The sequence below is a fragment of the Achroia grisella genome, unplaced genomic scaffold (genome assembly GCF_030625045.1).
Source record: "Achroia grisella isolate CSIRO2021 unplaced genomic scaffold, CSIRO_AGI_Agris_v1 utg308, whole genome shotgun sequence".
Lineage (NCBI taxonomy): Eukaryota > Metazoa > Arthropoda > Insecta > Lepidoptera > Pyralidae > Achroia > Achroia grisella.
The window spans coordinates 2,204,722-2,306,386 of NW_026712791.1; the positions used below are offsets into that span (position 1 = coordinate 2,204,722).

The 101,665-nt window shown below is 34.1% G+C and overlaps 8 protein-coding genes across 9 annotated transcripts; 4 read left to right on the plus strand and 4 right to left on the minus strand.

Moving 5' to 3' along the window:
• Positions 1-5,766: 5,766 nt before the first annotated feature.
• Positions 5,767-24,723, minus strand: LOC131843464 (uncharacterized). Of its 2 annotated transcripts, none has more exons than XM_059192115.1 (5): positions 24,635-24,723; positions 24,206-24,308; positions 8,071-8,242; positions 7,521-7,668; positions 5,767-6,685 (listed from the first exon to the last, which is right to left on the minus strand). In XM_059192115.1, the coding sequence occupies exons 3-5, from the start codon at positions 8,178-8,180 to the stop codon at positions 6,089-6,091; spliced, it is 855 nt and encodes a 284-aa protein (XP_059048098.1). In that variant the 5' UTR covers positions 8,181-8,242; positions 24,206-24,308; positions 24,635-24,723; the 3' UTR covers positions 5,767-6,088. The 2 variants fall into 2 exon arrangements, with proteins under 2 accessions (XP_059048098.1, XP_059048097.1); XM_059192114.1 differs by having other exon boundaries at positions 24,206-24,353; positions 24,635-24,706.
• A 4,198-nt stretch (positions 24,724-28,921) lies between these two features.
• Positions 28,922-55,667, minus strand: LOC131843449 (histone-lysine N-methyltransferase, H3 lysine-79 specific). The gene is made up of 15 exons (XM_059192093.1): positions 55,463-55,667; positions 52,362-52,402; positions 51,122-51,260; positions 40,123-40,263; positions 39,825-40,010; positions 39,289-39,717; positions 38,692-38,855; positions 38,257-38,426; positions 37,439-37,596; positions 36,008-36,238; positions 35,180-35,386; positions 33,927-34,982; positions 33,139-33,343; positions 32,086-32,268; positions 28,922-31,874 (listed from the first exon to the last, which is right to left on the minus strand). The coding sequence occupies exons 1-15, from the start codon at positions 55,544-55,546 to the stop codon at positions 31,498-31,500; spliced, it is 3,771 nt and encodes a 1,256-aa protein (XP_059048076.1). The 5' UTR covers positions 55,547-55,667; the 3' UTR covers positions 28,922-31,497.
• Positions 55,668-56,409: 742 nt separating this feature from the next.
• On the plus strand, positions 56,410-63,054 carry LOC131843496 (uncharacterized). Its single transcript, XM_059192163.1, has 2 exons — positions 56,410-57,392; positions 58,302-63,054. The coding sequence occupies exons 1-2, from the start codon at positions 56,613-56,615 to the stop codon at positions 63,033-63,035; spliced, it is 5,514 nt and encodes a 1,837-aa protein (XP_059048146.1). The 5' UTR covers positions 56,410-56,612; the 3' UTR covers positions 63,036-63,054.
• Positions 63,055-64,850: 1,796 nt separating this feature from the next.
• On the plus strand, positions 64,851-66,932 carry LOC131843494 (ankyrin repeat domain-containing protein 49-like). Its single transcript, XM_059192160.1, has 3 exons — positions 64,851-65,037; positions 65,606-65,911; positions 66,670-66,932. The coding sequence occupies exons 1-3, from the start codon at positions 64,878-64,880 to the stop codon at positions 66,912-66,914; spliced, it is 711 nt and encodes a 236-aa protein (XP_059048143.1). The 5' UTR covers positions 64,851-64,877; the 3' UTR covers positions 66,915-66,932.
• A 1,716-nt stretch (positions 66,933-68,648) lies between these two features.
• Positions 68,649-72,833, minus strand: LOC131843399 (probable ATP-dependent RNA helicase Dbp73D). The gene is given in 8 exon segments (XM_059192031.1): positions 68,649-68,756; positions 68,759-68,944; positions 69,339-69,519; positions 70,460-71,111; positions 71,189-71,366; positions 71,465-71,743; positions 71,827-72,136; positions 72,671-72,833. Coding segments are annotated over 8 exon segments (1,839 nt in total). The 5' UTR covers positions 72,694-72,833; the 3' UTR covers positions 68,649-68,726.
• Positions 72,834-73,017: 184 nt separating this feature from the next.
• LOC131843398 (cullin-associated NEDD8-dissociated protein 1-like) lies at positions 73,018-88,860 on the plus strand. The gene is made up of 24 exons (XM_059192029.1): positions 73,018-73,234; positions 73,319-73,488; positions 74,768-74,981; positions 75,693-75,827; positions 76,213-76,370; positions 77,087-77,249; positions 77,827-78,000; positions 78,295-78,403; positions 78,754-78,887; positions 79,396-79,556; positions 79,762-79,967; positions 80,331-80,524; positions 81,294-81,422; positions 82,108-82,239; positions 82,609-82,780; positions 83,312-83,466; positions 83,920-84,080; positions 84,420-84,618; positions 84,997-85,116; positions 85,529-85,666; positions 86,108-86,296; positions 86,967-87,210; positions 87,523-87,669; positions 88,033-88,860. The coding sequence occupies exons 1-24, from the start codon at positions 73,193-73,195 to the stop codon at positions 88,161-88,163; spliced, it is 3,777 nt and encodes a 1,258-aa protein (XP_059048012.1). The 5' UTR covers positions 73,018-73,192; the 3' UTR covers positions 88,164-88,860.
• Positions 88,582-94,802, minus strand: LOC131843443 (uncharacterized). Its single transcript, XM_059192086.1, has 10 exons — positions 94,740-94,802; positions 93,493-93,645; positions 92,764-92,901; positions 91,889-92,049; positions 91,502-91,619; positions 91,286-91,392; positions 90,738-90,903; positions 90,216-90,316; positions 89,388-89,508; positions 88,582-88,932 (listed from the first exon to the last, which is right to left on the minus strand). Exons 1-10 carry the CDS (start codon positions 94,800-94,802, stop codon positions 88,870-88,872), a joined length of 1,191 nt encoding a protein of 396 aa, XP_059048069.1. The 3' UTR covers positions 88,582-88,869.
• A 300-nt stretch (positions 94,803-95,102) lies between these two features.
• On the plus strand, positions 95,103-100,739 carry LOC131843444 (uncharacterized). The gene is made up of 2 exons (XM_059192087.1): positions 95,103-95,177; positions 95,301-100,739. Exons 1-2 carry the CDS (start codon positions 95,103-95,105, stop codon positions 100,737-100,739), a joined length of 5,514 nt encoding a protein of 1,837 aa, XP_059048070.1.
• Positions 100,740-101,665: the final 926 nt, after the last annotated feature.

Genomic DNA, 101,665 nt, shown 5'->3' on the forward strand with positions numbered 1-101,665 from the left:
AAGAGTTACTATTAGTTATTAAGATTATTATAAACATGAGAAAATTGTACAATGTACCATCGCAATACAATTTAATTCTATATTATATAGTTTATTCTATATTTGAATTATAAAAGTCGAAGTTTATTTTGCGATAGACAGCTATATGAATTTATAAAACAACTATATATAATCGATATAAAGAAAGGCTCGACTTACAAACGACAGTAAAATAAAGAGGCAATAGAGGAGCGTTTAAAATCATATCGAAATCGTCTCGACAGTCACTATGAATACTTATAGAGCCCTAAATCGTACGAACTATAATAACAATGACAACCCTGGATAATCACTCTAGTCCCAAGCTAATCAGAGCGACTGTTATGGGTACTAGACAATTTATAGGAATAATTAAGCAGATCATTTTTGGAAATTAATACATAATATACATAGAAAGCACCCATATAAATGTACGCATAGTGCGAGGGACGAAATCGAAATAATTATAATGGTCGTGGTTATCGTGGACTTGTCGGCATATCTACCACTTTAGGTAGATATGCCGACAAATCCACGATGCTATATTATGGGCATATAAATACCTGTTCTATAATTATGGGAAAGTAGCAACCTACTGTAGTATTTAGTCGACACTGACTAAATACTTACTAATAAATAATTAATATTTAATTCACTGGGTATTTACTTAATATAGATTAAATACCGGAATGTTCACCCGTAACTAGCAACGACGAAGAAGCTGGGTCAATGCGTAAGCTACATTTTACTATAATTATATAAATTAGATTCTGGATGAGAACTTCTATACGTACAACCATTATGTATTCTATGGTAACAGTACAATAAAGTAGAGAAAAATTAAAACGAGTAGTGGCAAATTGCACTATGGTGAATACTTGAATAGTCAAATGCCGACTGTGCTGTTGCGAACGATTAACAAATCGCAGAACTGTAAATACCTTATATAAATATGCCATTAAAAGGAAATCTTAAAGATACGATATAATATATCAAAATGGATATGTGATATTATACGTCAAAGTGGACAGAATACCACATCTGCGGGAGGCTTAATCTTCTTATAAAATACTTTTCTGCATATAGTAAAACTGTAAAGTTACGCTATACATACTTATTATGATATTATTCATATATATATTGTGTAACAATAATATATTAGTAAATGTGTGCCTCGAATATTATGTTCACGTCACAGTTATGTTAACTGAGTCGTCGAGCAATACCTGCGTATATAAGTGTTGATTATTTATGAGTTAATGTTTACATTGTAAATGAATTTAGTATTTTAGCGGTGTACCTACAAATAAATATATTCAAATAAAATTTATTTTATTTGTCGATTATGTACCTACGTTACGTTACCTACTTGTAAAAGTTGTATTTTAAACAAATTAAAGCAATCATTTTTCACGGAAGTAAGTGCTTTTGTAAAAAGAAAAATATGAAAGGTACTTGAGACAGAAAACAATTAGTTGCGGTCCGTGCTGGTCTCGTAAGCAGATACAAGTGAACTAACATACCTGTCAACGGTAAAGGAATTTCAATTAGATATAACTATTCAATAGGTAGGTAGGTAATTTACATACACAAAACCTTAAAAATTCCAATAGAAATATTTTGATATTGCTGTAGGTAGAAATTATAATAAATTGGATAAGTAATCAAATATTTAATAAGTTATACAAATATTGTTGATATATACTTGAGGCATGCATGCATAGCTAATTATAAAAAATATAAAACATCAAAAAATATATTTTATACACACTATTATCATATATTAGGATAAATAAGTCTATGTATAATAGAAAATTAAATATAGTATAAAGAAGCTATAAAAATATAATTTCTAACTAGAGATAGTCGCTGGTTCTATACATCAAATAATCTGATGTAGGCAGCAGATTCGTGAAGTATTCGTGTAGGTACATACTTACATATTTTATTACACACATTTAAATTATAATTATTCATTACTCATATGTTATTATTCTTTTTAATTACAGATCACATTCCTTCAAGCTCCATAAAAATTGAACACAATCAGTGAGAAAATAATTAGACATCACAATCATGTTACATCGACTATGTCAATAGACGAAAATTATTAAAAAATAACTTTATATAAGTATCGTTTTGTGCCAGATTTGGACCTGTATAGCCACTATTATCCGCATACAAGTAAAAGGTTGTTTATTTTCCTGGTCTGGGCATCCCTTATAATTTTATAACATAACGCTGAAAAAAGTCATAACCGAGGAATCATAGGAAATGATCCTACTTCGCCACAATTGGTTAGCAAGTCTTGTTATACACTTATTTTATAGTCTCATTAACTTAGTATTAAAAGTACACATATGACTATTGGTATATACACATTTATCACATGTTTAATGTCTTTCTTTGTCAGTTGGTACTTTACTGTTCGACTAGGTTATATTTTTCTACATAGTAAAATAAAACTAATAATCTCATTATTGACAAAAATGTAGTCAGAGTACAAATAATTTCATATATAGTTATACAGTCTGCCCGGATAACCCTATGAAATCTGATCACTCCTTATGTATTTCCAAATTCATCAATTATTTGTAGATATATCTACTTTTCGTTCATATTTATGAATTCTATGAACGTCATATATAATGACGATAATATAGATATAGTTAGCAAGTGTTAACAATTTGACGCTTTTAGAATTTCAACATATAATAATTAATGAACAAATAACAAATATATTTTTGAATGGGGCAATAAGGTTCCTGCAAAAAACCTACCTTTAAAAATATACTTCTCGTTTTTTTCGGTTTCTAACATCGTAAAAAATCATAATAATATATATTATAATAAGCTTATGGAGTCATATACCTATATATTAAATAGGTACTGAGAGATAAATGTTCTTGTTAAGGGTTGTTAGCCTCATTACTCTCAAACTATTGAGGTTAGTTACTCTAGATCTATAGAACTACAAAAACAAGGTAAAATTATTTCAATAGACGCTGCTGCAGATTTCATTAAGCGGGCCGACCCTTACCTGTATAAGTATAACTTAGAATTCGGTACTATAAAAATTAGCACCATGTTTCTTTAAATATGCTGAAATTATTTTATAATGCAACCGTAACTGGATGAGATCGGCAGTTAAACAATTGTTATCTAGAAGCAAGTCACTGGTCGCCCCGTCTGTATGTTAATGTTTATGTAATGTTATCGTACACTCTGCAAAATACAAATTTGTTACATTTCCATCCCTATTAATAATAATAATAATATATAATTCCTACCATATTTTTTTATCAAAACACTTATTACACCTATTAAATATTATAGCCTTTTGTAGAACAAATTCATCACGCTTTTTTACTGAAAGATCTTTTAGATCCAATACATAATATGTATCAATGTTTACTCATTATATAAGTAGGTATTAAAATACTAATAATAAAAAAATATTATTAATTTACAGTGGTGCAAAAATACAAGTTATTACCAAAGCTAAACAAATCAGAGACTAGTCTCCGAAATAGAATATCACTGAACGCCTAAATACATGATCATACAATACGCAGTATACCTCTGTCAGTTAGAAGGTAACGTAACAGAGTACTGAACAGAAAGACGTAGACACTAAATAGATTCAAACGGCATAATTGTTATATCTAACGTTTCTTACTGCCGAATTCACTATTGTACGAGGATACTGGAGGTGTTTCTTATTCTGGTTCGCGATAACAAAATCAAATTATAATTTGTGGTTGTTGTAGCAAGTAGAGCAACTATTGCGTATGTAGGTATACATACGGTAAGTAATAGTTACTTTTGGTTAATGTCAATTTATATTCTAGTTTTGTTATTATTTTTTTCAACAAAAGATCATTCTAAGAACGACTGTGATAATGAAATAGACTTCCGTCTAAAAAATAAAACGTTAACAAATTTTTTATTAACTTAAGATCATATATCGTCTTCCAATAGGCACTCTAATATGTCATATTTTTTCCGGCCGATATCATAGTAGTCTGGTATTCCTAATGACATTAATATTTCACCACTAAAATAATTTTATTTTCTAACTACACTAATTTAATTTTCTCCACGTACCTAACTGTATCGCGAGGGAAGTAAGATACATGTGTGCAAATTTAATTTCATTTAGTCGCTGAAACGTAATATAGTAACATAACTATTACCTATAAAAGTATATACATTACCATTTCAAATATATATTTGAAACCGTTAAATAAACAAGTAATTACTGGCGTTATATAAAAATAAATCTACAATTATCTTTTTGTTATATACTTAATTACATTGAGCAATAAAACGTAATGGCAAATATTGTGAAAGCACTTAAAAGTAACCTTCCATCAGATAAAACACTGATCACCAAGTCTATTCAGGAAACAAATTCCGATTCAAATATTGTCTTGCGTCGTTTGGAATCTTAAAAACTCCTGAATTATAGGTACACCATACTTCGAGTTTAACAAATATTCGGCTTACTTGAAAAACTGCAAAATTGGATTGGATTTAAATCGATAACAAGTTTAAAATCCAGATGTTATTGTATTGCTCAAACTTGTTTAATTAATGAAATTATTTTCATTTTTCCTAAAAAAAGGATATTTATGCGTTTCAATTATTTATATTTTTCGTATTCGGACAAACGTACTGTCCAAAGGCAAATGGGACTCTATTATTGTAACCAACATAACTACGTACTCACATATATACCTCGATTAAATGAATAAATACACATAAGTCATTAAATCAAAATCATGTTAAAGTAGGCGAGTCACTTTTATGTTATTATAACAATACTTTCCGTATTAGTATACCTATTTTATATCAATAACATTAAATGTTAAAAACTAAAATTTTATCGTTTTTCCTAAAACTCGTGACATACGTCACTCATCATTTTGGTATGGAACAGTAAATATAGCGTGGGCTAATAAATAATACACTATTTTACCTAAAGCATTCATCTTGTTATTAATGACATTATAAACTAATACATCTCGACAATTATTCCAGTTGGAAGTTAGCTATGCAAACTTGTCTACTACTTGACAATCTATGGGTATAGTCATTGTTGAGATAGTAGATGACAAAAATGCTCTATCTAAAAAAATAAGAACTTTAGAGAGCATTAATTATAGTCATGTAAAATACAATATCCACGAAAGTCACTCGGCACTCATTTTTATATGGCGTGTAGGTCTAGTTCAGATATATAATATTTTTACTGTGGTGCAGAATTGGTCTGTAGTATTATGTTCGCCGAACTGCTAAACCACTACAGACTATAATAATAGAGATGCTATTGAACAAAATTTTCACTACAATGTACAAATTGGAATAGGCAAAAACTAACGAGACTGTATCGGCAATGTATGCCCAAAATAATAGAAATTGGAGGCCACCAAAATGTTTAGTAAATTATAAAGTTGCGCAGTTTGCCCAAACAGTGCAGAACAATAATAAATACTGGATAAAATTATAAAACCAAAACACACTATCGAAAAAAGAGGATATTATAGCCAGTACATTTAAAAGTGATGATTCGACATAGAATATTAATTCTTGGTCAACGGTACAATGACAATGACTCTACACATAAGATGAGACTCTACACACATGAAAACTTTTACATACCAGAGTATGTAAAGGGTTTCATTGACATATACAGTACAACAGCAAATTTATTGACCGTCAGTATTACTGAGGTTTCAGCAATAAATTTCATTATTACAAAATATTAGTAAATTTGAATTGTACAATATTTATATAATAAATCATACTCGAAAAATATACGTATCTAACACGTAGGTAACAAGTCAAAATAAGTTGGCAGAGAATCTTGTGGATTGTTGTAAATCTCAAATTGCCCACAAATCCAAAGAAGCCAACGAAACAAGAGACACGCCTACCTTCGTCTCGCAGATGTTGTTGGCATTGTATTCACCTTTAAGTTTAATTACAAACAAAAAAAATTGCAATTACAGGGCAAGTTTTCATTTACACTTCATTAGGTGGGATAGCAAAACAAATAATCTGTTCACTAAAACTGAATAAGATCATCAGACATCATATCTAATGGTTTATCACTACATTCTTCTTTTTTACCATCGCGAACATCTAGATACTTTGGCGAAACTTTACGTTTAGGCGGTATTGGTGTTTTATCTAATATACCAGTCGTAGCTAATAACTTCCCGTGTTCAGTAAAGGTTTTACTTATATCGTTGGTCTCAGCGCGTGTACTTGCAGTCAACAATTTCACACGCGCTGGAGGACTAGGCGCTGCTCTCGATAAAGCAGGTCGGTTATCAAAAATTGTTGGATTTATGTTCCCAGTAGACAGCGCTGAAGTTTTGCTTCTTTGTAATGCAAAATTGTTGTTTATGCTGTGTTCTTTAGATTCCGTATTCTGATTATGTTCACCAGTATAGAATGTTGCTTTCTTAGAAAACTCCACATTAAATTTTTTATGTGTTTGTACATCAGATTTGCTTCTTTCCAATGAAAAACCGCCACTTGCGTGGAGGTGACAGCTGAATGATGTAGTATTTACAGTGCATGCTGGTGTTGTAGAGAAAGGAATTGACGGTGCCCAAAGACAAGCACCTTCATTTCTTGGCACTAGGAGTAGCGGATCCTGTGTTTTGAAAACATAATAATGTTAAATAGTTGTAGTATAATACGATAAAAATTGCTAATTTTATATATGTATGGTAAAAGATAATATTTTTCTAAACATGAAATGAGTACAAAGTTATAATGAAGATAACTTTGTAATTATATTACTCCTGCATTGTACTATTGTATATAAGTGGGAGCGCTTAAAACTGATTTCATCATAAATTTATTTATTTATTTCCATAAACCCATTTTAATAAAAAAAATAATTAGGAATTAATTTGTGCTAAAATATATTAAATTGTAAACATACTTATTTTTTCAAAATTCACGTTTGTAAATTTATAATATATTTATAACATTTAAATATAGCTTATGTTGATTCTTTCTTATCTTCATTGTACAACAACATTACATTGTTATTACTTTTTATATCCCAAACCTCAGAAGACCGTTTGAAATAATTATGTAATATTTTTAAGCAATTTGTTTCATAGATAAAATATTTTCTCTATAAATATTTCTAAATCTGAGACAGCTTAAGAAAAAATATATATATGATCTAACTTCATGCTACTATTAACTATAGAATATATTAATAATATCTCTAATTATTTATTATAATAATTTAGTTGACGTAATTTACCGATAAAACTACCATGACAATGTATCGCGAAACAACTTATAGGCAATTTTAAATTGCAATTTCATACTCTATTTTATTATTTTAATTTAAAATTAAAACAAGTATTTTAAGCTATAATTAACATTTTATCCAAATAAATCCTAGAGTTTTCTACTTATCCTGTAAAGAGGCATTATATAGTAAATAGTTTGGACTCAAAGATACAAACCTTGCTTGTAATAGAGTATATTCTGGACTGAAGTTCATAAAGTCGTTTTCGCAAATACTCATATGTACATTTTTCAATTTTCGAGACCCACTGTGCGACATTCTCTTCCGCTCGGGCTGCAAAAATGTGTCGCTTTTCAGGTTCATCTCTGTAAAAAATTTAATGACCAGATGACATTTCAAAATAAATTATTTTATACTATAATTAAGCATTACATTTTTAGGCAGAAAAACTTAAGAAGTTAACATGGAGACTGTTTGAAAGACTTTCACATTTTAAGTCCATTTTACGGTGAAATATGTTTCTTTGCATATTGTGTTCAGATATATGAACAGACAGTCTATCCTTGCTGCTTTAGTCACTGAATGCTTCCTTACTATCTAAACCAAAGCCTATTAACATAGAGTAACTGAATTCTGGTGTCAATATATTTTTTTAAATAATAAAACACTTTCAAAACTTGAAATTCCCTTATTATTGTAATAACACAATATCCTTAGTAGAGTATGCAAATACTTGTTAGGACCTTATACATATAGAACATACTTACTGAAATGATATAGAAAATGAAAATGGTATGCTTTGATCACTGTCCTTCTGAATAGATGAATTTTCCAGTATAAGTATTCCAGCTGGATTTTTAGTGTCAAATTTCCCCATATCACTTATTTTAAAATAGAATAAATAATTATTGATGAGACGAAACCATCTTTCCTTGAATACTGAAAAATAATTTATATATAGACATACATACAGACTTAGAGACCATACAGACTTTCTATTCCACCTATTTTCAGACTATTTTCTGGAGATAAAAGATAATTATATAAGATATATTCAGAGATATTTTCACATTTATAATTGTATGTCCAACAAGACCTATTCCATACTTCATAATATGAACATAATATTTAGTTATTGTCTAAAATGTTAAGATTTTTTGTTTCATTTCCTCATTTCCTCAACTTATAATGTACTTTAGGTTCTTTATGGCCTCAACTGCTACTATATAATATGTAATGATATTGTCCATTCATGTGTTACAGTACATATATATATATATATATATATATATATATATATATATATAAACACCTCTTTGAGCACTTTGTTGATCACGCCACAACCTAAACACTTGCCGATTCCACCTTTTGCACTGAATAACTTGACTCCTATCGCGTATATCTCAGGCGGTATGGCAACGTCGCATTCTATTTTGCGATGTGGCCATATATATTCGCCGATAGTACGATATACTCGACACTTTTTTTACTAATAATTCGTGACTGAATGGCTCCGAACGGCTAAATTTTTGGTATACACAAAGACTTTTTGGCTCTGAATATATTTCAAAAATCAATTAATTATGTTGATCACTTTATATACTCGTCCTTACTGCGATACTTATTTTCATCCGAATATATATAGATACCGTAACGGTCTATCAATTATGAATTTATTAATTTACTAATGTAGATATTTTATATTCGCAATACATGCAAGCTCCAGCAACGGTGGAGGCAGGGTCCCCCCTGCACCGTACACCGCACCCCGCGCACACAAACAAATTAGATATTTTTTGAATACACAAAGACTTTTTGGCTCTGTATATATATTTCAAAAATCAATTAATTGTGTTGATCACTTTATGTACTGGTCCTTACTGCGATACTTATTTTAATCCGAATATATATAGATACCGTAACGGTCTATCAATTATGAATTTACTAATCTAGATATTTTATATTCGCAATGCTCCATACATGCAAGCTCCAGCAACGGTGGAGGCAGGGGGAGCACCGTACACCGCACCCCGCGCACACAAACAAATTAGAATAAATTAAATTCATAAGATTATTTATATATTTCGACTGCCTCGGTGGTCACACCGCTTTACATCCGATGGTCGCGGGTTCGATTTCTCGCACGGTGCAAACAATTGTACTCATCGGTCATCGATTGTTTTCATCGGTCTGGGTGTTTTCTATGTATATTATATATGTATTTACAAAATAAAAATATCTATTTATATCAGTTCAGTATCAGTCTGTGTTAATTGTCCAGGGCTATTTATTATATTTTTATAAACGGTTATCTTTTTCCATCGCACCGCTCGCTATCGACAGTGAATTCATAGAAATGTCACTCTAAAAACAAAAATAGTTTTGTGTTTTGTATTTCAAATACTAAATGCAAAATAGGTATTTTCAAAATACTTTTTCAAAATAAAGTACCTTTTGAATTTTTGTCCAAACCTCAGATATTTTATTTATTTTAGGTATATCAATCATTACATAGTAATATAAAAACAAAGTCGCTGTCGCATCTAACAGTACATAAACAAAGAAAGAAGACTTTGGCTCTGATATCGTAACGGCCTATCAATTATGAATTTATTATACCTAATCTAGATATTTTATATTCGCAATGCTACGTACATTGTAATATCCGCCTCCATTCATTGTAACGGTGGAGGGACTAAATAGTTGAATAAAACTGAATAAGCAGTTGCTCCACTCTATAGGTACTGCGTCGTCGTCGTATGCTGTTCATTTTTTCACTCGTTTTGGCGCCAAGAGAGGGTCACATAGTCGTGGTCAAGTTAAGAACTTATAATTTAATTTTGATAACAATAGATACAAGTAAAAAGTAGGTATTATATTAATGTACGTAAGTACTGTACTTAAAAATATTTATTCTTTATTGTACATTTGAAAAACTTAACACTTAAGGACTTGTACATATACACGTACATACTGCCATTTTCTCTTAAAGACATCCAGAGAAGCACTATTTATCAAATACGCGGGGTGCACCGACCTTTGACCTTATAACACCTGATTCGCGCGTAACGAATTACATTGCTACTTTTTGGTATTTTATAGTGGATATTTCACTATAAAATATTATTATTTCTTTAGATTATGACATAATAACATAGTTTACATGATTTTAATGGAAACATACGATAAAAAAAATTCCCGTAAAATGTAAAAGATAAAAAATGGTTATTGTTGGTTATCCTTAAGAGATAGACATATACCATCACGGACTTTTTTGTTGACCTTATTTTGATACATCTCAAAGCACTAGACAATACGCATTTTCATTAAACAGTATTGTATTTTTTTTATTTCTTTAACTTTAATGCACAAAAAAATTTGTACATGTGGCGGACTTAATATTTTGCCGCGTTATTTACCAGGCAACCATGAGTGGTGCAGCGAAAGATTATTGGCGGTGCACTAATATAAATAAGAAATGTCAAAAAAAGATTTATAAAGATAATAAAGATAAGCAAAATATACATTTCTATAAAAAATAACAATATACATACATAAATATATATGTAAATATAACCCATAAATGTATAAATAAATACATAATGATCCGATAATCAAATTATAAGTACAGTCTCAAATTGAAAGTAAGAAAAACAAAAAATATAGAGAGAACTATATGGATATAACAGAAAGATGTGAAAAAAGGAGAAGGACAGTAAAAAAGTTACAAATTTAAATAATGTTCCCGCAATTTCTGTTTAAATGAATTTATTACATTATTATATATATTAGGCATACGACTAGCCTTATGACTGTTACTTTTTTTTAATCTATACATCTATACATGTAAATAAAATTGGAGTGTCTGTTTGTAATATTGAAATAACCGTTTTTTACTACTTGCATATGAATATAAATACGGTACATACACCAAAATAACATATTTTACAAGTTTTGTCTGTCTGTCTTTTTGTTCCGGCTAATCTCTGAAATAGCTGGACCGATTTTGACGGGACTTTTTTTGGCAAGTAGCTGATGTAATAAGGAGTAACTTACGCTACTGTTATTTTAGAAAAATAAAATAAAATTTCACGCGGACGAAGTCGCTGGGGCCAACTAGTCTATAGATATACCGAGATTTAATATTTAAGTTGCTATTATGTTGTTGACAAAATTTTACTGTAATGTTACTATTACGTTATCCTACACAATTTGTATTATTTTGGATGAATAAATAAATAATTTTTGTCTGTCTGTCTGTCGGTCTGTTTGTTCCGGCTAATCTCTGAAATGGCTGGTCCGATTTTGACGGTACTTTTTTTGGCAGGTAGCTGATTTATAAGGAGTAACTTAGGCTACTTTTATTTTAGAAAAATAAAGTTAAATTCCACGCGGACGAAGTCGCGGGAACAGCTTGTTTTTAATAAAAACGGTTTATTTGATAGAAAAAACATCTTTTTTGTGGTACTTGAGAATGTTGAAGCCTGTTGTTTGTAATATTAAAATAACCGTTTTTTACTACTTGCATATGAATATAAATACGGTACATACACCAAAATAACATATTTTACAATTTTTGTCCGTCTGTCTGTTTGTTCCGGCTAATCTCTGAAATGGCTGGACTGATTTTGACGGGACTTTTTTTGGCAGGTATCTGATGTAATAAGGAGTAACTTAGGCTACTTTTATTTTAGAAAAATAAAGTTAAAAACCACGTGGACGAAGTCGCGGGAACAGCTAGTGTATAATATATTAGAGATACCTACGTGTTTTTTTATTGATGACTAGCTGTACACGCGATTTCGTCCGTGTTGAATTTAACTTTATTTTTCTAAAATATAAGAAGTTAAATTCCACGCGGACGAAGTCGCGTGTACAGCTAGTTGTCGGTAGTCTAGCGATTTAGCTAGCACACTGCTTTGATTCCTGCTTGGTGGTCGAGGGTTCGATTCCTCGCACGCTGCAAACATTTGTATTCATGAGTATGATTGTTTGTAACGGTCTGGGTGTTTTCTATGTATAGATAATATATATGTATTTACGAAAAAAAATCTTTGTATTTATATCAGTACCCATAACATAATCTTCAGCTAGCTTAACTTGGGTCTAGATGAAGCTGTGTGAATTGTCCTGAGATTACTATTATTACTATAATAAATCTTTTCAAATCAGCCGATGTTTATTTTTGCCATAATACGTGCTGTTACCATGTGATAATATTACGTACGTACTTATTAAACTATTAACTTATTATTAAATTGTTTGTAACGGTCTGGGTGTTTTCTATGTATAGATAATATATATGTATTTACGAAAAAAATCTTTGTATTTATATCAGTTGTCTAGTACCCATAACATAATCTTCAGCTAGCTTAACTTGGGTCTAGATGAAGCTGTGTGAATTGTCCTGAGATTACTATTATTATTAATTGGTACACAGGTAAACTACTAACTAGGCCATATTGGTGTTGTTTGTTATGGTGAAAAAACTAGTATATGTATAAGTTACACGTACAATTTCAAAGACTTATTTCTTGAAAACTACTGGCTATTCTGAAATAAAACTTTAGGGTTTGTATATGTAATGTTTGCATATAAAATATGATTAAAGGTTACCAGTGTATTAACACTTTTACTGAACAAACAGAGTTGTTTAATACTGAAAATATTGTGTGGAAGGCATCAATTACTTTCAGTGCATGTATAGCTTTTCTCTTTTCCTAATTATTATTATTATTAAGTTTAAAGTGGTTGAATTTTACGTAAGGAGTATTTATACATTATTTCTAATTTACCATTTATTTTAAGTTTTTTAAACTCTATTCGTGACCTATCTAATGAGTCCAAACACGATATTTCTGCTGTAAGTTTTCGAAGAGTATGTTCATCATCTGATAATACTGGTGCCAGCATGAAGTCAAGGTTAACAGATAACTAATTACTTTTATTTCGTCAAAATCTTTAGATTACGTATAATAAATTCATAATATCGCTACCTATTCAAATCAAAACAAGTATTAGGTACTTCATGTACTAGTATATAAATTCATCAACACACAAGTAAATGATTTTTAAATATATTCATAGCCAAAAAATCTTTGTGCATTTAAAAAATTTTGGCGATACGGATTCACTATTGCAGTAAATTGTTGAAAAAATATATATCGAGTATAGGTATCTACTACTATCGACGAATACATTTGGCAACAATGCATGGTCTCGGTCGGAACGGCAACATCGCATATTAGAATACAAAGATAGTGGTAGAACGCGGAACGGCAACATGTTGCCGTTCCGCCACGCTACCGTTATAGTGGTAGAAAGAGAGAGATAGTGGAATCAGCAATATCTACGGATCGTGGCTGGATCAACTAAGTGAGCAAGTATATATATATATATATATATATACATTTGTCTTTAATTCAAAGGAAATATAAATAATGAACGCATCACATTTAAAACAGTAATAAGTACGTACGTAATGTTATCACATGGTAACAGCACGTATTATGGCAAAAATAAACATCGGCTGATTTGAAAAGATTTATTATAGTAATAATAGTAATCTCAGGACAATTCACACAGCTTCATCTAGACCCAAGTTAAGCTAGCTGAAGATTATGTTATGGGTACTAGACAACTGATATAAATACAAAGATTTTTTTCGTAAATACATATATATTATCTATACATAGAAAACACCCAGACCGTTACAAACAATTTAATAATAAGTTAATAGTTTAATAAGTACGTACGTAATATTATCACATGGTAACAGCACGTATTATGGCAAAAATAAACATCGGCTGATTTGAAAAGATTTATTATAGTAATAATAGTAATCTCAGGACAATTCACACAGCTTCATCTAGACCCAAGTTAAGCTAGCTGAAGATTATGTTATGGGTACTGATATAAATACAAAGATTTTTTTTCGTAAATACATATATATTATCTATACATAGAAAACACCCAGACCGTTACAAACAATCATACTCATGAATACAAATGTTTGCAGCGTGCGAGGAATCGAACCCTCGACCACCAAGCAGGAATCAAAGCAGTGTGCTAGCTAAATCGCTAGACTACCGACAACTAGCTGTACACGCGACTTCGTCCGCGTGGAATTTAACTTCTTATATTTTAGAAAAATAAAGTTAAATTCAACACGGACGAAATCGCGTGTACAGCTAGTCATCAATAAAAAAACACGTAGGTATCTCTAATATATTATACACTAGCTGTTCCCGCGACTTCGTCCACGTGGTTTTTAACTTTATTTTTCTAAAATAAAAGTAGCCTAAGTTACTCCTTATTACATCAGATACCTGCCAAAAAAAGTCCCGTCAAAATCAGTCCAGCCATTTCAGAAATTAGCCGGAACAAACAGACAGACGGACAAAAATTGTAAAATATGTTATTTTGGTGTATGTACCGTATTTATATTCATATGCAAGTAGTAAAAAACGGTTATTTCAATATTACAAACAACAGGCTTCAACATTCTCAAGTACCACAAAAAAGATGTTTTTATTAAAAACAAGCTGTTACCGCGACTTCGTCCGCGTGGAATTTAACTTTAACTTTCAATCTTTACCTGTCAAAATCGGTCCAGCCATTTCAGAGATTAGCCGGAACAAACAGACAGACAGACAGACAGACTAAAATTCAGTAACAAGTAGTAGTAGTCAGTCCAAAAAATAACAAGTATTGAGGTTTGATCTGGAGTCACGTTACTCCAGACTGATTTCTATAAATATTTAGATTAGGTAGACTATTATTTTTGAAATACTAGCTAGACATTATTAAGTTACTGTAGCCATAATGTAGTAGCCCAAACGTGCCAATGAGGAAGCCCTTCGCAAATGCTGCACCCTGATTGGCCCGTTTGAATTGGATCAAGAACTGCTCGTATGCCAAAAAGGTGGATTTGTATAAAGTCGTGTATAAATCGCTTAATTATTATTATTACTCGTCGTGACAGTTGTGGCTCAAAACGGATCAACATTTATATATGGTCAGCTGGCATTAGATCAACAAAAGGCCTCCGGATCAACAAGTGAAAAAGGATCAACAAAAAACTACCTATACGGCACGTCTGAGCCACAAAGTGCCCAAGGGGATATTTATATATATATATATATATATATATAAACACCTCTTTGGGCACTTTGTTGATCACGCCACAACCTACACACTTGCTGATTCCACCTTTTGCACTGACTAACTTGACTCCTATCGCGTATATCTCAGGCGGTATGGCAACGTCGCATTCTATTTTGCGATGCGGCCATATATATTCGTCGATAGTACGATATACTCGACACTTTTTTTACTAATAATTCGTGACTGAATGGCTCCGAACGGCTAAATTTTTGGTATACACAAAGACTTTTTGGCTCTGAATATATTCCAAAAATCAATTAATTATGTTGATCACTTTATATACTCGTCCTTACTGCGATACTTACTTTCATCCGAATATATATAGATACCGTAACGGTCTATCAATTATGACTTTATTAATTTACTAATGTAGATATTTTATATTCGCAATGCTCCATACATGCAAGCTCCAGCAACGGTGGAGGCAGGGTCCCCCCTGCACCGTACACCGCACCCCGCGCACACAAACAAATTAGATATTTTTTGAATACACAAAGACTTTTTGGCTCTGTATATATATTTCAAAAATCAATTAATTGTGTTGATCACTTTATATACTGGTCCTTACTGCGATACTTATTTTGATCCGAATATATATAGATACCGTAACGGTCTATCAATTATGAATTTATTAATTTACTAATCTAGATATTTTATATTCGCAATGCTCCATACATGCAAGCTCCAGCAACGGTGGAGGCAGGGGGGAGCACCGTACATCGCACCCCGCGCACACAAACAAATTAGAATAAATTAAATTCATAAGATTATTTATGTATTTCGACTGCCTCGGTGGTCACACCGCTTTACATCCGATGGTCGCGGGTTCGATTTCTCGCACGGTGCAAACAATTGTACTCATCGGTCATCGATTGTTTTCATCGGTCTGGGTGTTTTATTTATATGTATATTATATATGTATTTACAAGATAAAAATATCTATTTATATCTGTTCAGTATCAGTCTGTGTTAATTGTCCAGCGCTATTTATTATATTTTTATAAACGGTTATCTTTTTCCATCGCACCGCTCGCTATCGACAGTGAATTCATAGAAATGTCACTCTAAAAACAAAAATAGTTTTGTATTTCAAATACTAAATGCAAAATAGGTATTTTCAAAATACTTTTTCAAAATAAAGTACCTTTTGAATTTTTGTCCAAACCTCAGATATTTTATTTATTTTACATAGGTATATCAATCATTACATAGTGTAGTATAAAACAAAGTCGATGTCGCATCTAACAGTACATAAATAAAGAAAGAAGACTTTTTGGCTCTGATACCGTAACGGTCTATCAATTATGAATTTATTATACCTAATCTAGATATTTTATATTCGCAATGCTACATACATTGTAATATCCGCCTCCATTCATTGTAACGGTGGAGGGACTAAATAGTTGAATAAAACCGAATAAGCAGTTGCTCCACTCTATAGGTATGCGTCGTCGTCGTATGCTGTTCATTTTTTCACTCGTTTTGGCGCCAAGAGAGGGTCACATAGTCGTGGTCAAGTTAAGAACTTATAATTTAATTTTGATGACAATAGATACAAGTAAAAAGTAGGTATTATATTAATGTACGTAAGTACTGTACTTAAAAATATTTATTCTTTATTGTACATTTGAAAAACTTAACACTTAAGGACTTGTACATATACACGTACATACTGCCATTTTCTCTTAAAGACATCCAGAGAAGCACTATTTATCAAATACGCGGGGTGCACCGACCTTTGACCTTATAACAGCTGATTCGCGCGTAACGAATTACATTGCTACTTACATTACTATTTTATAGTGGATATTTCACTATAAAATATTATTATTTCTTTAGATTATGACATAATAGCATAGTTTACATGATTTTAAGGGAAACATACGATAAAAAAAATTCCCGTAAAATGTAAAAGATAAAAAATGATTATTGTTGGTTATCCTTGAGAGATAGACATATACCATCACGGACTTTTTTGTTGACCTTATTTTGATACATCTCAAAGCACTAGACAATACGCATTTTCATTAAACAGTATTGTATTTTTTTTATTTATTTAACTTTAATGCACAAAAAAATTTGTACATGTGGCGGACTTAATATCTTGCCGCGTTATTTACCAGGCAACCATGAGTGGTGCAGCGAAAGATTATTGGCGGTGCACTAATATAAATAGGAAATGTCAAAAAAAGATATATAAATACAAAGCAAAATATACATTTCTATAAAAAAATAACAATATACATACATAAATATATAACCCATAAATGTATAAATAAATACATAATGACCCGATAATCAAATTATAAGTACAGTCTCAAATTGAAAGTAAGAAAAACAGAAAATATAGAGAGAACTATAGGGATATAACAGAAAGATGTTAAAAAAGGAGAAGGACAGTAAAAAAGTTACAAATTTAAATAATATTCCCGCAATTTCTGTTTAAATGAATTTATTACATTATTATATATATTAGGCATACGACTAGCCTTATGACTGTTACTTTTTTTTTAATCTATACATGTAAATAAAATTGGAGTGTCTGTTTGTAATATTGAAATAACCGTTTTTACTACTTGCATATGAATATAAATCCGGTACATACACCAAAATAACATATTTTACAAGTTTTGTCTGTCTGTCTGTCTGTTTGTTCCGGCTAATCTCTGAAATAGCTGGACCGATTTTGACGGGACTTTTTTTGGCAAGTAGCTGATGTAATAAGGAGTAACTTACGCTACTGTTATTTTAGAAAAATAAAATAAAATTTCACGCGGACGAAGTCGCTGGGGCCAGCTAGTCTATAGATATACCGAGTTTTAATATTTAAGTTGCTATTATGTTGTTGACAAAATTTTACTGTAATGTTACTATTACGTTATCCTACACAATTTGTATTATTTTGGATGAATAAATAAATAAATAAATAATAATCTATACATCTATACATATAAATAAAATTGGAGTGTCTGTTTGTAATATTGAAATAACCGTTTTTTACTACATGCATATGAATATATATAAGGTACATATACCAAAATAACAATTTTTATAATTTTAGTCTGTCTGTCTGTCGGTCTGTTTGTTCCGGCTAATCTCTGAAATGGCTGGACCGATTTTGACGGTACTTCTTTTTGGCAGGTAGCTGATTTATAAGGAGTAACTTAGGTTACTTTTATTTTAGAAAAATAAAGTTTAATTCCACGCGGACGAAGTCGCGGGAACAGCTTGTTTTTAATAAAAACATCTTTTTTGTGGTACTTGAGAATGTTGACGCCTGTTGTTTGTAATATTGAAATAACCGTTTTTTACTACTTGCATATGAATATAAATACGGTACATAATACACCAAAATAACATATTTTACAATTTTTGTCCGTCTGTCTGTTTGTTCCGGCTAATCTCTGAAATGGCTGGACCGATTTTGACGGGACTTTTTTTGGCAGGTAGCTGATGTAATAAGGCTACTACCTAGTAACTTAGGCTACTTTTATTTTAGAAAAATAAAGTTAAAAACCACGTGGACGAAGTCGCGGGAACAGCTACTGTATAATATATTAGAGATACCTACGTGTTTTTTTATTGATGACTAGCTGTACACGGGATTTCGTCCGTGTGGAATTTAACTTTATTTTTCTAAAATATAAGAAGTTAAATTCCACGCGGTACAGCTAGTTGTCGGTAGTCTAGCGATTTAGCTAGCACACTGCTTTGATTCCCGCTTGGTGGTCGAGGGTTCGATTCCTCGCACGCTGCAAACATTTGTATTCGTGAGTAGGATTGTTTGTAACGGTCTGGGTGTTTTCTATGTATAGATAATATATATGTATTTACGAAAAAAATCTTTGTATTTATATCAGTTGTCTAGTACCCATAACATAATCTTCAGCTAGCTTAACTTGGGTCTAGATGAAGCTGTGTGAATTGTCCTGAGATTACTATTATTATTAATTGGTACACAGGTAAACTACTAACTAGGCCATATTGGTGTTGTTTGTTATGGTGAAAAAACTAGTATATATATAAGTTACACGTACAATTTCAAAGACTTATTTCTTCAAAACTACTAGCTATTCTGAAATAAAACTTTAGGGTTTGTATATGTAATGTTTGCATATAAAATATGATTAAAGGTTACCAGTGTATTTACACTTTTACTGAACAAACAGAGTTGTTTAATAGTGAAAATATTGTGTGGAAGACATCAATTACTTTCAGTACATGTATAGCTTTTCTCTTTTCCTAATTATTATTATTATTAAGTTTAAAGTGGTTGAATTTTACGTAAGGGGTATTTATACATTATTTCTAATTTACCATTTATTTTAAGTTTTTTAAACTCTATTCATCGAGACCTATCTAATGAGTCCAAACACGATATTTCTGCTGTACATAAGTTTTCGAAGAGTATGTTCATCATCTGATAATACTGGTGCCAGCATGAAGTCAAGGTTAACAGATAACTAATTACTTTTATTTCGTCAAAATCTTTAGATTACGTATAATAAATTCATAATATCGCTACCTATTCAAATCAAAACAAGTATTAGGTACTTCATGTACTAGTATATAAATTCATCAACACACAAGTAAATGATTGTTAAATATATTCAGAGCCAAAAAATCTTTGTGCATTTAAAAAAATTGCCGATACGGATTCACTATTGCAGGAAATTGTTGAAAAAATATATATCGCGTATAGGTATCTACTACTATCGACGAATACATTTGGCAACAACGCGCAACATATGCGATGTTGCCGTTCCGGCCGAGACCATGCCGGAACGGCAACATCGCATATTAGAATACAAAGATAGTGATAGAAAGAGAGAGACAGTGGAATCAGCAATATCTACGGATCGTGGCTGGATCAACTAAGTGTGCAAGTTTATATAAATGTATATATATATATATACATTTGTCTTTAATTCAAAGGAAATATAAATAATGAACGCATCACATTTAAAACAGTATAAATAGTTAATAATTTAATAATAAGTTAATAGTTTAATAAGTACGTACGTAATATTATCACATGGTAACAGCACGTATTATGGCAAAAATAAACATCGGCTGATTTGAAAAGATTTATTATAGTAATAATAGTAATCTCAGGACAATTCACACAGCTTCATCTAGACCCAAGTTAAGCTAGCTGAAGATTATGTTATGGGTACTAGACAACTGATATAAATACAAAGATTTTTTTTCGTAAATACATATATATTATCTATACATAGAAAACACCCAGACCGTTACAAACAATCATACTCATGAATACAAATGTTTGCAGCGTGCGAGGAATCGAACCCTCGACCACCAAGCAGGAATCAAAGCAGTGTGCTAGCTAAATCGCTAGACTACCGACAACTAGCTGTACACGCGACTTCGTCCGCGTGGAATTTAACTTCTTATATTTTAGAAAAATAAAGTTAAATTCCACACGGACGAAATCCCGTGTACAGCTAGTCATCAATAAAAAAACACGTAGGTATCTCTAATATATTATACAGTAGCTGTTCCCGCGACTTCGTCCACGTGGTTTTTAACTTTATTTTTCTAAAATAAAAGTAGCCTAAGTTACTAGGTAGTAGCCTTATTACATCAGCTACCTGCCAAAAAAAGTCCCGTCAAAATCGGTCCAGCCATTTCAGAGATTAGCCGGAACAAACAGACAGACGGACAAAAATTGTAAAATATGTTATTTTGGTGTATTATGTACCGTATTTATATTCATATGCAAGTAGTAAAAAACGGTTATTTCAATATTACAAACAACAGGCTTCAACATTCTCAAGTACCACAAAAAAGATGTTTTTATTAAAAACAAGCTGTTCCCGCGACTTCGTCCGCGTGGAATTAAACTTTATTTTTCTAAAATAAAAGTAACCTAAGTTACTCCTTATAAATCAGCTACCTGCCAAAAAGAAGTACCGTCAAAATCGGTCCAGCCATTTCAGAGATTAGCCGGAACAAACAGACCGACAGACAGACAGACTAAAATTATAAAAATTGTTATTTTGGTATATGTACCTTATATATATTCATATGCATGTAGTAAAAAACGGTTATTTCAATATTACAAACAGACACTCCAATTTTATTTGTATGTATAGATGTATAGATTATTATTTATTTATTTATTTATTCATCCAAAATAATACAAATTGTGTAGGATAACGTAATAGTAACATTACAGTAAAATTTTGTCAACAACATAATAGCAACTTAAATATTAAATCTCGGTATATCTATAGACTAGCTGGCCCCAGCGACTTCGTCCGCGTGAAATTTTATTTTATTTTTCTAAAATAACAGTAGCGTAAGTTACTCCTTATTACATCAGCTACTTGCCAAAAAAAGTCCCGTCAAAATCGGTCCAGCTATTTCAGAGATTAGCCGGAACAAACAGACAGACAGACAGACAAAACTTGTAAAATATGTTATTTTGGTGTATGTACCGGATTTATATTCATATGCAAGTAGTAAAAACGGTTATTTCAATATTACAAACAGACACTCCAATTTTATTTACATGTATAGATGTATAGATTAAAAAAAAAGTAACAGTCATAAGGCTAGTCGTATGCCTAATATATATAATAATGTAATAAATTCATTTAAACAGAAATTGCGGCAACATTATTTAAATTTGTAACTTTTTTACTGTCCTTCTCCATTTTTCACATCTTTCTGTTATATCCCTATAGTTCTCTTTATATATTTTCTGTTTTTCTTACTTTCAATTTGAGACTGTACTTATAATTTGATTATCAGATCATTATGTATTTATTAGATATTAACTATTATATTATGCATAAAAAATATTTGTAATAATAAAGAAAATACATTTAAAATGTTTTACTTGTTGTGTTAGTTATTTATAAGATCTTACTATAATTGTTAGCTGCTTTACAATTTAGAAAGTACAATAGGTAATGTAAATTAAAATTAATTGAATACTTAACAACGTTTTGTTCGATTAAATTCATTTAATTATTAAAATAGTTAATTTAAAATTAGAATAAAGACAAAAAAAAAATAACAAAAAAAAATTTGAATAACAAATAAAAATTTAAAATTAACAAAAATCATTTTGAAATAATACTTAGGGTTCGCATACCCTTATCGGATACTACTACTACACGGAGTTTCGTCAAAATAAAATATCTAGGTTAGGTATAATAAATTCATAATTAATAGACCGTTACGGTATCTGTATATATTCCGATCAAAACAAGTACTATGAAATAAGAACGAGTATATAAATTGATTAACACAAGTAATTGATTTTTGAAATATATTCAGAGCCAAAAAGTCTTGTTTCTTTATTTATGTACTTGTTAGATGCGACAGCGACTTTGTTTTATACTATACTATGTAATGATTGATATACCTAAAATAAATAAAATATCTGAGGTTTGGACAAAAACTCAAAGGGTAATTTATTTTGAAAAAGTATTTTGAAAATACCTATTTTGCTTTTATTGTTATAGTACTTTAACTGTTATGTTTTAAGTAACAATGTTTAATTATAATTAATACTACTGCACCAACACTCCGATCGTGCAAAAAAATTTGCTGTTTCATTATTTTTTAGTTCAATTAGTGGTCTACCTAAGTCCTGGGCTAAGGGGGGGAGAGTCATGACGCCCCCATGACTCCCATGACCTCCATGACGCTCCCCCCTGGATCCGCCGTTGCGTCTTCTCTTTATTCGCTCAGTAACTTTGTTACAAAAGAAAAGATTCCCGTCCAAAAAATAATAAGTATTGAGGTTTGATCTGGAGTCACGTTACTCCAGACTGATTTCTATAAATATTTAGATTAGATAGACTATTACTCTTGAAATACTAGCTAGACATTATTAAGTTACTGTAGCCATAATGTAGTAGCCCAAACGTGCCAATGAGGAAGCCCTTGGCAAATGCTGCACCCTGATTGGCCCGTTTGAATTGGATCAAGAACTGCTCGTATGCCAAAAAGGTGGATTTGTATAAAATCGTGTATAAATCGCTTAATTATTATTATTACTCGTCGTGACAGTTGTGGCTCAAAACGGATCAACATTTATATATGGTCAGCTGGCATTAGATCAACAAAAGGCCTCCGGATCAACAAGTGAAAAAGGATCAACAAAAAACTACCTATACGGCACGTCTGAGCCACAAAGTGCCCAAGGGGATATTTATATATATATATATATATATATATATATATATATATATATATATATTGTATATAGTATAATATATAGTAATGTTACTTAAAATTTGAATGTCTACTTATTAATAGTCTGCTTCACACCAATCCCAAATAATGGGATAAAGGAAGGCAATGATGATTCTAATTAACTAGTTAATATGATAACAATTGTATAAACAAACATATCAATAATGTTTTAAATTTATTAGAATAAAATACAAATGTAGCTACCAGATGCTGGTATTGGGACTTTCAATAATTTGTTAAGTATTAAAGAAGCTTGCTTAGTATTTTCCTAATACACTTTATTCCAACATTTTTACAGTCATCTCACATTGAATTTGTACCAATCATCATATCATTGATATCAATGTATCCCTAGACACAATAACAAAGTAACCCTAGTTCAGGTCTCTATAATTCTTCTTTTGGGTAGAAATTTGCTGCATGCAAACATGTAGTGCAACAAATTAATTATATTTTCTAGTCTAGTTGTGTGTTTCTACTCAAGATTATATAAAACATACACACCTGATTGATGACGGTAACTGGCATTTGTTATCTTTTTATAATTCAATCTTCCTTCTATTGTACAAGGTTGATCACTCAGATGAGCGAGTTCGCGTATATTACACTTCATTTTGTAATGGTTAATTCACATTATCAAACAAATTATATACTAAAAATTTTACACATTTATGGGCACTATTTCCCAGTCAAGTCATTGTTAAAGCCCTTCAGAGCTTGCAATGTTAAGTTACAAGTACAAAATCTTAATGTTTGACTAGGGTTATGAGAGAAAGATAGTTCCATTTATATCAACACTTCATAAATTAAATAGACAAGAGTATAAAACATCTACAAAAGTTGTACAAATATGTAAAATTTTTTGGTACAGTTTGTAATTTTTTTGTGTAATCACTTATTTAATGTCGTTATTTCTAATTACTTAAAACGTACTTGACATTATTTATAGACAAGTATACAATTTTGGAAATTAATTATAATATAAATAAGAAAATATCAAATTGTGAATAATATATAGCCATTTTATAAATTTAATTATATTGCAATTATAGTATCAGTAAATTGACAGATAAATGTCAAATATTTCAAATAATGTTACCAGTTATAGCCGGTAGTGTTGTACTTGTGATGAATTCACCAGAAAATTAGATTAATTTGTTCCCCCTGAAAACCATCGTGATAAATACCACGAATTTGCCACGATGGATTAACTGACCAGACGTTGTGCTCATATTATCATTCTCTACTGATGCCACACCAGCGTAGATACCCCAACGATAAGGCAGACCGCATTATCATTTTTAAAAAATCTGCTAAAGTTTTATAAATAATTGGAAAAATAAGAGTATAATAGAAGTAGAGAATGTTGACTAGGGAGACATCATACAAGACAATAAAATACATACAGACAAATACACAACATATATATTTTTCTATGACAGTACATTATAGACGAAAACAAAATACAATTATACATACACGTCTGTGCCATTAGGATTCCTTAATTGTACACATTAAATATTGAATACAACTAAACATGTTTTTTTAATGGATTAACTACTTAATGGATGTACTTTATTTCTTTATTGTAATAACTATAGTTCAGCGAGTAAGTAGCACATCTGTATGGTAATACAAATATGCTACTTACTCGCTGAATTATAGTTGTAATACAGATGTAACAAAGTTTATATAAATATAAAGTCCTCCTTAAAAATAAAACAAAATCAGTATAGTTACCCTTTACTTTATCCTTTATTATTCTGATTAGGGCAATATTCATAATTTTTATGTACCATTTAATGTTTGTTCAGACTTCTTAATAATCATACAAACTACAGAGATTGTCGAACATGTCTTTAGCGTTTTCACAGTTGGTTAAAAGTTATGTTTTTATCAATAGATGTCATGATAACAACCAGCGCATGGGCGTCTTTTCTAATCGCCATCGTCTTCTGTTAGTACTGGCATTGTACACTGGACAACAATTGCTCGTTTCTTTTTATCTACTATTCTTGGTTACATTGCTGTATAGACACGTATTAAATAGTTTCATAGAGACCAGTGGGCTAATTATGTAAAGGATGTTGTTTTCTACCTGAAAGCCTCTCACAGATTGGTAGCAGTGTCGTTTGCAATAAAATGGCATCTGCGTCGAGTTTCCGTAATGTAGTGAAAAAACATTGTCACCCAGTACTGATGCGGCGGCAACGACGGAATTTAATAGAGAGGACTTAAAGGCAAGAACTGAATTTCTACTTTTACTGTCACCGTCAGAATTCAAGCAAATTTGCTTGTATGACATATGAAGTAGTTTAGGAGAAATTAAAATCATAACATAAACAATTAAACACAAATAGTAGGTACACTTTTACTACTAAAAAATATTAAAATCTATAAATTAATAAAGGGGGGCTGCTAATTTTCGGTTGGCCCCAAGTAGGAAGCGGCCTGGGGACTTCACTACCTGTAACCATTGTAGCGGGATACTGTACAGACTTCTTATTTTATATCATACGCCCAGCCATTTATACCGTTAGTGTAAGAGGATATTTCGTTCATTCCTCATTAAAAAAACAATATAGTCGAGACAGTTGTTTCCCGTAAATAAGTATATTCACTACGATAAAGCTAGAACAAATATAGGTAATAATGCAACGACAATATATGTACGGGTAAAGGAGTCAGAACTAGGCGATATAGAAAGAAAACAATTGTAATTACTCATTTATTTTTAACTTTTAGTACAAAATAAAACTAGTACACAGGGATACATCTCAAACCTAGCATTTGCAATGTTGAATAGTCCGATGCTTACGACAATAAGTCTTCTCATTTGTACTATTTTAGACACTATAACGTCACACAGATTTGCTCATATTCCCCATTAAAAATAAAACTACGTCATAACTGAATAATGCAATCACTCTTCGAGTCAATCTGGTCATAATAAATATGTATTATGCCAAGATCACTACCTTAATATTGGTAAGTCTGAACCCATTTACATATTCTTAAAGGCTTACTTAACATACACATAGATATACAATTTTGAGGTTTGGAGCGGCATTGATGAATTTTTCAGGCACAATCAAACCAGTGCATACCAATATTTAAAATACACAACACGACGACTCTATTCTAAGAGCATTTAATACAGCAAACGCGCTTTAATGACCAACACACTTTAAATAAGAGTAAGTCAAAATGTTGAGCCTACCTTATAAGAAATTGTGCCATAATTTGACTTCTGTTTTTAATACCCTTTAGTATAAATTCTCCAGATCAGAGGGTCGTTTATGTATTATAAATATTTATTACTTTGAATATCTCTTTCATTAACGTCTTCGGTCTCAAATTAATAATATTATTATTATTATTACCATTGCTCAAATTTTAGAATTACTAAATACACTATACACAGTCATATTAATATTTCAAATCAAATGCTTATTACTATAATAATTTTATGTGCAAAATGTAGCAAAATTAAATTTACTTGCTAAAAGTATTTGCAATCTCTGCCAATACTAACATCCTTAACAATTAAAGTATTTTAGTTTTCAATATAGATGTTTATTGTTCATTTAAATTAATTTGTGGAAACAAGTCTTAAACATTTCAAACAAAATAATATTTTGATTATATGTGGAAACAAGTCCTAAACATTTAAAACAAAATAATATTTTGATTATACGTTGTTCCAAGATTGATTTGATTGCAATGGTAAACAGAACATATACACAATAACACCAATGATGAAAAGTTGTTACTAAATTCAATTGAAATATATTTTGATCTGTCCGATTTACGTATAGGAAATTAAATCATATATTAAGGATAACTTATTAAGGATATATAAGTTGTATATATTTTGAACATCATATAGAGAGACAAAGAGATGTCTCTATAACTATGTACTTCTTTACAGAAATTATTACTTGTCTTGTAAACTAATAACAATTAATCCCCTAGTTTTTTTTATAATAATGTATAACAGCTATCTACAATGAATCATTACTAATATTTTTAAATTTAGAAAACTGATCTATGAATATGATTTTAAATCTTACACCTAAAAGGCGGATAATTTTCGTGAGCGATTATGGATAAAAAATATTTTATGTGCTTACATGCATCGTTTACAATGGTGTATTGATATACATAAAAGTCATGTTTTACCTTTAGTGAGCGAAAATCAATTTATTGTGGTTAATTACAGTTCGGCAATATAGTGTCATCGTCCGAGTACCATCCTACATCCTAATGGTGACACTACATACTTAAAAGTCGACAACGTCGATAAAAGTAACGTGTTAAAGTGACGAATTTACGCGTGGTCACAAGATATTATCTTTTGATATTTAAAATCCATAAACTGTTATGGTGGTATTATGTAAAAATAACGTAAATGTGAAAGTTCAATATATAATAGTTACTTAAAATTACTATATCTAATACTATTTTAACGATTGATATAAAAATATACTGATTTTCGCTTCACTAAATTATCACAGCGAATATTAATTACATTCCCCACACAAACTGTTTTATTGCCAACAGACGTAATATTCGTAGAAACAAAATAGCATGTTGGCTGCAGTTCCGTCATAAAGTACATTCACTTTTAAGATTTACAAATGATTGTAATGCCAGAAAACCTAGTTTTTGCTTAAATTCAGACATTTGTTACTTTCTAACATAATATTTTTTAGACTCTTACAGCTTCTTATTTAATAACTTCACCAGTTGTTTCGTAGAAATTAAACAGAATTCAAATTCCAATTACCATTCTAATAGTCAAATTGAAGAGCCTTTATTTAATTTGTATGACGTTTGACATTCCCTTAATCTACACAATTTGTATGAGTTGTTAACAGAACTTACCAATTTCTTTATATATTAGTGATAATTATTTACATATCGAAACCATATAACAGTATACAATTTCGCACATCCGTTACTTATAGTGTATGAAGTTCATTCTATTACAGTATACTGATGATACTGGTAAACAATCAACAATCGATAACTTGAAAGATGGCGGTTATACAGTTATGGAACAATACATTTTAAGGCCTTTTACTTTTTGTCGTCTAGAAATAATGCAGAATATGAACAGATTTCACATTCAATTTTTAAACAAATTAATATTGCAGTGCATACTATGGTATTTAATTCTAATGTTATTTTCTATTCCATCTCATTTAAATTTTTTAAAAAAGAAAAAACCAAAAGTTATGTTGTTAAGAAAACATTTACCTATATTATACAATATGGTTCAGAGTTTATTACATATGGTCCCAAAATTATCGCAGTTGTGTGAACCGCGCAATTGGTGTTATTTATACATGTACGTATATACGTAGATCATGAAAAACCCTGGAACTTACATGCTATTCCACTTCAAGATTGAGATAATGACTTTCATAATATATGAGCTGTATGAAATTTTTAAAGAAGAAACAAGTGTCAAGTTTAAAGGCAGTAAGAAAAGTATTATACCTCATAATTTATCCATAAAATGCAAAAGAGAGTCAAATATCTATACAAAAGTACACACTTTATGTAAGACTACATTCTGCATATTAAGTAACAGTGCACATTACAAATCCGTCTCTGTTGTCCGAATGTTTTTCATAAAACATTCAACACACATCATTACTGACACAAACAACAAACATGTGAAAAGTTAGGTTTTATATACAACATGCTTTTTGGCACTATTTAAGACTTTTGTCTGAAAACAATAAATCTATTGTATCAAAATATATATCCTTACTGACGTAAGCAAGAATATACATACTTTTTGCAATTTTTTATATAAAATATAATTCTTCTTATCTGGTAATTTTAGGATGCATAAGATAAATGTATGTATGAGTGCTATTGACAATCTTCTTCAAAATAGCTCGGGTCCTTATACCATCCTTTTAACCACCATCTTTTTAGTACAATACAGCAATAATGCATATGTGATATAATATAATTTTGCTAGGTATTATACAAATGTACCTATTTCATAATGTTTTCTCTCTTTGGTATTTAGAAGGAGTTAATATAACTCAGCTAGTTATGATATTAAATAGTAGTTATTTCATTTAAGTTCATATGTTGATCTTCAGTTTATTATTATATTTAACAACAATAATCAGTAACTAATATTGGCTGCAGTAAAAAGCATTAGATTCGATTAATAATAAAATTTATTTTTATGTCAAATATTAAAATTGATTTAAAAGGTTGGATATATAAAACCTAGAAAATATTCATGAAAAAATTATATTTCATATTTCAAAAATGAAAGCGATTGTATAATTATATAACTTAGTTTTGTATAAAATGATGTGTTCGTTAATAATAAAAAAAACTATAAAAAGTGCAACCTAGCCACAATTCAGCTGCAAAAACATTCTGTTTTACTGCAATCAATGAAGATTATAATTTTTCGGTGTTTTTATGTATTAGAATCATCTTGCCATTTCAAATTTTATATTACATACTCATATAACTACAATATATATTCAAGTAAACTTACTTTCTTTATTTTAATGAATTATAATATTTTATATATAAGATACATATTTATTATGTACTGACTAATCTTTATATTTTACTTATCAACTTTCTTTTTTAGAGTGACCACGAGCTATTTCATAACCATAAAATTTAAACTACTATTTAGTAATATCGCTTGCAAGGCAACTGTAAAACTAAAGATCTGTAATAGCCCCTTTAAGTTATACTAAATTACACTTCACTACAGTGGCTTCGTATAATATTTCCGTAGTTGACAGTAGTTCGTTATAAATATATGTTGTGTAAATCTCAAGACATCTTCAAAGAAATGACGACATTATTCAGACTGAGCTTCCCGTAACATTTAAAACAAAACTCATAAAACAACAAACATTCATCAAACGACCGGCGTAAGGAAGATCCGCTGCGTCATCACCGAGTCATGTATTTCAAAACTCTAATACCTAAATGAACACATGAAATACAATCCGTCGCAACGCGAACGTTTGTCGGAGCGCCCGAACGGAACGGCGACATAAAACTAATATTAAATAATTACAATTCTTAAACGTAAAATAAACTCAATAATATACATAATTACATTATATATTCGAAAAAAAAAATGTAACAAAAATCGGCACAATCAACATACGAGGAAGGCCCGACTAAGATCGCCGCTCTAGAATGACTCGACGACTGTCGAGCCGACTCTATTTACATAAAATACAATCGCTCATTCTCTCGCGTCGGCAGTGTTCCGATAAAAAAAATTACGCTAATGAGCGCGGTCAGCGCTCGTGTTGGCGCAGCAAAAGATTTAAATCGTTAGATGTACTTTGTCACCCAAACACTGTGGCACTGTCCATGAATGTGCATGTTCAGTGTTCTAACGAAACTCGTCACGCGCACACTTATGGATTCCACAGGAACGGGACTGAAAAAAACGTGTCATCTACTCGTACAACTATCGTCTCTCGTCTACGATCGCCTTACTTAATTCAAGTTTTTTTCTTTTGACGGAAGAATACAAACTAGTATGTATTACAAATCATCTCAGAATGCTTAGTCAACTCTCTGAATGCATACGATGTTACTTTAAAACTTGTCAAGGTAATCACTGCGATCGTAAACCGACGACGTGACGTCACCGCACAAACGGCGAGCGAGTCCGCAACGGGGAGCGAGCACACGTACGATTGAAACCTTCTGCGCAGCATGTACTAGGAGCAGCGCCGGTGCGCGAACCGGCAGACGTCGCAGCGCTAGCTGCGCGCGCGTCACATCGCCGGCCGCTCCCAGTCGACGGCGGCGGGCGGCGGCGCGCCGCTCCACGCGCCCCAGCGCTCGCGCCGGAAGAACCGCTTTTTAAAGTGGTGCGCGGCCAGCGGCGACGGCGACCGCCCGCCCGCGCCCGCGCCCTCCCCCGCGCACGGCCCCGCCCCCGCGCCCGCCCGCGCGCCGCCCGCGCCCGCCGCCGCCGCGCGCGCCGCCTCGCCGTGCCCGATGCCCGAGTCGGGCGACGTGTTGCACGCCTCGTCCGACCGCCGTCGCTTGTCTTCCATGGCGGTCGATGCGAACGATATAATCTGATCGAACCGAAATGCGATTCTGTCCTGCCATTTGCTCTCGTCGACCTCTTCGCCGCCTTCTCCTTCTGTGGATGAGGAGGTTTACAATATTAATAGGAAGTTTACATAGTAGAAACTTGTAGGAAAAGACACGGTCGGTAGGGTTTAAAGAATATTATAAAATTACCTGGTCAATAAAGTCTGTCAAGTATATCGATAACAGAGTGCATGATATCTTATCAAAAACATAAAAAATGTGACGTAACGTTAACATAAACTGTCACGGTTGCAACATACCTGGAGGGCGGCCACCGTCAGGCAATTCGTCGACGAGAGGCGTGGACGTGTTAGAATGCGGATCGAGCGGCGGAGTGCGACGTCGCATACTCTCTTCGGACTCACCACCACTGCCGGCACTCCCGTTGCGTCCACGCCAATAATCTGATGCGAGTACTCGCGCCTGTAGACATGCTGCTAAACCTGTTCGATAACACACTTTATGTATTAACTAGCTGTTCCCGCGACATCGGCCGCGTGGAATTTAACATTATTTTTCTAAAATAAAAGTAGTCTAAGTTACATCAGCTACCTGCTAAAAAAAAGTCTTGTCAAAATCTGTCTAGCCATTTCAGAGATTAACCGGAACAAACAGACCGACAGACAGACAAAAATGGTAAAAAATGTTATTTTGGTGTTTGTACCGTATTTATATTCATATGTTACATATTACTACATGAGTAAAAAACGGTTATTTCAATATTACCAACAGACACTCCAATTTTATTTATATGTTTAGATGTATATATAGATTACAATACTTGATTTCCACATTGGGCACTGTAAATATTTTATTTCTTAATCATTTTTACCTATAGGTTTGCTGGTGCTGTACAATTTAGTTCAAATTCCCATGAAAAATCTATGTACTTACTGGAACATCTTGTGCCAAGTTTAATATTTTGAAATGAATAAATTTTGTATATATCAGTCAAACACATTGACCGCCTAGAGAATAGACCGAATATGATCAGTATGTTCTCTGCTTTCACTGTCGATTGAAGAAAGAACATACTTAAATGTTATTATCGCGAATATCGCGAAAAAAATGTGAATGTCTATTTAATGTTCATTAAAACCTATCAGCTGTTTAATTTATCATGTTACAATACAATTATATAATAGGCCGATATTCTAAAAGTTGCGAATTCTATTGATCAAATTAATTTTCGAGGAAAAAACATAACTTAAATTGAGATTACACATATTATAAATAATTGTGAATTGTGTTTAACAGTCTCTACTATGTATATAGTTTATACTACTAGTCTCTACCTGTAATATAATATATACCTTCAAGTGGGGGTTGATGAGGCGTGCGGTCGGGTTCGTGATAGCGGGCGCTCATATTGACAGTTGCATTGATGATACTTTGGTTGGAGATCTCGAGCGTCCGTTCTATCTCCCCATTAACAAGGTCGCCAATAGTGCGAGCGCCAGGTGCTGCCAATCGCTCCTGTGACAAATGTCGTCGCAGCGCCAACTTCGCCGGTGACACCTGTTACAGTTGTTGATTTACCAACTCGCTTTATAAATTTAATATAGTGAATAATAATAATATGATAGTAAATTTTGTTTAACAAAATATTAGACATTTTTTACACAGTACAGTCGCTATTATAAACATTTTAAGTAACATTGTGGTTAATAATGAGATGTTCAGTGTGGTGGTAGCAAGGATTCTACAATACTTTGTTAATATTTATTATAAAATCGTAAAAAAATATTAAATTACGAATATACGGTGAAGTTGTGAAAAATATTAATATTACAGAAGAGCTGTTACACTGCCAACTATCTTAATTAGGAAGTGCGTCATTACAAACCATATCAATTTCAAACATAAAAAAAGAAAGTAAATTTTAAGACACTATGTTAACGAATCAATTTTGCTTTAAATTTAAAGTTGTTATAGTTAAATTATACTTTAATACTTTAACCTTATTATAAATTTATTAAACGTAACATGTTCGAAACTCAAACATCATATCTTGTAAAATTGATTTTACCCTTCAATCGAAACGGCTTATAAAGCCAGCTGGTCGGCAGCGGTCGACACTTCGTCACATGAATGTGCGTACCTGCGTGTAGTCGGGCTGATGCACGTGCGCGGGGTGGTGGCGCATGTCGGGGGGCAGCCGCGGCGGCTCGCGGCGCTCGTACGCGAAGCGGTCGCGGCGCGAGTCTCGGCTGGCGCGCGGCTGCGGGCCCGCCGCGCCACCGCCGCCCGACCGCGCCCCGTGGGCCCCGTGGGCGGCGTGGGTCGCGTGGGTCGCGTGGGTCGCGTGGGTCGCGTGGGTCGAGTGGGGCGAGTGGGTCGCGTGCGTCGGATGCGTCGCGTACGACCCATGCGCCGCGCCCGCAGCCCGCACGTAACCGTTGCTGTAGGCGTGGCTCGGCGCCGGCTGCCGCGTCGCCTTGCGGTGCTCCTGGTCCTCGTTGAGCACCGACGTGATGATGCTCTTGAGCCGGTCCTCGAAGTTGATCACCTTCGGCGATTCCTGCACCTTGGCGACGACGTTGAGCGGCTTCTGCGGCTTGACGGGCGAGTGGCGGCGCGCGAGCGGCGGCGGGTGCGCGGGCCGCGCGGCGTGCGGCTGCGCGCGGTGCACGGGCGCGGCCGGCCGCTGCGGCCGGTGCGCCTCCGAGTGCCGGTCGGGCTCCCGAGCGTATCCGTTTACGATCACGTTCGGCTTAGAGATCTTCCCGGCTTCGATCTGTCGACCGGTCTCTAGGATCTTTTGCGCCAGTATTTCCGGATTCTGCTCTTCGATCTTTCCCACGTCCGGCACGTCGGGCCACTCCTGGGACCTCGAACGATGTTCCCTGGATTTTCTCGGTTTCGAGTTGACCGTGTGAGGTTTAACGGTGGCCACCGGCACACAGGAGGGGATCACTTTTTGTTGCTCACCAGCTCTTTCCATTTGGCCGATTTCATTTTGAAGCAGGCCCACCTGTGCATGTAATCTTTTTCTATGTGCCAATGTGGCCGATATTTCTTTTAATATACAATCGTGTGCAATATTCTGAGTGATTTCTACGTCCGCAGGTATGTGACCTAATTGTCGATATTTCTCAGTTATTTCAAATGTTCTTTGTTTAACAAGCATAGCCTGTTCAGCTTCAATATTGTTTACCTAAAAAGTTATTTAAAATTTTATTACGGTTTTACTCATATACATACAATAATAAAATTGTGATATTGCATCAGTATATATAACGGTAGAGTATTGACGAAAAATACAGTATTTTATATGAACATATAGATTTCGAGTGATATTAGTAACCTTTGCCTTCTGTATACTTATAAAAATAATATATAAATACTAAATACCTGTGCCTGCAGTTTGCTTGCTTTACTTTGCAATTCTTTATGTCTTCCTACAATCTCCTTAGCTTTTGCCAACAAATCCACTGTGTTATTTGCATGTATACCTAATTCGCTCATGCGCGCTTTTAACAAGGCGACACTGTCGCTAATTAGTACGTTGATCTGTTTATCTAATTGTGACGCTCTTGATTTCAATTTTTGATTTCTTTCCTGTTAAAAAAAATTTAAGAAAAAATAAGTTATAGAATAAAAAATATTATTATGGTAAATATCTACTACTACATAATGTCTATAATTATAGAATATAGTTTATTGGATCGTCTTAGGATATTCTTTAGGATACTTAGTAACATGGAGAGACTTTAAAGATTTTTAATACTTTCAAGCATTCATTAACATTCCACTTTGCTGCATGAGTACTTTTAACTTTTTGTAATATTGACATATTAGAAAAAAAGAATTCGAATTGAAATTTAATAAAACTTCAAGAATTCATTCACTTGTGCTAATGTAATACAGTTTGTAATTAAAAAAGAAATACTCATGGACATCTATTTTAAAAACAGAGCAATCAAAGTAGATGTTATATTATTATGCATATGGGGTAGTAATTAATAGAAATACTTCAAATTTTTTTCTTAGTATATTATATCCATACATTTTATACACAGACAACACCAAGACGAATACAAACAGACCACATTTCTATATATATTTGGACTGCATCAAACAGACTGTTAATGTATTAATCACATTTACAATAAACTTTGATTGAACAATCTATACATTATTTTTTTATTATAATTCATCTTTAGATTATTATTTATTTACCTTCTCTTTATCTATTTGGTGTCGAATTTCAAGAGCGTATTCAGGTGAGTTCATACGATTAATGAAAGCAAGATATTGATCTCTGAACATGTCGAGCAGTAACTGTAAGCTGTACGGCGTGTGCGGTGAGCGTGGTATATCTAGTTCTGAGTGCAGCCGGTCTGCGGGCTGCAGTTGTACGCCCAGCGCAGATAGACGCTGTTCTACGCACCCAGGAGGCGGTACAGTCACCTGTTGTTACAAAAAATACATCTATGTAAATGTATGAAAAATGGAGCTTTCAAAGAAACTAGTATTATGTTAATTCATTACCAACAACATGACATATGACTAATTCATGTTTTCAATGAAAAACAAAGCAAATAGTTACTCATTGGCTGCAAACTTATTAACCACACACAAATTATTGCTTTCTTATAGTTTATAATAATGAAATATTAGGTTCAAATAGATATTTTTGATCAAGGTCTAAGTTACTTTATAAACAAAATATACTCCCTTATATATTATTTGTTAATAACAATGTATTAGATGATATAGGTATATATTAATATATCGAACATGGGTTAACTTGAGTTACACGCTAAATTTTGAGTCTGGGGGAAAGGGGATTGTTAGTAATGTGTATACTATATAGACTAATAACCGCATTGCTAGTCATGTACGATGTTAAGTTGCCCTCCACATGGTTCTCCCTGAAAACCATAGTAATAAATCCATGGCGAATTTACCACGATAGGCTAACTGATCTGACCTCATACTCATCATTCTACTGGTACCCCGCCAGCGTACACCGTTAACGCAGGCGCGTGCATAATTCCATAATAATTTGTACATATAAATAAAATTGGAGTGTCTGTTTTTAATATTGAAATAACCGTTTTTTACTATACGCATATGAATATAATCACGGAACATACGCCAAAATAACATTTTCTAAAATTTTTTTTCTGTCTGTCTGTTTGTTCCGGCTAATCTCTGCAATGGCCGGACCGATTTTGACGGGACCTTTTTTAGCAGGTAGCTGATGTAATAGGGAGTAACTTAGGCCACTATTATTTTAGAAAAATAAAGTTAAATTCCACGCGGACGAAGTCGCGGGAAAAACTAGTCCATAATTTTATTATGCACCGCTGGTCTAAATTGTTAAACTACAGATAAGTAACAAAAGACTATTTTGCATTAGAAGAAATTACTTCAAACATCAACACGCACATAAAAATCATCGTATAAAGGGCGCCATTACACTTGAAAGAATTACATTTCATGTAACATATAAACACTGTCATCAAATTACAGATGAGGGTAGTATACGTAATGCACTATCAGTGTATATACGATTTTGTCGTCCTAAACAAAGTTAATTATGACTGAAAGCCAATAATCAGTCATACCCTATTTCATTGTGCGTAAAAAACGTAGTACACTTACGGCGCCATTGCGTAATGTCGACGCAAGTGTTGTGGAGTGCAGTAAGTCGAGCCCGGCAATCAAAGGTGTTGGACCGCGACGACGTTTGGCTCGGGCGGCTCGTCTACGGGCGCCACCTACACTTGCACTACGTTTGCTCGTCGACCGTCTGCTGCGATCTACAAACAAAAATATTCTTTGAAATTCACTACCTTCAAGTCAGGTCTTCTACATGGAAGACAGAAAAACAATTGCCACGCAATTCTTTACTCTTACTAATATTTGTTATGTATTTCTATGATTTCTTCAGATATGCACATCTCGGTCTCAAAGACGGGTCTATCTCGTAGTGATAAGACATAATGACCCGCAAATCAGGAACAGGTCAAGTTGACAATTTTCACCTGATTCAAAATTTCTAGATGGTTAAGAAACTTGTGTTATGAAGCTTTCACTAAGCTTCTCATATCACAACTGTATAAACATTTAGATATTATGGATCGGGGCGAAATAAGTGACTAAAAAGCCTAGAGACCTAATATAAATCATAAGTTTTATTACTATGAGATAGACCGGTTTTTGTATAACATAGTTATAACCAGTTTCATCTAACACATATTTTAAGTCTAAGTATTAAGTCATCGTTGTTAGGCATAGGAAAGTGAAAAACTTGATTTTTGACGAACAGAAATCGTGATCAGCTCGACCTTTTGAAACTAATTTCAACAGTCGACATTTTAATTAACATGTCGTTACCTTGCCATGTACTCTTCAATTATATAAAAACTAAACGATACTGTACTGTAAACGGTTTACTTCCAATTGTAAAAGCAACAAACTTGAATCTGAAGAGGAGGCCCATGGTGCACCCCATTCTCGCGGCGCAGGTTCGGGTCCTGGTGGTGCATCGTCAGTACCACTTGACTCTTCGTCGGTTTCATCGCTGGAGCGGCGCGCCACACGTCGCTTCGCTACTGCTGCACGTGCTCTTGTTCTCCCATTCTCACCCCTATCAAAAAAAATATTACATTGCGAATTCAAACATTGTGAGGCATCATTACATCATAACTGTCTAAATAGTTATATTTACACAGTTTAGCTGTACGATAAATATGAGAGATTATTTAACAAAGTATGTATAATGCAATGATCTTATTGATTATGAGACAATAGGTATTTTTATTCCACGCATTTAGAACTACAAAATTGTGGATAAGTCAATGAAACATAATCAATGACGATTGTTTATGTATTATAGTGAGATGATTGTTTACCTGACGGGTCTCGCTCGAGTTACTTTTCTTCTGCGCTCAGGCAGCGAGCCGGTGCTGTGGTTACTATTGCCGTTGAGCAGGTCAGGCGTGGGTTGCCGCGTTGGCGGGGCACTCAAATGCCGTTTACTGCTTCCTTCGCCTTCCTCACAACCGTTGTGCGCGCCCTGATAAATTTAACACCAATTAATACTACATTTATACACCACAGTAAAATTTAGTATTGCATTTCATGTTTATAACAATGGCAAGCAAAGGTAAAAATATATTAGCTATACTAAAGCAGAGATGTAATATCAAAAAGATTTTATAAGGAATTTTATTATATCTTAAATGCTATGAATTTAAAAATAGAGAAATAGCCAAGCATACGTCTTGTCACTGATCAATAGATAATTATAGGTGTTATTTTGAATGAATATGAGTAACATTACTAGTTGATAAATAAATACATTTATATGTATATACTTATGTACATAATACAATTACTATGTAACATATACAAGAATATTTAACAACAATGAATATTTATGACAAAACATAATACCATATAATATATAAAATCTATATAATAGTAAGATGATGTGATTGGAAACAGACCCTTTTGCTGACCTTGAGTTTCGGGTTTTTCAGTCTTTGAAAGTATCTCTCCAATTTGGTCCTATCTATAATATGTAAATAATAAGATACGGGCTTCCCAGTCCATGAGACAGATCCTTTCAAGGGTGACATTTCACTGACGTGCATGATGGTCCCGATGTCGCTTAAGTTTCTGTCAGTTATTCTGAAGTTTAGAGGACAAAAACTTTTTGATGACACAATCTTTGCACCATCTTTCAAGTCAGCAAACCGTTCTTTCAACTGATGATCTACATGTGGACCGAATGCGAAGTTATTAACAAAAACGATAGTGGCAGCGTTGATTTTTTCTCTATGTTCATCCAACAAAAAATCGCCTTTTATTAATTTATATTCTCCGTATTTCTTGCCATACCATCTCATCCACATTCTAAAGTGAAAGTCCATACTCTGAAAATAAAATTGTAGAGCAATATAAAAATATGTATAGCAATAATAATTAATTATGTATTATAATAACGATCATATATCAAAATTTATGTGTAACATATATGTACCTCAGCGTATTTGCTAGGAACTTCTGCTTTTTCAACACCAAGGCAAACGCGGCACGGTGTGGCGGCTGCCATCTGCAATACAACTTGGCCTACTCCAGAGCCCAAGTCTACAAAAACATCTTCTGCTGTTATATCTATCTGATCAATCATTTGGCTTATTAACTCATATGACGTCTCTCCATATACCTGGAAAACATACAATACAACATGAAAAATAACCAATCCTAATTTCCTTAATTACATACACTTATAATCAAATGCTTATAATGTAGCAGTACTTAGACTGCATGGTTCTCACCTCTGGTGAAAATGGTTCATATTGATTGAGCTTATCAGGATCAGAGACAGCTTGATTGTATGTTTGTTGCAAGATATGCTTTAACAATCCTCTCGATGGATATTTGTTTAAACGTTGTGTCGGTAATGAAGTGCCTTTTTCCTGTAAAAAAACAATTATAAATTTAAAAATCACACAAATTTAAATTGTAGCGATGTTGTAACGCGGGAATCATTGTAATATATAAAGTTAATTAAGAATAGTATACAACAACAGCATTATTAAATATATCAAAATTGGTACCACTAATACGAATACACAATAACATTCGAGGAGTGTTTTACACAATAATATTTTGCTCAATAAAATAATACACGAGGTAAAATAAACAAATTTCTTTTTGTTTACTTTTGCCTATCAAGTACACTATATATAAATTGATTTATGAAAACGTGTTTGAATGTACACAAATTTGACCAAAACCGGCACAGAATAAAAATTATATTATCTCTATAATTTTTGTAGCCTTGACATTGCCGGCATGGTGAAATGACCGATCAATACAAGCGCTACGTCATTTAAGAGCAATGTTGATAGCCTTGAATGAGATCAACAAATCAAGGTTTGCAGTATAGATAGGAAGTTACAAATATACTATATACCTACTAGATCTAAACAATCAGACAGGTCGTTACCGCCACTATACATAGACAAGATTAAAAAACATGTGACCATATCACGCGTTGATCATATTGGTGCAAACAAACTCACTACACAACTAGAAGTAACGGTATATCGACTAGATTTATGGTTACTATAAAATAATAGTACTCACAGTAGAATTAGTACATATACAATAGCTGTTAATGCCTAGAAATATAGCAAAAATCGAAGGGTGGGTACGGTACGGTAAGGGTGGATGGGTAACTTATGTGAAGTGAGAAAATAAAGGAATGTCATCTATAATGTGTTTTTCATTGAGTATGAACTAATGATTTAGTAAATTATCTTTGATTATAACCGGTAAATACCGACAAAGTACGAGTTACATACGAGTAGCTTCTGGGAACCCTAAACAAGTAATTTAATAGATCTTTTCGGCTACAATACTTTTTCACCTTTTTCATTTTACGAATTCTTTTATCTTTTAATATAATTTAAGCCATTATACCAGTCCTAATCAACCTTCAAACTCCAACTCATATTGGTCGATCCACCACGAAATCTACTTATTAAAACGTATCCAAAGTAGAATATTATTGTAAATTACCATTTGGTAATTTACAATAATATAATTATACAATATCCAATGTTGGTTATTATATAATTATATCATATAAAGATATTAACAGTTTTTTAATAAAAGAATATGTTCAATGTGTGTGTTTGTGGTATATGCTACTAAACATTATATATAATGAAAAACAGAAGACGATTCATAATAATAGTAAATCATTCACTCAGTTAATTGATTTCAATATAATTTTAGAAAAAATAAATTGTTTCACCTTAGGATAGAGTATTAAAAATACGAAAATACGACATTATAGTTTGTAAAAAATAAAGTCGGAGGTCAGGTGCATGCGACGAACACGTGCAATGAACATCTGCTGCCGACGACTAGTTCTTTTAAACATTTTTATTCGGAATTTGAACCAATTATAGTTACACTTTATAACTAAATATTATCAAAAATGAAGTAGTTTTTCAAATTTTATTGTAAATATAATGCTCATTTTATCTATAACCAATGGAAAACTCACATAGAGCCATCTAATCCCTAGTTAAGTAATAGAGCTTGAATAATGGGCAGGTACCTACTAAGCAACTGATAAAAATACTTAATATATATATTTTCTGTAAATAAAATACATACGGACATATATATATATATATATATATATATGTATATATAATATAGTACTTTTCAATATATTTAACAACCAGACCAATACAATCACAGTTATGAATAATGTTGGCATCGTGCGACGAGTCGAACCCGCGACCATCGGAAGTAAAATTATAAAACCTTTACCGATTGGTTAATGTTTGTATAACTTGTATCTACGTTTAATTCGTTATGTAGAGATGTATAAGCTGCTATATTTAGCGGGAACTGGAAAATCAATAACGACCTCTATAAGGTGGCGGTGGCCGCCGTGGCCGGCTATTGCGACACACGTGACGTATACCTAGTCACTAGTGGCGTACCATCTCGTTTTAATAAACGTACAAACACAAACACAAAAACCACACTCTATACAATTTAAATTAATTGCCAATTCATAGATTATTTTTCCTTTATATACACTATGTGATATTCAATCACATAGTGTTTTAATTATCCATACTATTTGGCAAATAAGTAAAATAACTACATAGTATATAATAAACATCCCTGTTAAAACAGAATGTTATATTGCATATTTTTTTATGTCATTATCATAAATTATAATTAACATCATCTAAAAACTAAAACTATACAAAGAAAGAACAGCGTTATTATTTATAGGGCACAATTGTAATGGCTAAATATTATCTACTATTGTTGAAATTCTAACAATGATCTCTTTTTCAAACTGCCAGTATTGCTGATCGACCTCAATCCAATAAGACTACAACATATACAACCACATAATATTACGTTATATTTATATAACGATATCAACCATACATATATCACAAAATTAAAAACATTCACTTTTGAGTCGATTATATTACATATATTTAAGTAATTGAAATACAATAATGAATATAAATCATCAGTCTGTGTGTGTACACAGCACCCCAATTTCTCAGTAACATAATAATGCGTAGGTAACTGGGTTAGGGGAAGATGCGTGACAAATCGATATCAAACACGGAGTACATGCAGAGAGGAAAGCGTCACAGCGCTTAGTTACTCACGAAACCTAGTGAGTAACTAAGTGCTGTGACAGTTAATTCTAAAGTTTATTTATACGAGATTAATGCTTGTCAGTTATCATAAACATTCTATAAAAATTGTTTCGATAATAGTTACTTCAAGTAAGTATTGATGTAAATGTGATGAACTCTTTAGATTTCCCTCAAATTGAACAATATTCATACAACAACAACATATTGCCTTTGCAGTGTTTCCAATGTTACACTGCATTTAGATAAAGCACTAAACATTCGCAATTTATCCGTATGATTCTGAAAGATAAAATAAATTTAAAAAAAAGGTTCCTTTTATGTTGTTGTCTTCTCACATTTTAGTTAAGACACGTGGGAATTTACGGTGCGCCCAAGAAAGGCCATTGTAAAATTTATGGTGCTTCAAAAATAATAATATTTCAGGAAAATTCACACAGCGTCATCTAGTCACAAGCTAAGTAGAGCTTGTGTTATGGGTACTGGACAACAGATATAAATACATAGATACAATTCTTGTGCCTAAAGTTTATATATTGTCTAAAAATAAAATATATTAACAAGAATAAGCGATTTTATTATTTATCGTAGAATACTATAGTGGATAGAATGTTTCACTAATGAGCGTAAAAAGTTATGACGTTAGTTTAATCTGGATCCCTTAAATGTCAAAACGTTCTGGCTATGGAGTGTTACTCTAGAGTAATAATAATCCAACGTGCATTAGTTGCATACCACGGATGTTAGGTGTTGATGGATTAAAATAAACGAGCTGCTGTTTCTAGCAAGATGTTCAAACAAGTCTAGTGGCGGAGTCATATTTCACACATACGTCTCCAAGACAAGATGATTTACATGCATGACGATGCCAAAGGAGCAATGAAATAAACGGTTGGGATAGCTTCCGGGTAGGCGAGTTTTGATGCAATCTCATCATGCTGATCATCACGATCACACTAATATCATAATATAATCTCATTTATTAACACATTAATTCGGTATATTCTGTTATTGTCAGATGTACCTACGTCAACCAGGAGAAACTTGGGTAATACTCGTAATATTGTATCCAGGTATTATGGATTTTTTCTGACTCACATAGCATACGCTAATATAAAACACACGTTGCGTCACTGACTATAGATATGTAATCTAACCATGTTTTGTGAAAATTAGAAAGCGGCCCTTCACGATAATTTGCTGCAATACTGGTACCAACTAGCACTCACCTTCATTCATTGTAATACAATCGTGTGTTCTATGATACAAACACATTTTTAAAAGTACCAATAGTATTAATCTTCCGTAGTCTGAGTACAATATGTTACGAATCTAATTATTATTTCTCAAACTGAGAACCGGATAAGTGTTTGAGTAAAAAAAAGGATCTATGTTTGAGCACAGATCAACTCTGGCGCAGCCAAAAAAAAGGTCATTAACTCTACGTAAGACATTCGCGTTCCCTCTATATTACGGTCATCGCCCCCACATGCGGCCATAACGAACGACTATTAGTCTGCCGACTATTAGGTACCTAGTATCATACTGAAGTCAATTTCGGTAATCTTAGCATTGTTCTATTTTGCCCATATTTACATTTATGGTAGTAAAACAACACATTTTCAAAAACCATAAAGTCTAATATACCTACTACAAATACATGGTACAAGTATGAGTAGGACGAGAAGGAGTTCGTTCAAGGTTCCTACATAAACCTACCAGCTTCTAAGCCTATTCAGCGGAGGGAAAGGGGATTGTTAGTAATGTAGATTGATGATCTTATTGCTAGCAATGTACCATGTCAGGTCGACCTCCACGCGGTTCCCCCTGGAAACCATCGTGATAAATTCTTAGTGAATTTTTCACGATGGGCTAACTGGTCTGATCTCATGCTCATCTTATCATCCTCCACTGATGCCCCGCCAGTGTAAACCGTTAGCGCAGGCGGGTGCACCAATCCATTATCATTAAAAAAAAAAGCCTATTCAGCAGCATAATCATACCACAGGACACACATAATATGAAAAGATGTTATACACAATGATAATGACAATATGCCCTGGAATTATCTGATAGAAAACTGTAACATTAACATTAAACTGTAACTTAAACAACACCATAGAGATTGTAATATACACCGCCAATAGTAACCTTCATACGTTTGTTCTCGTTCTTTTATATTGTAACTCAATACTCGATATTTTATTGTATTGCTATATTTCAACCAGAGTGGCATATTTTATTAATTTACATGACGTGTATATTGCTCTTTTCAACGACGGTGCCTAAGAATATGCGATGCTTGAGTACTAAGTAAGACTTATATAACGCATTACGATTAGGCAAAGTATGTGCATACCAATTAGTATGACATACTCGTGATAAAACGTTCCATATATCTTTTTTGACTAAGCTAACGTGCGTCTATATATTTGATTTATTACCAAATCTATAGATGCACGTTCGCAAAATCAGTACCATTGATACATCAACAAAGATACTGATGAAAAAATATTGAAGAAGACAAAAATAGATGTTTATTTTTTAAATAGTTTCATGCCAAAACGACGCCAATGTAATCAGAACTGTGAGTATTACAGGTAGGACACCTGTAATAGTCACCTGGATATGATATATTATCATCATAAAAAATAATATTTGATGAGATGCAAATGCAAACAACGTATTTATAAATAGATCCACACGCGGCGTCTGTGGAGTGTGGCGGACATCGATCGTTGCGTCCTCGCCGCCATCTTGGCCCTCATGTCTCCCTCCTGCAGTTTGCGCCCCACGCTCCGCTATTGCCCCTCACTGCCCCACATTCTCCGTATCGTTTCGTATTCGCACATGTTACTTTACTTCAGCAGACTAATGTTAGACGCTGAATTGTTCATTGTAATATTATTTAATCAAACTAGTCTCTTCAACAAACGCCTGACGGAAAGTATTACCGAGAAAACTATATTAAAAGGGAATGAGTGAGCAGTTACTTTGAAGACAGATTTAGACTAGACATTTATGGCTCAGTATAGAGCGCAAAGAGCAAATGTAGGTACATTGTAATTGTACATATACATTATAAGTGCGATTTTTCGTGGGTTAGTCGATCGATTGCCTTCCTATCCTTTTGGTATATCAGAAAAGGAGGACCTAAGAAAATGTGAGTGAAAATGGAAAATTTTTTGGTATGTCAATTAAACACAGGTCGTACAGTAAAACATTAATTCATATTAAAATGTTCACTCAGCAGGGTCCTTAATGAAAACACTACATGCCAAGTGCCAATTGTGTAAAAATATCTTCAAGGAGAAAACGTCTTTCCGTGTTTTAGTAGGTTAATATTACTGAACATGTTTATTCGTAAAAAATTTTTTTTATTGGTATTGAATCACGCTTGAAATATTTTTTTAATACTAAAAAGGTATGTGTTTATTATTATTTATTATTAAATCAAAGCTAAATCTGGTACCGATACATTTTTAGTTCTCTACTTTAAAATCCAATATAGCAATCCACATAATTCGTATTTTGAATGCTATGCGGGAGCAATATAATTTAGGAAGCAGTATATTGGCAGTGTATGTCAACTTCGGTTATTACGAGATATTACGGAATATAAAAAGATTTTTGATTTTAAAGAATAAACGGGGCCAAATTCTATAAAAGCTTTTTAGAATTCCGACAACGATAAAATGGAACAAATCATATTTTACATTACCAATTGTGAAAAAACCCAATTTTAAAAACATTTTTTTATTTTTATCGTCACAGGGTTTACGTATTACGGTAATAAGATAAGACCAGGTTATAATATAATATAAAAAATAAGAGGAGATTAATCATATTTCTATTCATATTATATTGCCTCATAAAGTGGAATTAATTGTATTTATACAAGTAATTATAAATATATCATTAATAAAAACTCAGCGGCAATACGACTTCTAAGACAACCTAACTAATAAAATTTTGTATAAAATGGAAGTGTTGTCACTGTATACGGACGTAATTTAATTAAATGTATATGAAATACAAAACAACGACTGAAAGTGGTTATTGTCACCTAACCTACATTTCAAATGCATTACGATTTATTGGCCTCATTATTTACACGACCTGTGCAACCCACCGGAACGGCGGAATTCATTAATAACCTGCAACAAACAACTAATCGAACTGTTTTACCTGTGTTCATTGTAATATTTTTCTGACTCTCTCAACTCGAGAGAGAGAACTCTCAAATAACATTCTAAGCATAAGAAGATAAGTATAGTAATAATCGTTAGAAACTCTCGATACTGGCATTACCTAATAATATGAATATAATTATACCTACGTGGGTATTTATTGTACTTAGGTAACTCTAACTAGTTACCTAAGTACAATAAATACCCACGTACGTTTTGGGCTTTAAGAATATAAGTGATCTTAAATTCTATTTGTTTTGACCTCGGTAACAAACTACAGCGTCCCTATATGAATTGTCATTTTTTATGTTTGAATAATGGGTAATTAAAATACGGTAATTCAGAGCAGGGGCTAGAGTTGGCGCTATGTTCATCTAAATAAAAATACCACAATAGTTAACCCCGTATAAGAAAAGAAAATTGGTCGCAAATGTTAAAAAAATACAGCAGCATATAGAACCTCCTCTTAGTTTTAAAGCAAACAATTTATTTATTTCCCGGTATGTATAAGTGTTTATAAACCGAAATATGAATATAGTGAGTAGAGATGAGTTCGGTAGAAGGGCGTTGGGTGGTAGTAGGAGTCATCGGATCGCTCTGGAATAAACTTCTGTGTGAAGGTCAGGGCGCGAGTGACGCATGGTATTCACGGTCGATTGCCTAATTATGTCACGTTCCTGTTTTCATAATAGTAGAAGGGATGCAGCCAATGTTGTATGGTAATAATACTTTTTAAATGTATAATGGTTTTTTTAAATGCGACGGGATGTAATATGACGGAAAATCTACTGCATGGCTATTTGACGAATCTATGCAAATAAATGAAATAGAATTGTCTGTTTGTAATTTCAAATAAACAGTTTTACACTAATTACATATGAAACGGTACTGATATAAAAAAAATCATACATATTTGTCTGTCCGTCTGATTGACTAGCTAATCTCTGAAATGTCTGAACCGATTTTGACAGGACGTTCACTCGCCGATAACTAATCTTATAAGACAGAACGACGGAGTCATGGGTAACCAGCTTGTCTTAAGTAAATATCTTATTTACTACATACACCTCTTTTTTTATTTTTTTTTAATATTACATAAACGTACTTAAAAATGGTTATTTTTTGCAACATCAAAACAACTAACTGCAACTGAAATCTATTGTATTGTGAAATATGGATCCGACCTATTTGGCCAATAGTTCCATGTTAATAATAAGATTCAGATTTCGGCGCCGAAATTAACGTCAGTTACTGACCTTGTATCAATACGGCATAATGCCAATTAACAGTTATTCATTATCGCCGTCATGAAATTTTTTTACAAAAAATATGGCATTATATCGCAAAAATCCATCTAAGAAATCCAATCTAAAGAAAAAAAATCACATCACATTAGTTATATTTTAGAAACAGCTAAAAAGCTTTTATATGTTAAATATTAGTAACATCTATCTTCTTCTATTACATAATCTAACGAGACTGAACTAGAATAGTGCCATTATATTTAAATAGTTCCTATGGCCATCTTCCAACTCCGTCATGAGACCAGCAATATTGCAATTGTATCGGAATTACAAAAGTATCCAAAATTTTGTTAGGCATCCCAACCATATTAAAAAAAAAAGAATTGGTACGAAATACATATATATTAAGGAAGTGAAATAAAAACTTATAAAAACATCCAACTGACTTATTTGTTTTGCTCATGATCATTTATTTTATTCTACTGCAGAGTCAATGAACTCACAATACTCGTCTTGTCCATTAATAAACGTATTAAGCAATCACGCGACTCTGACGTAGATTTATAAATAAGGTATCGAAGTAGTTTTCGATATTTGGAAGCAGTTGTATCTAAATATATTATTATGATTATAGTGACTTATGAAGTAAAAACCAGTAAACCGCGAGTCACATTCGTGGACTCTTATGGTTCCGTTTTTAGTTTTTATTATAATGAAAATAAAATTGTAAACTGACAATGTTCTCAGGCGTTCGAACGGGTTGGACTCCTAAGAACTTTAACTAATAATTTGGTTGTAGTACCTATGTAAATGGTTGTCAGATTAAGGATTACATACCTTAAAAAAACTAAATTATACAAAAAATATATCTAATGTTTATATATATGTAGTAGATCTTAGCATGTTGGTACGTCAAAATCTGGTACGGAATGTATAAACTTTATAAATATTTATTTATTTATTTGCTTTGAAGATTACATTGTTCTTAGGAATATGTACACAATTCCATATTCAGCTCCATTTTGAGCACGCAAATTTAATACAATGTGAATATTTAATTACAAATTTAACAAATAATAATAATTAATATTAATCATAATGATTCCCTATATATAATAAAATGACAAAAGGAAATGTATGTTTTAATATTGAGTCAGTTAATTAAATTATTCATAATAATAATAATTAAGAACCGTAAAAAAAAAAATATTTTGCACACGAATATAGGAAAGAAGTAGTCTTTGACCCGAGTATCTTGTTTTATATTTATTTATTTATTTATTTATTTATAAACTCTTTATTGCACCAATCGAATTAATACATAAGAATTAGACAGAAAAGAGATATGGAAGTACAAAAGGCGGTCTTATCGCTAGAAGCAATCTCTTCCAGACAACCTTTAGGTAGAGAAAATATAACAAAAGTGGTAAGTGGCGCATGAATAGAATGGAAGAATATATATATAAAGGTAATAATAGGGATAGGATAATAATACCAATAAATATTAGAAAATAACACACATTATATATACTATATATAAAATATATACATACATATATAAATATATAAATACAAGTACAAAACAACAATGTCATATGCAAAGAAACAAGACACATAGCAAGAAGGAATACAGGGAGATTTAAGTGGGAAGGTAATGGGATTTAACCGAGCTCTTAAAAATGGGTAGTGATTGTGCGCTACGAATGGAGTAAGGTATAGAATTCCAAAGGCGAACAGCATGGACTGAGAAGGATTTACTGTAGAATGAGGAACTATGTGAAGGAGTTTTAAGGAGGAGATTTGATGCACTACGCAACCCATGGTTTTGTGCCTCTCCGAGAAATGAAAATCTTTCTTTAAGATAGTTAGGAGTAACAGGATTAAAAAGAATGTGAAGTAAAGAGAGAGTATATGCCAGTCACGGCGAAGGCGAACAGGGAGCCACTTGAGCTGTGAACGATAATGTGAAACGTGGTCATATTTGCGTAGTCCAAATATATATGAGATTCTTTTATTATAAACCATGATTATTTTCATAAATTCGGTTTGTTAACCAAATTGGTTAATCGTGGCAAATAAAAATAAATGAAACAGTATGATGACGAAAACAATAAACTATCTATTTCCGAGTTTGCCATGGTCTAACTTAGTAGTTCTTTGTTAGTCAGGCTATTAGATCAAAATTAGATTTAAACCTTCACTAACTAGACTTACTTTATCCAGACAATTAACAGACCTTAAATAAAACAAACAATCGGCTACTCTTCTTGTACAGATAAAAAAATCAACTCATAATAGAGTACTAGAAATGTCAAACATTTTTAAATTAAATGTAATACCATTACATTCAATACAACAAGCTGAAAATCCATCTGATGGTAAGTAGTAACCGTTGCCTATATATATGGCGGAGTTAACACCATACGCTATTTTCTACCAGACAACCATAGGTAGTGCAGAGAATAATTGTTATGAGATTTAGGTGTTTATACCTCTTATCGTGTAATTTCACGGCCCTTCAACCGAAACACAGCAAGTTGCTTGCCAGAATCATACGCACGCAGACGACTTCATAGTCTACCTCGTTTAACACATTTTGAATGCGAGTCGTTAACGAATCTTACTTTTATAAGATTCGACCTTAGTAAGATTAAAATAATAAAACAGTGAAAGAAATAAAAGAGTATTTACCAGAGCCACAACAGAATCGATGACGCGGTTGAAACGGTCGCAAAGAGCTCTCATGCTTTCGTAGGAGTGGGTGTCGTAGTCGCACAGGATGTTGTTTTCGAGTGCAGCCTTCATCTCTGGTAAGTCGTCGCACACCCACCTGGATAATATTACATACTGTATAACAAACATCTTAAAATATGCGTGTGTATTTATATACATATTACTATTATTATGGTACATGGTGTATTATATTATAGTGTGTTTATAATATGAAGTAAAATGGAACTCTTATGGTAATATTTTGTTCCTGTGTCGGCCTATTTTACATCACGATTACAGAACCAAATAATGCTATCCATTTCTTTGAAATATGTTTAGATGTTAGTAGTCTAATTACAATGGGAATGAAAATAAAATAATAAAAACATGTTCTAAATTATTATTATTTCTTATTGGATTGATGTTAATCTGACAGCATATTGCAGGTTTATAGAGATCTTTAGGCAGTGTGGTAACAACGTAATAGAATGTTTAAAATCACAGACAGTAGACACAGTAAATAATAATACTGTTACTTTATACCTATAAGGAAAAAAATTAAGGATCGTAGGTTGCATTGTATTATTTTCTGCTACTAGTTTAAACTGCATACAACGAAAATAAAAAGAGGGCAGTTTCAAGGCTATCAATAAGATGCTCGGTCGATATGAGGTCGCAATGTTAGAACTGGCGAAACCCACCACACAGAGAATTTGCTAACCTGCCAAACTGGTTCCTGTTTTATTTCCGACGTGTGGGAACAATAATAATAATTAAATGTTATAATGCAGAGCTCTATTGTATAATAATATTAATAGTTATAATACCATAAATAGCAACAAAATTCCATTACCATACCAGTAATGGAATTGGAATTGGATTAGAATAAATATTTATTTGGAATATTTTTGTTAATACGACAATTAGAAACTAGTATGTGTTTGTGCAATAAAACAATCAAACAAAACTTTTCCATTCTCACGAAGACACCAGCTATAACATATGTATGTACCTGGCTTTATAAGAACAGTCAAAGTAACAACTTTCTCATTCTGTTATTTTATATTTACATGTTTCCCTTCTAAGTCGTATGTCCTTCGAAGTTCTTAAAATGGATGCAAACTACTGACTGACTTAATTAAAAAGACAAAAACATTTACTAATATACAAATGATGATTTATCAAAGTATTTAATTGATCTTAATATTGAGTAACTCACCGTATGGTTTCCACTATCTCCAAGGCCCCATCGTGTTTGTCCTGAAACAACAAACATAAACATAGAACAAAATTCAACTAAATAATGGTATATATAATACAAGTGTCTCAGAATCATGTTGATGTTAATAGCTAAATGTATGCATACTAGCTGTCTATCCATGCGAAACTGTTATGTTGTCATCTGACCCCTAAGAATTATTTTTCTATACTGCAGTCATAAATACTTTTGTACACCAACACTCCACAAGAAATACAATGGTAAAAACACAAAATATGTATTGTTTTTTGTTTAAATTTTCTTATGTAAGACATGCACAGGCAAGTAACAAAGGATAGGCAAAGTAATGTAAGATAGTTTACTAAGAAAGATGTGATGTACATATTTCTACTGTTTTTGTACTGACTATTAACTGGCATTTTGCAAATAGTAAATATTACGTAAAGTAAACACCAAAATAATTATTTATGAATATAGGTCATTTTATTATACCTATCTATATCATCAGTATTCATGTATATCATTACAGATTATGTTTTATGGTATTTGGAAAGTGGATGTAGGACTATTTAAATGAACTTTATAAAGTTTGGCACAAAATTTGGCAAATAATGGCACTGTTATTTAAGAAATAAATCAATTTTTCTCAACTGAAGTAACTAGCCGAATTGGATGGTAGGAATAGTGATAAAAAATATGATGAGCACAAGAGTCTGACAGGTCGTATTAGCCCACATCCCAGTACAGGTAATTATGCCTAATTTGTACCTGCTAAAAAACTTCTATAATATATAGGCATTATGAAAGCAAGTAGATGTCAGCTGCGGTTCCTAGGATGGGTAGAGGAACAGGTACCTCCCTAACCTTTCAACTTTATTTGTTGCAAAAACAGACCTCATGCACTATAATTTTAAAGTTTATTTCAATTGTTATTTATGAAAATTATTTTAACAGGTTGCACAAAATGTAGACAGCACTATTTAGTTATTCTTGCTTTTAATGATATACTTTTTGTAAAAAATTACCTTATGCATTACAGCTATCAGTTTTATTTAGCAAATTACATTAACAAATGTTTTCATCCTGTGCTCAATAGATGGCTTTGTAGAAAAACAAATGACACAATTAAGTTAAACCATAGTTCAATAATTTATATTTTGTAGAATTCCATGCATTAAACAGCAGACAACCTGTTAAAATAAATTTCCTAAATAACAACAGAATCTGAGGTTATATTAGCAGAACTATTTAGTTAAAAAATATCACTAATTACAGCTGACTTTCATTAGGCCCTATAGTACAATTATCTTAACTATTATAGAAGTTTTTGGTTTGAAATTATTATTTAACCATTTGTTCATTTTCATTATATATAGCATTAGCCTCTAACATATGTTTCCTATGGACATCAATGATACTAAATTATAGAAAATAAGTCACATTACAAACAAATATAATTATATAAAACTCCTTTACATTTTTAAAAGTAACAGTTAGTTACTAATTAAATTCTAAATGTCATCTTTATAACTCACTTGAAAGTGTATGCACCATAGAATGTGTGCACATTAACTATGACTACAAAGTTAGTACTAGTACAGAGGTTATCCTATGTGCTCACAAAATTGCAAGGGTTGTCACAAAATCACACTTTAATTAAACTATCTTTAACAAAATACTAAAAAGGAGGATAACCTACAAAATAATGAACTACCAAACAAATATAATGTAAAAAATACTAGGTCACACAATAAATTTCTTCAGCTACAAAAAGCTCTGAGGTCTCAAAAAATAAAATTAGTTAAGTACTTTAATTAGTGTAGTGTACTAAGCTAAGAAGCATATTGCCATCAACTTTTAATATGGTAACAATTCAATAAGAAACTCAATAGACATCTTTAATTATAGGTAATTTTTCATTAATATATAATAATTTTGAAGTAACTCTTAATACCTCCATTACCTATAAATTATTTTAAGGTTTATCACACCACCTTACTACTGATTGCAGATACAATAGAAACTTTGTATTCATTAGTATGATTGTTAGTATTGCTCTGGATGACTTCCATGTACCTATATTATATTGTGTTAAATATAAAAAAATAATAGCTTAGTTTAGGACTTCATGGTGTTGTGTGAAGGGTCCTGGTTATTATAATTACCATTACAATAAAATATTTATTTAATTATTATTTGAATATCACTAAAACTGTCTTGTATTGTTTGCTTTTAATTACAATTCTTCTTTTTATTTCATATTTATTTATTTCCCAGCCTAAGAAAAATATTGATGTTTAGTGTAAAAGACCTAAAAATAAATAAAGTTAGTCAAATAAACTGAAACAAGTTTATTTGGACACACAAGATTTTTTTTTTGTAAAATAAACAACAATTACTTCTTTTTAAAATTATATATATCAAGAAATAAATGAAAAGAACAAGAAAGTTGGTTAACAAGAATACTTGTCAAAAATGTATAATCAAGCAACTTTTAAGGTTTATGTATAATACAATAAAAATAGGGAATGTTTTTAATTGTATTAAAAATATATGAATTTATCATTATACTTATTTCTACAATTAATGTTATTTTCTTATTTATAACACAATTATTAATCATATATTTCCATTTACATTCTTCATTGTGTAGACAAAACTTTTAATAAAATAAACTACAATGAATGACGAGTGAAAACTACGCAACAGTGTGTACATATCTAAAAAAAGCCGACACCTTGACAAAACACGAGGTCAATACACTCTTTATTGTAACCCATGTGATATGAAGAATAGCCTAATAATAATGTTATTCATAAACATTGCATAAAATTTTACAATGCTATAAAACAATTTTATTTATAAGGAATAATAACATGAAGTTTAACAAAAACAAACTTCATGTGAACATACCTTTTAAGAATCGTTGTGGACAGGACATTTGAGATTAGATATTTTAGACTTGTCTAACATGGATAGACAACCAGGCATTTCTTGACAACAGTGATATAAATGAGAGACAATTACATTCTGTCATGATCATTGATAAAGAACAACAACTAAGAAAGTAGGTGTAAGAAGAAAACAAACGACTTCCTTACCGAGCCATGACCCGAAGTAAGGGGCCATGTATAAACAACAGGTTCGGCGCCTGCTGGAGAATGCAGGCGTAAATCCAATGCCATGATAAGAAAACCACTGCATTAAAGCACAAGCTTTTCACTTAAACACTAAAATTATCACTATAAACATTAGGTATTAACATATTTTCACTGCACTTTCACACACACACACAATACGAACAACCGGGCGCCATGTTGAAATTATTTCCAAATTCCCATCATGGCCGCCTAAACGTGTGTTTTTTTTAATTGTACCTTAAGCAGAGACAAATAATTTTGCCATTATTATTTCCAATAAAAATATTAGTAACATTTGTCCAAAAAGTGAAGTTAATTTTCACGAAATAAGAGATGAATCGTAAAATAAGATTTCTGGCGTAAGGCTCTACTTTTTTTACAAACTGTTCACCCTTAAAAATTAATAGTCTTTGTTAAATTGGAATTATTAGCAACTGCGTCATTAAAACAAGACTAACTACCTTTTTCATATAACAAATTACCTTCGTATATTGTCATACTTCATAAAATATAGCGTGAAATAAATAATCAGATCAAAAAAAAATCATAAGAATATTTCTTTTACTATGTTCTTCTCCAATACTATTGGCTGGTATTCGCATCCTACCACACCAATACATAACAATGTACGTGGCTTGTGAGCTAATATACAAGATTTTTTAACTCTATTTAAAAACTATAGGTACTTACAATTGACAATATTACAATAAAATTATAGAAAAACTCGTTTGTGAGCAAGAAAGTTTATTTGCGTTGGCAATTCTGCTCCACAGAGTACTACATTTTATGATTACCTGTGGTACCAGATGACAGAAGCAATTTAAAAAATATTTAAATATTTAACGTTATTTCGTTCACTTAAAATTTACAAACTATTATTTTTAACTGGATATTCTCTTTGATAGGAACTTTATTCTTTGATCAATAATATCCTACTATTATCATTAACTATAAATTACAGATATTGCAAGTATTTTGTTATTAACAAACTACATCTATGGAAATTGTGCATGTTCAAGTGGAAAACTATAGTTGCTTTTTGAATTAATATACAAATATAATTATAATATTATTTTCAACGATAGTTAAAAGTTGAAAAAGTATTCCTATCATGGTCTCTTTAATGACGTCGCTGTGTAAAAACTACAAGACTCAAAATTTAAAGCAGTTAAAAGCTCTCTTTAGCTATCCTAAGTTGTTGTTAATTGAAAATGATTCAATTGTTCGGACTATAGACTTGCAAAGTAAAGAGACTGAACAATATGACATCGAAATGTATACTTCTGTTTATAACAACGAAATAGTAGACAGAACTCTACAAAAAAAATATCTCTGGATCATTCTTAGATCTGGAGAAATTAACGTACTAAATCTGAATACTGGTTCTGTTCTCAAACTTATTATTGACAACTTAACTTCCATGCCTCTGTATTTTAAAACAGATAGCTTTGAAAATATATATTTGATTAGCAAGAATGGAGACTGCTTTTTATCTCCCTATACATCAATTGAACTAGAAGATATGTTTGCACAAAAAACAGAACAAGTTACTGTAACCTTGAAGAAAGCCTCTGTGAGTAATTCTACATTGAAAATAAATGATTTTACTTCGAATGCAGCTTTCAATGGACTTCATATGAAAATTAAAAATGATAATATTGTTTTGAGATGTCCTGTAACTGGGCTGCATGAAATCATATCATCAAATGTGATGATGAAATATATTGTAGAATGGGAAAATGTTACAGTTCTGTCAAATGAGGTACACCTATGGGTGGTGGATTTAATGGATGGCAAAATTCTTCATAAGTTTGATGATGTTATGGAAAAATATTACCCTATAGGGTCGCATAACAACATTCTGTATTATATTACATGGGATGAGAACAAGGTAATATACATTTTTCTTAAGTAGGTTTCCAAACTAAAAATGTAAACTCAGTGTGCATAAAAATTTTTAAGCATTGTTTTTTTATCATTGATTGATGATAGTAGAAAATGAATGAAAAATTAAAATAGAACTAGTAATAAGTCTAACATATGTAGAGGTTTATTTGGACACTCTAAAATAATTTCAATTTTATTAAATTATTATACTTAATTTTTAACTAAAAAAATTAAGCTTGATATATTTTTGATTTAAACTTCACTCCCCATTTTGATATTTTTGAAGTAAATACAAACATAGTTTAAATTTTAACGAATAGAGATAAACTCACTTGCAATAAGTGGTATTGTAACAATTGGATTATAATGATGTAAATAACATAATGTTGCTACCTGTGTCCAGAAATAAGGTGTTATAATTATGTACTAATTTCAAGCTGTATATTATTTTTCATCATTTAAATAATTATATTTCTAATGAAATAAATTGATGCATGGAATAATGGTTCCAATAAATTACTTTTGGGTGATAGTGTTATTTTATGTTTTAATCTACTTACATAATTAACATATTACTTTGATGGCCTCTGTTGACTAGGTCTGTGGTCCACATCACTTTACTTCCAAAGGTTGTGTTCAATTACTTGTACAGTACAAACATTCATATCAATGATTATGGCTGTTTGTATCGGTTTGGGTGTTTTCTATGTATGTTGTGTATGTATTTAGAAATAAATATATCTAAGTATTTATATCAGTTGTCTGGTACCCATGATACAAACTCTTTTTACCTTGGTACTAAATGGTGCTGTATGAATTGCTCAGGGATACTATTATTATTGAGTACCTACTAATTATACTATACACTAATATAGCATTAATATAAATATGTAGTCAACTCTTAAAATTCCAGGTTGATGTTTGCTGTGGATGGAATCCCACTATGTCTTTGGAAAAATCTGAAAATAGTTGCTGTTTAAATAATTCATTTTATAATGTGTCATCACAAGAAGCTCTTAAACTACAAACTAAGTCTTTAATTGAAACACTAATATCTCAACCTGAGCACAATCAGGTATTTGAACAAGTGCAACAATTGTTTGAAAAAATTAATGACCTTCCCTTTTTAGCGGAAGCTGCATCAAAAATTTGTCAACATAACATAATTTATAAGTCAGTTTTATATCCTCTTCAAAACCGTATATATACATCGGGCAATTGCGATCTAATTATTTTTATGGCCGATTTAATTGTAAAAATTGATTTATTAGAGTACCTACAATTTCGAAACAGTAATGATTATGAACAAGTAAATTTTTTTGATAAAAGTTTTAAACAGCTTTGTATACTGTTTCTAACTAAATCTGATTTGGACTTGGCTACAATTTGTTGGTTGAAGTACTCTGAAATAAAGATTACACTTAATCAAGAGGACATTGCAGATATTTTGTACTCTATTCCATACAATATTAAAATGGGTGCTCTTATCATATGGCTAAAAAACTTCGTACCTACACTCTTAGATGAAAACCCTTTCTTTATTGATTTAATTGTTAAGTGGACAATTAATCGAGTATTTGAATTAGAGCAGTCTGGATATTGGCCAAAAATAGGAATTAAATTCATTGAGGAAATAACAAGTGTTTTAGAGTTATCACTTAAAACAGTGTCAATTAGACCTATATCTATGGATGATATAGATACACTGAAAGGTCGAATCTCATACATCCTTGAATTAAAAGAGAAATACAAAATAAACATGTTATTGAGTGAACTTAGTTCTCTAAATCCTAATGAAGTCGCCCTTATTATGTTGCATCGTTGCTATACTGAAGATTTAGAGATCTTTCTGCAGGATTATTTGCCATGTTATGCTACAAGACATCTTTTTGATATGGATGATACACTTCAAACATTCATAGAAAATGAAGCAACTTCTGGTGGAGGGAGTGTTGATGGTTGTCGTTTAAAAATTCTGCTCAATTCTTTTCGTTTAACTACAACTAAATTAGAATGCCTCTTACAAGTCCTAAGGTTACTGGATGTACCATGGAATGCCATAATTATTGATTTAGCCATCACTGCAGCTGCATCAGCTACAAAAGATTTTACGGTGACTGATACAGATCGTTCATTAGCATATGAAATACAGAAAGAACTTAACTATGCTAATGTTAAAGTCATTTTAAAAAAATATAATTTTCCATTAACATGTACTGATTATGTATTGGTTCTTCATAAAATAATGAATTCACAAATAGTTAATTTGCATGATCTAAAGGTTGTTACAACAAATTTGACGACATGTAAGAATTACGGTCATATATCGTATATTTCAAGATGTCTTCAAGATTGTGACGCTAGAATGGCATTGGACTATTTTAAAAAATTATCAACTTCTGACAAAAAAATCTTGTTAAAATCTGTCATGTCTAAATATGAACAAATAATTAATAAGAAAATGAATACAATTATCGAAAAGAATTATTTGGACTTTCTTAAGGGAACTCAAATGTTGAATTTCAGTCAAATAAAAAATATTGAAACATTGTATTACCTAAAAAAAATATATAAAATATCTTTAAATTTGAATAAATTATATGTTGAGAATTGTTGCATTAAAGAAACAAATTCATGGTTTATTAAATATGGAGAAACCACCACTTCAGGACAATGTGGTTGCTTAACGCAATTAATATATACTAATCAATCACACTATTCCATGCTGATGGGACAATTACGCAAAATTTCCACACCAAACCACTCAGCACGAAAGTTTGTTGAGAGTCTTCTTAATACATTCTTTAAATGCAATGATAATAATTTGTTCTTTGCAACTTTTGTTTCGCTATTATCTGATTTTAAGGATGGCGACAATTCTTTACTCTTACTTGATGCAAATGAAATATTGATAGAATTATTAATCAACTGTGCTGAAGAAAATTTGCACTGTATTGCTGAAAAATATTCCATTATAAATGCATTAATAAATGCCAATATTATTCAAAGAAATCTATCTATTGTCTGGAAGTTCCATTATATATTTTTACCTATGTCATCAGTTGCCGGTGTTAATGATTTAATAAACTTTTATAAGTTACTAACTCCTAAACATACTGATATAATATCTCATTCTTCTGAAAGGTGTGATTTTATACCATTTACTATGATGTCGAGTATTATGGTAAATGCAGTACATTCGGGTCAACCGTTATGTAATTATTACTTTGAAAAAAGGGACAAGATAGCACAAAAAAATTTAATTAAAATTTTGAGTTCTAAAAACTATGATGAAGTTCTATTAACAGCTTTATTGGTTATTTTGAGCAAGTACAAAGAAATAAAAAATCAAAGAATGTGGATTTTAGAAATCTTGCAAGGACAAAATGAGTCTTTGTCTCCTGCTGTTACGAATTATCTTATGATGCCTTTAATACGACGTGCATTTCTATTTGATTCTAGTTTGAGTGGAAACTCAATATCCTGTTCACCTCAATACATGTTAAAAAGTAAATTTAATATCAACTTGGCTGAATTTGCTCTTCCTGATAGTAATGAAGAAACGTGGGATGTTAAGGTTATATTATTTCATGTGCTAAGAGAAAATCCAGATACTTGTTATAGCAGGCTTTTTGATTTGTGCCGAACATTGAATTTATCTGTAGATGATGGATTATCTTTACAATTGATAGCTCTTCTCACAACTTGGGAATTAAAGTATAAGGTAATTAACGATGATTTAGATTGTCCCCATTTACATTTTGACAACAATCAAAAGGAAATAACTACTAAATGTTCAGTGATATGGGAAAATATTGATCATAAAGACTTTTTAAGAGATATTTTAAATGATTTTTGGAAAAATGGTGAAGTTACTATACATGGCAGATTGATTTCTATAAATCCTTATTATTACGAAATATACATTTGTATATACTACTTGATATTTGGTTCATCAATGGAATTACGAAATAAACGAGAATACTTTTTACTTAACTTTCTAAAAGGTTATAGAAGATCAAGTGCACCCAAACAATATGAATTTGAATTATTTTCTGTAAAAGGTATATTTCCGCAAATCGGTTACTATCGCCTACCATTTCATTTATTTCTGCGTGACGATATGTGGTCTAATTTAAAATCCGAAATTACGCTTGAAACATATGAACGGTGGATACCTAATGTCGGATTGTTGTCGCTTGATCCTGACTTTCAAATTGCGAAAGATATGATATGCAGCAATGCTTTGAAACAAACCATGACTACAAGAAAATCTGATGATGTCACTAATATCCATACAAAAGAGAGTGAACCATGGCGGCTTTCTAGTCGACAAGAACCATTACTTCGTGCTGCACATCGATGTGTAAGTCATATTGCTAATATGGAATGGGCTGGTGCCTGTCTTTTTTATGTTCTTCAGGGCTGTGCTCGTGGTGCCGACCAGGTAGCGGCAGCTCAATTATGTTATCAATTTGCTGAAAAATGGGCAGCATTACAGCCAGGTGTTAGGGCAGTTCGACAAATGGAACGCTTGCATTCTACTTTATCAACCCGTCATGCTTTACATAAAATAGAATGGAATTGTGATGAATTTGTTCGTCTTTCGACAGAACCCGCTCAACTCATTCGTGCTATGTATTTGCATCCTAATTTTGTTGAAAAAATGAGCCGACATGATGTTAATCGAGCAGCAAATGAAATCGCAGATAAAAATGCTATTAATATTAGTTCAATTAGAATTCAAATTTTAGAAAATATTCTCGAGAAGTCGAATAATGAAAATAAACATAAACTATTTTTAGGCTTGAATACTAAAGAATTAATGACTGCAAAATATATATTAAAAGCCACTTGCCCAAAAATGGGGGCCATCTATTTATCTCGAATTGCATTTGATGATGAAAGTGATTTTAATAAATGTAAAAAACTTCGAGCACTACAATGTTTAATGAGTGTAATAGACACTGACGCTGCTGTAAAAGTAACAAATAGAGACCGCGATTCTTTGTGGTCATCGCTTTTAGAATTAATAAGCATAGTCAATTTAGAGAATATTGATATGCCTTGGGTTATCGCCACATTTATGCAAGACAAAATAAGTGCATTGGATCAATTATTACAATCGTCAGGGATTAATGTTGAGGCTTTAAAAATAGCATCAGATATCGCTCGTCGATTTGGCAACAAACAGACTATTCGTAATATTGTACCATTTATGTTACGTGCTGGTTTATATGAAGAAATGATACCTTTATTACTTAAAGTATCGTCACCACTTAACGATATATTGTGTACTGCTTGGCGTGCAGTCATATTATCTCCATTTCAACGTGCTGATTATCCGATTACAGAAAATCAAAAGAGAAAATGTCTAAATGCTATAAATTTATTACCGGTTTGTCCAGTGATTAAAGACGAAGATTTGAAAGAAATTTGGAAAAATTGTATAAGATGCAAGTGTTTTGGCATAGGTTGTCTTGTTTTACCATACATGACTTTCGAGATGAGACAAACGTTACCGGAATTGAAAAAAATCGATAAAAGAAATCTCATAGTCAGTCTCAAAAACCTACATGCTGAAACATTTCTTGTGTCTGGTGCTATGTTTGTTATTGAAAGTATGGGATCTAAAGTTTGCCGATAGTTTAATTAGAAGTTCATTCATCATTCATAATTTAAGTGTTACGCTCTTGTCGGTGGAGCAATTAGAACTACATAGTTATAAATATTATGTAGATATAATAAGTCGCAATATTACTGAATGTATAAAATCGAACATTTAATAAATCTGTGTTGGTTACTAACAGTATTGAATTATATTATTTTCCAAATACAATCGTACTATTATACTGTACTACTTCTTCCTGCTAATATAATAAAGGCGAAAGTTTGTTTGTATGGATGAATATACAGATTGTGAGTTGAAAGGGGATGTTGTCTGATGTAATGTGGACTGATGATTTTATTGCTAGTAATGTATCATGCCAGGTTGACCTCTACGCGCTCGTCCTCCATCCTCCTGGGAACTATCGTGATAATTTTTTGGTTAATTTGTCACGATGGGCTAATTGATCTGACCTCATGCTCATCTTATCCTCCACTGGTGCCCTGCCAGCGTAAACCGTCAGTGTAGGCGGGTGCATTACTCCATTATCATCTATAATATATATATAGCCCAACAACCCACGACGGCCAAACATACGTCTTATTAGTAAATGTGAAAGTTCTTGTATGTGTGTCCCCAACACAGGTAAGAACGATCCCCACACATGAAACCTGGATCGTGGTTCCTTTGGCAGGTAACAGGTAACAAAGGTATAAAAATTCCATTTTTCCACATATTGTTCGTAACAGTATATACTTAACGTTATTTTATTAAAGCTGAAGTTTATATATATTATTCAGATAACTATTAAACTGCGTTTCCTTTATTACCAGACAGTTTTGTTGGTTCTATCATGCTACCATACGCATAGAATGCGTATATTGGGTAACAACGGTGTATATAAATTAATATTAAATTCGTTAATTTATTCACATATTGCTCGTAACAGTATTATAACTTGCGCTGCTCATTGCCAGACACTTAGTATGTATGTAATAATACATGAAGCAGAAACTTGTTCGAACCATTGCGTAGTGCAACCACACCTTAGTTTATATAGTGAAGGAGTGCAGGATGCTAATATTATAGTTATTTGAGTAAGAAAATAAATCTGACATAGATATCAGAGCAGAGACCAGCACCAGTCCTTACAAGAATCATCCGATCAGATATAATTAAAATACGTGACTACATTAATATTTCCTGTACATCGTCAAATTACTAATATACATTGAGTAAGCACTCATTGTTAGTGTGAAAGACATAAAACTGTAAAAAGTATGTATATGCGTATTATATTATATTTTTTAAACTACGATGGTGGCAAACAAGCATATGGCTCATCTGATGGTAAACGGTTAATGCAGTCTATGGACACCGGAGAAATCAGGGGTGCGTGTTACCGTCTCATAAGAAACCTTAAACTCTCTTAACAAACCCAATGCTGTAATCTTTCGAAAAAACCTCGGCAGGTAGTTCATTCCACAATGTAAGTATACACAGGAGGAAGCTCCTCTGAAATCTTACGATAGACACTAAACAATTCTCTGTCGATAGCGAGCTTCGCGATGGTATGATGAAAGGTAGACTTAGGCATTATATATACAATTGAATTACTAATATGATTAAATTTACATGAAATGCAATCCAAAAAGTATAATGCAACACTAAATATTTATTTTAATTGCACATGGTAATGTTGACAAGACATTAGATGTCACTTTGAGAAGCGCGATTGACGTTTCTTTGTTTACGTTTTTGGTCTCGAATGAATATAGGAATATCTTTCAAATCTTTAAAAATATTGTAAACTATAAAAGTATAATAAACTATAAATACAGTAATTTAGTTTATATTAGAATTAACAGAATCTATTGGAAAATGTCTGATTTTGATGAAAATGATTTCGATAGTTTAAGAGATATTCATGATATTCACGATGAAATTGAGAAATACAAAAGGAACCCTGAAACTTCTGGAATGTTTGTTTCTGGCTGGGATGATGCCGATCAAGACGTTGATTTGGTCAAGGATCCGAAAGGTAATTTTACCATTATTTGCCCCATCACGGGCAATGCAACCTCTATTCGGTCCCGCTGGAACCTATCGTGACTTTATCACGGTGCTAATTTCCTAATGTTATCTTCATCCAGTAACAGAGACAGGACTGTCTTTTTAGACACTAAAATAGCGGTTATATGTTATGAAAGTCAGAATCAATTTTTTCCTATTTACCTGCTATGGAGGAACATGAGGTAGTTATTGTTCTCTATGCATTTGAGAAATAATGTTAGTTCTGTAATGACAGTTTCCTATTTTAATATTTCAATTCCTATTTTACATATAATACATGTTTTGTATGTGTGTTACATCTTCATTAAAAGTATTGTAGTCCTGAATATCATTATTTATATTGCTGAAAATTAAACCTTTGGATGATAAAGCAATATACTGAACTATATAACCATCATAAAGTACTTATATCATATCATACTACTGATAATAAATAAAAAAAAGTAATTGCATAAAAAGGGTAATTATATTTCTTTCTAGTAAACAGTGGTTTTATTTTGTTCATAAAATTACAATTTTGTTATTTTGTTTTGTAGCCAATCCAGTAGACCATGTATTATGGGCCGCCGAAAATGGTGAACATGACACTCTGACAGACATATTAACATCTCAACCAGGACTAGTGTTTGTGCAAGATTCTGATGGTTATTCCCCCCTTCATCGGGCTGCTTATGGTAACCATTTAGCTTGCATATGTTACTTACTCAGTGCAGGAGCTAGAGTGACTTCTACAACTGAACATGGATGGACTCCTTTACATTCTGCATGTAATTGGAATAATTATAAAGCTGCTGCAAGGCTACTGGCTGCTGGGGCAGATCCTACTGCTCTGTCTGAAGGAGGTAATATTCCCTATTACTAAATTTGAATATTCATTTTTATTTGTAATGTTAAAAATAGACTAGATGACCACAAAGGTACAAGCAAATTGTATATGAATTAAGAAAGGTGTTAATTTTCACATGGAGCCTGATTTTATTTACTTTCTTAGAAAGGGTAATAGAAGATATCTTAATTTACGGTTTGCCTAAAAAACTGTGTGTATAGATATCGCAGTCTTACCAATTTCAGCTGTTAAGTACCTTTCTTTATAAGCTTTGTTTCTGTTGTAGAGTGTGATTAAGCAGTGAATAACTGAGTGGGCAGTTACCAGTGGCAAGGCATGTGCCATTATTTATTAAAAATCGGTAATAATCATATATGCATGTATAATTCCTAAAGAATCTAATGATATATAACAAAAGAAGTATCGAATTAATATAAATGTTTAAAAAGAATGAGCTGCCAGCCATGAATGTCACTCAGTAATAACATGTCTGTAGTAAGTCATAAGGATTAAAAAAGATATGGTGAAGCATGGCACAGAAAAGTTTGGGAAACATTTTACTTGTGTATTACTGTAGTATTTGATTAACTGATATTTGATAAATAAATTTACCTTATCTCATTTTAATAACTCCTTCTGCATGCGTTGCATTTTACCTGTTTTTTTTTTTTAATAAAGAAGTTTATCTGATTTTAAATTTACTGGAGATATATACATAAACATTCCAAATGGTCGTAAAAAGTACAATATCAGAATTAATCAATTTGTTTTTAGGCCAGACACCACTGCACTTAGCAGCAGCGATTAGTCATTGCAAATCAACATTACTAATTTTGATGCTTCGTGATGATATAGTTGATGTAGCTAAGACACGAAATAAGTCTAATGAAAGACCAGAACAGTTGGCGTTAGGTCATGGAATATATGCACCATTATTTGAAATGGCATTACCAGCAGCATCATACATCCGGTCCCCAGCTTTTACATATAATCCTTATGTTAGAGAACAAATAAAATAAAAAAATTTGTTAAACAAATTAGTAATTTTATTTATTGCTTGGACTTTGTCCGCGTGGAATTTTGCATCATTACTTTACTTTTCTAATATAAAAGTAGTCTAAATTACTCCTTATTACATCAGTTACCAGCCAATAAGTCTCGTAAAAATAGATCCAGCCAGTTCAGAGATTAGCCGGAACAAACAGACAGAAAATTACAAAATATTTGACAAAAATTGTAAAAAATATTATTTTGGTGTATGTACCGTATGTATATCCATACGCATGTAGTATAAAACGGTTATTTCAATAGTACAAACAGACATTGTAATTTTATTTATATGTATAAAAGGACATGATTTTTTTATACATTATACAATATTAATAGGTACGTAGGTATCGATTGATCATTACATTAACAAAGGGGTGTGTAATCATCGTTGTGTTACTTTTAAAACTGCAGCAATGGTCTACAAAATATCTCCTACTACCACATCTATCAAAAATCATGGCGGTGTCATGGAACAACAAAATTAGCAAAGATATTTTTTATGTTTCTTTCCTTAGAGCAGTAAGTTGTGCTTTTGAAGAAAATTTTAGTTGTTACTACATGATGTGTGGCGGTGACTCCGCAATCTCAGGACACTATCATCTCTAAGAGTATTGGGATTCTCGGTGTCGATAATAGCTCTAGCACAGTTGAGTTCCATACTCCTCCAGGAGAAAAGGCGGACCTAGATATGGACACCAGCTCATTCCTTTTGACTCGGATCAGAGACGTTTCATGAGAATTGTCGTTGATCTTGATTTCTCTCGCCTCAACTTAAGTGGTTCGATACACTTAGGTTGAGGCGAGATTTCACTTCGCTTTGTGTGTTCTACCATATATACAACAGACTATATTCTGAGGAATTTTTGGACATGATGCCTACGGCTACCTTTTACCATGGCCATCAACAGGGAATTCATCCCAACACGCTAGAACCTAATTGGTCTTGGACAGTGCAGTTTCAGAGGAGCTTCCTTTTGCGTACACTTAAATTGTGGAATGAACTTCCTGCCCAGGGTTTCTTATGGGACTATAGCATGGGGTTTAAAAGGAATATTAAGGTTTCTTAAGGGTCAGCAATGTGACACGCCTGGAGTCTCACGTGTCCATAGGCTACGGTAACCATTTACCATTGGATGGGCCGTATGCTTGCTTGCCACCATCGTAGTATAAATATGTATATATATATATATATATATATACCGAAAGCATTTCATATTACTTACTGCAATAGCACGAACATGCAAAAAAAATAGTGATATACTATTTTGAATAAATAAAAGCAGGCTGTAATATATGACTATTTTTTATTGTCAATATTTAGGGTTAATTATGATATAATAATCATTTGAACCGGAAAGGAATTACTTAATTTTATTAATAAAATTAAAGTAATTCGTTTACGAGGTCGTTGCTGCTCAACCCAACCTCGGAGCCGCATGTGACTTTCGTTTTCGACCGAGAGGAAATAATCTACGAAAAGTCTCTGGCTACACTTCTGCAAGTTTATAACAGACCGTTTTCATATCAGCAATTATGAATCATCATCATGTTTAAATAAAAACTATGATTGCTAGTAATTCTCATGTTATTGTCAGATGAGATGTGTTCAATCTGAGTATAAGTTTTAGTCATGTTTTCTCTCCGCTCCTCTCTCTCCCAAAGAAAATTGGCTGAATGTGTATCTATATTAAATTTAAGTAATGTTTTTCCCGCCTGGTATGAAGAAATAGTCAATATCATAGTATTTTATAAACGTGACCTTAAAATAACGTTTATAATTATTAATTTTTTGTTCCATCGTGTTTTCTTTTTTTTGTGCTTTACTTTTAAAACCTCTTTTTAAGTCAATAGATTTCTGAATTTTTGAATTGCTTTCAGTGTAAATATGCTCTTTTGTCTGCTTGATAGCATATTGATAACTATCAGATAAATTATCAAATATTTCAGGAGAAATTTCCATTTGAGGCAGTTTTGATTTTCCACTAGATCTGATAAGGTCCTAAAAAAGAAAGGTGAATTATGAGCGACTGGATTTTGTATAAATTCTCACATAAACTGTTGGCTTAGAAACATGCCCATATTTAATTGAGAACCTATATTTAAATCAATAAGATTTTAATGTGATTTGGTAAGTAGATGCTTTTCCGCAGTCTACGTTTTTATTATCCTATTTAGCTGATTCCGTTGCCGAACCATGACCTCTGGTATCTTTTAGACGAGGTTGTAAATCACTACGCTACAACGTTCTCATTCTCAAAGCAGTAATTAATCCATTATTGTTAAATTTTGGGTAAAACAGAACTACATTTTAAACCATAAAAATAATTTTTAACATTCAATGATCCACAAATTTAAGAAATTATAGTAATGTAAAACATGAATATAAAAATTACCATAAATATGTTCATTTGATTCTGTAACAAGATTGTAATAGCATGACCTGTGCGACCTGCTCGTCCTGTTCGACCCACTCTATGGATATATGTTTTTATGTTTCTTGGTGGATCATATGAAATAACGTATATACAGTTTGGTATATCAATGCCTCTGGCTAATGCATCAGTACCAATCAGTCTGAAATAGAATAATGTTAATTACTACTTGTTTATTACAGCTTTTATTAATTTCCATAATTAGCCATAGTAAAAGTAGAAGCGAGTCAAGTTTCAGGGACTATTTTAATACCAATATCATTGATAATGATATGGTATAATATGGCAAGATCAGTTAACCCATTCTGACGAATCCACAAGGAATTAACCATGTTGGTTTCTAGGGTTAAACTGCGTAGAAATCGATCTGACATTAGTATGCTGTTGAACTTGGAATTATTTAAATATATGGACTGTCAACGCAATGATCAGTAATATTCGGCTACAGGCAGGAGTGTATAACTGTATAGTCTTAGTAATTGTAATTATTAAATTATGTTTATTTTCAAAGATTACATCTTTCAAATATTACTTTGTTTTGCTGCAAATATACCCAACAGTCATGTTATCTTGTGCGCCGTTTTTGAGAAGCTATTGGGCCTAATCCCAGTGTTAGGCCCAATAGCTTCTCGAAAACGGTGTCTGTTGGTGATATTTTAAAAGAAAGCAAAACTGAACTTGGTAGTATCATCTTTTCTATCACTTGAGATCAGAGCAAGTGCAGAGATATTAAGACTAATGTCAGCTTATTTTTATCTAAGGTATTTATGCAATTTACCTTGCTATTATATATATATATATATATATATTATATAGCTTTTAAATATGGTCCAGCATATCTATATATATTATTATTTATTAACTATATTATCTATCTATACAATATATATATATAATTTAGAGATAGACATGTCAATGGACTATGTATTCAGTTGCTTGAATGTCTTGCCTGTTTAACTTACTTGGTAATAATTGATTTTCAGTTGAATGAAATTCTAGGCACATGAATATCACTATATATACTGGAATATTTAAGGAAATAAGTAGTAGCAGTTACCTCAGATAATAATAAATATACATACACATTAATTTCAGATTGGGTGAACTTCTTTAAAACATTTTCTCTTGTTGATCTATCTAATGCTGAGGATAACTCTGCAACTTTTAAATTACCATTACCCCAAAGATTCAATAATACAGTTAATCTGTGTGCAGTTTGTGCTGCATTTGTGAAACATAAAACTTTGTTCCACTTTTGCTCCACCAAGAAATGATACAGAACTAATGGTTTATTTTCAGCTGTGCAAGTTATATATTTTTCTGTTAGTTCTGCTGGGGTTGTATATTTCCTAATATGATTCTCATCTTCAAAATTAACAGATGCAGCAGAGAATAGTTTGGGCTGGAAAAGGCCCCATTGGTCTAGTTTCTCAGGGTCTTGAGACAAAGTCGCAGAAAACATCAATTTATGTGGTGAAGCTTTTTGTTCAGTGATACTATTCCAACTCAGTGGTGGTACTTTGCCAGTCATTAATTCATTTTCTAATTTAATATGTCTTTCTAAATGATAAAGCCAGTCATTTTGTATATTATCCATAATTCTGTCAGCCTCATCAATAACTAATAATTTTAAGCATTTCAAAGAAAACCCTTTAGTATTTTGGATGTGTTCTACTAATCTTCCAGCGGTGCATACTATTATATCTACTTCACTGACCCACCCTACTGATTCAGCTGAAAAATAAGATTTATTTATTTTATATTTATATAGATTATCATAGTTAATAGAAGTACACAAAATTATTACATACTATATCGAACTATTTGTTGTTGTTCTTGATGCAGTGGTGTAGAAGCACTCAGTAAAGCAACTTTTAAACCAGTCTTTGTACAATACTTCTTAAATACTTTGGCAACTTGAGTTGCTAGTTCTTGCACAGGTAGAACAATTAATGCTTTTACATAATTACCAATGCTATTCATTAGAATCTGTAAGTAATACATTTTGTTATAAATAATAATCTATATTAACGATGCACTGAAACTATTGCACTATATTTTTCTGTTTGTGGTGGTAAAATATTTACCTGTATCACAGGTAAAACAAATGACAGTGTTTTACCACTTCCAGTTGGTGCTGAAACACAAACATCATGTGGCCAGAGAGCTGTTTGTTTGTGTTGATTAAGAATAAATGGAATTACATGTTCTTGCACTGGGAACAGATGAAACACTCCTTCACTAAGTAATGTGGATTTCAGAATATTATGTAACCACTCCTGTTTCTCCACAGGACATGATAAATTTTGCAGGTCAGTAGGTACACTATGTGGATGGGACAGCCAATAGGGTAACACCCTTTGTACCTACACAATATAACATTAATAATATCTTATAATTAATAATGAAATAATATTTTTATTACAAATTCTTAAGACATAATAAATACCTTTATTTTTTTCTCAAACTCCTTTATACCTAATACTTTAAATTCATGTAAATTTTGCTTTTGTATATTTGGAGATTTTATTGTACCCGTTGCAGCTACTTCTTGTTTATGATATTCTTGAATATCCTTTACTTCATTTTTGTGTGTTACCTTTTCGTCATCAATTGCCTTTACTTCTTTAAGTATTATATTATTTGATTGCTTGTGATCTACACATGTTTTCCTTCTTTCTTCAATCTTTTGTTTTAATTTTTCTAAATTTTTTGATTCTTGATCTACCCAGTCTACTTCTTCATTATTATCTCTATATCTACACAAAAACTTTACATTTTCAAAAACAAAATATTATAAGAATTCTTTTAGTTACCCAGTGGAACTACGTACATATATTTTATATATTAATCAAGTATATAATAACATGGAATGCATTTGTTACTTTTAAATAAAAATTTAATAACAGACTTACAAAGTAAATATTAGTTGGTAATGAAATGACTAACGAAAATAAACAGAAGCCCTATGTTATGGGTATTGTCCGATTTGAACAGTACACCGGTTGGTATTGGGTTTCGTTTGATACACGAAATATACTTCAACTACTACTACTTTAAACTCTCCTATGTAATTACCAAGAATGACAATTATATGTTTACGCCTGTTACGCGGTTCACCGAGAAGAGCGGATTCTAAATAAATCATTATATTCAATAATGCATACCCTGATGATTTTACTTATCAAACTACACAAAATTTCCCCTTGTATTGGAAACTACTTGGCCCCAGAAAAGCTGCGGATCAGTGGTCGTAACGAGATTATAAGTTTAAGGCATAAAATAACACAAACCTGTTAATAACGAATAGATCCATTATAAATAGTAACACTGAAACGTAGAATTGCAATTATATTACTACTATTGATTCAGGAGAGAACTTTAAACTTTTTCGATTTATAAAAATTAAATAAAGGCTGTTTCTATAATAAGTTTTTAGGTTACTTCAGGTTATTTACAAATTAAACAACATGACCATAATGACAGTACAGCACAGATCAACAGTCACAGTGCAGTTTAGATTTTATCTTGATCTGTCCTCGTATGTTTTAAGGTTGGCACCCCCGGTAATGGCAAGTCATTGCTGTCAAGTGTCAGTCTTGTAATTTTGGCCAAATGACATGGAATGGAATTGAAAGAAAAATAATTTCGCTTACCAGGGTCTCGCTGGAACAACTCTTATTTTACACCTAAATATTCGTATAATATTTCAAATGGTTCTTCATAAAAGATTTTCTCTTAAAATTGTTTAGTTCTTATTTTATTTGAATCACTTATTCCGTGTTTATATTGTCAAAGACTGAAAATATCTCAAAATGGCTAGTGTATCCTATCAAATTGCAAATCTTTTGGAGAAGGTAAGCCGGCAATAATAAGTGAAAATAATGTCTTAAATAGCTAATTTGAGTTGACATCATAATTTAATTGATTAATTATTTCAGATGACTTCCAATGATAAAGATTTCAGGTTCATGGCAACTAACGATTTAATGACAGAGTTGCAAAAAGACAGCATAAAACTTGATGATGATTCAGAAAAAAAAGTGGTTAAGATGCTTCTTCGATTACTGGAAGATAAGAATGGCGAGGTACAAAATTTAGCTGTGAAATGGTATGTATGCCCAAAAAATATATGGGTTAACCTAAAAGTTAATTTAAGTAATATATTTTTGAAAGATTTTTTTTGTATAGTTGGTAAACTGTGAAAATTAGAAATAACACATTTTTCAATACATATTTCGTGTATACTCTCTTTATATTACAACTTAACATGTCACTATTGTTAGGTTGCCAACCACAAATTAAAAAACTAGTATTTGAAGTTGATAAAACAGGGACTATTCAGTTTAAAAATAGGATGCAGTAATAGAGTTGTAATATGTAGTGAAAATAGGTGAAGGAATGTTTTAGGTTTTTTTATTATAAATTGGAACCATATTTAATTTATAAATTAAAAACACAGTATGCAGTTTATATATTATTCAGAATATCCCAGGACACTACAAAAAGTAAGACATTTCCTTGGAGAACAGGCCATTTGCTAATTCTACATTATAGAAAACTATTTGACTAGATGGTGCACAAGCTATCTATTGGGAGCAGACTTTAAAATATCTAATTTTAGGCAATATTGAAATAATTACATATTATCTCTCCGATACAAAATCAATATCACACTGTTGCCAGGTTTTTGTGATTATTAAATATTGTCAGAAATTAATATTTATTACTGATTTTGTAGTTTATACTCTATTGAAGTGTGGGTGTTTATTTAAATCATATTAACAAAATAATTATAAAGTATATGTATTAATAAATATAGGTATGTTGTATCAATACAGTTTTTTAATTGTCATATATTTCACCAAAATAGAAAATAAATGATCTTCATATTGTGCCATATTTCATAAAACATCCACTTAGTTAAAAAATTTTGTTAGCAGTTTCATGGAAACCACAAAAAGGTTTCTTTTTTCGGTTATTTAACTTGCAAGTTAGTAATGGAAACACTAGTGTAGGTATGTGAATTTTAAAATAATGTGGCAGCTTTTAAAAGTTTAAAACTAATGGTCTAAAATAGAAAATTACAATTCAACAAGTTTTTACAGCCTAAACACAGAAGTTAGACAACAGAGTCTCAATTGACAATATGATAATTGTCAATTTAGACTTCAATATAATAAATTTTAATGGACTATCTACAGTTAAAAAATGTGAGATAATATACATTCTCAAACAATTCTTATTATTGGAAATAGATGGTTTCCAGAATACAATTATGCAGATGTTTACAATTTGTGGTAGTCAATTCTCAGAGAACCGTCATTGTTCTTCTGTGTCATATGATGTTCTGTATTCTCATATAAAAAATAGCAATATTTTTATTTCAGCCTAGGACCCCTTGTAAATAAGGTAAAAGAGTTTCAAGTTGAGAGCATTGTAGAGACTCTTTGTGCCAACATGCTCTCAGACACTGAACAGTTGCGGGACATAAGTAGCATTGGCTTGAAGACTGTTATATCAGAACTTCCATTGGGTTCCAGTACTCTTGCAGCAAATGTATGTAAGAAAATTACTGGGAGACTGAGCAGTGCTATTGAAAAGGTGTGTTTAGACTTTGGCGTAAATACTAATAAATATCTTAAAATTGTATTATAGTCAGTGAGATGTTTCTGTATGTGTTTTGTTACTATACATATCACGTATTACTAAAAAATTTTGCAAATATTGCTGGCTAACCCAGATTAAAAATGTCTGTTTTTCTGACCACCTTGATTTGATGATGTGAAGGCTTAGTAATGAAATATTTATGATCACAGACCCCTATTAAAACAATAGAAAGATTTATATACATATAGAAATATTTTTCTTCATTAAGAAGTGTTGTCTCACTCAATAAAAAAGACAGACAAAGAAGATTTTTTATTTCCATAATAATAATATATATAAAATAGTAGTTCTAATCAATAATTTTAAAATATTTTGAACATATGGTTAAATTGAGTGTTAATTATATTATAATTAAGTTTTAATTAAAATTGTCGATATTTTTTTATTGTTAGTGATTTATAATCCCTAATATATTGAGATATTTACGACCTCAGCAGTTTATTATTACTTTCCAAGGTGCAAACATTTGTACTCATGACTATCATTTTTGTATTGGCCTGAGTGTTTTCTATGTATACTATTTACAAAATAATATTTACAAAAAATGTATGTAGGTATTTATATTAGTTGTTTAGCACCCAAAGCACACTCCTGGACCTGTGTTATTATTATTTTTAAAATGTTCTAAATAATATTTAATTTCAGCAAGAAGATGTTTCTGTTCAGCTGGAGGCATTGGATATTTTAGCTGATTTGCTTAGTAGATTTGGTGGTCTCTTGATATCCTTTCACACAATGCTATTAAATTCCTTGCTTCCGCAGCTTGCATCACCACGCCAGGTACAACAATGCATATTAAACAGCTCGATTTTGTTGTTATTGAATAACTTGTTATAGTAAATATAACTAAATAAATATTTCTTAGTTATACATAGTATTATTGTTTTACTAATTTTACTGATATACAAGTATAATTAATGTCTGTATACAATATGAAATACTACACTTAATTTAAATTATCACATACCTTGTCTTATACTGAATTAACTAAAAAAATACAGACTTTGAAGAATCCACTCTAGAGTATTTAAAAGTATAAGAGTGTGAATTTTTAAAATTATGTATTAACTCAAAAGTATTGAACTAGGTGTGCCATATTATAGATTTTAATATTGCACAGTGTGAGAATTTTTTCTTCTTATTATCATTTAAAAAATAATTGCAGGCAGTTCGTAAACGCACCATAGTTGCATTATCACATTTGGTTATGTCCTGTAATACATCTCTGTATAACAAACTTATTGATCATCTATTGGAAGGACTGGGTTCATCAACATCATCAAGTGTCAGTCGCACACACATACAATGCATTGCTTCTGTATGGTAAGATATTAACTACATACTTTTATTTCTGATATACTTTTTATATTTTCATATATATTACTTTTTTTCCTCAGTTCAAAAACTTCTAAGATGGTTACGATAGTTGTATAATAGAGTCCAATGAAAGTCAGCTGCTGTTCCGAAGGTGGGTGCACTGCAAAGGTCATGAGCAGCGCCTTTACAACGTTGCTATTGCACTGCAAACATTCAATCATTTCCTCTTGGTTCAAATTGCATCAAATGTATATGAAAGAATATAATAGTTGAACCTAGATATATACCTAGATATCCCTTCCACAGTAACCTATATAGGTTACAGTGGAAGGGAATTAAAACCAAAAACAACTTAATACCCCCTTATTAGTTATCTTGGAAGTTATTGAGCGGGAGGAAATAGGTCACATGGTGTAATTATAATAAGTAGTCATTATCTGTCACTTCAAGATGGCTTACATCAATTCTTGTAATACAATCTATTATCATTTCAAATTTCATTAACGTCATCATTCAGCCATTTAGTTCCGCAAAGGTAACAAAAAGATGGACAGAGACATTATTTTATTTATCATATTCATGTGAAAATATCGATATCCTTACAATACAGATGATAAATGAAGCGAAGTAACTCCCTATGCGTAGTAAACGCTGAGAAAAGAATTCGTTTAGTTGTTGATTGTGGTGTTAAAAATGTCCTATTAAAAATATTCTGTTTTTAGTCGTCAAGCTGGACATAGATTTGGTGAGCAGTTATGGCGTGTCGCGCCTCAAGTTCTAGAACATTCCACAGATGCTGATGAGGAATTGCGTGAACATTGCTTGCAAGCATTGGAAGCATTTGTGCTGAAGTGTCCTAAAGAAGTTCAACCACATATTCCAACGGCAAGTTTTAATATTAATAAAAATAGATTTCCCATATAGGTTCCAGCGCAGTAAATGTTAATTAAACACTAATTATATCACGCACAACGGCCCAGGTGAGAGGCTAATTACGGAAAATGGAGTCCAACTTATATTACAAACACTAATTATATTATTGTGTTAACTGTTTTTTGTGGTAGAGTACTATGATGATAGTATAATAATTAATTGATATGAGAATATTTAATAAAGTCCAATTGATGGTACATACTATTTTTTATGTAATTAGAATCGCAATCAAGTTCATGGCCCACGTGATGGTATGTGGTAACCTCGTCTATATACATGTACAGAACTATTGTGTGACAGACTTATGTGTAATGACATGTAGTCATTGAATAGGACTAAGAAGTCATGCCTCACCCTGTAATTTCACTGTTTAATCAGCACCCTACAACTGATAAACAGCTTACAAAACAAGCTGCTTGCGGCTGAAACATCCACTCGTTGCTATGAGTTTTTACAGTGTATCTCTGGTAAAATGTATGATTTCCTGACAGACTATTTAATTAATAATTGTGGTTTATAAATTGAACAGATAATTGACCTCTGCTTAAAAATGATAACTTACGATCCTAACTACAATTATGAAGATGAAGAGGAGGATGGTGGCGGAGAAGATGAAGAAATGGAGGATGAATCTTTTGCTCCTGATGCTGATCCCGATTCTGATTCAGAAGAATATTCTGATGATGATGATATGTCATGGAAGGTGAGAATAATATTTTTTCACCAAACTTAAAGTATATATAACTGTTTTTAGAATTCTAAACTTAGTTAATTCAAAATGAGGTTTCACAGGTTGTGTCACAGGTTGTGTGTGTGTGTTGTGTTGTTGTCAGCCCGTAGTTGAACTGCAAAATGATAAAATCATGTATTCACATTTTTTACGACAAATATTGAAACATTTTATATTCTTACGTGCAATATAGCACCTCATTTTACTCTAGTTTCTATTAAATTTATATTAATGAATTTTACACTTGATGGAATAATTCATTAACAGGTGAGGCGTGCAGCCGCTAAATGCCTGGAGTCTGTTATTGCAACACGTCATGAACTTTTAGCTGAAATGTACGTGACTGTTTCGCCAGCTTTGATTGCCAGGTTTAAAGGTAGGTAATTAATCTAATAATAATAATTATAATATATTTCTATCTCTATAAACTTGATATTATAAACTTAGAAAATATTAGAATAAAAAATAATAATATTATCTTTGTGGTCACTACACTCCTACGACAATCTACCACGATGAAACAGTCCATACCGCCGCTATCTTCCGTCATGAAGGTAGACAGAATCTTGGTCGGTTTAGCGGCGCATATTAAGAAGTTGGGGCCAGTCGGTGCAGTGTCAGGATTGTTTCCATTGACCCGCTTTTTGCGCCTCTTTGTAGATTATTTATAATATGTTTTGTATAAAGAAAATATAAATTGTATAAAAAATGGTATTTTTTTCAAAGAACGAGAGGAAAATGTCAAGTGTGATATCCTAAGTGCGTACACGGCTTTGCTGAGAGCTACACGTCCGCCTCCCGCACTTCAAATGTCGATCGCTCCCAATGATAACTCTCCGCAAGCTCTGCTTCTACAAAGGGTATTTTAATATAGTTATATTTGCTTGTAAATTTTATTTTCACAGCCTTACTTCTGATGGTCGCAGGTTTGATTCCTCGCAAGTACAGACCTTTGTATTTCTACTGCTGAGTATGATTGTTTGTATTAGATGGGTATTTCTTATCAATGTATGCAAAAAAAAAATGTATTTATATCAGTCGTCTAGTACCCAAAACACAAGCTTTGCTTAGCTTGGGATTTAATTTCGTTGTATGACTTGTCCAGGTATAAAAAAAAGAAAAAGAATAATAATAGAATAATCTTGTTATAACTGCATATCTCTATGACTAATGGTCTACGTAAATTGTCTACTGCACAAAATAAACATGGCATGTTCCATGTCCCTCTATATGTGGAGCAGCCATAGTGCTTACAAAGAAGTCTCTATATCGAATATATAGTCGCAGTCTCAATATTGTTTTGCCTATAGTTATTATTATTATAATTAGGCAGAGGTTAAAAGTATACATGTGTAATGAACACTTCAGGTGGCGGGCGTGGTGCGCGGCGCACTGCGCGTGATCCGCGGCCGCAGCGTGCGCGCGCGCGGCTGTGCGCTGGCGCTGCTGCGCGAGCTGCTGGCCGCCGCGCCCGGCTGCCTCGCCGACCAAGCTGCGCGCGTCGTGCGAGCTCTCACACCCGCGCTCACGTCAGTACACCTCTCATTACCTGCATACACACTAATACACATACGCCCTTACACGCGCGAATAGGCTACGCATATGACGACGTTCTCGCGGCTTTGCATGTAACGAAGCTCTCGCGTCAATGACGAAATAAACTATAAATTAAAAATCAATTAGTATCAAATATATAATAACTAAATAAAATTGATGATATATATGTTTATACAGCGACAAGAGCACTGCGTCGTCGATGAAGATCGAGACGCTGGTGTTCGTGGTGTGCTTGGTGCGCGGACACAGCCCGGCGGCGATGCGCGCCCACGTGGCGGCGCTGCTGCCCGCGGTGCTGGCCTGCGTGCACGACCCCTTCTACAAGGTCACCGCCGAGGCGCTGCGCGTGCTTCAAACCCTCGTCAAGGTCATGCGCCCGCTCGGTCAGTACTATAACATTTCCTTTTTCTTTTCTTAAAAAAATGCTATAACCGGCCCGGGGAACGACCTAATTAATAATTAATTCCTAATATTTGCCTCGATCCCACTTTTCTTCGTCACATCACCCTAGCCTTGCGCCCTGGCAATGAGCTTATACTTGACGCCCATACCCGGCTATTTTGTTTAGTGTCTATAGGTACAAAATCTACTTAGTTTTCACCAGTAAATACCTAATAACAATAGTTTCCCCTTAATAGAATTTCGCCTCGAGTACTTAAACCTAACCATATAGCTGTTTGTTTTGACACATAGTATATGTAACAGGACCAATGAACCAAAAATATTCTAAAGCAATTATTGTGCAGATAATGTGGAAAATATAGAGGGCAAGGAAGCGGTGTTTGTGGAACCACCTCCCGAGGAGTTGCAGCAGTTCATCCCTGCGATGTATGAATGTACACTGGTGCGCTTGCGAGCCACCGACATGGATCAGGAAGTAAAAGAGCGTGCCATTGCTGCCTGCGGACAACTTATATGTCATTTTGGAGATTATTTGCAAGTACGTAGTATCTGTGAATTTCTTTACATATAAATAATAATCACCATGTCTAATTTCATAGAAATTATATAATTTTCTAAAGTAACCTCATATATTGTTTATAATTGAAATGTTTGTTTATAATTATAATACCTTTATATGGTAATTATTATTGTTGAAATCATATTACCATATATACATACATATGTATAATAGGTACACTAATAATATTTACGATGATATAACCTGAGTATACTTTAGTTAATTAACTTTTTTGTCTTAAACAATAGGAAAAACTTTATTAAAGACATGGATCCAAATAGGAAGAATGTGCTAACCAAAACATTTATTACTAAAATAGCTTATTCCATTATATTGACGATTCGAAAATATTCAGATAAAGAACATTACAAAATTTTGGTTTAATCATTAAAAATATGAAAAATATTATTTTAATTCAATTTTAACAAATTGAATTTGAAATTGAATTTTAGATGAAATATTTCAGTTAGTACCTGTTTACTTGAATTTACTGTCAACATTTAGATAGGACATATGAATGGAAGCGAAAAACATATTACGCCGACCCCAAATAAATGGGATAAGGAAGAAGGAGAAGATGATGATTTAGATAGGACACCTCCATCATATCCAGCTGTGTCGTAACAATAACAATTAACGTAACGACAAATCTTTTATATTCTTATTAATAGACATAAACGATTTATTCGTATCTTCAGCGCACGCTTACAAGTAAACAAAAAAGCAATATTTGATATTTTGTTTGCAGAATGAACTTCCTGTGTGTCTACCCATATTTTTAGAACGGCTGCGTAACGAAATTACACGTCTTACAACTGTTAAAGCATTGACTAAAGTCGCTTCGTCCCCTCTACGCATCGATTTGAGACCTATTTTGGTAAGTTATTGCAGGTACCAACATTACCTAGTTAGACTTCTTAAAATGTTTCTGGGTACCTCTATCTCAACTATTTCAGATACCCAGCATCTTCCTTTCTATTTCGTATATAAATTTGGAATTATACAGTACGGGGAATGTTGCTTTAAGCACCGTCAGTACCATTTTCGTCTATTGATTACGTGACCGACCACGGACGTCCGAAATCGACTCGAGTGCGGAACACTCAAACAGGCAGACCAACATACTTTGCAATATTAAGTATAAATTAATTGTAGCTACATCTGTTAATTATAAAATTATTTATGCCGTCAGTTGATCATATTCTCTAATTTGAAAAATGTAGCACAGTGTTCAAATTTGGATGTCTATTTTCATACACAGAAATACCCAATATCACAATAAATTTGCTTTATTATAAATAATAATTTATATTACATATTATTTTTATTACAATCCATACTTAATTTTGTAAATGTGGGCTGGTCTGTCTCTTTTGATATGTTTTCATTACTAAAAGGCTAAACACATTAATATTAAATTTAATGATAGATTGCATCGCAAAAGACAAATGTAAGTTATTATTACCTTAAAATTTCTGGAAGGGTATAAAATAGAGGATTAAAATTTGTTCACACCGTGAGCCGCTGGTAACAGTTAGGATAATTTTATTTGTTAATTTCAGTCTGACGCAGTGCCTATCTTAGGATCGTTTTTGAGAAAGAATCAAAGAGCTCTAAAGTTGTCTACCTTAGTATTACTGGATACTCTGGTGCAAAACTATAGCAACGCCATCAGTATCGAGCTTCTGAGCAAGGTACGTATTATTTAAGTTGCCAGTGTCATTTCTTTTTTGTGATGATTTATTTTGGATTGTTCATTCGACTGAAATTTACTTCGTAATGAAAGAGAACTTTCTCAATTGCTGTGATTTTTATATATTTAATTTTACCAACTACGTTGAATAAGGAACTCTATTTGGCAGTAAAAATATTCAGATTAAAAACATGAATAGTTGGATAATGGATAGTCAGTCAGCTATTCCGTTTTGACGCTATTATCATAAAACCAATAAATACAGAGACTAAAGCCATCTGAGTGGATACATTATTGTGGCCGCAACAGAGCAAGTTAGTCAGTTGTGTGTAGTCGCGTTCTGAACGGTCCCGGTCGTGACCGGTGGCAGGTGTTGACGGAGGTGCCGGCGCTGGTGAGCGAGGCGGACCTGCACTGCGCGCAGACCGCGCTCACGCTGGTGCGCGGCGCCTGCCTGCGCTGCCCGCACGCGCTCACGCCGGACGCGCGCCACGCGCTCACTCCCAACATACTCGCGCTCGCCAAGTCGCCGCTGCTCCAGGGTACGTATCTACTGCAGCGCGCACCACGCGTTCGCTCCCAATTCTCTCATACGTTTGTATCTATATTTTACGTTAACTTTTACTTTTTAAAAAACATTTATTCCCGTTTAAGATTTGTAAATTATCAAGAAATCTGTAGTTAGATTTTAGTACCATGGTCAGATGTCTCCCATTTTGCAGTGATCCTTATTCATCGCAAAAGCGCGCGAAGTTACGCAGGATTGTGCGAACGGACGATGCGCGCGCAGTCCTTTTCGTTCTCTTTGTCGACCTTTCCATGCACGCCCTTTTCTATGTCAGCAAATTCCTGAAAGAGGGAATGTGAAAAGAAACTAGTATCCCGAGTTGGTTTTCGTGCCGACGTAAAAATTCAAAGGTTAAAAGCGTGTCTAACTCCATTTGCTCAAAATTCGTCACTAAGTGAATATAGACATGTTGAAATTTTTGAGTTTACATCTGGTGAGGTAAGATCTGAAATGAATGTGATCGTTTAATAGTGTGTGTGTGTGTGTGTGTGTGTGTGGTGTTCAGGCGGAGCACTGGCGGCGATGCTGGGCGTGCTGAGCGCGCTGGTGGCGGCGGACGTGGCGGGGTGCTCGCGGCGCGAGCTGCTGGCGCTGCTGGTGGCGCCCGTGCACCGCGTGCACGACCACAACGTGCACGCCACCGCGCACCACACCAAGCAGGTACCCACACCTGCCAACATCTGACACACCACACTGCCCCCAAATACTATATTTGGAGTCTTAAAAAATAATAAAGAAAGACTACTATATTTGGAGTCTTAAAAAATAATAAAGAAAGACTGGTCGCGATGTTGTTACCTCACACTCCGTAATGTTAAATTTAATAAGAAAAAAATCTAATTTTTCTTCGATGAGGACATTAAGATTTCTTGCAAAATTGCCAATACCGTTTGCCGTCTAGCGAAAGTAGGGAAGATATGATTAGAATTTTTTAAAGAGATGCAGATATTTTTGCCTGAAAGGGATATGAAAAAATCAACCATTTTTCTTACTATTTTAAGCATGAGTAAAAACTCATGGCACTGAAACGGTTCAAAAAGTTTGTGTTGTAATCAGAATGTGACGGTTAAAATAGTGAGTGGTGTAATCGGAATGTGTGTGCGTGTGTGGCAGGCGTTCCACTCGCTGGCGAAGTGCGTGGCGGCGGTGGTGGTGGAGGGCGGCGCGGACGCGCTGGAGGTGGTGCGCGAGTTCCTGCGGGACGCCGCGCGCCCGCCCTCCGACCCGCACCACATGTTCGCGCTGCTCGCGCTCGCGGAGATCGGACGACACCTGTTAGTTCTCACCCTTTCTACTGCCCTTTAACACCCAGTACTACATATGTATTGCGAAACTTTTTTTGCTGGTCAATATTATAATATTACAGGCCATAAAATACAGGCTAATTATTTTTGCTCTTTATTTGGTATATTTCTGCACTAAATATGACGACAATAAACCCATCGTAGCTACACTAAATAACAATTAAAAATAATCAACTTAAATTAATGATATCAGCCAGAACAATAACTTTGCTGGATCCCAAGCTGGCTCTGCCAATATTTTATGGAATACAACCATGTCTAACCTATTTAACTTAAATATAATTACTGTGTTAATCGACATATTTTCAGAGACTTGAGTTCGATTCCGAAACTGAAGGAGGTGCTTTTGGATTCGTTTACACCATCCTCGGAGGAAGTGAAGTCAGCGGCGAGCTACGCACTCGGCTCGGTCGCCGTCGGTAACCTACCAGAGTTTCTGCCGTTCATACTAGGTGAAATAGAAGCGCAACCCAAACGCCAGTATCTGTTATTACACTCCTTACGTGAGGTTAGTTATACAATGTTTGAACTAAATGTTTACAATGTTTCTTACTTGTTTAACATACAGTTACAATTACAGTTCAGGGTAATTTATTAAATGCTACTAATTTTTATTCTTTCATTTAGTCAATGATGATTTTTATCATATGTGTACGTAAAATGCTATAGTATTACAAAAAAAGATGTCCAATAATGTAAGGAATTAAAGTAGAATGTTTAATTGCTGGTTAATTTTTTTTTATTATTTATAAACCATTTGAATCTTGTGTCTTAACTGTAATATTTAACTCTATGAACAATCAAGTCTTAGCGCATTTCTAAATACAACCCTTAAATATAAAACAAACTTATTTGGTGATACATCCCAAATTTTTTTTGTCAATAGATTATTACCTCAGAATCATGTACACCGGAAGGTGTAGAAGCCTTAAGACCTTTTATACGAGAAATTTGGGTGCAACTATCTAAACATTGCCAATGTGCAGAAGAAGGGTCTCGTAACGTGGTAAGTGCCTATGATTTGTACTAAATTCTTAATTGTTATGGCCTAACACATGACTAATAGAAAAATCGGAAAAGTTCAATACTTTTTTGTAATTACTTATCATTAGGATACCGATAGGAAGGTTAGTTGCAGACCGATAATTAGTTGACAGAAAGAAAAATGTGGTGCTATGAATTATGTATTTAGTTTTAATTAACTACTCAGTACTGACTGTGTAGTGTTTTGATTTTCATCAATCATCATTCAATTCAGGCATGTGTATAAGAACATTGGCGTATTCTTATGCATATTCCTGAATTGATTCAGCACAGGATTTATTCTTTGTTTTTAGGTTTTTATTTTAGATTATATGCATGTTTTTTTTAATTAAAACATAAGGCACGTGATGCAATGAATTTTGCTTATATTTCAGGTAGCAGAATGTTTAGGTAAATTATGTTTACTAGAACCCCAAGAACTATTGCCTCAATTGAAGGAATTCTTGAAGTCACCGGAACCACTTACTAGAACGACAGCAGTTACTGCGGTTAAATTCACCATTTCTGATCAGGTTAGTGTCATTATAATATGTATAGTGTTTATTTATTACAAAATAAAAAAATATAAGGAATACTTTTATCAGTTTATATCTAATTAAACTTAAAATGTACCTCACATGCACTAATTGAATTAAATACTCTAATAGAAACAATATTAGATATACAACCAAGTGGTTGAGTTACTAAATAAGAGTAAATCAGACGTAGTAATTAGAGCAGACCAGTCTCTACAAGCTGCACTCTTTCACCAGTATGACAGATGAGACAGCCATCACTGCACTCGACCTGACTGACTTGATTAGATATTTGTGACAAGATAGCTAGCAGTTTTTACCGAAGGTTTAAATATATCCCATGTCATACAAAATGGAAGGGTGCCGCGTGGTGACAGATCCATTACAAGTATATATATATATATATATATATATGGATGTGTTGGTGGGGTGCGTCAGCCGCAAGCGATCGACCCGCTGCTGCGCGCGTGCATGCCGGAGCTGCTGGTGCCGCTGCGGGACGGCGAGCTGGGCGTGCGGCGCGTCGCGCTGGTCGCCTTCAACTCCGCCGCGCACAACAAGCCCTCGCTCGTGCGCGACCTGCTGCCCGACGTGCTGCCCACCATCTATCTCGAGACCAAAGTCAAGGTACCACTACTACACACACACTCCACTTTGCGAACTTACACAAAATAACTTTTGTAGATTTAAGTAGTTTTGTTAAAATAACTTAGCGAATGTGTTGTCCGTCTCTATAGTATCCTAATATCATAGCCAATATTCTATGTAGTAGATAACAAACGAATAAACTGTATAGATTACGTGGCAGTACTAAGAAGGAAAATGGCTAAATAAAAAAAAATTGCAGAGGTGGATTCAATTGTAATTGCAGGCACGCACAATGTATATGAAGAATGTGTGCCTGCTCCTGACACAATATTATATTTTTCAAATAATTTCAATTGCACACTTATTACCGTCGGTTGATAACGATGCCGGTGTTCCATGCTTTGTATATACTTTATGTGAACGAAGGACTGTATATATATGGGGCTGGTAGATATAATATTATGTACAAAATTATAACAGTTAGCAGAACAAGAATAACAATGACATATATATTTTTCTATATAAAATAATAGACAAAATACATAAATAATATACAGAGAGTTGCGTCGTGCACAGTTTATATATTTAGATATATACATATATGATGACAGAACCACTGTCAATATAATATTGTCTCCTGACTACACACAGAATAGACACGTATCAATTATGTTAAAAAGCACATAAATAATAAGTATCTGTTTTGTAGAAAGAGCTAATCCGTGAAGTGGAGATGGGTCCGTTCAAACATTCTGTAGACGACGGGCTGGACCTTCGCAAGGCAGCTTTTGAGTGCATGTACACACTGCTGGGCACGTGTCTAGACCGCCTGGACGTGTTCGAGTTCCTGAGGCACGTGGAGGATGGCCTGCGTGACCATTACGACATCAAGATGCTCACTTACCTCATGTGTGCTAGGCTCGCACAGCTCTGCCCTGCAGTCGTTTTGCAAAGTTAGTCTTACTATTTTATAATATATCGTCAATAGGTACTATGGTCAGATGCATATATAGTTATGCAATATGAATATAACACCGTAGTTCTCTGGAATGGCTATTTATGGGTGTCACGGCATTTTTAGTTGGCTCATGTCTATTAGAAAGTTTATAATATTTATTAATTGGCTTATTGTTTCAATTTCAATATATGAAAGCTTCTTCATCTGTGCCATACTGTTAGTCAATTGTTCTATATATTTTTTTAAGTTAGGCGATATTTGGTAATCTTCTAGACTAGTATTTATAACTTTAGTTTCAATTTACCAGGGCTCGAGAGCTTAGTGGAGCCATTAAGAGTAACATGTACTATGAAAGTGAAGGCCAATTCTGTGAAGCAAGAGTATGAAAAACAGGATGAATTGAAGCGCTCCGCTCTGCGCGCTGCTGCAGCATTGCTACAAATACCAGAGGCTGGTGAGTACTTTTATATTAATAGTTTTTTATGAAAAGGACTGGGAAACTAAAGACTGAAATGTGTTATCATTGGAATTCTTTGGTATATTGTATTATATACATGTATTATACTTATAGACCTTCCTCTTGAATCACTCTATCTAGTAAAAAAAACCGCTTCAAAATCCGTTACGATGTTTTAAAGGTTTAAGCATACATAGGGATAGACAGCGACAGCGACTTTATTTTATACTATGTAATGATGATGATGACAATTCTATGGAGTGCCCTAGGAATGTCTTAATGCAGATTTACATATTTATATCTACGAATGTCATTTATATTTCACATGATTATAGCTGATGTTATGTTGTATTATTTCAGAGAAAAACCCTCATCTGATGGAGTTCGTGACGCAAATCAAAACGATCCCGGACTTGCAGCCAATTTTCGAGTCGATCCTGAAGGACTCGAGCGGCGGCGGCGTGGACTCGAACCTGATGGACCAGAGCTAGCCGCGCCGCGCCACTGTGCCCGCGCCGCTCTCGCTGCACTCGCTCCGCATCTAGTGTCCGTCTCGCTCGTGCACGCACGCAAGTTCATTCGTTGTTTCCCTTTGTTTTCACGTTAAGTTGAGAACCCCTGTTCTTCCTTTTCATTATTGTATAAAAGTTTAAAGTCGAACATCATTTGTATAATTTCAATCGTGATCTCGTCCAAATAATATTTACGCCATTTGTTCAACAGTTTTTTATTATAAAATTACATAGTTACAAGAAAGCTCTACTAAGTCCCTGACGTAACAGTAACGAATAATAATCGGGGTGCCTCACTAAGAGATTTAATATTAAGTATAGTAGGGTTTTAGGAATCATTAGGTCGTCGCTGTACAAATGTTGTGACTGACCGTTACTAGCTTTGCATTACTATCTATTTTCGCTGCCGAGTTCATCATAAATTTATGATCTGTATTAATAGAATTAAAGTATTCTGAAGAAATATAGATAATACTCATAATGATTAACTACTCATTCTTTTTCCCAATGTATGTGTTCAAATTAGAAAAGAATGGCAAACGCTCATACTCTCGGCAACCAAAATTCGAGAGATCTGTTGATAGTTATACATAATTATCGTAATGTATGTATTGTGATATGCTATATGGAAAATTGCAAAAGAATGGATAAATACACTAGTAAAGTGAAACAAGAATAGTATCAGTTATTTTCCTTTCCTCTTGGCCGCGGGCGTGGCGCTTGATGCTCTCGAACTTGGGGCGTCGGTCTGTGGACAGAACATTATAAAGAATGATTCTTAATCTTCGTCTATTTCTGTATGTATACTGAAATTGAAATTGGACGTTATACTTAAAAGAAGTAAGTACTGTTTTTTTATTATTCTGTAAATTATTTTTGGCCATAAGTTCCTTTAACTCTGCCTAGAGAATAGTACGAAGTCTTGCAGCTAGAGTATGATACTGGTGCTCTTAGACTGAGAAGTACATGTTCGCTACTTTAATATTTTACGAACTCGCTCATGTTAAAACAACAGTAATGTTATATATATATATATATATATATATATATATATAATATTTAGTATTTTGAGATATTCATCACTAAATTATTTACACCCAGAAGTTGGTGGATACAAAATAATAATATTGATAATTTCTCTTCACTTAAAGAATAGGACAAAAGTAAAAAACAATTTAATTTTGACAAAATAAATAATGTTACCGGTTTGAGAGGTTTAGCAGGTGAGGCTCGCGCTAGTGTGGCCGCGCTCGCGTTGCGTGACATGGGTCTCGTCGTTGATGTCGACATCGCGCTCACCGGACGCTCTGGGCTCAGCTCTTTGCTACGATAGACAAAAACTACAATTTTCCTAAGGCTCGAGAGAAAATCAGAGTAGTCTGCACAAATTTATTCTCGGACAGTGCCGTTTCGGAGGAGCTTCCTCCTGCGTACGCTTTGATTGTGGAATGAAATGCCTGCCTAGGTTACCACGAGATATTACTACATGTGACACGTGACCTATGTAAGCCTGAAACACCAGGGTTTCAGGCTTACATAGGTCACGTACATACATTACATAGGCTTACATAACCATTTACCATTAGATGGTACGCTTATTTGCCATTATCGTAGTATAATAAAAAGAAACAATGAAGCGAATCCGTAAATCAAAGTCTCAATAAATACATTTGTTTATGCAAATATGTTACATTTTATAGGCGTTTGTCAACATTTGTCAGTATAATATTTTTTACGACTAATTTACAGAAAATGTAGCTAATCATGTCGGTACAGTTTACCATTAACACGAGACAAAACTACTAATACAATGGTACCTTAGATCGTCGAACTAGAATAGAACGTTTTTAAAAGTCACTGCACTATATTGTCATTATAATTACTTTGATGTAAATATATATATATATATATATATAGCAATTTGCGTTAGACTGTCTGTCCTTGTTACTCCAAGTATTATGAAAAAATTCAAAACACAAATGAATGTGGCAAAATATTAAATAACATTGTTGGTGTTGACTTGCTTGTTACCTGTTCCCCCGTGACAGCTGCCCCTTTCTGCTAAACATATCGGAAAGTCGTCCGCGCAAGTCTCGTTTGCTGCCCGCTGCGCTCATATCAGAGTCTGAACCCTGTAATAGTTTAATTAATAAAATATTCGCTATTCCGCTTGATAACTCCACATTATAGCACACATTTATATTCTAAATACACATATATGTAATTTATAGAATTTTAGTCCTTTACTACAATAATAATATCTTAGAACAATTCACACAACTATATCTAGTCCCAAGATAAGCAAATTGTATTGTGGTTATTAGATATATACTTTTTTGTTCTATTTACTCAGACCGATACAAACATTATGAATTTTGTATTCATAATGTTTGTTTGCTTCGTGCAAGGAATCGAACTAACCATTAGAGGTAAGGCGGTGTACTAAATTGTATAAATTACCACTGAGCCTGTCATAATGGCTCTAACATTGAAATATTTTTTAACGATACTTTTTTATAGTTTCTTTTTAAACTCAATACTATTTGTAATTACCTGGGAAACGGTGCCAATAGGTCTAAAGTCAACGATCTCTGGATGATCCACTTGGTCGTCTATAGATCGCGATTTGGTAAGTTTCTTTAATTTGCCGAAAAGACTCTTCTTTTTCTTTTTGTCTCCTGGTAGGACATCGCTCTGTGCTGATCCACCGGACAAACGACTGGAAAATAATATCTTTCTGTAGGGATGCTCCAGAAGAATTGAATTGAAGGGGGGTGGTTTCTTAGTAATGTGGACTAATGATCCCATTGCTAGTTATGTACCAGGTCAGGTTGACCTCCACTTGTATCCTCCTGGAAATCATTATGATATATTCCTTGTGAATTTGCCACGATGGTCTAATTGACCCTCATGCTTATCTTATAATCTTCTATTGGTGCCATCCGTTTGTGAAGACTGGAGCATACTTCCATTATCATTTATTAAAAAATGTAAAAATGAATTGACAATACAATGTTACATGACAAAAACAGTTAAACACTAATTAGGTTTATAAAATTTTATTTGAAAGGAATTTTAACTGTTCTTAAGAAGTTGTTTACCTATCGAGACTGGTATCACGTTGCATTGTAAATAAACGACCATCATCGCCATCTAAAGATTGCATTGATGAGACACTGCTCTCATCTACGGATTTCCAAATTAAGCTCTGGAACATACAGACAATTATTATTATAGTTTATTATCTGTGATCACGTAAGATATTTATTTTCCCACATAGTTTATTGTATCTCGTAGTATAAAAAAGGTATACATACCTGTTCCTTCGTAGTTTGTTCGAGTGAAATGGAACGCTTCTTGAGCGAGGGAGCTCGGGAAGGCGTACGCGACGCTGGCGTCACAGACAGTGTGTCACGTGGCTCTGTCGACATAGCACTGAAAGAAAAACCAGTTCTTTTCTGTACCTACACTCACAGCAAATTGAATTGTGACTAATAAGGACTCTGATACTTTTAAACAATTCTGCAATTTGAAGTAATTTTATTAGTCTGTAACACTTGAAAGAAGTTTTCTGTCGGTTACACATATATGTATATGTATATTTTGAGTACTACACACTTTTTAAACACTGTAAAATCGGCCTTATTTTATGGGAAAAATTGTCTTTTAGAAAACAGAAATGTTAATAAAAAACGTCAAATTACCGTCTGGCACTGGCTTGTTGCCTGCGTTGACGTTCGGCAATGCGGGAAGCTCGTAGCTCGTCGGTGAGGCGCCGCAAGCGTGCTGCAGTCGCCGCTGCTTCAACTGCGCTGTTGGCTTCTGCGCTCTCCGGCGTCGCTGACCGAGATCGGGACTTTGATGACTGCACAATATAAAAGTGTGTGTGTGTAAATATACCTAATATTATAAATGTATGAGTATGGCAGTCTGTTTGTTATGATATCTGATATCTTTTTAGAAAAACGGTTGAATATGATCTTAATTAAATTTGGCGTGAAGATAAAGTTTTCAATGAAACTCACGAGGACGGTTATAGTCTACTTTTTATCTAAAAATAATCTGGAAGCGGGGAAATAGGAAATAAAAGTTAATGCAGACGAGTCGCGGGTTACAGATACTAGGTAAGTATAATATAAACCTGAAGAGAATGAATGTGAAATCTAAAATTAGAAATCGAATTTCGGGAATTATTTTTAATATTTTATTATCGAATCCATGAGGAATATTATAGTCTATTTAACATTACATTAGAGCCAGATTCTTTGGTTAAATATAAAAATGGCAATATTCAAAATGTAAATTTTTTTTACAAGACAAGCATTTAAAGATTTTCTTTATATTTATTTAAATTATTTTTTCCTTTAAAGTTTTATATTTACACAGAAGTATTATATATAATTTTAAAAGTATTTAGATAATGATTAAGACGGCGTTGTTAATATAATTGACTTATATAAAAGGAGGCAAAACTAGCTTCTAATTTTGAAAAATGAGATTTTTCTATTCAATCGAGGATTTTTTTTAATTAGTCTGCAGGTAAAATTACTTATTGAAATCTCAACGCTAAGCTACTTACTCTGTTTCGCCTCGGTGGTGTGGGTGTCATGAGAGACTTTTCAGGTTTTATACCGGATTCGGTACGGAACAGGTCTGGACTTTGCTTCATTAAATCCTCTATTGTCTCCAATAGCTGTGTTATTATTCTATCATCATCCTGTACAACATATAAGATTATATTAAAACACCTACATAATATTTATACGTAAAAAACAAACGCAAGTACTAGAGTAAGTAGGTAAGTCACAAATATACGTACTCCGTCGCTGTTTGAGAGCCTTTTTTGTCTAATATAATAATAATATATGTATTAGAGTATATATGTATATGTATTATATGTTGGGTAAATAATTATTTTATAATTATTAATTCCCTTTATTTTATGTTAGATTTTTGATATAGGTTTTTTATTATAACGATTTCAATCCAATCCATTATATATATATATATATATAGTATAAAACAAAGTAGCTGTCGCTGTCTGTCCCTATGTATGCTTAAATCTTTAAAACTACGCAACGAAGGATTGTGAGGCAAACAAAATTTTGTCTACTGACTAGGGCACTCATCGTTACCCCATTTTACATTTTACTGTTGTTATTTAGTATATAAGATAATAGATCAACATTACAATCTACATTTTTATCTGTTAATATATATATCGTCTAACGTCTATAATTTTTAAAAACATAATAAATATTTAGTCTATAATTTGTTTGTAGAGTAGACCGCTAGAGTTGTAGTTTACCTGTTGGGCGCGCTTGAGGGAGGTGACGAGCAGCTTGTTCTGGTCACGATCGCGATCGTGGCGCTCCTTATCACGCCGTAATTTTTCATTGGCCGTGCGTAGCTTCGCGTGCGCGTCCCGTAACTCCAGCAGGTCACACTGCAACTCTGTCACCTGATGATTGACATAACGCATTTTTTTATGATCAAGCAGCGTATTCGTGTTTAGGTCTATTCGACAGTAATGCGAAATTATACCACTAATATATAAGTATATTTTGTCACTATTAACCTAGGCTAGTCGGATATTTAAGTGTAGAAATATATAGTAAGATATCACAAACTTCTAAATTGGTTTACAATTAAAGCAAGAGAATGAAATGATATAAATATGGAGAATCACAATCAGTTCAAAAATGTTCAAAAAAAGAGAGAACCAAACGTTTTTGTGTTTACTTATTGTTCCGGACCACCGCTTAAAGATTATATATAGTCATAGTTTGTAGAAATAAGTTCGATTAGATATAGCAAATTTATAAATAGTACAATTGTTACATAGTAACACCTTAAGATTAATAGATTTGATAGGGATAAGTTTATAGAAATTTAAGTTCTTTATGTTATTATTTACAAAAATGCTTGACAAATAAATGATTATAATGGTTGTGGTTTCAATCCCCTAAAAATAAATAGGTCGGCAAATAGAAACGGAATAGAATGTAGTACATAGGCATAAACTATAAAAAGTATCTTTTATAGTATCATTATGTAATCATTTGTAGATATGTAATAATGATTGTAATGTGCGTTGCGCGGCAGCATTCGTTCGACTGACGCGCAACCTCGCTCTACCGCGCTATATATATATGAGGGGGAAGGGGAGCGAGGTCATATAAAAGGCGCGATCCGCGAAATCGCGAATTATTCCTAAACCGCACGTCGCGCAGCGCACACATCATAATAGAAATGTAAATTAAAGATGGTATTGACGTTTGATGCACAAATTGTAAACACAAAATGTAAGATTGATAAAATATAATAAAAATTATATAAAGGGGTGAGGAGAATAGGGCGGCCAAGGGTCCGCTGGCTAGTAGCCAAAAATCGTATATAAGTAGCGTCCAAAAGCGCTACAAATCATAGCGAATTCAACCTCTGAATAGCGACATTGATCTTCAGATAGCGAAATCGACCTGAAAAGGAATCAACCACTGAAGAAATTCTCCTCGCCTCTGCATTCTGAACCACAAGAACCGTTTTCTCATTTACTGCCCGTCCATCATCGCCGTCGTCAAGAATAGTCGTCACAACCCTCTTCACGCATCGTGTCATCGCATCGTGTCACCGTCGCATCATCATCGTTTAAACGTCCTTCTCAGGACGAATCATCGTGGTGCCCATAAAGAGGCACCTGGTCCTTCACCCGCAACGCGCCCGCGGCGTTGATTGAGGCCCTTCAGGTAGGGAGTGCTTTGAAAAGGGCACTCTCTCACCTCGAGGAGGATAGATTAACGTCCGGGCGTACCAGCGACTCGGTGCCTGCCGACGCGCCTTCCGACTCCCGGGGGCAGCGGCCAGCACATCTGCTGGTCCTTCGAGCCGGATCAAGAAGAATAGAAGACAAAATAGAAGATGCCCGTCACACGAAGCAGAACTGGCAAGATGCAAGAGGAGAAGACAGAAGAGCATCAAACAGATGCAGAACAGGTCCCAGACCCACCGCGGAGGGAAAACCCGTTCCCTATTCGACATAGCATACCGCCGAGGTCGCCATAAGGGACACAAGACGTCGAAGAAACCGTCGTTCAACAAACAACGGCGCGATCACAGCTCTCCGATAGAGAAAAGGAGAGACAGAAACAAATCGCTATCGCCCGAGAAGAGGTCATTCGCTATCGATTACAGTTGGCGGAGGTCAAGCTAGCCCGACTGGAAGCCTTCGGAGAAGAAGACGAAGAACCGTCGGAACCAGCATCGCAAGACGGCCACAATAGGGTCGTCGAGTGGCTCGAGCAGCAGTCCGAGCCACCACCGCCTCCACCAGAAGCACCACCGAATCCACCGAAGAGGCCCACACCGGCAAGAATAGAGGAGCCGCTTCGGGGTACCATAGAAACTCACCAACGATTGGCACCCACAGACACCATTCAAGTTGGTGATCTCGCAACTGCAGTAACCGAAATCGTCAGGGCGACTACAGCGTCGCTAGCGGCCGTCGCGCCGCACCCACAAGCGTCAACGTCGGGTCCCCTAGCAGCACAGTATAGAGGGGAACTCACACCGTTCTACGGGGCGCATACCGATTGGCTGGCCTTCAAGGCAGCCTATGAAGAATCTGCGGGGTATCTAACGCCGTCGCAGAACATAGAAAGGCTCCGGAGAGCCTTACGAGGGGAGGCTAGGTCAGCAATGAAGAGCCTCCTAATAGCAAACACGCCGGCCGAAGAGATCATGCACGAGTTGGAGCTCACCTTCGGTCGACCGAACAACATAGCAGAAGTCGAAATAACAAAGCTGCGGAGTCTTCCACCACCGAAGGACACACCGGGGGAGTTCTGCAGATTCGCCACAGCCGTCAAGAATAGCATCGTGTCATTGAAGACGTTGAAGAAGATCAACTTCCTATACAACCCGGAAGTGGCGAAGTTATTAATAGAAAAACTACCGCCGAACATTCGACATAGGTGGTATGTTTACTGCCAGCAGCAAGCCCACGAAGACGTACCGGATTTAGTACAGTACTACAACTTCGTGAAGATAGAAGCTGAAATTTATAGCGTAAGCGCCGAACCCATGAAGATAGCAAGCATGGACGACAAACCGAAGCCGTCGGAAAGTCGTCGTGTTCAAATCCGTCCGCAGCGAACACATACAGCGAGCAAGACGGACAGCCCACCCCGCCACAAGCCAACGTGTCCCGTGTGCAAATCAAATTCGCACACGGCGGCGCAACAGTGTGAAAAATTCAAGAAAGAAAATAGCTACGGGCGTTGGGAAATAGCGAAGGCGCAACGTCTGTGTTTCCGATGCCTACAATATCGAACACAGACACATAACTGCAAGACGAAGACTTGCGGAATAGATGACTGCCCACGTATGCATCACAAATTGTTGCACTACAGGGCAGCGAGCGAGACACAGAAGACAGAGACAGCAACAGTATCGACAGGCGTCTCGCTCACACGTTCACCGCGCAGTTATCTCAAAATACTGCCGGTGAAAATAGTCGGACCGCGGGCCAGCATCGACACTTTCGCCCTCCTCGACGATGGATCTACCGTCACCCTCATAGATGAGGAAATAGCCACAAGAGTCGGCGCGGAGGGGCCGACAGAACCACTGAAAATAGAAGCACTGGCCGGCGCAACGGTTCGAACAAATAGCTCGAGACGCGTAACTCTAACGTTATGCGGATCAGAAGAGGAGTATGAGATCTCCGCCAGGACAATGAAGGGACTCAAACTCGCCAAACAACAAATAGAAGAAAGGGATATCCGACGATGTCAACACCTGGCTGGCATCAAGAAGATACTGTGTTACCACGACGCCACACCAACGATCCTCATCGGCCAAGACAATTGGGAACTGTTGCTGGCCATAGAAGTTCGCCGAGGATCTTCGTCACAACCAGTCGCATCGAAAACTCCGCTCGGGTGGGTGCTGCATGGAGCGTCCACTCGCAGTCTCGGCCATCAAGTCCACCATGTATATCATATACGTGAGGGGGCCGAGGATAGAATAGAAGAGGAATTAAGAAGATATTTCTCTATAGAATCACTAGGCGTGCTGCCAAGAAAGACGCGCGCCGACCCTCAAGAGCGAGCACTACAGATACTACAGAAGAAGACTCGCGCTCTGCCAGATGGGGGATATAGTACATCGCTACTGTGGAAAACAGATAAAGTCGAGTTGCCGAACAACTACGATGCGGCGCTCAACAGGCTGTACAGCACAGAGAAGAAAATAGATAGGAATCCACAGCTGAAAGAAGAATACGAGCGACAAATAGCGCTCCTAATAGAAAAAGGCTACGCAGAAGAAGCCGCCACCACCCCATCGGACGCCCGCACCTGGTATCTTCCGCACTTTCCCGTGCTTCATCCAGCTAAGCCGGGGAAAGTTCGTCCAGTCTTCGATGCAGCCGCTCGCGCCAGGGGGACGTCACTCAACGATCATCTGCTGACCGGTCCGGACTTACTTCAATCGTTACCAGGGGTGTTAATGCGATTCAGACAACATCCAATAGCCGTCGCCGCAGATATAGAAGAAATGTTTCTACGAATAGAAATCAACGAAGAAGATAGAGATGTCCTGCGGTTCCTGTGGCGACAACACCGGCGGGAGGGACCACCCCGCGAATATAGAATGAAGGCAGTGATCTTCGGCGCCGCCTGCTCACCGTGCATCGCTTTGTACATCAAGAACCACAACGCAGAACAACACAAGGAACAATATCCAAGAGCAGCCGACGCAATCATCCATAACCACTATATGGATGATTACCTTCAAAGTTTCCAAACGGAGGAAGAAGCTATGAAAATCACCCATGAAGTTGACACCGTACATAGGAAAGCAAAATTCCATTTAAGGAAGTGGACATCGAACAGCCCACAACTACAAGAAAAATACAACAGCACAAGAATAGAAGATAGGACCGTCTCCATAGATAGAGCCGACAAAGAAGAGAAAATATTAGGCCTCACATGGAGGCCCGCCACGGACACATTGGGCTTCAACTTAAATATGGCCCGAATTCCGCAAGAGATAGTCAACGGAAGTCGCACACCGACAAAAAGAGAAGCCCTCCGGACGGTCATGTCTCTCTTCGACCCACTAGGATTAGCATCACCCGTCACCGTGCAAGCGAAAGGCATTTTACAAGAAACATGGCGAATCGGCATCGGTTGGGACGAGAAATTGCCTGAGAAGTTAGCCGAAGACTGGACGAAGTGGACACAGCACTTAATCAATTTACGCCATATCAACGTGCCACGATGTCATCCGGAGCTGAGCAGCGCGTCATCCAGGGAACTGCACACATTCGTAGACGCAAGCGAGAACGCCTACGCCGCCTCCGTGTATTGGAGAGTGCAAGACAAGGACGGCAACATTCACGTGACACTCGCCATAGCCAAGGCGCGAGTTTCACCTCTGAAGATAGTATCTATACCAAGACTCGAGTTGCAAGCCGCTGTCCTGGGTTGCCGGTTAGCACGTACGGCTACAGAAGAATACCAGATTAAACCGGACCGTCGATACTTCTGGAGCGATTCAAGAACAGTATTAGCGTGGTTAAGGGCTGGTCCACGCACATTCAAACCATTCGTGGCGCATAGAGTCGCGGAAATAGAAGAAGAAACGAAAGCGAACGAATGGAAATGGGTACCTACGCGTCACAACGTGGCCGATGACGCAACTCGAGGAGTGCCCACGGATTTCGACACGGAACACCGATGGTTCACCGGACCCCAGTTCCTATACAAGCCGCAGGAAGAATGGCCCGGGCAAGATGAGCCTGGTGGCATAACAACAGACACCGGAGAAGAACGCACGCACATGGTATACACAGGCGATAGCAACACAACAGACAGCGGCGTACTCCCGGACATCACACGCTTCACGTCATGGCTGCGACTACTACGAGCCACAGCACGCGTGTTGCAGTTCATCGACCGGTTACGCGAAGCGGTCGAAAATAGAAAAAACACCGCCTCACAAAACGCGGTACATTATAGGCGCACAGCGCGCAATATAGAGAAGGACCCGGCGTGGAATAAGAAGACAGCTCGCAAAATAGTACGGACAGCGCCGAGGTTCGACAATAGTGAAGAAAGAAATTTCATCAAATTAACTGCGGAATATATACAGCGCGCGGAACAATTGTGGATACGGGCCGCGCAACAAGAATCGTTCAAGAACGAAATAGAAACACTCCGCGGTAAAGGGACAGTCGATAACAATAGCCGACTGAAACCACTAGCGGTGATCGAAGAAGACGGTTACATCAAGTTGAAATCAAGAATAGCAGCAGTCGTCGATGTTACAGACAGCATGAAGAAACCAATAGTCCTGGATGGGAATCATCGATATACCCAGTTGTACCTGGACTGGGTGCATAGAACGCATCACCACGCCGGAGTCGAGTTGGTGATGAACGAAGCTCGACAGCATTATTGGATACTTCGAGCGAGACCGACAATTCGCAGCATCGTCAAGCGATGTCAACTGTGCCGACTACGACGCGCAACAACATCGATCCCGCCCACCGGAGACCATCCGGTCAGCCGACTCGCCCATCACCAGAGGCCGTTCACATACACAGGCGTGGACTTCTTCGGGCCTCTTAGTGTCACCGTGGGGCGACAACACCACAAACGCTACGTCGCGTTGTTCACATGCTTGACAACGCGAGCAGTACATTTAGAGTTAACCACCTCATTGTCCACAGACTCCGCAATATCCGCACTTAGGCGGATGATGGCCCGACGAGGGAAGCCAACCGAGATCTGGTCCGACAATGGGACCAACTTCCACGGCGCAGACGCAGAGCTACGTCGCGCCGCCATAGAAGCAAGTCGCGAAGACGCGGCTAATCATCGTATACGCTGGCGGTTCATCAGCCCCAGCGCACCATTCATGGGCGGAGCGTGGGAACGTCTCGTCCGCTCCGTGAAAACAGCATTAGCCGCCACACTGCATGAGCGGCACCCTTCGGAAGAAACATTAGTCACACTGCTGTGTGAGGCGGAATATACCGTGAATAGCCGTCCGCTCACACATGTGTCAACTGAACCGGACGACGAGGAAGCTCTCACGCCTAACCACTTTCTACTGGGAGGATCGGGCAAAGTGCAAACTCCGGGAAGCTTTGAAGACACCGATATCGATAGCCGGAGTCACTGGAAGAGAGCGCAGCGGCTAGCAGACCACTTCTGGAGCCGATGGCTCCGGGAGTACCTACCGGAACTTCAACACCGGCGGGAGCCCCGCGGCACGGGGCAACCTCTGCGCATCGGAGACTTAGTCCTGATCGTCGACTCCAATCTCCCGCGCAACACATGGCCGCGCGGGAGAGTAATAGCAGTGTTTCCCGGCCCAGACGGCGTCATTCGAGTGGCCGACATCCAGACCAAGAATGGCGTGCTGAGGAGGCCAACCAAACGACTCGTGGTCCTGCCAACGGGAGTTGCTGATAGTGAAGAGCGGGCTCCGGAACCAGACAAGGCTCCTGCAGCGCCCTCGACGACCGCTGCAGCGGCGGGAGAATAATGTTCCGGACCACCGCTTAAAGATTATATATAGTCATAGTTTGTAGAAATAAGTTCGATTAGATATAGCAAATTTATAAATAGTACAATTGTTACATAGTAACACCTTAAGATTAATAGATTTGATAGGGATAAGTTTATAGAAATTTAAGTTCTTTATGTTATTATTTACAAAAATGCTTGACAAATAAATGATTATAATGGTTGTGGTTTCAATCCCCTAAAAATAAATAGGTCGGCAAATAGAAACGGAATAGAATGTAGTACATAGGCATAAACTATAAAAAGTATCTTTTATAGTATCATTATGTAATCATTTGTAGATATGTAATAATGATTGTAATGTGCGTTGCGCGGCAGCATTCGTTCGACTGACGCGCAACCTCGCTCTACCGCGCTATATATATATGAGGGGAAGGGGAGCGAGGTCATATAAAAGGCACGCGATCCGCGAAATCGCGAATTATTCCTAAACCGCACGTCGCGCAGCGCACACATCATAATAGAAATGTAAATTAAAGATGGTATTGACGTTTGATGCACAAATTGTAAACACAAAATGTAAGATTGATAAAATATAATAAAAATTATATAAAGGGGTGAGGAGAATAGGGCGGCCAAGGGTCCGCTGGCTAGTAGCCAAAAATCGTATATAAGTAGCGTCCAAAAGCGCTACAAATCAGCGAATTCAACCTCTGAATAGCGACATTGATCTTCAGATAGCGAAATCGACCTGAAAAGGAATCAACCACTGAAGAAATTCTCCTCGCCTCTGCATTCTGAACCACAAGAACCGTTTTCTCATTTACTGCCCGTCCATCATCGCCGTCGTCAAGAATAGTCGTCACAACCCTCTTCACGCATCGTGTCATCGCATCGTGTCACCGTCGCATCATCATCGTTTAAACGTCCTTCTCAGGACGAATC

Excerpts from the sequence above, each read along its gene's own strand:
- LOC131843464 (XM_059192114.1), bottom strand. The coding sequence starts at position 24,314 with ATGAAGTGTAATATACGCGAACTCGCTCATCTGAGTGATCAACCTTGT. Across the intron at positions 7,669-8,070 it reads TCATTTTCTATATCATTTCA|AGATGAACCTGAAAAGCGAC; the intron begins GTAAGTATGTTC and ends AATTTTTTACAG. Across the intron at positions 6,686-7,520 it reads TATACTCTATTACAAGCAAG|GATCCGCTACTCCTAGTGCC; the intron begins GTTTGTATCTTT and ends TTCAAAACACAG.
- LOC131843449 (XM_059192093.1), bottom strand. The coding sequence starts at position 55,546 with ATGGCATTGGATTTACGCCTGCATTCTCCAGCAGGCGCCGAACCTGTT. Across the intron at positions 40,264-51,121 it reads TCGATTCTGTTGTGGCTCTG|GAAAAAGGCACTTCATTACC; the intron begins GTAAATACTCTT and ends GTTTTTTTACAG. Across the intron at positions 38,856-39,288 it reads AACTCAAGGTCAGCAAAAGG|GGCGCGCACAACGGTTGTGA; the intron begins GTCTGTTTCCAA and ends TAAATTTATCAG.
- LOC131843496 (XM_059192163.1), top strand. The coding sequence starts at position 56,613 with ATGGTCTCTTTAATGACGTCGCTGTGTAAAAACTACAAGACTCAAAAT. Across the intron at positions 57,393-58,301 it reads TTACATGGGATGAGAACAAG|GTTGATGTTTGCTGTGGATG; the intron begins GTAATATACATT and ends TTAAAATTCCAG.
- LOC131843494 (XM_059192160.1), top strand. The coding sequence starts at position 64,878 with ATGTCTGATTTTGATGAAAATGATTTCGATAGTTTAAGAGATATTCAT. Across the intron at positions 65,038-65,605 it reads TTTGGTCAAGGATCCGAAAG|CCAATCCAGTAGACCATGTA; the intron begins GTAATTTTACCA and ends TTTGTTTTGTAG. Across the intron at positions 65,912-66,669 it reads TACTGCTCTGTCTGAAGGAG|GCCAGACACCACTGCACTTA; the intron begins GTAATATTCCCT and ends ATTTGTTTTTAG.
- LOC131843398 (XM_059192029.1), top strand. The coding sequence starts at position 73,193 with ATGGCTAGTGTATCCTATCAAATTGCAAATCTTTTGGAGAAG. Across the intron at positions 75,828-76,212 it reads AGCTTGCATCACCACGCCAG|GCAGTTCGTAAACGCACCAT; the intron begins GTACAACAATGC and ends AAATAATTGCAG. Across the intron at positions 78,888-79,395 it reads AAGCTCTGCTTCTACAAAGG|GTGGCGGGCGTGGTGCGCGG; the intron begins GTATTTTAATAT and ends TGAACACTTCAG.
- LOC131843443 (XM_059192086.1), bottom strand. The coding sequence starts at position 94,802 with ATGACACGATGCGTGAAGAGGGTTGTGACGACTATTCTTGACGACGGC. Across the intron at positions 92,902-93,492 it reads CCCTCAAGCGCGCCCAACAG|GATGATGATAGAATAATAAC; the intron begins GTAAACTACAAC and ends TATGTTGTACAG. Across the intron at positions 90,904-91,285 it reads CGTGATACCAGTCTCGATAG|TCGTTTGTCCGGTGGATCAG; the intron begins GTAAACAACTTC and ends ATTATTTTCCAG.
- LOC131843444 (XM_059192087.1), top strand. The coding sequence starts at position 95,103 with ATGCCCGTCACACGAAGCAGAACTGGCAAGATGCAAGAGGAGAAGACA. Across the intron at positions 95,178-95,300 it reads ATCAAACAGATGCAGAACAG|CTCTCCGATAGAGAAAAGGA; the intron begins GTCCCAGACCCA and ends GCGCGATCACAG.